This window comes from Hemibagrus wyckioides, linkage group LG24 (genome assembly GCF_019097595.1).
Source record: "Hemibagrus wyckioides isolate EC202008001 linkage group LG24, SWU_Hwy_1.0, whole genome shotgun sequence".
Lineage (NCBI taxonomy): Eukaryota > Metazoa > Chordata > Actinopteri > Siluriformes > Bagridae > Hemibagrus > Hemibagrus wyckioides.
The window spans coordinates 5,703,550-5,808,706 of NC_080733.1; the positions used below are offsets into that span (position 1 = coordinate 5,703,550).

Consider the following 105,157-nt stretch of genomic DNA (forward strand, 5'->3'; position numbering starts at 1 on the left):
TTTTCCATCCTTTATGTTATGTTTAATATCAAATAGAACTAGACTAAGGAGAGGAGAATGACTATGTGCTCCTATCAAGTATTACTAAAGTAAACAACATACAGGAAATTGATTTGAGATTTAAGATTCTTAGATCCATAGATTATTTTAATAAACGAATCTTGCTTTACAAAGAGGTATAATCCACACAAGACCATTAAGTGCAATGAAGAGAGAGAGAGGGAATTAAGCAGGCAGAGTGAAAGGTTTATAGAAGGATCTGTGGAAAAAAAATAAATGGGATTGGGGAAACTCGCTGGTAGAAATGTCCTTCTGTGAGCAAATTGTTTAAATATTGTAATGTCTCCCCTAGGCAAATTAATCGGACGGTTTAAGTGGCAAGTTAAGATGTATTCAACCAAGAGCATTCAACTAGTAAAACACTGTGAACAAAGAGTATGTTGAGCATATAATTATCTAGTAATGCTATTGTGTCTTATTACTATCATAGACGTGTTACAGAATCCTACAAAAAGAAGTAATTGTGTGTTAGCTAAAGAGTGGCAAATAGAATCAGTCAGAAAGGCACAGGAGAGGACAAGAAAGTGACCGAGATTACTAGCTACCTAGTTAGCTTTTCAAGAAAGTATCAATAAGAAATGTTTTTAAAAATGTAATTATGTCTAATGATAAAAATGTGTGCATGAGGCTTTATTTGTCTTGTATCGTTTGTGTATTTTAGTGTGATCTTTATTCACACATCATTCTACACCCTCTTATTTACTGTAGTCTTTGTGCCTTGCTCTTGTGATGTTGTATGCTGCACCATATGGATAGAATGACAATAAATATGGTGTATGAGTCTTATGTCAAATCTAGCCTGATATCTCTGACTTTGATTTAATATTTTGGGCTTTTTCTGATTGCTTGCATCAACACCATGTTTTTATGGGTTTTTTTCCCCCCTAATATCTCATGTTAACACCTTTTATCTTACTTTTTCAATAGTGTCCTCTGCATTACCTTCTGTAGGATAATCAACACCTAAACTCTCATGGTTAATTGTCTTTGCAGGGTAAAAGCATCAGGGCAAAGACCCTCACTAGAGACATCTCTGATCCAATATCCAATATTGGGCCGATACCAGAAAAAAACAAAAACAAAAAAACTATGCACTGGATATTGGAGTGTGTAACAAATTATCAGAATTAGACTTGGAAAATACATGTATTTGTAGAACTGGGAATGTTTACATTTAAAGAAACCTGAATTGTTTTTTTTTCCCTTGTTAAGATTGATTTTATTAGATGTATATTTATTATATTTATTATGTACAATATAAGCGCTTAAATGTGAAATGCTTCTGTAAAAAAATTAAAGTTTAGCATTAAAAAAAAAAGAAATTAATACTGTTTGGGATGCTCAGGATTTCACTATCTGTATTGGTATTGGAAAAGACAAAGTGGTGTTGCCCAAACTATCACCAATCTGTTTTTAATATGAATAGAATATGAATGTTTTAAAAGGAATCGTTCACCTCTACACTACATTGCCAAAGGTTTTGCCTTTACATGCACATGAATGTAATATGGAGTTGGCCCGCCCTTTGCAGCTATAACAGCTTCTCGGAAGGTTTAGGATTGTGTTTATGGGAATTTTTGACCATTCCTCTAGAAGCGCATTTGTGAGGTCAGGCACTGATGATGGACGAGAAGGTCTGGCTCTCAGTCTCCGCTCTAATTCATCCCAAAGGTGTTCTATCAGGTTGAGGTCAGGACTCTGTGAAGTTCCTCCACACCAAACTCACTCATCCATGTCTTTATGGACCTTGCTTTGTGCACTGGTGTGCGGTCATGTTTGGAACAGGAAGGGGTCATCCCCAAACTGTTCTCACAAAGCATGAAATTGTCCAAAATGTCTTGGTATGCTGAAGCATTAAGAGTTCCTTTCATTGGAACTAAGGGGCCAAGCCCAACCCCTGAAAAACAACACCTGAAATCAATTATTTGGAGGGGTGTCCCAAAACTTTTGGCAATATAGTGTATGTATTATAACATTCAGTACAGAAACAGCACCAGTAGCCATCTGCCAGCATCTAACAAGCCGTTTCACATCATGTGACCTCGAAGACTCGGCTTGCGTACGTCGTTTCCGGTGACGTTAGCAGAGCGCGCCGGTGTGCTGAAGTTTTGCTGTGTAATTTCTCACAGTGTCCATTCAATCCCGCTGTAACTGAACTCTATAGGTTTTATTTCCTTTTGCCAAGATGGAGTATTTGATCGGTGTTCAGGGTCCAGACTTTGTCTTGGTTGCGGCTGATAACGTGGCCGCCAGCAGCATCATCAAAATGAAACACGGTAAAGATTTAGCAAACTCACGAGCCTTAGCATAGCATAGCTTAGCTTTAGCTTAGCTTAGCTTAGCTATATTAGTTGTGTTAACAGTCGTGCTAGCAGTTAGCCTAGCCTCTCTAGTATTTTTTAAAATATTTTAATAACTTCGGGGTTTATTTACGCATGAATATAATTAGCCTTAGTCTTATATGCGCAATCCTTGTTCTGAAATAAATCACAAATATATCATTCACTGCATTTTCTTTACGATTACCCTATGCTAGTCAATGCTAGCGGCTTAGCTTGTACGGTACTTTTGTGCGCAGACCAGATTTCCTGCAGCTCAGTTAATCACCTATTACTGACACGAGCAGAAATGTCCCAAATAAATAGTTTGGGTCCACTTTTACGGTTTCTTTAGGTCTTGTTGATGTAGATAATTGTGAGACTGGTGATCTAGGGTCAGTAGATGAGTAGGCGAAATCTGTAATGAAAGTGAAAGTGATTTTTTCTTCGCTTGTTAGTCCTCAGTAACCAGTTACCAGTATTTATTAATGAATAACGTTACTAATTATCTGTTGTGTGAATGCTTTTTAATCATGTGATGCATATATAATACTAAGGTTATGTACACCGATCAGGCATAACATTATGAGCACTGACAGGTGAAGTGAATAACAGTGATTATCTCCTCATCTTGGCACCTGTTAGTGGGATATATTAGGCAGTACGTGAACATTTTGTCCTCAAAGTTGATGTGTTAGAAGCAGGAAAAATGGACAAGTGTAAGGATTTGAGCGAGTTTGACAAGGACCAAATTATGATGGCTAGACGACGGGATCAGAGCATCTCCAAAACTGCCGCTATTGTGGGGTGTTCCCGGTCTGCAGTGGTCAGTATCTATCAAAAGTGGTCCACGGGCGGCCAAGGCTCATTGATGCACGTAGGGAGCGAAGGTTGGCCCGTGTGATCTGATCCTGATGTGTCAGGGTTGTTTTTGTAGGAAAAAGGGAGACCAACACAATATTAGGCAGGTGGTCATAATGTTATGCCTGGTTGGTGTATACTAATGTAATAAGCCAGTGTTTTTGGGTGTGTACTCTATTAGAAAGCTAAACCTAATATGAAATGTGTTGTTTTTATTTCAGACTACGACAAAATGTTCAAACTGAGTGAGAAAATCCTGTTGCTGTGTGTTGGGGAAGCTGGAGATACAGTACAGTTTGCAGAATACATTCAGAAAAATGTCCAGCTCTACAAAATGAGAAATGGTATGTATAGTTTTGTTCTCACATACTTTCACCAACAACTCTGTAATATTGTTTCTCATGTTTAACATGTAATAAAGTACTAACTGAATAACTGCCAAGGCTGTATCACCTGGATAGCTCGCCTGCTTGTATATACGTATAACACAATATACTCTATATTACCAAAAGTTTTGGGACACCCCTCCAAATCATTGAATTCAGGGTTTGGGCTTGGCCCCTTAGTTCCAGTGAAAGGAACTCTTAATGCTTCAGCATACCAAGACATTTTGGACAATTTCATGCTCCCAACTTTGTGGGAACAGTTTGGGGATGACCCCTTCCTGTTCCAACATGACTGCACACCAGTGCACAAAGCAAGGTCCATAAAGACATGGATCAGAGAGTATGGTGTGGAGGAACTTCAGAGTCCTGACATCAACCCTATAGAACACCTTTGGGATGAATTAGAGTGGAGACTGAGAGCCAGGCCTTCTTGCCCGACATCAGTGCCTGAACTCACAAATGTGCTTCTAGTGGAATGGTCAAAAATTCCCATAAACACACTCCTAAACCTTGTGCAAAGCCTTCCCAGAAGAGTTGAAGCTGTTATAGCTGCAAATGGAGGGTAATCTCTATATTACATTCATGTGCATGTAAAGGCAGACGTCACAGCTTTGGCCTGGCTCACAGTCTCCGCTCTAATTCTATCTATCAGGCCCATTAGCTGGATTGATGTTAAAGCAGGCATAAGTAAGTGTGGAGGCATACACACAGGATGTGTATTGGTTCAGAACATAGCGAGCTCAACTATAACCAGTGGCAATATATTGAAAGAGATCATTGAGTCCAACTAACTTCACAAGCTCTTTGTTGGAGAGCACAGCATGGCTGGAGTCACACAATAAACACTGAGAGTTTGTCACCAACTCTTGCACAGTGCAGGAGTGATGGATAACAAGCTAACTAGGGAATTCTGGTTAGCTGAGTCCCAAATGGCTTCATATGGTATGGAATACACTCACCACAGACATGTTGGGATGGACTTTAGGGAACAGGGTACCCACAAGTGCACAGTGTATGAGTTGAGAAGAGGAAAGGGAGCAATGGCTGTATAAAAGCATGTAAACATGCATGTTCCTGTGTTTACAGACTGATTTGTAAGTTTTGTCCTCTGTATACTTTCTCTCTTTTAGGATATGAGCTCAGTCCGGCAGCTGCTGCAAACTTCACCAGGAAGAACCTAGCAGATTATCTGCGCAGTAGGGTGGGTACATGAGTCTCTCTCGTTTTGTTTCTATCACATATGTCTATAGTGAGAAAAAAAAAAATCACCTTTGGAGTTCACCTGAATTCATGAAAAGGCAAGTGTCAGTAAACCCATCATGCACTGTAATCGATTACATTGAAGGAATGATAAGGAAGGTAAGAGTGAAGGCAGCGGTCACTCAGAAGGAGCTGCAGGAACAACACTTACACAGAGAGTAATAAAGAATGAACTGCACTACAGACATCTCCGTTTCTACACCTCACACTCCACAAAATTCCTCCACTGAAAGATGAAACAAGTCTATAGCAGTAATTCAGCTTGTCATATGACCCTCAGAAAAGTATCCTACTAACAGTGAAGTACAGAACTGAGAGCAACATGACATGGGGCCGCTTGTTGCATTACATCTGATCGAGTGTAACCATGAATGGAGAAATTTACTGTTAGATGAGAGCGGAGTTTAATTATTGTTAGATTTAGCTTAATTTAATTATATCGGTTAAATAGCTGAATCTGGAGAAATTGAGGATCTTTCAACAAGACAAGGACACCAAATATACAGCCATAAAAACTCGTTTTGGCTTAAGCTTCTAAATACTTATTTCTCCTCACTCTGTGCTACAGACAGTGATTAGGCTGTATTATCAATTAATTGATAATAATTGATAAATAATTAATTGAATTAATAATAATAATAATAATAATAATAATAATAAATCCCATTAATAATAACTCACATTAGTGCTTTTTGTTTGTAATCTTTTTCTTTTGTTATTGTAAGTGCTGTATACGCTGTGCTGTTCTCCCAGTGCAGTCAAACCTCGAATCAGGTGTCACAGCTGACTGTAAAATCATGACGATTAATTATAGGTACAGTTTGTTAGATACTGACATTTATAGACAATCTAAAATGACTTATATCAGAATGCAAACCTTTACAACGTCTCTGCTCTGAAGGTGTGATTGTATTTGCCTTCCTGCCCCCAGACCGGTGCTCAATTGTTAACATTGAACTAATCTGTAAACCGAGTTCACGCTGGGTTGGCAGCACTGCGCCGCACACCGCTCGCTGTGACGGAGCGAAGGCCCTTGTTGACAGTGATCGAAGACAGATGTCAGTATGTTGTGTGTATGCATTGTGCAATATGAGGTGTGATTCAAGTGTCTGTGCTGTTGAGCACCTGAGTGTGTTCTACAGCATGATCCTCGCCATCTCACATGGTCCCTTTGTGTGTATGTGTGTGTGTGTGTGATCACTTATGCACCCATCTGTGTAAAAGGCCTGCCTACACCCTGGCCCTGTTGTCTGCTAGTTTTTGTGTTAATTTGTTAGGAGTATCTGCTGCTTGTCACAATAGCAGAAGGGAGAAAATAATTACAAAAAACAATTAGAGCATTTGTTGCAGGAGGGGCTGCAGAGGGAGAGCGAGCCCCGGGGGGGAGCAGGAGCCCTCAGGGGCATCGGGCATCGTTCCCAAATCAACATGCTTCAGCTGCAGCGCATCTAGTGCATGGTTAAAGAAAGGCCTTCACTGGCTGCCTACTCTACCAGACTTTCCTCTGAGGATTAGGTTTAGCAGGGTGATCTCTAGGGTTGGGTGTGGTTAAGCAATCAGCATAGTGAAAAACAATTATAATTATTTTTATTCCTAATGCACATGTCTATAATCTGTGCATTATGAATAAAATTAAATCTTCTGCTTGCTGTTATATTTTTATTTCAGTAAATTAGGATTTGGTCTGTGAAGATTTTTTTAAAATTAATTAATTAATTAATTAATTTATTTATTTATTTATTTATTTATTTATTTATTTATTTATTTATTTATTTATAAATAATCCTGAATTACATATTGGACCTATTTCCATATTTTAAAACTATTTTTTTAAATACTCAAGTCATCTCTTTTTGATTACTGAACATTCAAATACTTTTCTGTCATTATTGTGGAGGTTTGAAAAGATAGTGGTTTCAGATCGTTGTAATGCAGACACGCTTGACCTTGGAAGCTGTTATCCTGATGTGTCTAAAGGGAACTACATTAGTATTGTGTGTGTGTGTGTGTGTGTGTGTGTATGAGTGTGTGCTTTAGAAAAAAAAAAAGCCTGCAGGGAACTCCTGGAGTCTGCCTGCTCTTTCAGACATTTTTACTATTTTTAACTATTTTTATTATATTAATTATATTACTGAGAGAGAGAAAGAATGAAGTGTGGTGTTATTCGTTAAATCTACATACCTGTATAGTTTTCATGTTAAAAGAATGTTCCAGTAATTTTTGTAACGAACTAGTTATTTGTCATGCCTCGTCCAGTACGTTGTGTAGTTTTATCTATTTTAAAAAAACAAAAAACAAAACCCAAATCAATTCAAGAGCACTAGAGTGTGAGTTATTTAAGCTTTTCACAATATTTCATGCTAATCACATGTGATCAGATGCATACATTGCATAAACAACATAAAATTCCTTCCACTGAAGAAGTTTTGAGGAATTGATCATGTGTAGGTAGAATTCAACACTTGACCTATTATAAACTGCGTTAAATGTATTGTATTAAGTGTGTATCTATCTATCTATCTATCTATCTATCTATCTATCTATCTATCTATCTATCTATCTATCTATATATATATATATATATATATATATATATATATATATATATATATATATATATATATATATATATATATATATATATAAATACCTGTCTATTATGTGTTAAATGAGTTTTGAGTATGCAGATTTTTAGAAGTTATTGTTCAGTTTTGCTTAAGAAACAAAAGCCTTTCCACGCAGATGTTTCTAAGAAAAGCTTGCCATCTTTTGACTTCCAGAAATATAGCTATGTCTCTAGACACAAATAATTACTGTCACAGTATTTCATGTTATACGGCTCGGCCACAGCTGAACTTGAGAGAAGATGCCAGGACAGAGATAGAGAAGGGTGCCTTGGGCAGTCTGTGAGAGTTTGGAGGAACACTGGTGTATATACACACACACACGAAAAGGGAGGTGTAAGTGAAACATCTTTATCTCGACTGTCCCCAAGCCATTTTGCTCCAGTATCCTTTTCAAGATGTATAGCCTAGAGTGCTTTTGGGCGTTTGTATGCTCGGGTACTAATATTTAATGGTGTGTTCTCATGGGTGAGGTGAGAGGATTGCTGTTGTGTTAGGAACTCAGGTGGGGTATGTATGAAACAGGTGTCGAGTTAAGAGAGAATGGATGGAGATAGCACTCCTGGGACCTCTGTAGTTCCCCTGCCTGGTATCTCCAACAACCCGGCCTCTAAACCGGCTGTCTTCAGGGATACTCTCACATGGAGCACAGCCAAGCTTCTCTAACACTTACACTCCCGGAACACAGTGTCAAAGCCAAGGCCTGAATCAGACTGCAGGCTTTATGATGATATAATGTGTACCTCTAGCACCTGAACTGCTTTCTAGATGAAGCCTTGCTGGCAGAAAGCCAGTTTGTGTCTCTTCCTTCACGGTGATGAAATGAGAACCAGCCGAGTTACTAATCTGTTCGGACATTGGAATGGTTCTTTCCTTAAAAATGCAGCTTGAAGCAGAGGGAAGGGGAAGTGAAAAGCAGGTGTAAAGGCACAGAGTTAGGAGATGGCAAAGCAAGTAAGCGGGAAAGAGACTAAAGGAAGTTTTAATGAGCTCTGGCGCAGCTCCAGGGCATCGGGGCGAGGGTGGGAGGCTTGGAGAGGGGAGAAGGAAGAGAGGAGAAGAGAAAGGTGGGGAGGTGCTCCAAGCAGCGGGGTGCTGTCATCCAGCAGATGTCACACTGCTGGTGACACCAACGACCCCCCAGACCGCTTAACACCCCCTCCTTACCCCACCCCACCTTGCTTTCTCTCCTGTTTCGGCTTTTTCACACCCTCCCCTCTCGTTCTGACGCTGGGTTTGATGTTGATAATGCTACATCTAGTCCTTCGTTTTGTTGATTGAGTTTTAAGTCTGAACTTGTTAATTAAAAACAGTGTTTTAAGATTGTAGTGCGAACACTGGAGCAAACTTTTACAGTGATCCAAGGCACCTCAAATGCTTTAATGAGAAAGTCTGTGTGTATATTTGTCTCTCTTGCTTGATGCAAAAATGCTGTTGAACTGATGAGCTCTCTCTCTCTCTCTCTCTCTCACTTGTTCTCTGTAGACTCCGTACCACGTGAACCTGCTTTTGGCAGGTTATGATGAGACCGACGGGCCTGCGCTGTACTATATGGACCACCTGTCAGCGCTGGCAAAAGCCCCCTTTGCAGCACACGGATACGGAGCTTTCCTTACTCTCTCCATCATGGACCGATACTACAGGCCAGGTGAAACCCCCTCTTCTCCTCTGTTGCTGTCTCTCTCACTGAGTGTAGGTGTTTTCCTGTTACAATGCATCCAAAAAACAAGAACTGGTCCAAACAAGAACCGCGTAAAGTGCATCATAGTTTTTAGTTCACATGAACATGTACAACATGTTTGAATTGAAAGGGGATTTCTAAATTATAATAACAAAGACACAAAGTTCTTCCTGGTAATTGAATTTTATTGATTGAATTATTGTGAATGGTGTCATTCTAGACATCATAAGTCTTTGTGTAGCCTCCTAAAATCAGAAACGGATGCTTGTTTCTGACATAAAATATTGTGCCGGTTCATTTGAGGTTGAAAAATAAATAACACAGTACTGTTTTTGACAAGCTCAACATGGCACTCACGAACCAAACTACTCTTGTGACCAAGTGTGTGTGGTGTTTCTCACTGTATCAGTTGGTATACATACAAAACAAGCAACAAACTGTGCTCTCAGTGCCCTTAGTACAGGTTAGTTTTGACCAGGTTCCAAAACTTATGCCACCTTTAGACAACAGAGAAAAGCGTAGTTCCTATTTTTTTGGGGGGAGATAAAAGTTCCAGTACTTTGTGCGGTGGAAACAGACCTTTACAGGTTTCAGGTTGCTTTCTGCTACATCACTGTGAAAATCATACTGTTTTGCTCAGCAAGCTGCTCTTATCATTTATTTAATAATCTCATCATTTTATTATTTTTGACTTAAACATCCCTGTTGCTCTGTGTGCAGATCTCACACGTGACGAGGCACAAGACCTTCTGAAGAAGTGTATAGAAGAGGTTAGCTCACTCACTTGCACACACACACACACACACACAATCTCCGTTCTGCCACTTCTCATCTCCACCATCGTTCATGTCAGCGTTCTCTTGTACCTCCGTCTCTGGTGGTGTGAATGGCAGCTCTAACTAATGAAGTGAAATTAAGTTCTGTACAACGTTAAAATCATTTAAGCCATTTTCAGCGTTAATTGCTTTTCCCCCTCCCTGTTCACTAATGTGTGATTTTTTTTTTTTTTAACTTTTCTTCTTCTTCTTGTCTCTATTTCATAGCTCAACAAGCGCTTTATCCTGAACTTGCCCTCTTTCACCGTTCGTTTGATCGACAAGGATGGCATTCACGACATGGAGAAACTTCTCGTAGGGACAAAGTAACTGTCTACTGTGGATCTTCACACCATGGCTCTTTTATACTGCATCTCATCCTTTATGTTCAAATAAAACTTCAGCCCTGTTAAGTACATTGTGTTTCAAGGGTTTTTATCCCCCCCCCCAATTAATTTCTGTTTTTATCAACACGTTGTTGCTATTAACAGGAAGTAATACAAAACATTGTTAGCACTTATTGTCACCAAACGTAATGAAGTTTATTAATAGAAGAGGAAGGAAAATTATGAAAGACATCTGGCAGAAACAGAACAGCTGGCCTCTGAGGGGAAGGATTGGGAATATTTGGTGTATATCTTTCTTCTAAATGTAACTTTTAATACAGGATAATGTTTAACGAATCCATTTATTTCTTCTTGTCTACTGAAAGTTTAACAGCACCGGCAAGCCGATCAGATATTTTCTAAATTCAATAAATAATTGAACAGAATCTTTAGTTAGGTTTCTGACTCCTGAGGAGGATTCTGAGCAGATCAGTGTGTACCTGAGAAAAAGCTGCAATCCCTGATTTTATTCCACAGTCTTACTGTCCGTTTGTTTCGATTCTGTTAGCAGCTCGAGCTCAGGTTCTGCATCTGAAAGAGTTGAAATGGAACTGGGACAAAAAATGAGAACTGCTCATCAGTGACTGCTTTTTGAATGTGCTGCTGTTTCTCACCTTGTGCAGAGAAAGTATTTTTGTACTATGCTTTATTTATGAGTGTGTGTGTGTGTGCGTGCATGCATATCTTCCCTCTGCAGACAGGTGAGATTAATAAACATTAAACAATCCCCCCTGAACATAACCGGAATCTGCAGGGAAGAGTAGCATATGTTCGCCTGCAGGCACAGAGACGCTGAATAGCGTCTACGAGTATCAGAGGAGAGAGAGAGAGAGAGAGAGAGAGAGAGAGAGATCAGGGATTTGACACTCAGGGCGTGCGAGCTAGTAGGGGGGCAGGTATGGAGGTGTAGTGCCCCAGAGCAGATGAAGAAAGGTAGAGTGGCAGATGGAGTGAGGGAAGGACTGGAGGGGGATTAGCTACTGTGAGATTAGTTACTTGTGTTTGCAGTCGTAGCGGTTTTCCACTACCTTCTGGATTACCTGCTGAGACTCTGCAACCTTTGGTGTGATTCAATTTTAACACTTTTACACCAAAGGTTTGGATTGTGACAGTTTAATAATAAAGTGGATTAACACAAATAAGTTATGTACACCATCAGCTGTGATCACTTACAAAAGGGAAATATTCAAGACACTATATTATGTAGGAGCAGCATGCATATTTTAAAGGGGATCAGCCTTGTGGGTTTGTTCTTGTTGAACAGATTAAAATTATGCTCATAACGATAATTATTCCTCTTCAGTGTGGAATTATTTAGCATGTCTATTGAGCAGGGTTGCTTATTCTTGACAAATATCTTGTAATGTGATTCCAGTAAGTGTCACTGATATAAAAACCTGTGAAAAACACATTATGTGTTTTGTATGAACCCAGTAAGGATGAGTATTAAACCAGGCACAATGCATTATTTTGTTTTAATAATATATTACATTTACCTTGAAATACATTAATAATAATAATGATAATAATAATAATAACATGGGTAACAAACATACAGTAGGGAGTACAAAAAGACAAGATTTGCATTGTTTTCCAAAGGAAACGCTTCCGTCAGCAAATGTGCGCCATCTCTAGCTGCCTTTTGCAGTTCCTGTGGCTCGCTTTTTACGGTGAAACACACGGAGAGTGCACAGGGGCGCTGTTCTGAATGTCCACCCCACGATCCAGAGGAGTGAGAAGCTATGATTCACACACACACACACACACACACTTACTCACTCTCTTTTTACTCACTCTCTCTCTGAGGACATCACATCCTAATTAATCCTGTAACACACACATTGACTCGAATCCAGCAGCTGATTCAGTTAGATTCGGACACACACACACACACACATAAATACACGTGTAAACACACACTCTCTCTCTCTTTCTCTCTCTCTCTCTCTCTTAAAGGCTGGGGAAGAGCTCAGTCTTTTTGCGATGTTGCCGGATATGCACCACTGCCTCATTTGCAGTGTTTGAGGTCTTTATCCTGATGGCTCTTGCCGCCTCCCTCGGCTTTGTCCAGCAGTTTCAGGGCCTCCAGCAGGTAGCTCTGGAAGGCGCAGAGGGCGGCGCAAATGGCCGGTGTTCCAAAGCCATGGGTGAGCAGGCTGAAGTGGGTCAGGCTGCCTTGAACCCCGGGCTCCAGGCACGGTGTGGGCCGACTCGCACCCAGCGGCGACCTGTCCTGGGACATGAGGTCAACAAACTCTTTGCAGATCTCCCTGAGGACAAGGAGAAAGTGAAGGTTAGAGCACAAAGCAGGGATGCTAGAGTATTTAATAAATCCCAGGGCTTTTACATAATTTACATATTATTTTTATTTATATAATCTACATAATATATGAAAAGAAAATGATATCCTGCTTTTGCTTATTCTATCAAAATATCAGTCTGTTTTTTAATAAAACTTCTGAAGTTGACTTGTTGCTGGATGCAGAAAAAAAGGGGCTCTGAGTAAATGCACATAATTTATGACACACAATAATATGAAGAAAGGTAATGTTTTCAGCACTTTATTGGAGTCACTATCTTTCTGTGACGGGAATCCAGCTTGACAGGGTTAATGTATATTTTCAATTTTATCAGCTCTTCCTCGCAATGTATCTGAGCAAGGACCAATAAATCGAAATAATTCTAAAACAGAGAAAATCAATGTTTATTTGAAACGTTGAACAACTGCATCAGCCCATGGTGCATGATGCATGAGGTATGTAACACCACGACTCCTGACATCATTAACCATGTGTTTATTGACTGCTTATTGTGTCTAAATCGAGGTACTGTGAAAAATGGTAGACATGTTGTGTAAGATCTCTAAATAAAGGTTCAGATGATCTGTTTTTAATTATTTCCCAGTGATTCTGGACTTCACACTACATTACAGGTATCACATTATCATTATATTATACCTGAGTAACAAATATCAACAAATATAACTATCAGGATTCCTTCAGATTGTGAGTTGAAGGAGGTTAATTTCCTAATTAAATGTTAATTCTTGAATGATAAAATGAAGATATCTGATATTTTTTTAAAGGCAATTCAGCCGAATGTACCAAACTTAATAAAGTGATTAAATGGCACATAGATATCGATATTTAAAATAGTATAACATGTGCTATTGCTTCACTGATATGAATATTTTAAGAAAGCAACACACTACAAGTCATTTTCACTCTTTGTGAGCAACTACAACACAAATAAAAACAAAACGTTCGGCATAATTCAATTTTTTTAAATAAAAATAACCATATTTCTGCTTTCACTCCTATAGCCATGCATGCTGATTTTCTTACTTGAGTGTATTCTCAAATACAGTGATTATTACGGTATTTTCTAAATCGAAGTTCTCAGTCCGAACACATCTAATTACGTCCATCAGCTAATGATCAAGCTCATTCAGCTGTGTTGGGAAGAGAGAAGTGCTTTCTGAGGCCTGGATCTGGATTTGATTTTGTTGTTGTATGGCATAAAATATTTGGATTGTTCCTATGTTAGGATCAGTAGGGTACAACAGGAAGAATTCAGATCATCATAAGCTACAAATCTTAATTCAACTGGATAAATTAAGATCTAATACGTACATGTTTGAAGTACAAGATAGTTCAGTTTAGCTCCAACACTGGAAGCACTGGTGATGTTAATGACATGTGACTGGGACTCACTTGGTGGCCAGCAGCATGTTTCTCCGTGTAGGGAGCTGGTCTGGATCACTCTGCCTGCATAAGTACTCTGCAGTCGCCCTCGCTGGGAACTCTGTCTCACACACATAACCAAAGTCCCGTGCCAGGTGGACTGCCTCACCTTAAAGAGATTTGACATTAGAAATGTTGAAGCAGTAAGGTACATGACTAATGCTGTGCATTAAAATGATTTCATTTGGTCTATTCAGTGTCTTTATATGTGTGTGTGTGTGTGTGTACCTTCCACTAGTGCTGTGAGGAGCGTGACATTAGCTGCCTTGCGGCGGCCGGCAGGAAGGTTGAGACCGATCTTCTCCAGACGCTCACGGAGGCAGCGGCCGCCGTTCTTTGACTTTGCTCTGAGGAAGGGGACACAGAGACGCTTAACACTACTGACACGCTCTCATTAGCAACTCTGACCAGTTCACCTCTTATCTGGATTCTACCATGATTTTCCCCTGATCGCCTTTTTTTCCCCCTGGATTCAGAATGTTTACCTTATGGGCTAAATCATTTCTCATTCATTAACCTTTATTAATCAAGGAAGTGACTTTGGGTATTTATTTATTTATTTTTGATGGTGGATAGATGCAAAAAGGTAAATCATTCAAAAAAAAAAAAAAAAACATCTAATGAATTTCTGTAAAATTGAAGCATATTTCATCAAAAAAAGGAAAAAATTGAATTAATTTCAAAAGAATTAGCCCACATTTCTTTCTTTCTTTCTTTCTTTCTTTCTTTCTTTCTTTCTTTCTTTCTTTCTTTCTTTCTTTCTTTCTTTATGTATTTATGTATTTATGTATTTATTAAAGAATGTCCAATCTTTCTCATTCCTATAACTTTCTCACAGCTAGAACCAAAACAGGCATTTAATTATTTTTAATAAATTTCTGTACAGCTGACTTAAAAGCTCTTAGGTGTATCTACAATATTGATAAATTCAGGAAATTATTGACTGATTTACAAATATTTGAATTTGTAATATGGAAAATGATATAGTTTAAAAGACATGACATGATTGGGTATATCAGCAAAATGGTGTATTACTGTGTGTGAGTGAATATTACAGCTATATGATGCATTAATGAGTTAAAATCTCCAAAACTCATTTACATAATCATGCTTCTTCTGTATTAGAGGATTCTTTGCTGTTTTATAACATATCTGTATTCATGTGTGCTGCTCTTGTCTCCATCCTCCACTCACCTCCGCAGCACTCCTCCTAACAGCGAGGCGTTGAGACACTCAGGAGGAGACAGCCTCCTCTGGACCTCCCCCACCGTCACCTTGTACTTGGACGTAGAGCTGAGGAGCGACAGGCGTCCAGGCACCGAGCAGAAGACCTCGGCAGGGTTGGACACACCACCGAGACCCAAACCGTCCTTTCCGAGGGACAGGACAGACAGAGCAGAGCCGTTCAACTTGGACGGGACTGGAACTAGTCAGAGAAAGAGACAGTATTAGACGCATGTCTGATTTCTGCTTCTTCCTTCCTTTTTTTTCCGCATGCTGTAATGAAAAATGTAGAAGGAGGTAATGAAAAGTAGGACGAGTGACGGGAGAAGCGGGTTCGACACGATGCTCATGTCACTACTTTATTTTAGTTTAACTTCTCACCTTCGTTAACTGATCTCACCTGCTAGTTGAACACTGTGAATGTTTTTCATTTTCACATTGTATGTTTGCTCTGCATTGAGAAATTAGATGTTGTTATTATTATTCTTTTTTTATTCATTCAATAAAATTCACAGCTTTCGATCATGTTCTTTTCTGGCACATCGCTTTTCATTTGCATTCAGTTAGTCATTCAGCTGACAACATAACAATGAATAAAATAGGTAATTATTATAAACTATTTAAAATTTCATGACAGTCTGAGATCATTTGTTAGACTGTCTTAGAGAATATTCTTAAAGTCGGGGGTTTTCCGTCAAAAGAGCTTAGACTTTAAGGTTTTTAAACCGATTTCATACCTCTCAGAAGAGGATGTGAGTCTTTCTTTAAAAAATTGAGCTCAAGCATATTTCATGAAAGAGAAAAACATTCATTAGTTTCCAGAGAATTAGCTCACATTTAGGTTTTTCTTTTTAAAAAGAATGTCCAAGGCTAGCCAAGGCTACAATCTTTCTCGCTCCTACTTTCTTCCTCACAGTTAGAAACAGAACAGGTATTTAATAATTTTAACACACATTCAGAATGGACTTCAATAGCTTTTTATTGAAGCCAACATTTTTTGTGCATTAATCACTGTAAACATGAACGATAATAACAAACAGATAATAAAGTACATGCAGTGAATTTGAAGACATTTGGCTGATGGCTGGGGTCTTAAATAATGTTTAGAAGAGGGTTTTTAAAGTTGGTGACGTGTGATGAACAAAAAGGTTCAGTGGATAGTGAAGCGGTTCTCCTTGGAACCATAACGAACATAAAGTACTCTTCTGCAGGATTCTATACAGAAGGTAACATTTTTCCCAGCAGATTAAGATTCATCTCTCAGTAATGATCCACCACTGATGCACACACACATCGGTCAGAACCCAAAGTCCACCTGCTTCCAGCTCTGGTTTTGACGGCATACTTTGTCTGTGACTGAATGTCCTGTTTAGCACATAATTACATGAAGCTTAGAGAAATGGCTTCTTTGGATTGACCCTCTAGGGACTCCTACACCAGAGAGACTGTCTTTAAAAATACAAAACTTCTGAAAAGCACAAAAACCCCCAAAAAACTCAACCAAACAAAAACAACAACACGGAAAGCAGTTTAAGAATGTACGCATAGTGTAGAAGTGCTTCTCCTAATGGGGGCCAGGAATGCCCAGGGGTACGTGACTCCCGGCCTGCGGGTCTGTGATTTAATTTTATTTTTGTACATTAGGGAAAATCTCAGCGCAACATTACCCCAGTTATTTTAGTTAGGATTGCGTCCTTAGCCTGCTTGTCTAGTCTCTGGAATTGAATGGGTTTAATCCAAACCTCAAACAAGTCTTTAAACTTGGACATAATGATAGAAACTTCAGGAAGAAAAGCTTTAAATAGCCAAAATATTATTTTACACATTTAAATAACAAGCCTAATATTTGACTAGTTGTAATATATTCACAAAAAAAGCTCTACTGAGAGGAATTTGCATTTAAAAGGGCCCCTGGCTGCAACATGTTTAAAAGCCATTGTATAGAAATCATTAATTATGTGCTTACTAATATAGACACTTAAAAATGAGACATTCAGCACTGGTGTATTTATTCTCTCTTGGGTGTTTGTGTGGTGGACTGTGTCTTGTGTCTCTGTATCTCGCCCTGCTGTGATGCCCAACATTAGGAGCTTCTATTCATAACGCAGCTGTGTATGTGTGTGTGTGTGTGTGATTGTGTATGTGTGTATGTGTGTGTGTCACTATAAGTGCTTTGCACACCTTCGGTTTATTCACACAGGCTTTAGAGCCTCTTATCCCCTCCGAGAATCTGCTAAACCCCTGAGAGCGCTCCGTAACCAATGCACAAACGTGTGAATTAAGATGGCATTTGTGTAAAATACATGATATGATCCAAGCCGCAAAGCTCGGAAACTTCTGAGAGCGTGAGAGAGAATAGAGCTAGAGTTTTTGCGTGACCTATAAAAATCCAATTTCTTGGTATTTCAGTGGAAAGATCACACTGTGAATTCCTCACAACTCTTCTTCATCACCCCTCCTCCTCCTCCACCTCCTCCTCCCCTGAGCTGGTTTCTAATCCCTCTTTTTTTCTCTCATATGACCATGAACAGTTCATTAAGAGTTACTGCCTTAAGGCTGAACTGAGCGTTGGATGATTTCTTGACTTCACATGAAACGACACTGCTGAATTATTTCTGTACTGGGGACAATGTGTGTGTGTGTGTGTGTGTGCTTTAATCTGTAAATATCTGCGCAGCGAAATAATAACAACAAAGTAATCTTATGATTTCTATTTCTACTTAACAATATTGTCTTACCTTTCTTGATAACAGAATGATCCAAGATTCCCAGGGATGATGCTTCCTCCATACCCTGTTTAAAATAAAAAAGGATTTTATTTTGTTTTTAAATGTCAGGTTCAATCTTATACTGAGGATTAGTGATTCATTAAAGTGCGTTTTCATGATAATTACAAAACAAATAAATAATTTGCTTATTGTTTTAATGCTTAAAACATAACATGCAGTATACTTGATTCAAGATTCAAAGCGTTTATTGTCATGTGAGGAAAACAAGTTTCCCTGCACAATGAAATTCTTTCTTTGCTGTCCACAGTGAATGCCAGACAAGTACAAAAGCTATGTAAAAAATAAAATAAGAAAAACACACAGAAATACACACACAAACATAATAAAAAATAGAACTATGCCACAGAATTAGAGATATAGCCTATGGTCAAATATAGATATGTGACCTGTGTGGGAAAGATTAAACTAATTTAATTAGGTATATATATATATATATATATATATATATATATATATATATATATATATATAATAAAATATATTTTAAAAAATTACTGATTTTATTTTCATTAGAGGAGTAACATTTAAGGCTGATTATGTATGTTTGAAGGATGAGCCGTCAATATTAATAAGCCTATAGAAAATAATACTGAAATATTTTTTATTTAATGCCGACAATTGTTTTTAAAGGTTATTCTTAGATATTTATTATTGCAAATTAAAACGTAATCATACCGAATTTTTTTTTTTTTCTGGCTATTTTAAAATAGGGCCAGATTCTGTGCACAACTTGAATACACATTTTTATTTGATATTTATTTGATTATAATCACAAACGCGTGATTTCTATGAAAGTGGATCTCAGTTAAAACATCAGATATTCGTTATCCAATTGGAGCAAATAAACACGAGGAGTGTTTTTAACAGAATTAAAAACGAGTCGTATGTTTCACATTAAAATAGTCTCATGCAGAGAGAGAGAGAGAGAGAGAGAGAGAGAGAGAGAGAAACCCTTTTTGTTGACCTCAACTGTCTAAATAAATCGATTGGATGCGGTCAGTTGTCTAACACAGAGTCATTCAGAGCAGTTTGATCCTGCACCTGCTCCAAAACACCAACACCACCGAGTCGGGAAAATGATTTCACAAGCCGTTCAATGAATATGAACCGAATTAAAATAAAAATAAATAATAAACATTTCCTGCTCTTATAATATATAATATAACTGTCCTAACACTTTCACTACACAGTCTATTATTTACAAGCACGTGCAACACTTTTAAATGTTCCATGAAAGCACTTTATTTTTTGTAAAATAATAAATATTTAAAAAAAAAACATTAAAACAGATAATGTAAATAATATAAATGTTAAAGTTACAGAAACACCGTGTACTAATCTAGTGCATAGATGCATGCACCATTTTGGCTTGGTGTACTACAAATATAGGCTGCTTTTAATGAGTATAATAAATAATTAGTCTCACGTTAATCAATTACGTGTGATTAAAAGTGAATTGTGTGCAGCGTAAAATTCATGCAATACACAAAGTGCATTTCTAACAGCATTTTTCTAATATTTTCAGAATTTGTGGTAGGAAATGGCAGGGATGGGAAATGAGATAATGTATGATTATGGGACTAAAATGTGTTATTATTGAACAAATCTGTGATTATGAAAGTAATGTGTGATTAGGTGAGTATTATCTGATTATGGGAGTAATGTCTGATTATGGAAGAACTGTGTGATGATGCAAGTAAAGTGTGTTTATGGAAATAAAGTCTGATTATGGGAGGATAAAGCATGATTACGGAAATAATGCAGGATTGTAGGAGTTGTAGGAAAAGTATGATTATGGGAGTTATGTGTGATTAGGGTTTTAATGCATGATCACATCCCTGACCACCTAAAAGTGTTCGTCTCAAATACCCCCGTGACACCACGTGAATCACGTGAAAAAATAAAAAAATAAAAACACGCGAAAATAGAGGAATTGTGCAAAAATAGTTTTTGTGGAAAAAAAAATAACATGACAAATGAAGCACCAAAAAAACAAATAATTCTAATATGTGAGGTTTTTGTGAACTTTTCTGATAGGGATATAACCAGAGACACCAGAAGGCTGTGAGTTTTCAGTGTGTACGCACATTAAAAAATGTTATATGGAATAATGAAAGGTTTTACAGAGCTACGGGGGATGTTGCTGGATTTTCTGTATGATGATAGATGTGCAAAGACTTGCCTGCAGATCCTCGTGCTGAGCCGCGTGCACGCCGAGCGGCGCATCTCCCAGCGCTCCTGCGCCCGCGCCTGCTCCTTCGCCGAGCGCGTGCAGGAGCCGGGGAACACCGGGGTATTCACGTCGGGGCTCGAGGCTCAGCGCGCGGTGCGGCTGTGGTAGGACTCCCGCGTCCTCCGGGTTGCGGCCCCGCGGGGGGTGCCAGGCGGCCTGCTGATGCTGATGCAGGGAGCTGATGGACTGGTACGGGTCGGCTAGGTGCGGGTATCCCGAGTCCTGAGCCTGGGAGTAGGAGAGCGACGCCTGCGGATACGGAGGAGGGAAATAGGGCGGCTGGAAGTCCGAGGCCGGGGTGTGACACAGCGGAGGAGCCGCAGAGTAAGCCGACTGATTCAGAGAGCAGAGCTGAGACAGTCTCGGTGAGGAGCCCGAGAGCCCATCCGAGCGCTCCTAAACACAAACAGCAGAATTATTAACTTTTTTTCCTTAATAAAATAGGTTCCTGGAAGATGTTTAAGTGTTTATATAGGTTGTGTTTCCAGCGGAAAATGCCTGGCTAAAAAGGTGTTTAATTATAATATTTAACTGCTCCTTAAAAGAGCTATAATTGTAAAGACCTGCGTAATTGCCTCACATAAAAACCTTCACATTTTATTTTAGCACAGAAAGTGAAGGCTATAACATGTAGGTTACACACTAGTAAAACTGTAGGTTAGTAAATATTTAGGTGTTTAGTTGAATTTGCATCCATTCGATTTTTATAGACGAAAACTAACAAATAAAAACAATAATCCGAAGTGTTTTTTAATTAAATAACTTGTATTGGTATCAATTCGTTTTTACCAATAATAAAAAGAGATGGAAATTTGACCGTCGCCATTTTAATGCAGCAGGTGTTTTGAGTTCAGACACATGACTTTATTCTGCTCTTCTTATAAGAAACTAATGAACTATTCTTCAAAAAATCTCTTTCACAAAAACATGTTTTTGCGCATTTGACAAAAAAAAAAAAATCACAGATCTATAATAAAATAGTGTTGGAGCTTATAAAACTTTCAGCCAGGGCCATGCAGATCAATGCTGTGAGTGAAATCAATTCCAATGATCTGAGCACGGATTTATATTGTGATATTAATCCTGTGTTCCGTCTTTCTTTCTTTTTCCCCAGATTGTATTTCCAAATTGTCCTCCTTGGACTAATGCGCAATTAACGGACAACCTGTTTAATATTTCTCCTGCAAACATTTCTGAGTGATTTTGAAAGCCAAAAATACACAGATGAGCCAATGAAGTCAATTTGTCACACTGATAGTATAGCTTAAAGCTCAAAAGCATCTGTGTATTAATCGTGAAAAAGTCATGGCATAACAGCTTATGTCTTCGATAAACACAATGATTGTATTAACGTATTATGTGTTTAATTCCATCAAGATATGCGCAAAAATAAAGCACATCCAATGCATCTCGTTGAATTGTATATACCAACAATCTCTGCTCCACTCACCATCGCTGAGTAGGTGTGCACTAACATGTGGATGTACAAGTGGTCAGTGGTGAAACTTGGCTCTCTGTCCAGTTGCAGGATCCTCGAAAACGAACGAGCAGGGACTTCACAAACTCACTGACGTGCTAGATCCATGCAAACAGGCCCGAGCGTGCGGAGTGCCGGTGTTGCGAGTGCTGTGCGCGCGCGAGCGTGTGTGTGCGCGTGAGTGAGATGCGCTAGATGAGTGTGTGCAATGTGCGCTCTTATAGCTGCGCCACAGCTGTACGGGGGAGGGGTCGTGTGGACCACCTTAAAGGGACAATTATGCGTTTGTTTAAACTATTTTCACTATTTATTAATGAAACCGATTCAAATTTCTAGTCCCAGGTTGTTGCATGTAACAGCAAATGAAATACGTCTGTAATATATATATATATATATATATATATATATATATATATTATATATTTATTCCAGACACAAATATGCATGACCATTTTATATTGCGCATATTTTAAACTCATTTTTAATAGATTTTTATCTTAAAAGTGCATACTACTGCGTCTAATCAAATGTTAAGACATTATTTATTATTATTATAATTATATTATTATTTCCTAAAAAAGACCAACAGTTTGGTGTCATTATGAAATGAACTGGTTGCTTACTTGTACGCAGTAGGGATCCGTCTTCGTCCTGGATTTCCACAGCATGGTGCTTATTGCTCTGAAGTTACTGCTGAGATGCTCGAGACGGTGGAGAAGTGTCGGTTTGGAGCTGCAGGTTGAGCAGTGTGTGTGTGTGTGAGTGTGTGTGTGTGAAGAGAAAGGCGACACTCAGGACTTTTATCAACACAAAGAAGACGGGACATTGAAAGGGGCGGGGGGTGGGATAGAGTGACATGGAGTGAAAAAGTGGGGACACAAGAAACACCTGCTTAAACTATGGGCTGTGTCCCAAATCATATACTACGGGAATAAATAGTCGGAGGGTTTTTTGCCTGAATTGAAACATGTTTTTTTTAATTATTATTTAAAGCAAGTAGTTTTTGTTCACATGATATCAGTTGTGACATTTCATTTATTATAAAATATGGGGTGATCTTGGAGAGAACTGACTTAAGGTTGTTTATCTGTATATCATCTTGGGAGTATGATCACATTTATAGTCTAAACAGCAGATGCGAGCCTGCTTCAGAGTGCATGTGGTTACAGTAACTTTGCAGCTCAGTGTAAGGTTCGACTACCAAATTTCATAGATCAATACTTTAATAAATCAAAAACCATATGCTATATTAACACAGATTTGTGGAATGCTGCGAGTTCATAGCCTGTTCCTTTCTTAGTTGTAAGATGATTTAATAGTTATAAAATGTAGTCATATTTTAGATCAATTATGTCCAGCAGTGTACAAAAGTGATCTTTCGCTTTCCATGCATGCATGCATCTATCCATCCATCCATCCATCCACCCAATACACACACCAATCCACCCATCCACACATCCATCCATCCATCCATCCATCCACCCAATACACACACCAATCCACCCATCCATCCATCCACCCACACATCCATCCATCCACCCATCCAGCCAATCAAACCCATCCATCCATCCATCCATCCACCCAATACACACACCAATCCCCCCATCCATCCACCCACACATCCATCCATCCACCCATCCAGCCAATCAAACCCATCCATCCATCCATCCACCCACCCAATACACACACCAATCCACCCATCCATCCACCCACACATCCATCCATCCACCTATAAAGCCAACCAAACCAAACCCATCCATCCATCCATCCACCCATCCTTTTTCTGTAGGGTTTATCCTAAACAGGGCTGCAGGGAACCTATAGTTTTTCCTAATGGGCCTCGGGGCACAAGGTTGGACGTAGTACCAACCCAACGCATATAGGGGGCGCACACACACACACACACACACACACACACACTTGACAATTTAGTCAGCCTACATGTCTTTGAACTAGGGGATGAAACCAAAGTACCCGGATGAAACCCTTAATCACGGGGAGTACATGTAAACTCTGCACACACAGTATGGAGGCAAATTTGCTTACCAGTAAATCACCAGCCCCACAAAACTGATGTGTGGTTGCCTCTAAAACATTGCTTTGAATATAGATAAAGCATTACTAGCCTTTTGTTTGGTAAATGATATTTTGGAAGCTATATAAGTAGCTAAATCACGATGTTTTGAACGTGTTACCACCTTTGAGAGTACAGAGATTTGTTTAGATGATTAAGATCGTGTATATGGTTGCTGTAAGACTGACATCTAGTGGCTGTTTAAGTTACTGCACCCAAACAATATAATGAGACACTTGCCATATCAGTAGCTTAAAAACAAAACTTTGAAACAAATTAAAAATCAGAAACTTACATATAACACAGATGAAGGTGTTCAGGTGTCGACTTTTTGTATCCCCTAACACATACACACCCCAACCATGCTTTTAACAGGCTCTTATTTCAACAGGCTCTGCTGTTTATTTCCCTATATTTCATCATTTCTTTGTAGCCTTTGCACCTTAAGTGTCAACTCATTTCAGGGGCATTTCTGAGTTTTGTTATTTTTCGATGTTCTGTATTTTTTCAGTAGTGAAGCATCAAGTCATATAAATCATCTGCAATTGTAATCACTCAGTCTGTACACTGTGCAGTTTGTTCATGGTCCCCTTTGTTTAATGCCAGAGCTGTGGTGGTGGTCATCTTCAGCTGCTTCCATCTTCTATGTTTCATCAACAAGGTTGTACATTTGTGTATTTATTATAATGAGAAATAAATGAAGAGGCTTGTGCAGCGACACATCTGGTATACACTGTAATGTTAAGAAAGTGGTGGTACAGGGGTGTTAATATGACAAAAAGGGTCTAATTACTAATTTGTATTCCTGATATGCCCTTAAAACCTACTTCATGCAGGAAGGAAGATTTGAAGAACTAATTAAGATGCTATTATGACCTTATTATAGTCTTGACCCAGATCAATTCCAGATCAGGTTCATCTATTGGTTTCAGTAACGATCCAATATAAATCATACAAACCATTGCCAAAAAAAAAAACCCAATTAAATCCATTATATGCAAAATATTTTTATTTAATTTCTGCATCATAAAGCTACAGAAACTATAGAAATAATTTTTTGCCAATCAGTAATCATTACCCAACAGGCAAGAACACATGATATATTTGAGTTAATACCCAAAAGCTCATGATCTGAGCATCTTAGCTCGTTACAAACTTCCTCAGTTGTGGCATGCAGTGGAGCGAATCCCCTGCTTCCCTTTTCATGTATACACTAATATCTTGGCGACAAAGTGGGCACTTTTGGGCGAGGGCACACAGAGCCTCCTCCAGCGCCTCCTGTGAATGGGTGTCTGGGAGTCTGCAGCTGGACTCGAGCAGGCTGAGGATGTTCTGCAGCCAGCCTTCCTCCCTGATGATGATGGCTATCCAGGGCTGAGCTTTCACACAGCCACCCAGAGCCTGTAGACTGAGCCTCCAGAGCTCACACACCTCCTCCCACCATGGTGCCCACACTGGGGAGACTTGTGCCTGGCCCTTACCCTCGACTGCCTGTAGCGCCCCTCGGAGGAAACGCAGGGCAGAGGAGAAGAAGCGCTGCTGACTTGAATTTCCCGGACCTGTTGGGTACAAACACAGTGAAAAATCAGTTTTTTAGCATAAAAATCATGTCCAAGTAACTGTCCTGCATGCATAATAAAAGCACTACCAAATACAGAGGAAGATATCCAATGAAAGATGCATTCTGCCTGGTTGTCCAGTCTCAGTTTTATTTGTAAAGCACTTTTAAATTGCATTAAGTACGATTTGTATATGAATTTGGATCAAATTTCAATTTTCTGTACCCATCCACGATTTATTAGGATGTTCACAGTAATTGTTGTTTTTTGCTTATGTACACTAAACTTAGATATAGCTGTACACACCGATCAAGCATAACATTATGACCACTGACTTGCTGGTGGTCATAATGTTATGCCTGGTTGGTGCCTCTACATCGCTGACAAAAGGCTTATCCAAACACAAACACAAATTCCAGCCCTGGAGGGAGTTTTCCAAACACCACTTTATATTTTGTTGTATCATTTTATATTATTTATACTAATAAGTAATTTACTTATTAATTAAATAAGCATCTATAGACATTGTCACAACACAGCTTCACAGTAATCTGGATAAAGCTTTAGGTATGTAAAGAGCAAGTCAGATGTGACACTGACTCAGAAAACCTCAGACAACATAAGAACCGGATTGAAAAGGGAACCCAAGTCAAAAGTGTGTTAAAGGATGAGCATGTTATGAATATGAGAAAGGACAGTGTTTAATGCACTTACCAGTTAAGGCTGGTTTTAGTCTGTTAATCATGAGACCCAGAGTGCAGAAGTTGGCTGTCAGAACCAGCAGGCGTGACTTGTGAAGGAGGATGGGGAGCGCTTCACTCAGCAAAGTGTCAAGGGAGGCAAAGCAAGCATCAGTTCTGAGCACACACACACAGACCAGGAAGAAGTTTACTAAATAAACAGAACTTTGACACTAATTTTAGTTTTGTTCCACAGGATACACATATGACTAAAGATTCAAATTGATTTAACCTTCACGGTGTGAAACTGTATAGTCTCCGTCTACCTCACTCGCTCGGGCTCTGTGACTACAAAGTTGAGCAGGGCGGAACAGGCTGTTTCCAAACTGGGATCTCGGCTCACTGTTTTCCCGCTCTGAGACGTCAGCACTCCCCAGCCATGGGTGAGAAAGTCCACCAGCAAAGCAGGAGTCTCCAGAGAGAGCAGCACCTTCCTCGGACCTTCCTCAGCTGACAGGTGACAGAGTGCTGGTAGGAGATATCTGAGAGAGAAACACAATTCAATATACACAGATAAGGCATAACATGAGCACTGAGAGGTGACGTGAATAAGACTGATGATGATCTCATCATGGCACCTGTTAGTGGGAGGGATATATTAGGCAGCAAGTAAACATTTTGGTTATGGTTAGAAGCAGGAAAAATGGGCAAGTGTAAGGATTTGAGCGAGTTTGACAAAGACCAAAACTCGTCCTCATCTAGTATCTAGTATGCTGAACAAACAAGTCCAATCCATGGAGGCTCCACCTCGCAACTTACAGGACTTAAAGGATCTACTGCTAACATCTTGGTGCCAAAAAACGCCAGCACACCTTCAGGGATCATAATGTTATGCCTGATCGGTGTACATTACAATAATACTGCAAGGTAATGTTATTAATGTTCGAAAAGTAAGCAAATTTGTGTGTATTTTTTTGCGATAAAAACTTTCAAAGTTTTTTCTGAAATATATAAATTTAGCATAATTCAGATTGTAAAACATTTAAATGAGCAAGCCAAAGTTGACCTTACAATCGCTAGTAAAACCTCTATTTCATCTCAATTCAGTCTTATTTGCATAGTGCTTTTAATAATGGACATTGTCACAAAGCAGCTTCTTAGAATGACAAAGAAATAAACAAAAAAGCTTAAAATTGAACTTTACACTTCTCCCTAATGAGGAGGCCACTATTATGTAATATACACTATATTGCCAAAAGTATTCGCTCACCCATCCAAATAATCAGAATCAGGTGTTCCAATCACTTCCATGGCCACAGGTGTATAAAATCAAGCACCTAGGCATGCAGACTGTTTTTACAAACATTTGTGAAAGAATGGGTCGCTCTCAGGAGCTCAGTGAATTCCAGCGTGGAACTGTGATAGGATGCCACCTGTGCAACAAATCCAGTCGTGAAATTTCCTCGCTCCTAAATATTCCACAGTCAACTGTCAGCTGTATTATAAGAACGTGGAAGTGTTTGGGAATGACAGCAACTCAGCCACGAAGTGGTAGGCCACGTAAACTGACGGAGCGGGGTCAGCGGATGCTGAGGCGCATAGTGTGAAGAGGTCGCCAACTTTCTGCAGAGTCAATCGCTACAGACCTCCAAACTTCATGTGGCCTTCAGATTAGCTCAAGAACAGAGCGCAGAGCTTCATGGAATGGGTTTCCATGGCCGAGCAGCTGCATCCAAGCCATACATCACCAAGTGCAATGCAAAGCGTCGGATGCAGTGGTGTAAAGCACGCCGCCACTGGACTCTAGAGCAGTGGAGACGCGTTCTCTGGAGTGACGAATCACGCTTCTCCATCTGGCAATCTGATGGACGAGTCTGGGTTTGGCGGTTGCCAGGAGAACGGTACTTGTCTGACTGCATTGTGCCAAGTGTAAAGTTTGGTGGAGGGGGGATTATGGTGTGGGGTTGTTTTTCAGGAGCTGGGCTTGGCCCCTTAGTTCCAGTGAAAGGAACTCTGAATGCTTCAGCATACCAAGACATTTTGGACAATTCCATGCTCCCAACTTTGTGGGAACAGTTTGGAGCTGGCCCCTTCCTCTTCCAACATGACTGTGCACCAGTGCACAAAGCAAGGTCCATAAAGACATGGATGACAGAGTCTGGTGTGGATGAACTTGACTGGCCTGCACAGAGTCCTGACCTCAACCCGATAGAACACCTTTGGGATGAATTAGAGCGGAGACTGAGAGCCAGGCCTTCTCGTCCAACATCAGTGTGTGACCTCACAAATGCGCTTCTGGAAGAATGGTCAAAAATTCCCATAAACACACTCCTAAACCTTGTGGACAGCCTTCCCAGAAGAGTTGAAGCTGTTATAGCTGCAAAGGGTGGACCGACGTCATATTGAACCCTATGGATTAGGAATGGGATGTCACTTAAGTTCATATGTGAGTCAAGGCAGGTGAGCGAATACTTTTGGCAATATAGTGTATATTATGTAAGTCAGTGTATAAGGAAAAATGGTCCTGATTGATCAGTTCCAGCTGGAGGCAGAGCTAATTTTCACACTGAAAAGATGTAAACATGCAAGAAATGAACATGGCACTGAACAGCAAATCAAAATCTGTAAATCACAGTGAATCTTAAAAATCCATAACAAGATGTTGTGAATAAAAGAAAAAGTAGGACTGAAATCGTGAACTATGCAGTCTATTATAAACAGAAACTTCCTGTAAAGCGACACACTTCAGTAATCTTTCTGACCTCAGCACTTGCTCGCCTGTCCACGTTCCAGCTTGCGAGCCGTCGGCGACGGACATCTCCGACATCCAATCAGCCAAGCCCTTGTCTTTCTTGTCTTGCAGGTGATGTTTGGTGTAGCCAATGAGGAAGGGTAAGAGAGCCATGACGTCCTCCTTTAAACATGACGTCTCCTCAGCCAACCAGGCACAAAGAGAGCGGAACGTCGCGTAAAGGAAGGGATCATCATAACGGCTCGGATCCACCTGCGGGATTTTAAGGAACAATCATGTTTGCTTATGCGTAACCTCAAATTGCGTGTGATATCTATAGAAACATAGAAACTCTTTAGTCTGGAACTAAATGCGATCGGTTCTGGAGATTTGGGCTGAGAGAAAAATCTGTGTTCAAAATACACCAAATGTTCTAAATGAGTCCTTTACTGAGTGTGACACTGTAATCTCTGTTCTTGGATGAATTTAGATGATTTCTATGTGCACTTGGCAAAGGTCATTTCACCCTCTTTCCATCTTCTTATTTCTGACGGATGAATGAAAGAGCTTTACGAGGCATGGCTCTTAGCCTGTGTTTCTTTTGCTTTTTTTTTTAGTTCCTTTAATTATATGCAAATAACGAACAAAGCAAAGGGATCTGAGGTGTGGAGGCAGCTTTAATTACCTGATCAGTGTCTAAAGGTGGTAGTGTTCAAGTATTCAAGCCAAAAAAACTATTATAAACTGAATTTAGAATCATTTAGACCCATTATTATGGGTGATTATTCCTGATGCTCAGTGTCCTTGAGTTTGACTTGGGTAGAAATATTCACTCTAGTTTTCTGTTGAAATTCTTATAAAACAATAGCTTCAAATTTGCTAAAGAATATAACTGGGTGCAAATAATAGAGTGCTATCGATTCACCCTATTTCCGTTGCACAGATGTAACACACACAATTCTCTCACCTGTTGCAGGTAGTAAATGATGGCTGAAAAGGCTTCCTGCAAGACCCCCAGCACCTGCCTGCTCTGCTGCAGACTCAACCCAGCAATGGCAGTCTGGGGCTGGGCAGGATTTGTGCTATTCCCCATGCTGCATGCTTGCTCCATGGCTGACTCCAAGATACGGTAGCAGGCAGTGAGCATGTGCTGCTGCTGAGATGACAGCTTCTTACCCGGAGGCTCCTCAAGCACCATCCGCACCTCCACACAGGCCCGATTCACTAGCAAGCAGCAGAACTTCGGTGGACCTGCTGGTTCCCAGCCGCACAAATCCAGCAAGCAAGCGGACAGCACCAGGATGTGACCCAGCTGCTCTGAGCCGAGTTTACCCTGGACCACAGGACGCAACGTTGCCCAAAGTCGACTGACCACATCCCTGAGCTCTGGAGTTTGTGGCTCGCCTCCTGATGGTGGAAGAAACTGTGGGATCTCGGTGCACATCTCCAGACGCTTCATATCTGAAGTCTGGCTGAAGTTCTGGGAGATCCTGTCCAGGAGAGAGAGCAGTTCTGATGGATGTTTGCTCCATGCTCGCTGCCTAATGCTGCTGGATAAGAGATGAGCCAGGAGAGGAAGCCCCTTCTCATAGCTGAGAGTCTGTTTTTGAGCCACGGCTCTGCACAGAGCAGGGACAGCACCGCGGGACAACAGCCGATCCGGTCCTCGTGGCAGGGCGCAAAGAGAGCTCAGAACCTGATAGCAGTCGGCTGCCACCGCTTCATCCAGGGGGGATGTGGGAGGCTGTACTGCCTCGTCTCCATCCACTAACCTGGAAGGACTTGCTGCTGCTTCCTTTCCTGAATTACTTGTGTTTGACTGGTCAGATGTAGCCCCGTCATATGTCTTCTCAGTAGCTTGAGATGCTGCGGTGTCATGCTGGGCTTGCTTCTGGCTCACTGGTGCTCCACCTTCCAGCAACCCCAGGAGAAGTGGGACGGTACTGAGCAGCTGCGGATGAGTGGCCATGTCCGGGTCTGTGCTTAGAGCAGCCAGTAAAGCAGTCCCGAGAGACAGCAGCTCCTCAGGGGGAAGTCCAGAGCTCTCGCTCCCTCGGATCGCCGTCACCAGCAGGCGAGCAGGCAGGTTAAATCCCACTGCTTCAAAGACTCGATGCAGAGTGACGCGATCCAGCTGATTGGCTGGACACAACCGTGTAATCTGGACAAAAGTGCAAGTTTAAATTACTTCAGAGAAAAAGACAACCATGAAAGCCAAAGTAAAATAAGAAAGATAACACTTTTACTCTTGTATTGTATTTCTGAATATAACCATATTATATTATATTTGAGAGAGAAGGTGAGATTTTATACGATATTTGAGAGAGAAGGTGAGATTTTTTTTTTTTTAACTTGCTCATCCATGTCTTTATGGACCTTGCTTTGTGCACTGGTGTGCAGTCATGTTGGAACAGGAAGGGATCATCCCCAAACTGTTCCCACAAAGTTGGGCGCATGAAATTGTACAAAATGTCTTGGTATGAAGCTGGAGCATTAAGAGTTCCTTTTGCTGGAACTAAGAAACACCTTAATTCCATGATTTGGAGGGGTGTCCCAAAACTTTTGGCAATATAGTGTAAGTAAGCTAAATTGCTGTGTGATTACATTCAGGGAGTTTTTCTTTTCAAACAGCTTCCACACAGTTTTGAGAGTTGTTGGAATTTTATTAGTGTACTGATGAAAGAAGGAGTGTTGCTTTAGCGCCAAAAGTTTTGTTTTGTCAGTTTTCTCTGGATTGTTTTGGTGATTTATTGAAATCAATTTGTCAGGGAATTCGTTTGGAAATGCGCTGCTCCTAAACCTCATTGAGCTTTGCATTTCTGTTTTTTTTTTTTTTTGGTGATCTTACCAGGAGAAGAGCTGCCAAAATGTGGCTGTCATTTTTGGCGTGGGTGAGTGCGTGAAGACAGCGTTCCAGGACATCTTGCTGTGCAGCAGACAGACCGTTAGATACGGCTGTAGACCTGGAACCATCGTCACCGGATGCCTCCTCATGGTTCGGATCGTGCTGGACGGAGTTCTGCTCCGAGCTGCTCAGACTCTCAGTTTCAGCCATCCTCATCCTCAACATGCCTGCAAACATATGGTAGAAAGAAAATAGATTTCTTAGAAGTCCTCATGCCTGTATGTTCTCCTATATATAATAAAGGTCACTTACTTTGTATTTTAAGATTAATACACTCACAAGACACACATGATTTTCATTAAATCACCTTTTTCTATCTTCTACACAGCATAAACAGTCAAGAGGAATAGTAATCAGCTAGAACAGGACATGGAAATAAAAACTAGCTGTTTAAACTCATATAGTAAGATCATCTCTAACCTTTGGCACGTAATTCAGTAATCTTTTATAGTCATGATTATTTTCCATCAAGAAATCAGTTCTGCACATATACCTAGCTAGCTAACAGGTAGCCATATAGCTTCATCATTACAGCAAAAAACCTAACAAGATATCTGAAATCGGAACTCAGCTAATAAACGATAAGCAATCAATAAACACTATATACCTGCCTGATCAAAAAAAATACAAACAACCTGAAAAGAATAAATAAAAACGTGTGTAACTTACATCGTTCATGTGGCTCATGGTGGATGGTTTGTTGACTTCCGGTAGAGGAGAGAATTACAAATTAAGAGCCCGAAATATGAACGTCAAAAACAATCCTTTATTATTTAAAGCTAAAGTTGTTACACATACATATATGACAATTTATTTTAGATTTTATTACAATCATTACAATCTTGAGCTCTTAGTACAAAATGTTTTGAAGATTAATAACGGTTATTCATTTCTAAAAGAGAAAGTTCATCTTATCTGTGAAATCGAACACAGTATCAGGTTAAAAATAAATATATTTATCATCTATATTTTGTCCTAAAGGTGTTCAAGTTTAAATGTATGAAAAAAAGGCAGTATAAACTTAAACATAATGAGAAGAATTTACAATGTTGAAATGATTTAGTTTATGAAGGACTTTGCTGCCCCATGCTGGAAAACATGGCACATTGAACAAGAACAGGAAACAGGAAGTGACGACAGGCTGGTGTTGGCTACGCCGTTTGAAAGCGAAAGAGTCTTCAGTGTTTAGTTTAAGCTTTAAGTAGTTCCTAGACGCATCCTAATAACAACTTGGGGTTAAAAGTAAGTCTTAAAGAGTTCTAACATGTGTTGAGTTTATAACCAGAGTACATAAGTTGTTAGTTTATTGTGTACATAATGTCCATTCACAGTTAGCTGGTGTTGTTTAGCCAGGTAAAGGATCGTTTTGTTTCCTGCAGATGTCCTCCATGCCTCAGAAGGCTTCAGGTGGTGGTCTGGGTGGTGTACCGCTTCAGCAGCAGCCGCAGAGCCTCCACATGGGCGCCGGGTCAGGAGCCTCGGTCCCCGGACAGGCCTCCATGCCCCCTAACCCCGCCGCTCTCCGAGAAATCTCCCCGGTCTTCCTGTGCCGCATCGGTCAGGACACCGTGCAGGACATCGTCACGCGCACCATGGAGATCTTCCAGATCACACGAGCAACTCAGGTGCACCACAGTTAACATTTATCCGTCTTATTCTTATACTGAATGAATTCTCTATGGTCTTGAACGAGTGCTTGGAAATATGGCAACATTAAATCTTAGGGATGTGGTAGCTTAGTGGTCAAGGTGTTGGAATACTGATCAGAAGGTTGTGATATTGAATCCCAAGACCAGCAGTCTGCCACTGCTGGACCCTGAGCAAGACCCTTAACCCTCAGTTGTATAAAATGAGATAAATTGTAAGTCGCTCTGGATAAGGCGTCTACGAAATGTCAAAAATGTAAATCTTACACTATGTATTCAAAGGTTTGTGGACCATCACACCTGTATGTGTCTCGTCTCTTCTAAGTGTTTCTGCAAAGATTGAAGAGCACAACTGTATATGATGTTGTTATTGCTGTAGTGTTAAAGTTTCTCTTTAATCGAACCGAAAACCAAACCTGTTCCAGCATGACAGTGCACCTGTGCACAAAGCGAGCTCCTTGAAGACATGAGGTACATGAGATTTCTTACCTGCTTTGGCTATGAACCAACTGGTTTCCTTCTCCAGTCCAAAGACAGGCAGGCATCTCTAAAAATTGTCTGGTGTGTGTCCACGGTGTCCCCTGCCTTGTGCCCCTGAGTCCCTGGAATAGACTTCAGTCTCCCTGTGACCCTGTATAGGATAAGCTCTACAGAAAATGCATGGAACGTGTTAACTTTGCCACATTTTTGCCTGTGTTAATATAATTACTTGAATAATATCTTGCAGTCAGATCATTTAAACCTGCTTGATTTAACAGTATGTTATTATTTTTTAATTAAAAATAGCCTAGGTTTACCAACTTTTTAAAGGCTCCCTTTAAGTTTTACGACTTCCACACAGGTTAAGGTCTGGAATTCTTAGCCTATTACTTTACAAATCTACAGTGCATTACTGTAGCAAGTGCATTATCAATGAAATGTTTGATAGATAGATAGATAGATAGATAGACAGACAGACAGACAGACAGACAGACAGACAGACCGATCAGGCATAGCGTTATGACCACACGCCCTGACCTGACGAGACATGGACTCCACTAGATCCCTGAAGGCGTGCTGTGACAACAAGATTTTAGCAGCAGATCCCTTAAGTCCTGTAAGTTGCGAGGTGGGGCCTTGACAGGTCCATGCCAAGACCTAAAGGATACTTTTGATAGCTTCTGACCACTGCAGACCAGGAACACCCCATAAGAGCTGCAGTTTTGGAGATGCTCTGATCCAGTGGCCTAGCCATCACAATTTGGTTCTTGTCAAATTCGCTCAAATCCTTACGTTTGCCCATTTTTCCTGCTTCTTACACATCAACTTTGAGGACAAAATGTTCACTTTCTGCCTAATATATCCCACCCACTAACAGGTGCCATGATGAGGAGATCATCAGTGTTATTCACTTCACATGTCTATGCCTGATCAGTGTATATTTTATTAATCCCATTAGGGGAATTTCTTGTGTTACCACAGCTTAGTAAGTTACAAAATACAACACACAGAGATATAAGATGAAGAAATTATATAATTATATACTATAATTAAATAAAAAATATTAAATATAGAATACAATATGTTAAGTTAAATGTAGTAGTGCAGATATGAAACACAGTTGTGGATTTAACTCGTGCAAACTGGCAGTAGATAATAAATTTGAAGAACCTTGAGAATCTAGAAAATAGTGTTAGTAGTTGTAGCAGTGCAGTGTTATCAGCGGGCACACACAGAGGTGAACTATTGTGAATGGTATGCTCCTGTAATATTCTCTGTGACGACGAATCTGAATGAGTCTTTCTAAGAATGAGCTGTAGTGTATTGTAGAGCGGGTGAGACGGATTGCCCGTTAATGAGAGCAGGTTGTGTAGTGACCTAGCTTTTAAGGTAGCTTTTAAAAATAAAGTACATCCTACCAGTTTCATAGCTACTGTATTATAAAAATTCTCCTTCATGCAGTTTTTCCACACATAATAAACGCATCCAATTTTAATAGTAGTACATTAGAAAGGGGAACATTGCATCTGCACAGCACTCTGTACTAACAGCGGATATAATAATGACATAGTCTCAGATGAGTCCACACTTTCCTGAGAACCTATGAAATAAGACTGTTATCCAGGGTGTGTTTCCACCTCGTGCCCTGTGTTTTTAAGATAGTGTGATTACTGATGATGGATGAATGATTAGCATGCTTGCCTCGCACCTCCACAGTTGTGGGTTCAGTTCTTGCCTCTGCATTGTGTATGTGGAGGTTAAATATGGTCATTGAACGGAAGAGCATGGTTCAAGCCCCAGCACCGCCTGCTGCCACCTTTGGGCCCTTGAGCAAAGCCCCCAACCCATCCTGCTCCAGGGGCACTGTGTCATGGCTGACCTTGTGCTCCGACCCCAAACCCCCAAGGACGGGATATGCAAAGAAAGAATTTCACTGTGCAGTATATGTAACAAATAAAGGCAACTTATGTTATCCGCATACTTCCTCCAGGTACTCCGGTTTCCTTCCCCAGTCCAAAGACAGGCAGGCATCTCTAAAAATTGTCTGTTGTGTGTGTGAGATTATGCCCTGCAGTGGGTTATCACCCTGTCCAGAGTATCCCCTGCCTTGTGCCCATGAATCCCTGGAATAGACTCCAGTCTCCCTGTAACCCTGTGTAGGATAAGCTCTACAGAAAATGCATGGAATAATATCTTGTAGTCAGATCGACTAAACCTGCTTGATGTTGATTTAACAGTATGTTGTTATTTTTTAATTAAAAATAGCCTAGGTTTACATAATGTCTAATTGAGACACTTATTTTATATGCAGGATATCTTTAAGTCTCCGGGCCTGAGGGTGTCTTGCCAAGATTTTTTTTTAAATGTTTGTCTTATATACATTACAGCACAGTGAAATTCTTTCTTCCCATATCCCAGCTTTGGAAGTTGTGGTCAGAGCACAGGGTCAGCTTGGAGCGGAGAGGGTTAAGGGCCTTACTCAGGGGCCCAACAGTGACACCTCTATAGTTTGAACCCCGACCTTCCCAGAGCCTTTATCACTTGAATTGTATTTCATAGGGTGTGACTTTTTATACAGGGTCACAAAAATGGAAGTCTTGTGATTACTGAGCTAGATTTTCCATCTTATACATTTTTGCCTACATAGTCATGGGTATAGATACAAGAGTATAACATGGCTTTTATTTTATTTTTCCCCCCTTTATTCCTCTGAACACAGACACATCTTCAGTGTCTAAGATGAGAAATGCTCTGATGTGAGTAAAGCCATAAGGAAAGCTTTCCACAGTTCTCACAAGCACAGGTGTTGAGGCAGAAAGCTTGAATATTTATCACACTAGATGCTGCTTTTCTACCTTGTGACTGTCTTTAGAGTAGCCCAAATGAGGCACCTGCTGCATCTAATCATGGTGTGGAGGAAAAGAGAGTGCGACTGGTTGCAAATGAAAACAGTGTGGGTTTTTAGTAAGGCGAGGGAAAAAAATCCTGTGGTGTTTTTATTTCTTCACAGTCCTGTTGATTTCTCCATTTCGATCGGTCTAAATGTCTGAAGCAGGGTCTAAAGGTCAAATCACTGGTTTATATTACTGCCCTCCTATTAATATGTTAATGTTTGTAGAAATAAAAAAAATAAAAAATAAAGAAAATAAAAAATTATGCTGAGAAGAAAAACGTGATCATTGCTTTTTTTTTTTTGTCTCAGCAATTTAACAGTCAGAGATAAAGCCGCTCCTTTAACAGCTCCAGACGAAGTGCCTTGGAGTTTATCATTAAAATAATAAGCTGCATTGTCCTTTTGGTTTACTTCATAGAGAGAGAGAGAGAGAGAGAGAGAGAGAGGAAAAAAAAGAGTCTGGTGAATGACCAGAGGTTTCTAGCTGTTATTATATATGCAATGACTTATTTCATTCATAGAGGTTCCTAAACTATGAACAGACAAAATGTGTTGTTTTAATGAATTGTGAGCATGGACAAAGTTCAGTACTGCAAGAAGAATAAAACAGTGAAGGTCCTGTCATTGAGTATTTTCCTATAACAGCGTGTCTAGTCTTAACCGCCACGTTGCGGCGGCTCTTATTAGTGCTCAAATCCTTCAAACTTCACGCTCTAATGAGAATATCTCAAAATACAAAGGCAGACACTGGTTCTGTGCTCAGGTTTTAATGTTTAAACTGTCAGTCAACCAAGTGCCCTAAAGCAAAGTTTATTGATATTTAAATAAAAACCATGCTTATGATTCATATTATATTGATTTACCGCAGACATTTTTAATGTTGTTATTGTGATGGGGTGTGTGTGTGTGTGTGTGTTTTGATCTTGCCGAAGCAAAGGCTAAAAAAAGATCTGAAGTCATTTCCTAATAAAGCTTCTCACCATGTTATACTGCTGTTTTTGTTTCAGAGCATCCTCTGTCTGACTTTTTATTTATTTATTTATTTATTTATTTATTTATTTTCCACCCATCTTCTCTCTAGTTGCCGAACGGTGTGACCCAGAGTCAGGCAGCGTATCAGGACCGCTTTGGGAAACTGCAGGAGCACCTTCGCCAGCTGACTTTGCTCTTCCGCAAACTCCGACTGCTCTACGAGCGCTGTGTAGAGATGACCTCCGACCTCCAGGAGTCTCCTGCTGAGGTGAGAAGAGCCATCAGCTGTAATGGATCATCATAAACAAACGACATGTCGTCTAGTAACGAAAAGGTAAAGAAACTGGAATAGCCTTTTCGTTTGTTCACACAGCTGGTGCCGTATGTCGGAGAGGAGATGGCTCCGGTCAGAGTAGAGCCCTGCAACCCTGCTGTGACTCAGGACAAGCAAGAAGTTTTAAAGGTGTGTATACATGTAGTAATAATACAGTGATAACATCTGAGAAATTTACATAAAGTGTATAAACATTCTTGGCCAAGATTGGATTCTGGAAGGCAGAGCGCATTAACCACAAAAGCAGCAGATTTTATTGTTTAAAAAACAAATAATAAAAAATAGAATAAAAGAGAATAGAATAGAGAGAGAATAACAAAAATCCCTTAACTTTTCTTTTTCCTGGCTTTTTTATATTTAATATTATACCACTGCGCTGCTGATTATCATCGGTCCAAAGGTGTTGATTAAATTTCTGTTACAGTTCTCACGGCTTTATGCTTTGCACATCACAGCTTTATAATTTGTTTGTTCTAATGTGTTACTGTTTCTATAGTAACAGCTGCAAAGTGCTGTTAGATTTTTACAGCATACATAAACTTGTTTCATAGATGTTCAGCCACAGGGAAGGTAACTATAAACAGATAAAATGTACAACATACACAGATCAGGCATTACATTATGAGCAGTGACGGGTGAAGTGAATATCACTGATGATCTCCTCATCATGGCACCTGTTAGTGGGTGGGATATATCAGGCAGCAAGTCAACATTTTGTCCTCAAAGTTGATGTGTTAGAAGCAGGAAAAATGGACAAGCGTAAGGATTTGAGAGAGTTTGACAAAGGTCCAAATTGTGATGGCTAGACCACTGGATCTCTTAAAAATGAGTCACCACAGCAGATATATATATTTTTACGCAGCTGTTAAATCCAGCCTTCTTCCAGGCTGTCGAAATTATTCTGTCTTTATCCAGTTTGCAGTTAATTACATATTTTTCCTTTACGCTTTGTTACCTTAAAATAACAGCCAGTTGGATGTTTACGTTAGCGGAACGACTCGCACACCGCAAACGCTCACGTCTCTGTTTCAGATCTGTTATTTTAATATGCTCTACTTTTCAAAAATCACCACAGAAAGTGAGGCAGAAGAATCAGGAGATGAAGGTGCTGATGGACCAGATGAGGAACCTCCTATGGGACATCAACGCCATGCTGACGATGCGCAAATGACCAGAAAATGACCTTTCCATTTTCTGTTTTCTTTTTTTTTCTTTTTCTTCTTTTGAGCCTCCTTTCCATCCAGTCTCTTCTAGTCAGGGCAGCAGATGGCTCAGGATCACCGGTATCATTACTGATGCATTGTATTTAGTCTTGATTAATGAGATTCAGGTGGAGAACTTCCTCAATTTACCATCTCTCCTGTGTGATATGTACTTCTTGGTGTAAAGTACTGAACAGAGATGCTCTCGGATTAGCAGGGATCTAGGAACACGAATCTCATGCCAAGTAGTAAGGAGCGATCCCAGGTAATCTCTAGAGGGACAGATGGGAGACCAGCCTGAGCTACAGGTTTCCTGTGTGGCACTAACATGGAATCCCTGACCCTCTGAGCAGGAGACTGCGTGATCTCTCACATTTTTCATCCTGGCAGCTATTTTATCAGGTGGAAGATGGAGCATCAGTGTATGCGTGTACATTTTCTTCCGGACGTGTGCCACAGTAATAATGTTTGTAAGGTAAATCTTTTGTACAGTCAACGATTTTCATGTCATTTTGTATATAAAATAAACACTGTAAAAGAATTTCTCACTCATTCATGTTCAGAACACGTTGCATTTCAGAAATGTTTTATTGGTCATGTACGTACAGCTTCATATATTGAGTCAAGTTACTTATTGACTGACTCCACAACCACACGGTAATGTGTTAGTCCATGGTACTATTAGCCTCTCACTAGGTGCTAACGTCAAACCGGAAGTGAAACGGCAGCCAGTGCAATCTGATAGCATAGAGGCTGTTTTTTTTTTATTTTATTTTTTTATTTTATTTCTTAATTTTAATTTAACTGAGCTTTCTGTCAAGATCCAGTCCAAAATTCCAGGCAGAATTCAGTAGGTTGGAAGCGGTCCCTCTTAGTTTAACACCACCAAGGCTCAAGGGTAACTCTTGCAGAGTTTATTCATATTTGATCGAGGCTGAGGTGACTTTGAAAGTCGATGTCTGCGCTCTCTGTGTGGCTCAAGCACGCTCAAGGTCCTTATACTTCTTGCGCAAGACAGACACATGGTCCTTGAAAAGAACAGGGTCCAGACGGAGCTGCGAGTGCACCAGGGGCATATAGCCGAACCAGCTAGCAAAGGTGTTTATACACTCTTGTCTCTGGGTAAAGTGCTCAGGGTTTGCCCAGGGGGCCATGTTGGTGCTCTGATGAAAGAGAGAAAAAATATGACACCTGTAACTAAAATGCTTCACCATTCCTCAGTATAATCTTTTTTTTAATGTGTAATGTGTTAACTTTCCTCTGAGACATGAGACTTACCTGTGGACTAGGCATCTCTTTATACTGTTTCCTCTGAGCCACTTTAATGGGTGGCAGATGAGTCACAGATGACACTAAGAAGTTCATCAGGATGTCTTCACAGTTTGAGCTGCGGTCCACTAACACCCGTAATGAAGGTGGCAGATAATGAGAGAACAGGTAATGATAATACCTGAGGAATCGGCGGAAAAAGGGAACATTTTAAATGTCATTATAAACGATAGGAGTACAGCAGTTTAGTCTTTTGTTGCTTCAAACATGTTTCACAGTTTTAAAGATTTAATCATGTTGTTTGGATGGTACATGAGCTGAGATCAGTACCTGTGATAGAAAGCTGCTCCAGTCAGCACAATTGAGTATTCATTAGTCCATTTGGAGGTGTAGCCCCAAATTTTCTTCACTGGATCCCAGAAATGACTTCTGGGTGGATATCCAACTATTCTCTCAGGGAAACTCCGCCACACGTGGAAGGCAAAGTTGACCTGAAAGAAGTTTCGTTTACACTCGTCATCTACTTTATAATGAACACATGCACATTCAAGCACTAATCAACCAATCATGTGGCAGCAGTGCGGTACAAAAACTTGTGCAGATACAGGACAAGAACTTTAACCAACAGCAATAGGTTCCACTTCTGTCAGCCAAGAACACGAATCTGAATTTATCATGGGTATCGACTGGAAGACTGGAAAAAGACCAATTGATTATCTTCATCTGCCTAGGTTTGGGTGAGCCTGGACCCATGATAGCTGCAGATTCCTGTTCTTTGCTGTCAGGACTGGAACCCGATATCGCTCATCCACCTCAAGGTCCAATGTTGTGAGCATGCTGAGATGCTTTACTGCTCACCACGGTCATAAAGAGTGATTATATGAGTTACTCACCATATTCCTCTGACTTCTCTTATAAACAAGGTGTTTCTATCTGTCACTACCTGATCCGTACCAGAGACATGATTAAGTTACTTCTTCTCTGAAGTATGACGAAACGATTTACGGCAGTTTCGGGTATTTATAATACTGCTGTTATAATAATACTAATAATATAAAGTTATAATGTGTTGGCAGCAATTGCGCACATGCGCAGAACAAAACCTGAGTTTCTGCACATGCCCAGTATAAATCGTGTTTCCAGTACGGCTCGAGTAGTGACACTAGTATCAGATCTTTCACTGACTCAATATTGTTTCGTTTTTTGGCAACATTTAATAAAAAACTCTAGAGATTGTTGTGTGTGAAAATCCCACTAGATCAGCATTCTCTGACAAACTCAAACCAGCCCATCTGCTACCAATAACCATGCTGTGAGCATGTTTACAGAGACTTTACACTTTTTCTTCATTCTGATGTCTGTTGTAAACGTTACCTGTAGCTAGACCTTTAACCAACATGTTTACTAATTAATAATAAGAATAAGCAATGTAGAACATTCAGGTAATTCCAATGAGTTCACTGATTTATTCTTACAAATTTAAAATAAAACACTCGAGCATAGAATTATAGAGAGAGTTCTTGGTTTTAGTTTAATCATGTTAAGGAAGGTCTAACCTCACTAGTCAGTAGCACTGAGTCTTCATCAAGGCTGAGCACCGCTTCAGTCTCAATTGCGACATGCGGCAAGAAACGGCTGCTTGTCTGTAAAAAAAACAAACAAAAAAAAACGCATGGCGTGAGCCTCGGAAAATGGACGTTTGTTCTTTGCATATGGCCACAGCTTGACTATACCCTCATGTGGAGACACTCACTTTCCTTTTGCCATCTGTGACAACAAGGGGCACTGGCATGGGCGGCCACTTGCTCCGGTGAGGGGGCGGCTTCTCACTGTTCCACAAGATGATGATCTGTAAAGAATCAGAGTGGAGTCATATACAGCACGGACCACTCGACATACATTCTCTGATTCCTGGAAACAGTTGGTGTACCTGTGAGCAGTATTTTGACTTGGATACCACCTGCAGGAGCTTCATAATTGGCTGGGACTGGGAAACCAGCGGAGATGTGGCATGGATGACAGCAGTAAATTCCTGGCCAGGCATGACTCCTGCATTAATGAAAGACATGGAGGAATGAGACTGGCACAGAAAATTGAGGCTTTGGTCAGGGTTACTGGTGTGAATGATTAAGTATAGTTGCTGATGCTCTGATTAAATGACTTGGGGGCAGTTCTGTGCACTTAAACACACTGCTCCATTCAAATGTTATCCTTCATGTCACTTATTGTGAAAGAAATCTATAGGATGAATGTTATGAAAGGAACACAACTTTAAGCTTACCAAGGTTCAGATGGTAGAAAGGGTAATGGGCCAGGTGGATTGAGTATTCAGGCAGCACCAGAAGACCCCCAGGCAGAGAATTCCACATGAACTTATTCCTTGAGATGTGGCCATATACTCTGTCCTTAATGATCTGACAGACAACAGTGAATCAGTTTACTGAGATTCAACTCCCTAAGCTGTATTTATTGCCCAGCAGTTATTTCCCCCAGCTAGTATATCTGTTTATTCTATATCTTTCCAAATGATTATTAAGTCATACGTTTCTAAATTTAGCCAGCAGAGGGCAATGCTGGCTCATACCATTTATGCAAAACCAACATTGTGTTTGGCAATTAACCTGAAGGGACACCACTAAGTGGGTGCTAATGATGCGGAGCATCTTCATCCTTGTTTTAATTTCCCCTGACAGTCCTTGCCAGATCAACTCTGCCTAAAACCTACATACAAAACACCTTATGCTCACCTCTAAAGTGGTGAGAACTATCTTGTCCACTGAGGAGAAGTAGGCCTCCCAAAGCATCTGGGTACGTTGTCTCAGAGCCAGCACCCGGTCAATGCCCACTGCCCGCACTGTAGATGGCACCTTATGGAAAAGAGATGGGATTTTATCTAGGGAACATGCTAAGCTAAAGGTTATGCACTTATCCTATATCTAGACCACTTTCGGTCCTCCAGTTCCATGCTTTTAAGTGGCTTCAAAGTTCTCTGCTCTCAGTGGTTCTTAGCATGCTGTTTACCTGAAGCAGCAACCTCTCATCTCCCTCGATAACTGCCTGGTTCCACTGGATGACATCAGAGAAGGGCAACTCCCAACCGTTGCTGAGCAACACTGGGATACAGGCCGCCTGGGGACAGGGAGACAGGAAAGGAGAATTCATTGATGATAACCAAAATTCAAAGTGTTTGCTGAAGAAAACAGGTTCAGAAATATAGTGCTCATTCATTTCTTTTTAAAAGATCTATATTTTAATTCATTTCTATTAGGTACGAAACTGTTAGAACAGTTTAAGAAGAAGGTCTTTATCCCATGGGACCAAAGTATGCCTCAATCCTATTATTAATTCTCCCCAAGTGAAACAGCACTAAGGCTGCCTGACATTGAGAATCCTGGGCTGCTAATTAAACAGTATCCTTCCTTTGATCAATAGTAGGTGGGAGTCTCGGTTTATTAAGTTCAGTCTGATATTCCTCTTCTCTCTTGTTTACTGAAGTTGCTGTACTTTCTGCTGTACCCTCAGAAATTTGTATTCCAGTTTGCTTTTTATCTCGCAGCATGTGTTTTGTTCTGGTGTTAATTGTTTTAATGAAATCACAGGAGAGCATAGTTTTAAGAACAGGCAGAGATCAAACAAGCTCCCTCTGGTGCAGCGAAACCCAGCCTTTATCTTAAGAAAGCTTAAGACGATACTATTTTTGAACCACAAAAAAATTTGCTCCGGGTAGTTAACTTCTGTCTATTGTACCTACATCTCGTCTGGACCTTGCTTGTGTGTTCATACAAAAAGAAGGTAGATGAGAGGTAGAGGAATACCACCGCTCTTGCCTGGTTCTCAGATGTGTATGCACATTTTTAATGTTTGGATCTGCAAGTGATTGCATCAGAGATATTAAAGAGTCAGATAAGAGTCAGAAGTGTGGATTTTGTGTGTGTGTGTGTGTGTTTTGGGGGGTGGTGGTGGGTCAGAGGATGTTCTAGAACTTTCCGCTTACAAATCCACTGATAATTGCCAGTTCTTTAGTTCTTTATGTGGCTTTGGCTGGCACCAAAGAAAAGAGAAGCTCAAAGAGGAGTGAATGGAAAAGTGAGAGCAAAGGAGACAGTGAACTTGGACCAACAGAAAGAGAAAAAGTGGGATTGCGAGGAGGAGTTACTGTGAGGGTATGGTTGCCAAACTCACCGTTTTTGTGGATTTGTCCATTCAGCACTGCTCAGCAGAGCTGAGGGCACCCTGTGTGAGCTTCCGGCCCTTTCACACACAATGCCAGTAAGCCTAAAAATATATGTGCTGCAGTTTCCCACCCAATCCCTAATGCACTGTTTCACTAGTAAACCCCTAGACCATTCTGAGTATTTGGGTTTTCTAGCCACAGGGTGGCTGTGTCATTTTATTTTATTATTTTTGTGCTGTACAGCTGCTGAAACATCTGAAAACTATTGACGCCAGGTCAGATCAGTTAAATAAATAAAATAAACCTGGCTAACAATCACCGTACCTGCAAGGACTCAAGGAAACGAAAGGATCCCAAGCGTCGCCCACGAGGAACCAGGCAGAAGGTGGAGTTGTGGAGCAGCTCCTGATAGTCAAACCTGTGTAAAAAGATAGACACAAGACAAGCATGAGCACAAGCAAAAACACACTGCAGAAAGAGAGCTTTGTAGTTCATTAGAGCTTCACTGGCTCTGCTCAAACCACAACCTCACTGAGAGGCGTTTTGATCTGGCCTCTGTCCCTGCCTCAAGCTGTTGTCCCTGGCAACCTTTTAGCATTTGTAAGAGTACGCTAAAGGAACCGAATCCAGTTCCTTTGTGCAATTGCCACTGTTAAGTGATTAGTGGGAGAGAAATGGGGAGAGAAGTCAATGTTGACCCAGATTGAGCTAATAAGCGTGGATGACTAGGATTGAGCAACAAATCGGGTCTGTTAATATATGAAATTCTTCCCATATCTAGTACCTATACATAGAATATCTGCATGAATGATGTCTCAATTGCAGGAAATAAAATATTGAAATGGACCACCAGCATTCAAGCAATCAGGACAAGGCGTCTTTACTTGCTAATCAATCATGTTGCCTATAAACCAGAAAACTCCTACATTCTATCCTAGGCATGTGTTTTATGGGCCTGGCTTTGGAGGGAACACTGAAGTGATGGCCTGTGCTTGAATTTCTAGCTACAAAACTGCTTCCTTCAGCAAACGTCCACTAAAATGGCTGACTTTACAACTGAACATCTAAAGAAACAACGGCACCCAAAAGGGCAACAACAAAAGGAGAATCATAAAGATATCTTCATTCAAGTGATGGACTGCTTTTAGATGTGAAACATAGGCAAGAAATCTATTCGCTGTAATTGAGAAGTGGGATTAATATTGTCAGCAGGATTCTAAGAGAACTGTGTGTGCTTGACTACAAGTGCAACAATTAGCCCATCTTCCATTTAGCTGCCTGGAGAAGAGTGACCTTCTCACTGTCATAGAAAAGACACCACCTTACCAGGAGTGCTAGCTCTGTTTGTGTTAGCATACACAAATCTGCTTTTCACTGATGGCTGGCTCGGACTGTAAGAACCCTTATTTTGCTTTCGCACCAGGTTGACCCTGTGTGGGCAGCGGGCTTTGCTCTTGAAAGAACCCAGTGTTCCTCCGCAGGCCGGCAGGGTACAGCGACCATGGCTCGCCTCCAGCGCCACTCCAGCAGGAGTGCAAACACTCTGCCATAAAAGCACCTCTATCTCTGTTCACTTGCATACATGTTTATTTACCGCTGCAGCAGGAGAGCAAACAACCACGCCATCCATCGCGGCCCCCCTTCTGGTTCCCTGTCAAAGCCCGGCAAGTGTCCAAAGCCAGAGCACCAGGTTGACTCAACATGTGTCTGACTTTAAGTGCATAATACAATTTATTTAGCCTCTTCTAATGCTGTTTATATTGATATAAAACTGGAATTATTCACTAAACATGTTTTAACGGTATAGAGTCCCCGAGTTGTCAAGTGAGCCAGACAAAATGAATCACAATTATAAAAAGTAATTCATATGATAAAAACAATAATGAAGGGGTGACCAACATAGCAAAATTATTAACAAATGAACAAGTAAAAAATAATTGCATAAGTATTCACTTGCTTTTGAAAGCCTTATAATAGTTATTTTGGACAGAGCCATGCAGCATAAAATTTCCGTTAGGGAAAGGCCCACCATTTATATCAAACCTGAATTTGACAGATTTAAACTGTTCTTATAATTGTCCTATTTGTCTAGAAGTTGAGCAATTGTGAGGAAGTGAGATTTCCCTCCATGGAGTTATTACTGTCAAAAATAGGAACTGTAACAAGCATTAATAAAGGGTCCAAATGGGCAAGAATAATGTTACCCCATGCTCAATGGAGGAGCAAAGAACATGACAGTTAATGACAGAAAAAAAGGTACAAAATGGTATAAAATTCTACCAACCTCTTACTTTAGGGCACATGAATGGAATTAAATATAAAAAGGCAAGGAATATGCACAATCCATGAACCGAAAAACTAAAAAAAATGTCTCACTTTTTCAGTGCCTGAATTTTTGGGGCAAATTTAAGGATTTTAAATTTGTAGTTGGGCTGGAAATTTTGCCGAAACCTGGCAACCATTGTAAATTAAATTACCTCAAAGACCGTAGGACAAATGTATGTCTAAAATTGCTCAGAACAAGCCGCTAGACTGATTGCTGGATGGCTTTGATGTGACCCGCGTCTGCTTATTACACCACTCCACAAATACACTCCATACTAGCCGATAGAATTCATCAAGTGTATTCGTCTCATGAACGGAATCTATTTGAGGCGACATTATTGTTAATGTTATCCTGACCCACTAAAATATATAGTCGCTGATTTTGTCTGTGGCTGTGTTTAGAGCCCTTAGTGAAATAACACACATTAGCTCCTTCAATTAAATTAGGGTCTACAATACCTTTTTAATTTGGAACAGATATTCTAACTAGGTTTGATAGGCTACCATTAGAGTTTTTTACTGGGAGGATCCCGGGCCGCGAGCCATATGTTGTTTTAAAGGTTTTGAACATTTTTTGTTCATTCATCTGATTGGAATGAAGAGCTTTATTAGCATTGTGATGTGGTGACTGTGGAGAACTAATGCTACCAAAACAGAGCCATTAGATTAGCACTGCAGCACTGTGTAAGTGTGAAAATCCCATGTTTTCTTGGGGTGAATAACCTCATCCTTGTCACGTAATGGATCGCTGTTAATCTGTGCTTTGTTGCATTTAGAGCCTATGGGGATGGAAAGGAGAATTCATCTGAGCCGTAGTTCAGTACCAGTTAAGAGACTAAACCTGTTTTTACCACCACCACAACTATGTGGGTGTTAGAGAGATCTTTTCTTAGCTTTTATGCACCGCACGTTACACTTGGCTTATTCCGTGGGTCTGAACTGAACGGGTATGTTTGAATGCAAATTAGCTCCGGCCCACTTTTCCCTTCCTCCCTCTCTTTTACTCTCACTGTGTGTTCTTTCACTGTGTTTTTTAATGAAGCCATTTACACAGAAGTGATGGAACAAATAAATGATTTAATTGTCCCTTTTGTTTTCTACTAGCTATTAAACAGGCTTCTTGCACTTCCATTTGCAGAGGTTGAGTCGTGAAGTGAGCCAGCTTTTCTTTCCAGGGGGTAAATGCATGTGTCTATAGCACACTACTGCTGTTATGGGACACAAGGGGACATGGAGCGTGTCTCCAGCCTGTAATGTTGGGGCATGACCCATTGCTGTACTGCATACTGAGCAGTTCAGCAGCAGTGTGTTTATGATTTGTGTGTGTGTTTGTTTAGGTCAGAGTCTAAGCGGTTGCATATGTAAAAAAGTCCGGAGTATGACTTAATGGATCATTTTAATTACGATCATGTTTTGCTTCCTAAATGAAATATAATCCACTGCGATTCTAATGCATTCAGATAAATGGACAACAATAGCATTAAATTGTGCTCTCAGTGGATATTAAATATGAATGTTTTTGTAATATTTGGTGACGTTCTTACATTTCTGACAGCTGTCAATAAAATATTAGCTCAGAGGAGAAACTCTGGTCTCTGTGGCTGCCCCAGGCTTTAAATAGGAGGGGAAAAAATGACTGATGTGGATAATAAACCTTCAACCAATCAGGACAAAAGAAGGTCAGTCGTATTACCTGTCAATTTTTAAAGCTCTCCCTGTTGCACTAGGACCTTTATATCCCAAGCTCTGTGTTCATATCATTATGGACCTGTTATATAGTCAGGTCCATAAATATTTGGACACAGATTTTAGTGTAGTAGAGTTAAAAAGACATAATGAATAGGAATATTTTGTTATAAATGCAAACAAAAAAAATGTCAGTTCAAATACTTGTTTGCAAATCTATTGCAATTAATGAGCACATGAAGTCCCATAGACACCACAAAATTCTGGGCTTTTTTCCTGGTGTTGTTCTTTTTGGTTTTTTTTTTTTTTACTGCAGCTGTCTTCAATTCTCCTGCTTGTTTTTGGGGTGTTTTACTTTCATTTTTGCCTTCAGCAAGCGAAATGCAGCTCAGTTGGATTCAGGTCAGGTGATTGACTTGGCCTTCGCAGAACATTCCACTTCTTTTCCTTTCAAAGAAAAAGTCTGGGCTTGCTTTCGAAGTCTGCTTCGGGTCATTGTCCATCCACAATGTGAAGCGCTGTCCCATGAGTTTTGAAGCAGATGATACAGACTTTTACTTACACTTTATTCAGAATTCACATCATCAGTAGATACATGGGAACCAGTTCCACTAGCAGCCATACACTCTCATGCCAGATGAGATTTGGTGACAAATAACGAGCAGTTCCTTTCCTTTTCTTATGTTCATCTCTTCCTGTGATTATGGTGCAAGTTGATGCTTGTTGCCTCTGTTCATAGGATGTTGTTCCAGATCTGTACAGGCAGTTTTAGTTTTATCCCTGATTTACATGTTGTGGTAAATGCACTGTGTTTACTCTGAAGTCTTCTCCAGATTGTTGACTTTGACACAGATACAGTTACCTCCACGAGGGTGTTCTTTATTCGGCAGATTGTTGTGAAGGGGCTTTTTTTCCACCGGGGAACGAATTCCTCTGTTATCTTCAGGACTTTTGGTGTTGCTGAGCTCAACGGTGTGATCTTTCTTTTCTTTATAAGAATATAGCAAATAGTTGATTCAGCCACATCTAAAGATTTTGCTGTTTCTCTGCTGGGTTTGGTTCGATATTTCAGCTTCATGACACTTTCTTCACTTGTAGTAGCAGCTCTTTGGACTGAATGGAGAGTTAACAGTCACAGATTTCAAATCTCTAGACATTTTATCTGGTTATTAAAAGTGAAATAATGAGGGAAATAACACAGACCTGGTCGTGGAACAGCTGAGCATGAACCTTTCTTAAACTGTTCACCAGATTTGGATGTCCTTTTTTTTAATATACTACAGTATAGCTGTTGTTTTATGGTTTATAATGAGCATTTATATTATTAATGGACCGTTATATTTTATAAATACTGATTTAATATGATTACGGTTACAACATAGAATAAAACAATATAGGTTTATAAAATACAAAGTGGCAGACACTAAAATAAGTCGTGAAAGGTGGGATTATTCGAGGAGCAAGTGAAGCCGTGTCAGTAGTAGAGTGACTTACTTAAGTATTTACTTATGCAATGATAATGAATTTATTAATAATTAAATAGCATTGCATACTATATGGTCTGTATGGTGGTTATAATCTACAGGCAAGTAGGTTCATCCTTTAAATCTGTGCACTTGCTCTCGAAGGTAATGTACACCTCTAAGAAGTAGATGGCAGTAATATGGTCTGTTTGTGTGTCCTGGCAGACCCAGACGTGTTTACTCCAGCAAAGCACAAAGATGCCTAACAGTCTTCTTTCCAATTGCTTGCGTCTCCTTGGGGGAGAGCTTGTCAACATTTAAAAAGGAATATGCAGGAAATCCTTTCTGGAACTAAACGAGCAGTTTTCGTTGCCAGTAACAGATGAACTGCTCCAGTCTGCTCCCCCTTGACTTCCCCTTGCTTTCTCTCCTGTTCTGTCTGGCTGGGCTTTTCGGTTTCCCAATAAAACCCTGCATTATTTAGGTCTAAATAAATTATAGCTTCTCTCTGTATCACTGAGAGGTCTGAGGAGTGTTCTCTGGAGGCAGCTGCTAGTCTCTCTTTGTAACATCACTGCCCAGCATTTTCTGACTGCTCAGCTGTTGTCAGCGCCTGGAGTGCTGCCATGTCGAAGTGTGAGAGAGAGAGAGCGAGCACGAGTGCGAGAGCGAGAGCGCGTGTGTTTGCAGCCAAGTGAAGAGTACCTGTTTGGGAATGCAGGGGCGGAAGAAAGCGCATAAGAGAATGGGGTTAAATCCTAATCAGGCACAATGTGTGTAGGTGACGGAAGCTGGAACTGGAAAAAACGGTTCCCAGTTAAGACTCCGCTTGTACGTATGATATAATGGCTGTTATCCAGTTGATATAGTGCACTGCAGTGTGTGTGAAAGAAATCTTATGGGGAGAATTTTCTCAGCAGTGTTTTGTAATGAATCTCCTGAATGCAGCAGCCTGCCAACCACTCTGCCTCTCTATGATTTCATTATCATTGATGCTCCTGCCAGACAGACTCCAGCAGCTATCTCGCACACACAGCTGGGCCGGGCCCATATCTAATGACGGACAGCCACCAGTTGTCCACTGATCCTTCTTTCATCCGTATCGGAAGCGCAAAGGTCATCGGTCAATCTCTCATACGTTGTTTGGTGCTTGTGAGGGATCATGTCAGGTTTTATTTTATTTATTTATTTCTTAAATCAGCAGGCTGGTGAATCACGGAGCTCAGGAACATGACAGCATAAGACTTTAGAGTTAAAAATATGCTGTGCTTAAAGCTACACTTCAAAAGAGTGTGTGAAGAAGTCAGAGATGCAGTCGCTACATGTGAACATGCTAACCATCTAGAACCTCATCAATCATGTAGCAATATTTAAAGGACTATTTCATAGATCATATTTTATTTGATATTTTTCCATATTCATTTCCGTGACTAGTCTTCCTTTTCTTACTTTCTACAAAAACAGGCCTGAAATAAAGATTACTGCAGAGTTCAAAGCTGTAAACTTTAAAAAATATGTTCGCTTCCAAGCTGGCAAGGGCACGGGCTTAACAAAGCATGTCCTCTGGGCGCCCTCCTAAGAGTCTTTATGCCATTAAAATTGATCTGAAAGGAATGCAGGAGTTGGGGAGAGGTCATGATGGTAAACAAGATTTATTTCGCCCATTGAGGGCGTCCCTGAAAATATTCGCTAAGCAGATATTATATATGAATGGCATCTTATGGCACGGATCCCATGAATCAGCTGGGAGTTCTGCAGGTTTTTAAACAGTTGAAGTTGAAGTTTTGCTTGCCAGTGTTCAAATGCTTCATTAAACTGCGCTGTAAGACTCTTGTGGAGAATCACTGCTGTGGAAAATTTGTGTGGAGGCTTCCAAGGGAGTATCTGGAGTGGCTGATAGCATGGAATTACAGTGGTAAAAAATATTTAGTGCACTAATAGTAATATAGTAGGACTCGAAATCGGATCAGGAAGACGGAAGAACAAATTATTTTTCTTCTTTGAATTATTTATTTATAATTATTATTATAATTAATTACTGTTCATATTGTTATCTGCACAATAAGCTACTGCACATATTCAACACCCATGGCTTTTTTATAATAATAATAATAATAATAATAATAATAAAAAAATGTGGAAATTAGCAGCACCAGTAAAACTTCTGTAAAAAGGGGAGGTTTTTTTGGCAGGCCACATGACTGACAGGGAAGTGGAGACTTTTTTTTATCCTCACTGGCAGGATGTTTGGTCATTTTGGTTTTCCTCCAGTTTACAGCACAGCCAGCCAAAGAGACTGGATTTTCTGTGCGGATGTTTTATTGATATTTCATGGCAGAATGTGAGGAGATCTTGCCAAATATCAAAAGTAAGTGTGCTAACTTCAAAACCACTGACCACAACAAGACAAGACAGAAGAAGGAAATACTGGTCATTTGATCTAATAATTTCTTCCCAACTGCCTGGAGATTTGTCAGTATTTTTTATTTATTTATTTTTTTGAAAGCATCTCATTAACTGTTTTTAAACCCCATGTCACTTATGCCCTAGTTTCAAGCTCTTGTTACATAAAGTATGGGGTGTGTCAGTTTTTCCAGCAATATTCCACTAATATTTATGCCGAAATGGAAGACTAGGCACACCGTCTCCAAAATTCTCTTTGTTGTTTATGGAGCAGAGCTCAACACTGAGTTCAGGTCAGTGCTCAGGTCAGCCTGCGCTGAGTGACACGGAGGGTAAAGCAGCAGGTCAGTTACACTCTGTGCAATATGTAACAATTCCGATGCCCCTCTCACCCTGAACTCACTGAGAGGATAAAAGTGAGAAGTAGAGAAAGAGAGAGGGATATGGGAATGACACAGAGGATGTGAGAAAGCAAGGCACAGCACAAGGAGCCCTATAGTGAAAAATTTCATATTGTAACTGTAAATAGATTTCATCTCTGACACAAATGCAATCTCTCACTCTCCCTATCTCTTTCTCGCTGTCCTTCCTCTCTTCTTCTTTTTCTCTGTAATCTTCACTCCAACAGCTGCAAAGTCAGAATGCTGCTGCTGTGAGGAAGCGTGTGTGTGGTGGTGGTGGGGTGCACACACACACACACACACACAGATGTTTTAATCTGATTGCATGTCTGAATTTCTTTTCTTTTTTTTTTAATAATCTCCCTCACATGTGAGCTACAGCAGTGACTGTTGCATAATAAGCATTTCCTGTTTTCTTCTACCTGTCTATATGTTCCCATCTTAAGCGCGGCGCACACACACACACACACACACACACACACACATACACTGTCTCCTTCAGCGCCTTGTGGTTTATGAGTCACTTGATGGTGCTGTGTCACCCTGAGAAGTCCCATTTGTTTTCAATGCAAGAACAAACCTTTATTACCGCTATACCACTGCATGCATTTATACCATCAGCCTGTATATATTTGTGTGTGTGTGTGTGTGTGTATGTGTGTGTGTGTTTTTCAGCATTTCAGCTCAGTGCAGAAAACCACACGGCTAAATTCGGCTCTATTTGTCCTGGCTTCTAAAATGATGCCTCCCACTATGTACTCATATACTGCCTGCATACTCCCTGTCATTAAATGTACACGTTTGTGTGTGTGTGTGTGTGTGTGTGTGTGTGCGTGCTTACTAATCCATCCATTGAAATGTGTGTATTTCCTAGTTCTACTCCATCTATTTTATTCTCTTTCTTTCGCTGTTAATTACAGAAGGATGGGGATAAAAGGCCTGAGCTCTCTAATCTGGACTGATCCTTTTACACAGTTACTTAGTCCTGTATCTCTCTCTCACACACACACACACACACAGAAGACAAGAAGAAATTACAGACCCATGTACCTGCACACACACTATGTACGTCATGACAGCATACACTCGGAAGGATGTTTGCTTACTGTACTGAACATTTTACCAAACTTTGTAAATGACTGTAAGTCGTGCAATGATGTAATTAAAGAGTATAGGTACACAATGTACTGTGTCATAGTGCTTGTCAAGAATACACCAGCCTTCATCATTACGTGATAAATTTAGCAACAGATCACAGCAGGCACAAAAAGCACTATGGGAGGGGTGTGTGTGTGAGTGTGTGTTACTGAGTTAATGTGGCTGTTGTAATGGAGTCACAACACTTTGGAATCCAAATGCATACCCAGGCTTCCAAATCCCTCAGCCTTTATCCTGGGAAGATTGTACCAGAGTGTAGTTGAAATTCTTGATTCTGATTGGTCAGAAAATGTAGATAAATTTTATATAACAGTAGCAGCAGCTGCAAGGCAAGTCAGAGGTTTGTACCAATGTGCTCTTTATACTCTAATGTGTATAAAGTGAAGTTATCTATGAAGAGCCCTGAGATGACACCGAATAGTTCGATTATAAATCATTTCCCTCCCATAACTGTGTACTATAGAGTCAAAAAATGTTCACTCTGTTAACAGGAACTTGAATATGAGCATCGTTATAGTTTTAACTTGAAGTCTATCACAACAAACTGAATTTATTAACCGCTCATTGTTAGAAAGTGGAGTGTGCTTTGTACTTAGCAGTTTTGATGACATCTATGTGAGGACATCCTTAGTAGCAGCCAGTGATTTTCAGATGACGAAAGCTCCAAGCATGAAAACTTAAGCTTTCTGACACAGGAAAGAGTTTCTTGGTTAACCTGACATGACGACTTGTTCCATAATGTTAAATATAACTAAAATAAGCAAAGAAAGACGTGCTGTATTTCACTGAATTAAATCTTAAATCTATCATCGGCAAAATGCTGTTTTAGTAGGTATTCATCGTAGTGTCACATCACCTCGTCACGGATTTTCCCGTAACAGCACATTACTAGTCCTGGTATGTAACAAAATCTATCAAGGTCCAAATATAATATAAGATTATAACAACATTATATTGCTGTATGTGTTTGGGTTTAAGATATTTTTTAAAGATGTTTTCATTTAACTGCTATTTTTGTATAGTAATGAACTGAAAGTAAGCAAATCCATCTGGCTTTACTCCAGAATGTTCTAGCCTCAGAGGAGCCCTTGTTAATAATGACACAAACCCACAGGTGAACCTGGTTTCTCTCACCCTGGGTTTTTAGATATACACAGTTACATTTAATCCGTTATTCTACAAAATATATACAACTGGCATTAATGATTTTCTCTGTAGCCACATAATAGTAAGAGACAGATCGGTTGGTTGCAGTTAGTAAATGTGGTCAGAAAGGTGACGTGTTCTTATACATGGAGCGTCTTACAATAGACAGAACAAACAGACAGACCACGGCAGTTATTCGCTACGAGGACACGCAGACCTCAGTAGATTCAGAAGGTTTTGTTTGGCTTCAGTATGGAAACAGTGACGTCCTGATAGTGTGGTCTGTTATACAACACTTTAGGTTTGTACATACTGCAAAGTGCCAAAGTCTGACGCACACAGAAATGGAAATTTTGTAAAGCAAAGATGCCTTCACATATAATCTTAAAAAAGGATTATAAAGTGCGATAAACAATAATAAACTAAAGAAAGTTAACACTAGCCATAACAACCCTTTGCTATAGACATCAGCTCCATATTATAGTAATATGTTACTTTCTGTAGTTAAATATTCTTCTAATATTAAAATATAATAATTTTTTAATGTAATATATTATTCAAAGATTCATTTTTTTCTTATATGAATTTTTGGTTCGTAAATCTTATTATTGCTCACTCAATAATGCAGAAATCACAAAATATACATCCTAAAAATGTGTATTAAAAATGTACAGTGTTGTAAACTTTTTAAAACATTATTATTTAAGCTATTTATAACAAGCTAGCTAACTCAGCTATTCCCTTGCAGTAATGTTAACTGCCCCATTAACTCAACTAACTACAAATAAACGCTAAATGTTCAATTTTAATCACACCACAAGCATGATAAAGTCTATAATGAATTATTGTATAGTTAAAATGAATTGATGCAAGGACAACGGATGTGATGTAGTAAATAATCTGCATTGTGTATACAAGATTAATCTAACAAAACTATTCAATACTGTACTGACCAAATTTATTTATTTATTTCTGTCACAAAGGTGATGAATCGGCTGACTATGTCCAAGAATGCTCATAAGCGTCAACATCCATAAAAACCTGCAAGAAAACAAAACCAATTTCTTTTAAGTGATGTTATCCAGCAAGATATTTCTACCACTAAAATATTGATGTGTAATCTGGATGACATTATGAAAATGTCACTACGCTGCATTGCCAGCATGTTCAGTTATTAAATGAAATGAGATGAGCTGAGTTGATTGGGTATCTCAGTAAGACTGGTAGCCCACCCTTTTTATTAGCTTAATTGGTTAAAGCTCTAGGTTGTTGATCAGAAGGTTAGGGTTCAAGCCTCAGCACTGCCAAGGTACCACTGTTGGGTAATTGAGCAAGGCCCTTAACCCTCTCTGCTCCAGGGGTGCTGTATCACAGCTGCCCCTGAGCTCTGACCCTAACTTCCTCAGCTGGGATATGCGGAGGAAAGAATTCCCCTGTGCTGTAATGTATGTGGTGATAATAAAGGCTTCTTCTTCTTAAACCCCACCCCTTTTTCCAATTATGCTTCTTTTCACCAGGTGAATATCTCTCCCACCAACACACACCAACATTGCAGTGTTAAGCCTTATTTTGTGTGTGCGCGTTATGATCAGTGAAACGGAGCCTGTAGTGTTTTATAACCGTGTGACAGGTGAAGAAACCCATAGTGACAACTAGACCACTTCTTGACGGCATTAATGCTGAGAAAGTGCCGCACCGTGTGCGAGTACTGTGAGCTCAGGCACGGATTTATGAGTGAGAAAACCTGAAATATGAAATGGCAGAGAACTAACTTTAACTTCACTGGTGTTTGGGTCCACATATATTCTGATGCAGTGGTGAAGGCTGGTTTCTAAACTTAGCTGCTGGAGCTGTGGGTCTAGGTACAGGGAAATCTATCACATCTAAAGATAAAATAAAAAGAATAATGAAGGATAGGAGGACAGCTGTGAGAAAGGCGAGATGGTTGGCTGGTGAAAGAAATGCTGATGAATTATTTATACCAAATTTACACATCACTGAGAGAATCTCCTCTCGACTCATTCTTCTTTATACACAAATAAATTGAGGTCATGTGCCCGGATCTGTACGCTAAGGAGAGTGGCTTTTGTGATGAGAAGTGATATATGAGCTTGTTTATGCCAAAATGGTATTGTTATATTTATGATATTATCTATCTGTCTATCTATCTACATTTTATATATATATATATATATATATATATATATATATATATATATATATATGTGTGTGTGTCTGTGTGGGTGTGTGTTCATTCTGAACCACCATGTCAGTGTTCATATGTGTTCATAATTCCTCATGCTTGTCTACATGTTTGTCTATGCCTACATGAAGGTCAAGTATTAACAAATCATTCCCTTCGTCACACCCCTGCACCAAGCGCTGTGCATTTGATTAAAAAGTACTCCAAACTGTAGCTATCTCACCCAGCCATTACAAGAACCAGTGCCATGCTCGGCTCTCCTGAAATACCTCGCATAATTGAGCTTTTGTTTGCTTAGACACTTTCAGACAAATTCATTAATGCAGCTTAGTCACGGACAAACAGAAACAATGAAGTGTTTTGTATGTGAACAGCTGTGATAATAGTAGCAGGTCAACACCCCATGCACAAGCGCCTTTGCGTCCATTTTCTGGCCTTTTCTTGCGCTTTTGGTTCTTTTATTGTTTCTTTTTTCTGGCAATGGTGCTTTTTGGCAGCTGGTTGACTTAGTTCTCAGTCAGCACATTGTGCTTTGGCTCACTGGGACCAGAAAACCATTAAAAATACAAAGATGGATGAGGTGAACTGAGATAACATGGCTGAACCCAGAGCTGTGGCTTAGACTTGCTCATTGTGTCATGTGTCATTGTGTCATTGGGTCATGTTGGCACTGTAGGGGGTTTATGGTAATGGTATTGAAATGTCAATGGCATTTATCTAAAATTACGAAAGAAAACTGTAATTTTTTTTTCAATAATGCTGACTACCTTTCACAAAGTAAAACATTTTTGAAAGTATCACTGAAGACAAATATTTTAGGATGAAGTGGCTGACCAAACAATTACAATTCAGACAATGTACAGTGGAATAAACACAACCAATTCAAGTCGTCATGCACTTTACTAATCTCAGCTTGACTCACACATCTGTTTATGCAAAACTCTAGACCAGTTTCCAATGAAAAATAAACATCTGAACACTGTGACAACAATGAGCTTTCTGGAAGATGTTCATGAATTCACAGAACTTAAATTTTATTTGTTTTATTTTACGTGGTTAGTGGCGAGTAAACACAACCTTAAGGGGTTATGTTTGCTGATCACCTACTGGAAATGTCTGTGGTTGACCGGTTGCAGTGTCACTGTCAGGGGCAGTGGAGGCTCAGTGATTAAAACTATGGGTTACTGATCAGAAGGTTGATGATTTAAACTGCAGTACTGCCAAGCTGGGCCCTTGAACAAGACCCTTAACCCTTCCTGTTGTATCATGGCTCACCCTTTTGCTCCGATACCAACTTCCTAACAAGCTGAGATATAAGAAGAGAAGGCTTTCCCTGTGCTGTATTGTATATGTGACAAATAAACCATGGCTTGCTCACCTAAAAGAGTGGTTCTGGGCAACATTAACCGATGAAAAACACTAGACATTCTAAAGATAGCTTGAAGAGTTCTGCAAACCTTCACCTGTATTGTAGTCTGTATTTACTTTATCTATTCACGTTGAAAAGATTAGAAATCAAATAAAGTGTTTATATAAGGCATACACACGTTTATGGAGCTGACACTTTATTTCAGGCCAGTTATCGTTAAAGAGCTTGGTAGTGTTTACTACTTATCACGACTAAGACCGCTCTACAGTATCCGGCGCTGAGATTAGGACTCCATAAACCTTACATAGTACCTCACAGTGGATTGTAATGCTATAGCACACAAGGACATGCATGTGTCTTCCAGCTTAGTGGCAATAGTTTGATGAAGGCTCACTTAGGGACGTGATGGTCAGGTGTCCACTTACAAATTATCCATATCAAACTGTCTGTGTGTAGATTGTATCAGACTAATTTCAGCTAAACCATGGGCACATTTCCAGTGTACACCTTCACTACAGCAAATGCAATGCTATTACGCATGGACCAAAGATCCTCACAAAAACGAAAGAATATTTTTAACCAGGATTAAATTCAATATTTCCTTCATTTTGTTTTACTGAGCAAATTTAAGCGCTGACATTCAGAGAGTGAAAAACAGTGGGTAGTGAAGAATGAGGGAAAGTCATGGAACAGGAGGTAAAAAATAAGCAGCTACCAGGGTGTAAATATGTAATTCCTCCATTACTGCCGGTAGAGAGAAAGAGCGAGAGATTAAGTGGCCCGTCTTCACCAAACACGTGAAAGAATCGATCACCAGCAAACGGATGACAGGTAATTCCTATTACTGCCTCTGCTTTATGTTGCTGACATCGCCTCTGCACTTTAATCAGTCTCAGCCTGACACACCTACTCTGTGTGAGTGTGTGTGTGTGTGCAGAGGTACACCTCCATGTTACAGAATAAGTACTTTCAAAATATATTAGTTTGTGACTCTTCCCTGTCCCTCACAGGGGGCATGCCCTCGATATATTCTTGTCATCTGCATAGTAACGCAGTTTCATTCTTTTCCGTCTGAGAATTATTAAGCCCTTGGCTCGGCCGGGCAGCATTAGGGCTCCAGCAGAGGCTATTTCAGAGCTATTTCAGTTCTGTCTCATGGGACAGCGTGGTTGCATTGTTTACATGTCACCTCTGGGGTCGTGTGGGATTTACCTTTGTGTTGTGGAAAAGTAGCTCAAAGGCTCTAACTATAATCCACTGTATTGTCAGAACTGATTTATGTCTGTTCATAGTTCATGTCTTGTAAAAGAAAGGTCAGTCCGGTAGAAGATCAGTTTAGTAGGTTTAGCTAAGGCATAGGTATGCGACTACCATGGTCCAGGATGTGCCACTAGTCCACAGGATGAATTTTATTGATGTGTGTGTTTGTTTACGCCGTCTGAGCATACGGAATAGTGCTGCCGAGATCAAGTGAGTGACATCCGTGTAAACAGATAAATAACTCAAACAGAGGTCATATCAAGGGGAAGTCTTTATGTGTGGATAGACACTGGTATGCCTATGTAATGAGAAAGATTCCAGGACTGTAGACTGATTGCACATCGGCTTTCTACCTTGACCATCTATCACACATATTGGTTCCATTCGCTTCCTCTCACACACACATTCCTTTGTAAGAATGTGAAGAATGGTATTATATTCATGGGGTAGAGACAGGCTTCTGATGGAGAGCAGCAGCAGGCCATTGTATTGCCAGTCGCTTTAAGCTCCAGGCTCAGCATGGCTCCACTGACCAGTGCCTACCAGAGAGAGAGAGAGAGAGAGAGAGAGAGAGAGAGAGAAAGGGAGGGATGGATAGAGAAGATGGTGGAATGGCACTCTGAAATCCATGATATTGACATGGCCCTAAGAGTCAAAAAGCCTTTTCTGCTGTCCCTTATTCTATTAACCATTGGTACTGGTTTTCCATGTTTTCCATTTCAAGAAAATCAATTTAATCTTGAACCAAGAACTGATGACATCAGGGGTTTGGGGAAAACCATTTTGTAGCCAGCTTTAGCAACCCAATATATTCTCTTGACCAGCATAAAATTCATCATCATCATCATCATCTTCTACTTATGAAAATGAATGAAAGAAATAGTCCAGTATAATCAAACCTAATCTCTACCAACCACATCCGCACCATATGGGCCTTTACCAAGCACCAGGATTTTGACATTTCCCTGAGAAAAAACAAAAAAAACAAAAACAGGAAGAGCTGTCTAATGAAGTCAGCATCATTCCCTTAGATATGTAATCACACACATACTACAGACCCTACTGGTGTTAATGTTTGGAAGAAACCCACAGGATTTAACCTTTAACCATTTAACTGATTATTGTTTTCTTCTCACTAGAAGCAGACACACTGCTAATTCTACTGCTAATAAAACATCCTTCAGCATCTTTCAGCCAGAATAAATGACTAAATAAATAAAAATGTTGATTTAGTGTGTCCTTAATTTAACCACGAAAAAAAAAATCCTCCACATCTGTCAAGCATTTCTGTCAGTAAACTCCACACCTCGAGATGTAATGATGTGTCTCTTAAAATGGTAGTCCTTAAACACTTCACCGATTCCATCAGTGAGCATTGACTAAAAGAGGAAGTGTCTATTTCTATTAGCCTATGGATTACAGACAGCAGCAACCACACACACACACACACAAAGACAGACATGGTGTCAGATTGTTCATGCTAAAAATATAACTTTTTACTGTATTTGTTTGTATCTGTACTGCAGTATGTGCGGTTTGTATTCCATATTTGTAGTTTCCTAGTTTCTGTTTTCTTACGGTTGGTTTTATGTCTCTATTAGTTCGTATTGTACCTCTTTACAAGACCTCATCGCCTTGTGAAGCAACTAATAACACTAACAAAGTCTCAGAGGTCCTCTTACAATGGGGTGGTGGTGATGGCTTGGCCCGAAACAAAAACACTCCTTCAGATTTTCTTTGGATGGTGAACAATACTCGCTTTCTAAAAGAGATCTGCTTGGAATGTCCAAAGGGTTCTGCGTTGTTGGGTTGTACATAGAACCTTAAAGCTTTTCCCCAGATGGACAAAGCAAAGAAGCTGTGGAGTATTTACTGCTCTGTGAATGCAGAATAGAGTATATTTATAAGTGATGGGTGTGTGTGTGTGTGTGCTCAGTGTAACACCGCTGTATGTAATCCATGTCTGTGTGCTGAAACTGCTCCTGCTGAGATACACAGCATAAATTCATCAGCACTGCCTTGAGCAATGGAGCGAACCTGCCACTTGTTCTCACACACAGCTCATATTCGACTCTGCAAGTACTGTACTGCACAGGTGTGTGTCTGTTTGTGTGTGTGTGTGTTTGTGTGCGCACACCTGTGTGATTGGTTTTGGGTGAGAGTTTTCTCCAGGTTTCTCATGTACGTGTGTCAACCTCTCATGAATGTAACTGTGTAGCTATACAGGACCCTGAGCATGTGGCTGTGAAGCACATGAATATGGATGTAAGTGTGTGTGTGTGCGTGTCCAAGTGTGCAGCGAGGTGGGTTGCACTTTTTCAGGCCGATGTGGAGCCGCATTTATGAGTGGATTTCAACCCTCCAGGGAGTTCCGTATATAATGACTAAGCCATGCAGAGAGGAGTTTTATTAATGGCAACTTGTGTGCGTGTGAGTATGTGTTCGCCTTTTTTTGAAGGTAGCGGCAGAACAGAGAGAATTAATATTATCGCCATGGTTACAGAGCTCACCCACCCAACCCCGAGCACATCTCTCTGATACCTTGGTTCTCTCACACACACTTCCAAAAGTTGTCAGGTTGCTACTGTGTAGGGTGTTGTTTTTTGTTTTTTTTTTGCCTAAATATAGGAAGAGGAAATAGGAAGTGTTTGTGCTGTCTCTGCTTTTGCGTTCTCCACTCCTTGAGGCTGTGCTCCAACCCCGCCCTCATTGCCTAAAACACACACACACACACACAAAGCAGGCAATGGTTGTTGTTGAAGCCACAATTAGCAGTTAATTAGGATCAGTGCTCAGTGTGAGGAACTCTCCTGGTACGCACACGACATATTTCCAGAAGACAACATCTCTCACACTTTTCTCACTTCTTCTTCTTCTCCTTCTTCTCTCTCTCTCTCTCTCTCTCACCCCCTCCTCCTCTTTCGTACACAAGAACACATTAACGGCTCGCCACAGCACTTAAAATGCCGTCTGCTTATCGCTATGCATGCTGTTGGCAAAGAGTAGGCATCGATGTTGCTGTAAACCAGCCTCTTGCTACCAGCACACACTATTTCAGAGGCACAAGTACAGCACAACATGCCGAGGAATGTTTTCTGCCCTTCGGACACACACGCACACGACACACACACACCATCATTATCACTTAATAGCCTTCTTATTATCAACTGCGCACAGAAAAGCCCTTAGATGTTGCTTCAGTTTTTTTTTCTTGCAATATTTATTGTATTTTTTACCCAAAAACTAAGCATCATAAAATAATGAATCACTTCAACCTCCACTGAGGGGTCAATTGCAATCAGTTAGGATATGATAAGTTTCTCAAAAGCCCTACTCGAATGAGGCTCAGTTTACGTTAGCGCTTGACGTCTTTCTGTCATTTGCTCCTCTGTGATTTCATTCTGTTTTGTTTTCTGCGGTCATCTGATCATATTAGTCTCAGCTGGATAGACACGTCTCTGGTTTTGCAGGCAGATGTTGCCTCGTGTATTTTGGGAATGTTCTTTTTACCGTTGCTACGCACCTAGCATGGCTACACGTCGAACACTTCTCAAATCACATAAATCAGGATAGCGTTTTAAAATAAAACCGCTTTATATTCACGTTCACCACAATGCCGTACAACTGAAATCCAACGTTACATGCTGCCAAATAAATAAATGTGACCATGTATGAAGAAATCATCTGGGTTTATAGACAAAACATCTTGGCAGAAACCTGTAAAAAAAAAAAAAGTATTACAGACGTCGCCCAGTGAAAATATTCCCATCAGCACAGGGCTAAAGAAGAACATGAAGAAAAAAACCCTGTTTACTTTCGCAGACTGATGCACCTCTGAGAGCCCATTTCGGTACAGGAGTGTGTGCCGGCTGTTTGTTTACATGTAATTGGGGTTATAGATGAGCAGGTTTCCATCTCCCTTATTACATACAAACACACACAGGAGAACAGGAGAGGAGAAAATGGAGAGAGCTGTGAAGAAATTAAGACAGAAATGATCAGGCAGTTCAATTATGGCAGCCTTCAAGATATGACTTCACACATCTCTCACAACTATCTATCTATCTATCTATCTATCTATCTATCTATCTATCTATCTATCTATCTATCTATCTATCTAATTCATATTAATTAGTGTATCGAAACAATCTGATCATAAATCATTGTGATGGAGCCACCTGTTCTGATCCCAGCCCTCAGGTCAGTTCAAGGTGACTCAGTGTGTGTGTGTGTGTGTGTGTGTGTGTGATTGCATGTGTATGCACTCATCATATCTTTATCCCGCTGCAGCTCTCCTAATGCCTCTGAGGGAGAAAATAGGCTGAATTCTTTTCTCTCCCTCCCTCCTGCTCCACCCGCTGGAGGCCCTGGAACCATTTTGTTTTCTGAAATTCCACCAGGCCGCGTGTCATTTGCGCGTTCCAGATTCAATTTCCTGTTTGGCTGTGGCGATGACGCCCGCTGTCAAGTCTCGAGGTGCGTTCCTCACTCCGCTAGCTCAAAGAGGCCGATGGCCTGTTACACTTTGAAGTGATGACTGATTGGCTGTGGCCAGACTCCGAGACAATTAGACATGGATCGGCGTGACCACTGGGGTCTAAAGCAGTGCAGTCTATTTGCATGTAACATTTTCAAAATGCCACTCTTCATTCAGGCTGTAAACAGTGCGCTTGTTTTTAGCCACTCTCCAGGCCTGAATTTACCGCCAAAGAATGGCTGCTTTGCTTCAATCCAGATGGAAAATTCCTGCTTCCGATTCATTTCCGCCAGATGACGTCATAAAGCGCATGCATGTGTATCTTAAAATAATCCGCCAGGCTTCCCAATTATAGAATGTCATCAAATCTTTCCTTTCACTCTGGTGGTCAAGAGTCAAGGGGGCAAGGCAGTGCTACCCGACATCTGTTGTATTCGACTTGTCTTTTGAACCTTTTTAATGGTTTATTTAGAGAGTTTTACATGGCAAGTAATCAAACAGAATACACACGCTAGTGTACAACCCAAAGAACAGAACATTACACAGCACAACATAAAAGTGAAGGAAAGAATGAAGGAAAAAAACCTCCTTTGTGCTGCTGATGTCAAGAAGGAGCAGGAAGAACAGACAATCGTGAGTTTTTGGTACTTCTTCAGGGCTTGGAATGCCATGAGGTCAAACTAGATGGCTTGACCTGAGATGGTGTTTACCTGGTCTATAATGGACTTCCATATTTTCACAAATTCTTTTCTTAATTCCCAAAGCGAATCCTTCATGCACAGACTACGAGAGTACAAGTGCAGTTTTTTCGAAGGCACCTGAATGGGAGGATGCAGGTAGAGGACTGTAAGACGAAATTATTCCAACTTTTCTGTCAAAATCTAACCCCATATCACTGACACCACATTGCCTGAAGCGATTACCACACATTATATAACAGTAGCTACAAGCTGACAAAGCATTAAAGTATTGAGTGCATCAAACTCTGAATGCAACAGACTAGCAGAGCTGATCCTGGATCAGTCCACCTTTATCCTTATGAACATATGCTCGATTTGATAGACAAACTCTAATGCGAATCAGTCCCACAGTCTTACTTTTACTCTGAGAGCTCTGATACATGCATCTCCTGATCGATAAAGCATTAAAGTTCGAGTGCTATGTGTAAGAGTGCACTCTGTTAGGACATTCAGGCCTTTCCTTTACTGATGGATAAGAACTCCATTTGGGTGAATGCAGGGAAGCAGACAGACAGGCTCGCTTATGAGAAAGCTACTGGTTTTGGGCCAGGCATTCACAGCCTGGCACTGTCAATCACTCCACTGTAGTGGCTGACTGTGTTTGTGTGTGTGAGAGATGCATCATTACACACATCTTTCATGCTCTCTTGACCTGCTAACGCTACTTGTTTTCAGCACCGTGTGCCAAGCTGGCTTGTTAAGTGGAACCTCCAATTAATTGAAATCCGATTGATGCCAACCCTGGTTTGTTGCATTAGGCAGAGGCATGAGATGTAGAGAAGAGAGAAAGTCCCTGCTGCCATTTCCTTCAGCCTTCACTCCTGCTGCGGAGGAGGACAGACAGCTAGGAGAGGCAATAATGCAATTTAGCGAAACACAAAAGCTTCAACACCGCTCGGTTTATTGCATACTCAGACAAACTCTCATTTACAAGTTTGTCTGAGCATTCAATAAACTGAACCTGATTTGTAGCATAAACAGGATAAAAGGAAGAGAACAGCTTCTGCTCTCTACTGATCACTGATGCTTTGTTTTTCAGCAACTTAGTCAATTTTTGTTAAGCTGCTTTTGGGCAGGGGCAAAGAAAACCAGAACTGTAAACAAAACCTTGGGACAAACTGTTATTGAGGTGTTTTGCAGGCAAACATTATAGTTTTTTTTTTTTTACTGCAATTAGTGCCTTTTTGGAGGGAAAAACAGGTCAAGGGATCCCTAGCTAGAATTTGGGTCCAGTTCTTTCTGGCATTGATGGTGTCCATACTGCATTCTGCCAAAAGCTTCCTGCAAGATTAGTGAGCCAGGACCACACCCGGACTTAAATCTCAATGCTGCGGTAAGTTGATCTGGACACAACACTACAGAGGAATGGCAGAAGCATTAGGGCTTCAGCTGGTGCCTGGATTCTCCCTGTGGGAGGGCCGCGCGTGTGAAGATTGGTGAGGTCATCTGATACACAGATCCACTGGCTACCAGAGCTGTGGACTGCTGCTAGAGCTAAATGAGCACAGGTCGGAAGTGCTGATGGGAAACCCTGGCCAGAGCTCCATTACAAGCAATGATTGAGTGCCAGAGTGTCTCTCATTCCAGTAGAGGACTTGGCCTTTGTGACCCTGGCCTTGATAGTATGATATGGGCAACAGAGGCAGGCACGCCAGAGGAGATGGCCTTAATGCAGTTACTGGAGCAGAGACAACTCACTCAGTGCACCTGATCACATTACTGCACCGAGAAAGAGAGAGAAATGAATATAGAGAGAAAATAGTGAGAAGAAAAAAAAAAAGGTGTGTGTGGGGGGAGGGGGGTTGTGATTCAGAAAATGGTCGCAGCTGTAAAAAGGGAACGGGGGACAAGGAAATGTCGAAGAGGTAAAGAAAAGAGAGAAGGAATCTGAGTGAATGAGGACATGGACGTGAGACTCAAATGATGGACAGGCTGTAAGATTGATCACTAAAAGGATATTGATACCCATGGAAAGAGACAGACAGACAAAGAGAGAGAGAAAGTGTGTGTGTGTGTGTGTGCGTGGGGAGAAAGAAGCTCTACACTCTCTGCATCACTTATTCAGGTGACGAGAAGATAGAACAGCCTCCACAGAGAAGGTGAAGAGTCCTAGACAGCTGGAGGGAGACCACTTCCTCTCTGAGCTACATGAGAAGAAAAGACTCTGGGGTGTGTAGTAGTGGGCTAAAAATACCCAAACATACCCTATTTAAATATGTGTGCAGTAGGGCTTAGATGATAGTGACATGTTTTCTCATCCATTCTGTTTTTTTTAGAAGCTAGAAATTCGGATAACAGAATAATACCAGTGGATATACACTCACTAGTCACTTTATTAGGAACACTATACTAATAGTGGATAGGATGCTGCTGTGCTCTCAGAACAACTCTTTGCTGTATGGATTCCTGCAGATATTGGAAACATTTCTTTTAGACTCTAGTCCATGTTGACATGATTGCATCACACGACTGCACCATTCCAGATTTGTCATCTACACATTCATACTGTAAATCCCGAAAGATCCTGAACTGGATTCTGGATCTGGTGACCGGAGAAGACTGAACTTATAGTCATCATGGCAACTTGAGTTTTCACATGGCACATTATCATGTAATTATATGATTAATAAATTCAAATTCATAAGACAAGCATTCAATTGGTGGTTCGTTAATATAATGTCCAATGTGTGCCAAGAAAACAATTCCCCACATCACCACCACCACCAGCCTGAATCCTTCACTCAGTGCAGATTGGGTTCATGCTATTGACTCTAAATTCTGATCATTTTCATGTCAAATTATAAATCGAGATTCATTTCTCTGACCCTGTGCCCACTGTACTCTTCGATTGCTGCTCTTGGCTGGCAGGGGTAGCACCTTATGTGGTCTTCTCTTTTAATAGCACATCTGCCTCATGCTTCATCCGTGTCTGAATTCTGTGATGTTGTTCTTCTCACAACGGTTGTAAAAAGTAGCTATTCCTCTCTACACATCATCAAAGTGCTTCCACCTACAGAACTGGCACTCAGTGGGAGTGTTTTTGTTCTTTGCACCATTCTGTATAAACTCTACAGACTGATATGCATGAAAATCGCAGGAGATCAGCAATTTCTGAAATGCTCAAACCGTCTCAAAACCAAACACCATGCCACAGTCAGAGTCACTAAGATTTACCTTCCTGATTTTCCTTCAATCTGATGCTTGATATGAACATGGACCGAATCTCTTGCTTACATCTATCTGACTTTTATACATTATGCTTCTCCTGCTTGATTGGCTGAGTGGATAATGCATAAAAGAGCATGCATTAATGTTCCTAATAAGGTGGCCAGTCAATGTAATTTTATTTTACGGTCGTGAATAAAGCACCAGTTAAGACCTAAGTAAATAAGTCTGCAAGAGTGGAGCATAATGAAGTCTGTTCAGCGATGCAGAATATAGGATATTTAGTCAAGGTGTACGGGATATGTTTTATTTTCAAAACCGCATTGCTTAGGAGATGAGTGGGGAGGTGGCACTGGACTTGTACAGAGTGAGAACAGTGCAGTAAAGGTCATCATTAAATAAAAAGTTTGACGGCTTCTCTCATGATTAATTCATAAAGTTCAATATGTTTCTCACTTGTTCAGCTGACAGCCTTATCTAGGGCACGTCACTGTGCTGGTGTTTAATGCCCCGCGCCTGTCTGCACTGGGACAGTTCACATGACCAAGAGCTCTGACACTGTTACCGGGAAATCCGGCAAGCTGGTGATTCTCTACAGTCTGTTAAGATCTGGAGGCATACACAGCTTGAGGAATTGTTATATATTATATATATCTTAGGTTGGGAGACTAGACGTGATATAGCAATGTATAATTTAAGTCTAATTAAAGGACCAAAAAAGAAACCAACCAGCAGTGAATTTAATTACGTCTCAGAGTTAAAGGTACTCCGTTACTTCGGAAAAGGGTTAAATTACATTCAGCTCAGGCACAGGAAATCAATTAAGAGGCATTTACTGTGAACACCCAATCAGTGACTCACAGAGCCAAACATGATCAATCTTAATGTAAAGCCTAGGTTATCATCATCCCAGTCCGGTCCACAGGGATCACATTCACTACGACTAAAATCATCATTTCAATCAATATAGAAATCAGGATTGATTTTTTCTTTCTTTTTAAATTTAATTAATAAAAATAAAAATTCTCGTTTCACATTTTGCATGGTATGCCTGTGTTCCTTTAAGTCTGACATCTTTTCAGCAAAATAAAACTGCAACGTTGTATTAAATAAGTCTTTTTAAGAGTAAATATCTACAAATTTAGAAATAAAAATAACATCTAAAATTAAGCAATGGTAAAAAAAACCCCACATACTGGATTAAACAACATAACTGAGTAATTATTTATTAAATAAATATTTTTCTGTTGCTTAGTGTGTTAGCTTTAGCACAGAGCCGATCCTCTTTAAGCGATCCTTTTTTATTTAATTTTAATAAACTAGTTATATTGGTGCTGTATAGAAGCTCGCATTAATAATACCACCAGCATTATGCTTTATATACTGTATACTGTATACTATATATTCTTTATATACCATATATCATCTAAAATTGCAATTATTATTTCTGGCATAAGAAAACAGGAAATTATTTGTTTCTTTAAAAGTAAGCTGTTTAATAGACTAGATCAGTCCAAATCAAATCAAGCAATATCAGAAAGCAACCGTTACACACTTTTATTAGGCTCGAAATCTGCCTTGAGAAACATTATGCATTTGCAAGGATGCGACATAAATTGTACATACTTGGTAGGTATGTTGTATTTGTGTTATTGTTCTGTGCTGTTTCTCGGTTGCTTAGTACGGTTCACGTAGGCTACAGTATGTCACAATAAACAATGTTGCACCTGTCTACAACATACATTCAGTGCTATCTGATGGAGAAGCAGATTACAGAGCCGGCATGGTAGATATGGGTTGACCTTTTCAGCGGAGACAGTAAACTACATGTGGAAAAGAACTTGGTTTGGTGTTATGCACTGCAAAAAAATGCATTTTGATCAAATGGAAATATCTTGAATAGAGTCATATTTAAAGATGAGATGATAAATCCTGCCTCTAGACATTTCTACTAATTTCAAGCTTTACATTTTAATGACTCTATTGGCAAAGGAAGCTAGTCCAGAATTGAGAAGACGTCTATAAATAGGCTTAACAATCTTGTATTTGCTTTATGGTAATCCTCTAACAGTAAATAGTAGATAAATCAGAATATATGTACAATATTTTCACGTGATTATTTGCAGTGTATCCTCTACATTGACCCTAACAACACCACAGATAACCTTAGCCTAGCCTAGCTTCAGCTAACCTTACTAACATCACGACAGATTTTGATTGATTTAGATTTAGATCATGACTGAAACATAAATATTTGCACAGCGAGGACACTCAAGATACAGCTTTGAATAATAGTGCCGATGCAGGATTACGTCCTCTCCTTTTATGATCCAATAAATACATTTACACAGACACACACTCGTTCAGTATTAAGCCTGGATGATCCAGCGACTGTGCAGGATCTCTAATACTATCTAATCTGATGCTCACTACATCTACATTTAATCACTGAGTGCTTTTTCCGATTTTGTGAATCAGAGCACTTCAGTTTAGCCTTCACTTCTCACGCCACGCTGTTATCTCCATCCTGCTCCCTCCCTCCGTCCTGTAGACGGTAGTGTTTTCCCTGATCTAATACAACTCCAATACAGCTCATGACTAATTACCAAACGCTGTGCTGCTGAGCGTCGCGGAAGGGAAGAGATTAAATGATGCGTCCGGTTGGTGTTCTAGGACAAGGAGGATAACAGGAAGCCCAGGAAAAGGGTGAAAGGGCATTTGTCCAAAGTGCTCCACTCATATGCTCTTAAACGCTTTCTGCTCCGTTGGATTCTGACAATAGCAGCCGTGACGCTTCTGGCTTCTCTCACTCCCACCTTAGCAGTGCAGATTGCAGTGCACAAAGAGAAGATTGGGACTCTAAATGCCCTCCCATTACACAGAAATACACAACAGTAAGCCTGGAGCGTGCCAGCCCACAAAGCTGAGACACACTCACTAACCTGCAGGCTTCAGAAATAATCAAATTTTCCAGACCTGCCGGGGACGTCAATAGAGTTTCAGTGACTGTAATTCCTGCATTGCGGTACATTTTGTGCATGGGGAGGAAAAAAAAAAGAGAAAAACTCTCAACAAAAGCCAACATTATGAACAATTCTACTAAACTAAATTATAATTATGTGTAATTATGGTCAGCCTTAAAAGCTCACAGATGCTGTCCGTGTCAGGAGCAATGGTAACATATCGTATTTAAAGAAAACACGATGTCGTGATTTTTAAGACTGAAATTAAATAAATGCTGAAGTTAATTCAAAGAAAGGTTCATTTTTTTCCCCCCTAAAACTAGAAAAAGGAGAGGAAACCCAAGGCATTCTTTCGGCCATTTCAGAATGATTGACAAGTATGTGCCTAAAATATGACCTTAGCCAGCACATGCCACTGCCCGGGATCACAGCAACTGCCAGGCCATTTTAGGAACCAGTAACAACAATAGATGCACTTCAGACTCGTCTGAGGGTGAATACGGTGCTGTTGTGATCTTACGGGTTCGGAGGTTTGTATAAAGCTACAGTCCCTTATGCAGAATGAGAGAGAGAATAAAATTCAACATTTTACACAGGATGCTACTGCGCAATTAAGGTGAAAAAGGAGACTGTGGCTCGGGTGCGTATTTACGCCCGTTAAGTGTTAAAGTTTAAATAATGAAGCAGATCACTATGTAACACGATTTTTGTTCCTGGGTAGTGAATGCCATTTTCCAATTACTCTTGATGGAAAATGATAAAAAAATAGCCATTAAGCCCATTGAAGTGTGGGTTTGGGCTTTTAAGAGAACGAAAACCTCAGAATTAGCCCATTTTACTAAAAAAACTGCCGAAAACTAAACCCAAACATTCATGATTAAGATGGGTTTTTTTTTTTCTCTTTATTTGGGTTACAAAGGATGGGGAAATAACACTTATTTCCCAGGAACAAGAAAAAAGTAAAAATTTGTTACATAGTGTTATTTTCATTTATAATTTAAAATTATTTTCATTCATAACTGGAAATAAACTTAAAATTCTTAAACAAAACATTTTAGCTTAAGAAAAGGTAATGTTTAAAATATAAAATATTCTGTATTCAAGATGCTGTAGGATTCGTGAGTCTGTTTAAATATAAGCAGGCGTGAGATTTGTGTGTGTGTAAATACAACACCATCATCTACAGACCTTCTAATAATGACAACAGGATATTTCTTTTCTTTCTTTCTTTTCTTTTTACAAATGGTTTTTCCTGGTTCACTGTCCCTGAGCAGCCTACAACTGTGTGTCATCATAATATAATAGTAAATCTTCTTTTGATGCACTCTCCAAAGCTGCACTCCCATCTAAATACCAGCAAAGATATTTAGCTGCAAAAAATGGTCAAAGAAAGTTGACCCAAGGCTTATGAAGAATACTCCGCATAGGAATCTGCATAGGAGATGTCAAAGGGTGTGAAGATACGGTGGTAAAATAATGGTATCGTGTTACTTTGTGCTTCAGTGTGCACGAATGCACACGTCGACTCCTTATGCTACGTGATTTTTAAAATGGTGACCGAATTTTTCTCTGCGAAGGCTACATTTCTACACGATCTTAATAATCTAAAGTATATTTATCTATACATGTGATAATACATTTATGCTTTATCTTAATATTGAAAAATGAACCTAATCTAAATTAAGAAATGTTTCTGAAATATTTAGTAAATCGAGAAACTTTATTAATGACTACTGTCTAATCAGGAAAGGTCAAAACATATCTCATTAGGCACACCACATATTTATTATTCTTTCCCAGTTAATACTAGCAGTGTCTGTAAGTCTTTTATCTGTTGGCATAATGGTTTTCGCCTTCAAGCCCGCCTGCCTCATTTAGAGTCCCATGAGGATCTGAGAGCAACCAGTTAATAAGTTCAAGAAAGATTTCGATCTCCATACTTAACTGCTCTGTTGTGTCATTTTGTTGTTCGCACTGATAAATGTAAATCACGCACTTCATATTTGTTGCATGATCCAGCATGCCTGTAATACTTCTATATTTGTTGTATGCAAGGCATGACGGGATGTGCTATTACAGGAAAATAATCCACCCTGGATGGTGCGATACAGCCCCTGGCAAAGCACAGCACCCTGCAGAGCAACACATATGAGCTGCACGACTTCAAAATAATACAGAATGTCAGGTAGGGCTTTTTATAATGCAGCGATTTGCCAGTGATTGCAAATTTTAATTTATTTTTAATTAGTAAAATTTATTATAACCAGGCGTCACACTGTTTAATCATTTCGAGTTAAATCCAACGTTGTGGAACGTCCATGGAAATTCCTGTCATCACATTCATTCCCTCACCAGCGTCTTTCTTTCTCTCTCACTTGCTTGAAATTAATAGGAAAAAAAAATAAGGCTTGTCACGTTACCAAGAAACCCGGGAAAGTGCTGACATCTGAAACTCGTCCAGTGAATGTAAAATAAATGTCTTCTAACAGAAAGCGACACCGTATCAACGATCACACAGTTTTTTTCTTAAATTAATTTTTCCTAATCTGTTTGTATTTAGATTTAGATTATGTGGCTGTATTATGTGTACTATAACTCATAAATATATTAGAATAATCAGACATTAATGTTACAGCTGGAAATAGTGTCAGAGCTGCTGTTATAGAAAACAAATGCTCTGATTGGACAGTTCAGCAGCGCTGTATAATTTTATGGCCAAATATATTTACCTGTATAAACTAGAATCAAAATGAAATGCATGAAACTGCATGTAAACTCGGATTTGTACATAATGTAATGTATTAAACCAGCGACAATTTACATACCGTAAACTATATTATAAATCATATTTCAATTTCCATTATAATCACACCTCATTAAATGTTTGATATAAATACAAAACCCTTGATATATGCACTAGGAAACATCACTATATGGCATGCTTATATACGCACTGTATTTTTTATTAAAGCAGAGCAGTTCCACATGTATTATGTACGGCTGCAATTTTAGCGCAAGTAATGTAATCGTCTTTGAAAAAAAGTGATGCTGTAAGCAGACCGTGAATCATCTGTAAATGTACTCTACCATTTACATACAAGGAAGCATCAGAAGACTCTTTAATGGTACGTTATTTTATGAAATTATAAGCTACTATTTTTATTAGGACGTAAATATTTCGAATACACATTCATAACTTTCTGCAATCGGTGGCATTTATTATTACAGAAGATTTCCTACATTTGCAGGATGATCTTTGTGGTCTACTTTAAACAGTAGTATATCAGTATAAACTGGCTCTGTTCCTCATTTCTCATGCATTTTACTCCCTGATGTAACAGCTTATTAACAGATTATTAGCCTAGTAGATAATTGGTAAACACACTGTCCAAAAATATTTCCTTAGACAAGGAAGTTGTTTAAAACTCCTACAGTAATGTTATTTTCTCCATCAATGCCAATACATTGCTCTGGGAAAGCTTCAAACTAATTCAATCAAGCAAAAGAAAATTCATCATACCCCAGTTAACAATCTTTCTAAGAATTGAATCTAGATACTATATTATCTACATAATTATCAATGTTTATTCTAATTGCGTATCAAGACAACTTAAATGTACGTTGTTATGAACTATCATCTCTTGATGGATTACCCTGATTGCCATATCAGCTGTTTGGATATTAAGATATCTGGCTGCAGTATTTTGTCATTTTGTCTTTTCTCAAGGCCGAAACGTTTTGGCAATACTCTGTATTACCAGTGACCTTTACCTTTCTGTGTAATTTCTCCTCCTCGGGGTTTATGCGCACGCCTTAATCCTGTTCATGAAATCTCTGACGAAAAACTGAGGATGTCATTTAAAAAGAAATAATAATATTTCTGGAGTTTCTGGAGACACAAACAACTTCACGAGCTTGCAACTATTCAACTTTCAGGCTCATTCCTTGACTGTGTACAAAGCTACAGCGGATATTTGTTTCCTTTTTGTTTGTTTATTGTGAAAATTCATTCTTGGACGTACAACTACCTATTGAAACTGTCATTAGAATCATTTATAGACCTTTTCAGTTATCAAGGCTTAAACATATTCAACCTGTAAAATGGGCTGAAACAAATTATTAGTAACAGACAAACAAACTATGAAATAAATAAACTACTAATAAAAAAAATAAATATATATGGTAGGTTGGAATTTCCAATGCTGTAAATGTAAAAAAAAAAATTGGGGTCTCCTACCAGATGTACTTCACAATTTCCCTGAACCCCACACTCTTAGTTCGTAAGCGGTATTGTGTAATAAAATAAATCCAAAGAGGATGGACAATAAAAGTAAAAGTAGTTTCAAAAATCCTTTAGGGGAGGCTTAAACTGAAGCATGCATTTTATTATTAGACTGAGATTCCTTTGGTTTGAATCTGATCCACACAAGCTATGATCCCTCCAGTGGTACACATTCACACCCTCTTAATTACAGTTGGGTGTAACCTTTTTTTTTTTTGGGAATCTCTCTCTCTCTCTCTCTCTCTCTCTGTAAAATGCTATAACTAAATGTTCTTAAATACACCATATTAAATACAAATGCAATTTTCAACTCTCTCCGTATTTGTTTTAACAATCCGATGCATTATACATCTGTTCCCCGTGTCTGTTTTTTTCTGCTGCTTTGTTTTATTTGGACAGTAGAATATAAAATGTCAGTATATTGCTTTTATTAGTCTCTTTTTGTCTGGTGCGCTTTTATGTTCAGGAATAATGACCTGTAAGAAAGTCTACCACATGGTGATAGCAGTCATGGAGACCATATAAGGCATGCCGAAAACTAGGCTACGGTTTTATCGTTGCTTGTTCTGCTTTAACGCGTGTGCTTGATCGCAGACATTGCACACTGGTGTTTCTGCACAATATCTTGAATAACAGTCGAGACTTCTGGGAAAGCACTGCATGTGTGATAGTGTGAGTGTGTCCCAGAAATGTCCCCCAACCGCTTGTCCTATTTTTTTCCCCCCCAAACTCGCTCTCACATTCTTCCTCATTTGCATTCTCAGTACAATGCAGGTTCTTCTTTCCTTAAAAAAAGAAGCAAGCGAAGTAGGCCATTAGGTTGTGATAAGCCTCTGCCTGCTTATACACCCCCCTTTTCTCTCTCTCTCTGCTTCTTTCCTTCTTGGTGAATGGTTCGAGGTGATATCAGGTTAATCTGTAGCAGTGGCAGATGCTGGTCATCATTAACCTGCAAGTACCTCCTAAGAACTCTTCCTGTGCCACTTCTCTATCCCCATCAATTGAGAACACGCGAAAGACAGACAGAGAGCAAGAGAAGGAAACAGATGAGTTAATAGACCTCATTTCATGCAGTGCTGATCTTCACAGTTTTTGTTTTTTTGTTTTTTTTTTTGTTTCTCTGGTTCCTCTCCTTCAGAGGCCACGGCTACACTGCTCTCTGCCTACTGAGGGTGAACACAAAATGAAATCCTCTTCCCTGCCTACAGCTCAGCAGCTTATGTCTCCACTCTCATTACTGAAAGGAAAAGAAACAGAAATGGTCCTTAGTCCATGGACCACCAAGCTGCACTTTACCTTCTTCTAGCTAGAGCGGTTATAAGACCCCTTCCCTTTCTGTGAGAGAGTGTGTGAGAGAGAGAAAGACCCTCAGAACTCGTCGTGTGGAATAAATGAACTCATTCATTCACTCTGTGCTGTGGAAATGTGTCCACACCACAAACCCAAAGCAAACAGGAATGGGGCGCTGCATGGTGATGGAACTATTAAGACGCTACACTTTCTCACATAACTCAGCAGTTAAAGCAACTTCTACCTCTAACTCAGTCTCAGCCTGATTATATTGAGTTCATTTCATAATAAACTATAAACGTAACAATTATACTATTTGTTCTACACAAACGTAATGATTATAATTACATTAAAAGTTAGTCAATAAAAAGAAGTCAATAATCTATAATATTGCAAGCCTTCAGAGCAGCTTCTGCCCCAGATTCCACAAATCTCTGAAACTGTACTGAAGTTTGAACACAACTCTTCCGAAATATATTCCCTCTGTTGGTGTTTTGATGATGGTGGAGCGCTATCTAACACATCGCTCTTAAATCTCTCATAGCTGTTCAATAGAGAGCTGCAGGGATGATGTAGTTTTGTCGGAAACCCAGAAGTTAGCATCACTCTAGTTCCCTTGACAAAAAGCCGATAGGATTTTTTTTTCTCTGGCTTTTGGATTATTGCAGGAAATAAACTTTGTGACTAACCAAAGTTTGATTTGTTTTGTTTGTCAAGATAATGTTCACCAATAAACACAACTCCTATGAATTTTGATACCTAAATCACCAGAGGGGGGAAAAAGCTAATATTAGGCTACAAACAAACTACACCACAGTCACCAACTCTTTCAATCCTTATTTAAAAACCATGTTCTCTAGACCCGAATGAATGAAAAGTTTGACCTGGAATAGATTTTAAGACCGTGTTATTAGTATAAACACAACAAGGGTGCAGTAGATGAGCTTTATTGTTCAGAGTGATGACGTTTAATCTTTTAAATCCTTAAAACCTTTGGTCCTCAGCCATGTAAAAGCTTTAAAAAAATCACGAGTGGGGTGTGCTTTTTGTCCTAGAATAAAATGTTGACAATATCTTGAGCTTGTTTCAATCAAATCAGACTTTTTTCAGGCATTTAACCAAAAAAAACCCCATTTGGAACGATGGAAATGGAAGTGCAAAAATGCTGACTCGTTCCTGCAGAACTCTAATGGGTTGAGATTGGTGAGGCCATAACAGATGTGTTCAATCTTAACCACAAAGGGCTGGTGTGTGTGTGTGTGTGTGTGTAGATTTTATTTCCAATCACACAGGAGCCACATCTGATTCCACCGTAAAATTAGCTGATCTTGGTTTTTTAAAAGACTGTTTAATAGGTGTGGCTTCTGCTTGGTTGGAATAAAAAAACCATCACCCACACCGGCTCCTTCCGGATAACACTTTACACCCCTGTTTTACAAAATCTGCATAACCATCAAGGCATTCAGTGAGATCTTGTGCCCTGTGTATCGAGGCAGTGGCATCATTGGATGAGATCACAACCACCAGGATAGAAATACTGCGTCATTGTGCAAAGGTGCGCGGTCAGAATAACTTTGTATTGGTGTATTGGCAGTGACCCTTCACTTAAAGGGGACAAGTGGACCAAAGCATGAGAGCAAAGTCTCTTTCACTGCAGCCAGCACGCCTCCTCTCCGTAGGAGTCAAGCGTTCAGATCTGTACTGTTCTTCTTATTGTGTGTGTCATATATGTACTCAACCTACCAAGAATATAGTGACGAATGACTCATTTGACCATATCACATCTCAGTGCCTACAATTTTGCAGCACTGAGCAAATCTCAAACACACGTTTGTCATTCACAGGTTTCTGCACTGCAACCCTGCTATAATATCCCTCTCTGTGTAGTTGTGGATGGATTGTTCATGCTGACAATCTAATCACATGCTACATTCATAGTCACCTAAAGAACAATTGCTGTTCCTTTTTCCCCCTCCATATCACACTAATGCATAAGCATTACAGTCATCACAGTGGGGCTCTTTTGTCCACGTTTTGCAGCACTATTTATCGATGCTTTTTACATAAATCTAAATGTCACTGTTCCTGCTGACGCATGAGGCAGTTACGCTCCTGCTATCCATACTGCTGAAACTGGCTGGAAATCGATATATATCTTTCCTTTTCCTTTTGTTTTTCCTTTAACCCAGCAGGATATGTATATTATACATTATTGTTTTTTTTTTTTTTTTCCAATTTGTTATCAGAAGTAGGTTTTATTTCTAAAACTGCACAGATACTCTAAGTATTTTTGAGTCTAAAACGTACATCTACTCATTAACCAGCTCTACACATTCGTATTAGTACGAGATGTAATCAGTTTACTCTGATGCCAGATATAGTAAATGTTTTGTTTTACGTCTAGTGAGCAGTGAAATATGATTATTTCTCTGGGAGTTACCTCAGGTCTGCAGCTTGTACATGACAGTGTTTATACCAACAACAGTAATGTTAAAGAAGAAAAACTACAGGAGTGTTTATGAATAATAGCAGTCATTAATCCTAGCTAATTTCTGTTTTTGATTTGCACTTCATTGCAGTGTTTGCTAATCGTTTTCTTAGGAACAAATGGCAAGGCTGTTTGGGTGTTATACTAAATAGCTCTTGATTTAAAGCCTAAACAGATGCATTTGTCTGCACATTAACGCTCTACATTTTACACACCATACATGCATTTTCACCTGTTCTTCATAGAGTGTTCGGTTTCACGCACCTCCTACACACCCACAACACATGTCTTACACAAGTAAACTACCCTCTTAAACAGTAAGTGATAGTATGCTTTGTCACTTTATACTCAGCAGGCAGTAGCTCAGGTTCATAGCCAGCAGCATCACAGACACATTCCACGCTCAGCTGCTGTTTGGCTCACTAACTTGACTTACCTCTCGTATTCCTGGTTGTCATGGTCACAGCGAGCATCCTTGTGCTTTTCCCAGTCCTTGCCGTGACGGCAGGTCGTTAAAGATATGATGTCTTTGCCATTATGGATATGATGCAGTGCATTCCGTGTGTCAGAGCCAATACCCGTTAGGTAGCGTTTCCCTTTGAACATGAGTAAATATTTCCGCTTTGGCGGCACGGTGTTGCGCAGTAACCACCCGCGCTCGCCGCCCTTCTGTGGATGTTCTTTCGAGAACAAAGGAATGGAGACGTCAAAGCCAGGCCGGAAATGCTCTGTGTTCAGGCTGGCCTTGGCCAAGATGGCCTGGCCTATGTTAAAACCCAGGTCCTCCGTGTAGTTGGGCCACGTGCCTGAGTAGAGATTGAAGACCACGTGGTTGCGTCCGTCATTCCAGAGCGGGTAGCCACGGATTCGCTCGTCGACGTTGGGGACAAACTGCGTCGACAGCTGGTCACGGTCCAGTGTGTCAATGCCCAGCACGAACAAGCAGGCCTCACGTGGGTCTGATGTGTAGTACCTGGACTCGGCCACCGAGGCCAGGATTTTGCGGTAGCTCTCCGACACATGATCGCCCTTCTCAGGTGGGTATACATACACGCGAAAGCCATCGCGTCCATGACAGCGACTGAAGTCAAAGCATGTCTCCATTCGACACCGGCTGTCCTTATAGATGCTGTTCCATGCCTGGCGTCGCAGCATGGGGGATTCACCAGGTCCTGCTCCGTTCTGCAGCTCTGCATGGCTGGCGTACGCTGGTAAAAGGGCACGGTCCAGCCAGTCAGGCCATGGGCGCAGCACTTCGACCCTCCGGCGTGTCACCAGGCCCAGGATCCGCTCGTGTAGGCCACCCCAGTAGAAGAGCAGCAGCCAGCAGCACGTACACAGACCCAGAAGCACATACTTCTTGCGTGCCTGCATGGGGCTTCCTCGCTCACCTTCAGCTCTCCAGGACTCAGCTGGGAGCTTCAGCAAGGAGCAGACGTGGTGGGGGGAAAAGGCCCGAGCTCTGGCATAGCTCCCCCGGCCACTGGTCCATTAGAAGAAGAAGGAGCTACAGCACTCACTGGCCTCCTCTCTGGCTTTTACACTCCTTTTCTTTTTCTCACAGCCGAGCTGGAACCCGCCGTAACAGCAGTGTGTGGTCCTCGTCTTGCCGTCCAATGAAAGCGATGAGGGGCAAGTTCTCCTCGCTCTCCAGTTTCCTCATGGCTCACTGGGTCCTTCTGCGCTATCCTAGCAGAGAAATGGACAGCAAGCATCACTAAATATCCTTCTGGTCATTTAGTCTAGATGTGACACTTATGCATTCTGTCTTTTATCAAAATATTCATATGAATAGATATCTTATTTACTTTCTGTAAAACTGTAGCTATTATAAATAAAATTAGCTTGGGAATTGTGCATGTAATTAAACCAAAATGATGAAATTTTAATTAAAAATATCAGACACAACAAAACTTTTATGCAACACTACTGTAAGCAGTTCCATTAAAACAAAAAACCTTGGAAAATTATTCATCTGTCAGCAAGTTCTTTGTTCTTTTACAATAACATCAACATCTACATCCAGCATACGCTCAGTGAAGCATCTCCGGTGAGGACAAAAGATGGTGTGTGTGCCAGCATACAGCCATGCTTGATTTGAAATGGGTGCGTTTACACTGGTGGTCTGAGACCGTTCTGCTGTTGACACACACACTGGCCTAGTGTTTGGCCTGAGCATGCTAAACATGAGCTGTGAAGAGATAGCATCAAGCTCTCTGCAAGCTCCAGTGAAACAGAGTCCAGTACAGCCAACATGCAGGGAGGTAGTGGGGGGAATAACGAAACTTTTAAGAAGTAAAATCAAGACTGAGCAAGCAGGGAAAATAAATCGTCTTTATGAGCGCGGTGTCCGTTACTCTCGGGAAAGACTGGACTTTGTGTTTGGTATGAAAACATGCTGCAGTTTTGAGGTTACGTTGTTTGCCAAGTAACCCTCTCCCCTCATCTTCATAACCCCTTCGTGTGTGTATGTATTTGCGGGTGTGTATGCATGTAGCACGTCACAGAGCAGGTCAGTGTTTCTCCTGCCAGGCTATGCACAAAGGCAGCTTTCAGGTCTCACCTGGCTTTCTCGAGTTTTACTTTTTACCCTTCTTTTGCTCCCTTGCTTATTTGTTATCTGTCATAAATGCTTCTGTTCTCTCCTATCAGTGCTACACCATGGACCATCATCCCTACTGCTCCACTGAGATTTCTGTGGGGCGTGAGATTACAAGATAATGCAAAACTGTAAAATGTGTGATTGATAGATTATTCAGAATTCCCTTCTAAATGTGAAATGCTTGTTTATATTTCTGTTTGGTCCAGATTCCCTCATCATAGCTTGTGTTTACTTTTCAATACAACATGCTACCACATACAGATCTGCTTTTGCGCAAACCAGTGGCAAGCTCGTCAAATTACAAATAATCACATGTCAGTTGGAAACCTTTCCCACAGTCCTGTCCTCTGTAATACTGAATAGGCAATAATTCCATCTTCACATTTTGTTTTTTTCTCGCTCGGCTCCCAAACCATATCTGCTTGAATAGCAAGCTCTGGGACAAATTTAAGAATTCCCAGAGAGCAACAAATTACTCCATTCTGGTTAGTGCTGGTGTCCAGCTGTGTAGTACAATATGGCTTAAAAATTCTATTTAACTTGCACTTGATTCCTGATTTTTCTTTTTTTTTGCTTGTGTTTTTCTCTGCTTTATTATCAACCTTCATCTACAGCAACAATATTCAATTTCTTTCTAAATGCATACAGCAAATTAGACTTGATCTGAAATCTTACTTAATCAGAATGAAATAAATCAGCAGCAGCAGCTCACGATCATCGATTTTTTTGGAGAGGATGACATAATTAATTATACAGCCTAAAGCAAAAAGAATTAAGCCGTGTGGTTGTCCCACTATAGTATCTTCTGAATTTTTGGAGCAAATCTGTACGTTTTAAACATACCTTTGTTTAACTGCATTCGATACAGAAGGTGTTCCCTATTGGCACAGAAGAGCTAATAAAATAAATCAGGGTTGCCAGGTTTCAGCAAAATTCCCAACTTCCTTCTGAAACTAGCCTTAAAATTCAGGCATGGGAAAAATCACATTTGTTTTCTCTGCCTGTTCATATGAAAAGCATTTCTGATGTATGGACATTATCCACTCTGTAAATCCTCCATTTTCCCTCCCCCAGTTGCTGCAGGATTCCGTAGCAATCTGACAATAGGAATGGATCTGTACATCAGAGACACATGGCCTGCACTTACACTTTACCTTTGTTTGTGGAAATATTATTCTTATTATTTGCTATAAAGCAAGATTTTTGATAGAGTATTTTTGTCCCAACCCAATTATTGTATAAAACACGACCCTGGCAAACCTGTCATTAACCGTGCTGCTTCTCCTCCACTGAATATGTTTGCAGAGTGAGCAAAGGGGCAGCATTAGTCCTGCCCAGACACGTTTATTAATGCTAGCTGCAGTTCTTATTTGTGAATAATAACTCCTAGAAAGGCGAGCAAATCAATGAAACACTGGCTTATGTGTGGAGGTGAATGATGAACATTTATAGAATGGCTGATATTTTATAGTGGTTTTCTGACTCACATGTCTTTAGGGATGAACCACGGTTAATAATAAAATATATATATACTATATATGTATACTATATATATATATATATATATATATATATATATATATATATACAGTTCCACATAGAAACCTGGAGATGTACAGAAACTGAAAGTGTGTAGTAGGTAGTCTTGTGAAAATGCTATTATACTTGGTTGCAATGGTATTTCACCCCACAAGCTGTAGGAGATGAACTAGTTTTTGTTCATATAGTCACACATATTCACTGCTGCATGCTGTATATATACTAAATAAATACAGCGTTTATTCAAAAGGATTCTAAGTATATGTAGCTCTTAAGATCAGACCATTAGAAATCATAATGGTGATGTCACTGATGGTATATCCACTGATGTTTTTATATATATAGAGAGGTGGAGCTGATTCTCATGCTTCTAAGGTGCTCAACATAATGATTATTCAATGCTTCTCCAATCGAGAGTGCGTCACTTTTGTTTTCGAATTTGCATTTAGATTAAGATGCAGCAGGATCGCAATCACGGCTTTTATTTTATGTCTGTAACAATGTACGTTAATGGAGGTTTAAAAAAAAAACCCAACACCACATTTTGATCAGGCTGAACTTAGATCACTGCTTTCTTTGTCTGATTCCTGAAAGAATTCTCTCTAAACAGTTGTTTACAATTGTCTATAAGTGCAGTGTATATATATATATATATATATATATATATATATATATATATATATATATATATATGACTATGAAATGTTAAGGAAATCCACAGCCATAAAAAATAATCACATATCTAATTGCTTTTCCGGAGGTCATCATTTTCAGGCATGTGTTTCAGTCTTGGCAGCTGTGAATAAGAAATGACCCACAGCTGGCTAGAAAACAGTAAGCAACTGTTCAACTGTCCGTAGTATTGTGAGATCTACATGTACAAAGAGCTCCAATTTTTTTCTTCACTTAATATACGTCAACATTCCTGAAAAGCCAAAAGAGGGCCTTCGAAATGAAAGCTGACATTTTATTTTCTAACCTTAAAATGATCCCATTTTCCAGAAAACAAAATTGATTGCAGATGAACATGCCCTGCTCAAATATACTATATAATATATGTAAATATATATTTATATTGTATATAAATCATGTGATATAACGTTACTGTCATTGTTGTGGGTTAAGAATCTTCTCATAAGCTGGTATCTACCCATGCTCTCTGTAGGTTTTTTTTTTTTTAATGAATATTAACTCTGGGATGTTTTTCTTAGCCCAAACAGAGCTGATGGAAGCACACTCGAATTTGCATAATGCTTTTGTGATGTCAATTTGTGATTTAATTCAATATTTAGATGGAAACAAGGCTCCTGTTCCATTTCACATCTAATGAGCTGCAGCATAGTATCTAAAACAACAAATATTCTGCTGCTCTGTAATTTAAACTTTAATTCAAATGACGTGTTATATGTCATATATACTGTATATGAAACTATGGGCATGTTTCAGTGCTCCGTCTGCGTGGATATGTGAGCATAAAATCAATAAGACACTGCTTGCTCGGTGACGCTCCTCTCACCGTGTGCTATGCGCCGAGTGCTGATATTAGTCAGAAAACAGATGCCTGAGATTACGTTACGTGCTGCTCATCAATAATTCATGCTTTCCTTTAGTTAAGACATTGATTTCCCTTCTTTTATTTCATTTGCCTTTTTTCTTACCTCGCAGGTGAAGTTAATCTCAATTTTCTCTGCGAATCGATTGCCGTTAATACAGGTGTCCCAATAGCAGGGAAGGCCACTGCAATCCCTTGCAATAGATGATAGGAGCAGGAGCAGGAGAGAGATAGCCCAGCTAATAAATATAGGGCAATGCAAATCGAGGACATGTGTGGGCTTGGGGAACTCAGCACTGGGCCACAGGAGTGAGTCTAGAGCTGACAGGGAGAGACTGGTGGAAGTGACTCTCTGACACCCGCTCAGCCTTCATCACAGCCCGTCACCGATGCTGTCTCTTTTTAATCGCTGTCGCTCTATTCCTTATCTTTCCCTTCAGTGTGTTCAGAATGTGTTTGAGCTTCTCGGGTAAACAGCACGTATATAGACGCTGACTCCAGAATCAAGGTTGGTCAGGAATGAGTTTGCGATGTATTCATAACAGCTAATGAGAGCATTCCATCATCCTAATCGCCCTGTCCTATCAATTCTATAATGCATTCATGAGACTATCAGTTAACTTCTATGCATATTTTCCATTTTCCTTGGACTAAAAATGCCTTTCGTTTTGAGGGGCACAAGAGAAAATGATTTATGGTGAAATCGTAGGGTTAGAAGAAGCAGGTGCAGCCGTTGTTTGTGGTGCCATACTGGCCAGCTCAGACGGCGGCAGCCTGGTTTGTTTTCTCACATGGAGGAGCTTGTGACAGCTGGACTCACAGCTCATCCCTTCTCCTTCTCCTTCTCATATAATTCCTCAACCTCCTTCTTATTCTCATATAAATCCTCAACCTAAGATTGTGTCTTTTGTCATGTCAGTGTGTCTATGCTCCATTATTGTGGATGATACAACTGCTATTATGTCTTCCAAGGTCAAGTTTTTTTTTATTTTTTTTATCAGCCTGAACTAGGATTCTTACAGAGTAGCTCCAGGTGGTTTGTGATGGGGTTCGAAGAGCCTGGCATCTGGCAGGATGCAGTTACAGGAAAGAATGCACCTTCATGTCAACAAGAATCAATTTTAATGAATACGGCGTGCCTGGGTTGACATCCATCTTGACATTCTTTCTCAGTTCATGACCCACAATGGCATGAATAACAGACTATACGCGGTAGAAGTACTGCTCCTGTTCTAATGACCTACAACCACATCCAACTGCCAGAGTATCATTGTCACTGTAGCTAGATCTCTCTCAGCCCAGAGACACAGATTCAGGATTCTGACTTTATCACTGCGCTCACACAAAACACATCTGTATATTACGTCAGTCAGTGTATACCTGGAATTTTATAATGTAAAAATGTGTTTGCATGACTCCAAGTTTGATAAACAGCTCATAAAAAGAAAAAGAAATCTAAGACAAAATCTCATTTCACTGATCTATTGAGCCGAATTAACTCCCACTCACTGTAATGTAACACACTTCATTATGATGCATAAGAGGAGTTTTTAATATTTAGTGAATACAGACACAGTATGACATACAGGCTGTACACACAGAAGCTCTTTTAGATTGTCTTGTTGGCCTTTTACAGCTATATTTGCAAAATAACCACACTGTCTGTACACAGAACGCCTGTTGGTGCTGGCCATGCGTTTTGGGTTGCTCTGTGATTTTGGCCCCTGCTTAACTGCAGCTGGTTTCAGACAGAACGTGTAGGTTGTGTACACGGTGGCTGTTTTTGGAGAGAAACAAATGGGATGGTGAGGTGACCAAGGCAAGATTTAGCTAAAATTAAATGTGGAGCTCTATCATTATGGGCTAGAGGGAAAGCAACGGCGGGGCAGCCACGGCTGTGCTACGTGTTTGTGGCAATGAGACTGACCGGGCCTGAGGCTGTGGTTCAGTGTGCTGCTGCATCATCTGGCCTCACCTCGAAATGTGTTTTCGAACAAACACAGCCTTCAAATAGCTCAGTTTTGAAGGATATATAAATCTAATGTATGCTGTTGTGAAACTTGGTGTTGTTTCAAGCAAAACTGTACTTATTCTCCAAGAAATTTCACAGACATGCGAGGGGAAAATGGTAGAGAATTAAACTAAACTGTTGCCTCAGAGGGGTCGAAAGGGTGTGCCTGAGTTAATAAGATGTTTACCTTTTACTAAAAGCCCCCTGCTACTCCTCACATTTTAATTTCCAGTCCACAATAATTACGACTTGGCTTGATTAATTATGTCTCAACAATATGCTGCCCGTGCACATGCCTCAAGGGCTAATTAACGAACAGGATGAGCGAGGACAATTACAGCTTTTCTCTTCTGCTCCAGCATTAGTAGTCTTGGCTGGGAGAATACTTTACGCACATATTTCGGCTGTGCACTCCACACTTTAAGATGCTGTGAATGCACAGAACCTTCTCTGTGCCATAATGCAGAGCTATTCATGCCTACTGCCCCTCCTCCTTTTAACCTTCCCCTGGCCCACATGAAGTCATATACATTTGCTTGCATGACGCCAGGGGAATGAGTTATTAGATGCTGTCAAAAGGGTGCTGAGATTCCAGCCGTTTTTTTCCACCTTCAGACCCTTGCCCTCATTAAACTCCGGGCGGCGTATTGTAAAACGAAAGGCTATAAAACTAGTCCAATACATTGAAATAGCCATGACAGATAATACACAATATCTGATAGCTTGGTTGAGTCATGACCACTGTTTAGTGATGTCTCCTCTTGGGATCTCATTAAGTCAAACGTCCCTGACAGACCGAGCTGTGAAATCAGCACAAGCATGGACACCAAGTGGGTAAAGTGTCTCCTATAGAGGCATCTCGAGAAGAAATACGCTATCAAGCCACTCATCTGACTTGTAACTCTGACACCCACATCAGTAAGCCACTTGAAGCATGATTCCATTAGATAATCACGGATTGGTGTGAAAGGACACTCATCACCGCCGTTCTTGCTGATTAGCTCTCTGCACCTTCTCGTGAGTAGCACATCAGTGAAGAGTGTGGTACCTGCTCTTGGAGCGCTGTTCCTCTTCCTCCGGAGCGGCTGCAAGACTCTCGCATCCCGACGTGCTTTATGTAAGGGATCCTCGCGCTCTCCTCCCGGAGACTTCCTTCAGTTTGGGATGCGATGAAGTGACATTTCATAAGTGACCGAGGAGCCTACTTACTAAACCCACCATTTCTTAGACGCTCTTAGTCGTTTACACCTGTGGACACTTTTATTGCCACTGTCATTAACGGAGCTCGGAGGCGTGTAAACTGCCTCGCACCGCCGCTTTTCTCTCGTTACCAGCAGTTCAACAGGATTGAGTTACGCGAGCGTTAAGGAGCAGATATGCGCTCCCTCCTCCGTCATCCCCGCTCCCTCCCTCCCTCCACCTCTATCCCTCCCGTATCTTAGTCGGATACAGCGACAGATCTGACATGAATGTTGTCCGCTAGGCCAGGTACAGGTGGGCTACGCGGATGCAATAGCTGCGCGCGCGCACGCATAACGCATAGTCTCTTGCGTGGCGAGAAAGCAGCGTGTACACCAGATCCTTTACAGTTTTACAGCACATGCACTGCACGCTCGGTCAATGGGAGAGAAATAAAAATGGTTGCTATGTCCTGTGTGCAAAAAAGCTCGCTTACAACATTAAGGTTGAGCGTCACGACGACGCGTCCGTGATCTAAAAGCTGTGATGGCGCCGTGTAAAAAAACCCCGTTCACCACGACCCTACGGCGCCGAAACCTATTTACAAAAACACAAGGTATGCGCTACCTCACCCTGCGCTCCATCACTGACCAGTGATCCCCAGCCTGAATAGAGTCCAGTCCCACCGGCACTCACAGCACGCGTTTTCAGCTTGACCCTCCATTCAGAAATAAGAAGAAGAATAAAAAATAGATCGCGTCCAGCTCTCTGGGCTGTCACAGCACATGGGGTTATTATTGTCCATTTCCATTATCCGCGCAACATTCTCCAGGCCACGCCCCCCGGCGTTTCTGATTGGTTCATGACCATGGAGGCGTCTTGGCGAACACACACACACACACACACACATCTGGCACGCGCTCTCGGGACAAATGAACCTCAATCGACCTTGGCCGCTAAACTGACGCTCGACCAACGATGACAGAAAATCGATAACAACAAAAATGCCTGTTTACTGAAACATCCGTGAACACGATAAGATAAAATCATAGCTGAACATTTTTAAGCACTTGGAGCAAACAGGATGATGAAGTTCCCGGAAAATTATATCCATAAATTTATACTCAGGATATTATGATCAGAATATTGTACCTGGTTTTACAGATGGCACTAGAGCAGAAAAATCATAAAATTATGCTTACTGGCCACATAGGACTGGAACTTAGATACCCTGCCACTGACCATTCCCTTCTGTCATCATTAATGGCACAATACATATATATATGTATAAGTACACTAAATTCCAGATTTGAGAATATAATCAAAGTGTAAAAGAAACAAACTGAATTTATATACAGCGTCCACTAATAATTTTCTGGCTCTTGCAAAAGATGTAAGGATTTTAGAAAAGGTGCTGCCATCTTGTGTTTAAGTTTAGAACTACACTACATACGGATTCCAGACCCTTTCAGCCTACCTCAGCCCTTTTGCCCCAAAGTGTCGTTTTATTTTAAAAAATTAAGATTTCCTTTCACCTAAACTAAGAGGCCCTAAAATGTTCAAGCATGACACTGCCCCTGTACACAAAGCACAGAGCTCCATGAAGACATGGTTTGAGAAGGTTGGAGTGGAAGAACTTGAGTGTCCTGCACTCTGACTCAACCCCACTGAACACCTTTGGGATGAACTGGAACACCGACTGATCCCCAGACCTCCTCACTTTTACAACATCAGTGTCTGATCTCACTAATGCTCTTTTAGTTAACACAGCCACGCTCCAACATCTAGTGGAAAACCTTCACAGAACAGGGGAGGTTATTATAACAGGAAAGGGAAAAAACAACAATAAATTAAAATACATTGTATATGTATATACTAGTTAGTATCACTGAGAATCTTGAAAACACTGGGTGAGATCCAGGAATATATTATAAAGGGTACACCAGTTGATTGCAGGGCACCATCCACACACACACAGTCACACATAACACAAATTAACAAAATGTGTGAGAACAACAGGAACAACAGAAGGTAGAGTAAACCCACACAAACACAAACTCTACACACACACAGTAATCCCAGTGTAGTCATTTATTCATATATGATTTATTTAAAATAACTTTTCACAGATGTAGATCAAATGCTTGAATGTAAACAACCACAACCACATGGCAATTTATATATATATATGGCCTACTATATTAGATTTCCTGCCAGATCATCTAATGGTTATTGTCTCTTCATGTTCTTGTGTTCAAAAAACAAGACAAAACCCAAAACAAACAGTAGCCAACTTTTATCTTGTTTTTATCTTGTCTTTTTTTTTTTACCATCTTCTCTGAAACACAGCAATACAAACACTATCTAGCTGGTAGTCAAACAATCCATGGAAATACATAACCACTATTATATATTGGCGCATGTGATGTGGTTTAAAAGGTTCCTGTGATTTTCCTTAAAGATTAAAAACCCATTCTTCATCAGGACCAGGCGTTGTGCCTGTAAACCTATTAATGCTTCCTTTTGATGCAAGCTATATTAATGAGTTAGGTCTAATAGATTAATTAAGGAATCATCCAGTGGTTTCGCTGTAATCATTTCAGGTGTCTGTTGCTCTCTAATGAGGCTCATTCTGCTAATGAGATTCATTTTTTAACCACAGCACTGTGATCATGAGGTAGTGTCACCTTTTTAAAAATATGCATTAATGATTTTGACATTAAAGGTCTTATCCATTTAAGGCTTTTTGAGGCTAGTTGTTAGATGTGTAATTCTGCCATGATGATTCACATATTTATATTTAATTAGTCTTTCAAATGAATAAAACGCTGTATTGAGACAGAGTCATGTCCACTGCCTGATTCTTTGAGGGTTTGTCGTTTTTTTCCCTAAGGTTGTGCGCGTGACTTTGGCCTTTTTCTTTTTGTTGCTCAGTGCGCGTGGCAGAAGAACAAAGAAGCGGTAACTATGCTAGAGCAATCTTTTCAAGACCTTCGCGTCCTGAAGCGTCTCCAAGACAACGAAATCACTCGAGGTCAAATCGCACATCAAGACAAAGACAAAGGAGATCACGTTTTTTTGACATTAACAGCGCAGAGAAGAGCTGCACCCAGAACCGCATCCTGCACCGCGACAATCCACCTACACACCCCTTCACGTGAAAAGCCAAATTCACGTGTACGACCTTAGACAAAAACAACACATATAAGCTACTGTACCACACACTCAGCAGACAAAGACTAAAAACATTTGAATTCTGGAAACTTTCGACACCCCTCTTTTTTCTAAATGTACAAAATATTCATACAAAAGATATTTTCACTTGTTAAAAATGATTCCTGAATGTCTGTTAGTTGGCTTTTGGAGTCAGCAGGTACACCTTCTCTAGAAGTGAGTCTATTCCCCATGCTTTATATTTTTCTCCAAAGGCATCTCTACTCTGCACCAGCTCAATGTTAAAAGAATCACCTGGAACACACACACACACACACACACAAACACATTAATATATATGACATGTATATATGCGCTTTCATGGATGCATGAGGTAAACTCACCATATAAACTTTTCACAGCTTCTTCAGGCACAAAAAATGGTGGTCCTGTTGCATCAAAAAACTATATGAGTAAATACAAATACTAATACACAACAATTCTCAGCAGACTCTAAAGCAAAAAAAAAAGAGGCACAACTCATTGGTACTGTTACCTTTGTACAGTTCAGGGTTGTACTCCAGTGTGTCCAATAAATACCTGCACTCTTTGTCCATCAAGGACATGATGAGTGAGGCATACCTTCAGAAGAAAAACAAAGAATATTACAGTTATCAAGCATTTCCTGTACGTTTTCTGGCACAATTCTTATGCTATAGTCCTTTGTTATAAATATTTATACCACAGCGTTGTGGAAATTTTGTGATGTAACAGAAAACATGATTCATCAGATGAGGCCACCTTCTTGCATTTCTCCGTTGTCCAGTTCTGATGCTCATGTGCCCATTGTTGGCGCTTTTGGTGGTATACAGGGGTCAGCATGGGTACCGACTGGTCTGCAGCTATGCAGCCCAATACGCAACAAACTACGATGCACCTGACACCTTTCTATCAGAATCTGCATTAACTTCAGCAATTTGAGCAACAGTAGCTCGTCTGTTGGATCGGATCACACGGGCCAGCCTTCGCTCCCCATGTGTATCAGTGAGCCTTGGCTGCCCATGACCCTGTCGCTGGTTCACCTCTGTTCCTTCCCTGGACCACTTTTGATAGATACTGACCACTGCAGACCGGGAACACCCCACAAGAGCTGCAGTTTTGGAGATGCTCTGATCCAGTTGTCTAGCCATCACAATTTGGCCCTTGTCAAACTCACTCAAATCTTTACGCTTGCTCATTTTTCCTGCTTCTAACACATCAACTTTGAGGACAAAATGTTCACTTGCTGCCTGATATATCCCACCCACTAACAGGTGCCATGATGAGGAGATAATCAGTGTTATTCACGGCACCTGTCGGTGGTCATAATGTTATGGCTGATCAGTGTATTACCATGCTTGCTCTAAAACAGTAACATTTCTACTTTAAAAACTGGGACTTATAAGGTGGACGGTCCTTATAAACAAGTTGAATAAATGTGTATAATATTTATATAGTGAAGTTTGCAGATTATATACTGTTTTGAGAAAGAGTCTCCACTGTAATCAGAGGGAAGGCTGTTCCTTTAAGCTTTCTAACAAGGGAAAGTATTCAGGACAGAGGAAATTGCAGTCTGGTTTCTGTATTTAATAGATTACATATAAGACGAATAAAACACTTCAGGACATGTTGTTATTGGACAAAGAATTCAAGGTGGCACTCTGTGTCCTGCTGGGCTGCATTAAAGTTGGTTACTTTCCTATAACAACTTGGACCGGTTTGTTTTATTCCTTAATCAATGACTTCCCATAACAACCTGCAAAAGGTTTGAAGGATGCATTTGTTGTGCAAATGCTTCACAAATCCGCCGACTTACTTTTGCCTGTCACATGGGTTTATGGCCACCAGGGAACCCCTGTCCCAAATCCCTCCAAACTCTCCCTCTATGGCACTGCAAAAGCAGAGAGAGAGGGATAGAGAGAGAGAGAGAGAGAGAGAGAGAGATTCAGAGTCTTATTATTTTTCTCAGGCATACTTCATAATCTAAACCTGTTTAGTACAACTCTTACCTGGAGAACTTGTATAAATCGCACTGATAGAGTGAAATCCTTCCATCAGGACTCTGGAAACAGGGAAAAATACACCAATCTGATGCCTCCAACCACACGACTATATGTTTTTTTAAGCTTATCATTATATGGATATCATCAACACCAATTAAAACTTGAGGCTTATTAAAAAATGAACAATGATATCGAGAACCTGTTACCATTCAGTAATAATCCATAAATTATCCGTGGAATGAAAACTGTGCAGTAACGAGCTGCAGAACTACGCATGAGCATTGAAATATTACACAATCATAAAGGAACAATAAGGGATCCATCTCTCAGCAGCTCTTCATTTATACTAATTCATTATTCTACCTTTTTAAAATCTTACTGTACAGTGGTTTTGGAGAACAATGCTTTCTGTATACGTCTTCCAGGCCAGATGCATGTACAGTATATAATTCTTGCATAAGGATAATCAGTGTAGGCAGACAGAGCAGAGCAAGACAGTACAAATGCTTCAGCTATACTGACATCCTCACAGCATTAATAATAAATGGCCACCATGTGTACTAGCTGCGAAGATATTTTTACACACAGCAGACAGCTCTGTGCAGCAGCTTGGATTTGTTCTTTATCTATTTTTTTTAAAAAGTTATCAGTATTGTTTAATGTCTGATCTGCATGCTGGAAGTTATCACAGACATGAGAATTATGAGCTGCTATTGACTTGCCCATTACCATTTTTTAATTCATTAAAGTGGCCAAACTGTGTCAGGAATTCATCCTGATATCCTGTAACAGCTCTTAAAGAGAAATGGTCAAGGTTTGACTGGGTCACACAAGGTCAAAATCTTTCCAGTTTTTAAGCATCTGAGTTGTTTATCTGAAAGACTGTGACAGGACACTATCTGGCTGGAAGACAAACAGGAAGACATAACTTTCCCCAAGTAAGAAAAGTTTTATCTTATCGGGTTTTCAGTTATCAGATTTCTGACAGAAGCCAAACCAGTTTCTACAAATCAGTTTTGAGTCGATCCTGTGAGGAGTGCTGGGCCTTGCTGCGACTTCGTCTTGGGAAATATTTAATAATGCATACTGCAGTTTTGGTTTGCCAAAACAAACTCCACCGATTCTTTTTTAATCTCTATTCTGAGAGAACTGATTTCTTAGAAGTGGTAAAATAAATAATGTGGATAAGGAAATATAAGGTCTGTACTATACCTTGAACACCTTTGCTTCAGGTATAGCCGGAACTGGCTCTTCTTTGTACTCAAGGCTGTGTTCTTCAAAAAACTGCTTTATCGCTTTCTCAGAAATCTCAACCCCAACAATCACGTGACCCATGTCAGCCAGCCTGTGACAGACAGAATACAACACATGAATAACTCTGAGCCACATAACATTTTAACTGTGGCATGTTCTGTAAAGAGAACCACCTACCATTTCATGTCTACGGCCTTACCACAGAGAGGGAAGAAAAACCGAACCTGCTTTCTTCCACACAAGACTTTATCCAGATTAGCCTTTAACATACTGAAGACAAAAGGCAAGGAGAATCATTACACGTGAGAGAAATATACAACTTGCAGATTATACAGATTATACATGTCCATGCCTGTCATGCATACATACTCTACAGAGTCTTTAACTAGCCCCAAAAGTTTCAGTGGGTGTAGAAGCTTTCCCATATATTATAAAATATTAAATACAATCCGAGCTGCAAATGGTACATTACATGACCAAAAGTTTGTAGACACCTGAACATCATACCCATATGTGGGCTTTCATTAAACTGTTTCCACAAAGTTAGAAGCACACAATTGTCTTTTTATGCTGAAGTATTACAATTTCCTTTTTACTGGAACTATGAGGCCCAAACCCTGTTCCAGCATGACAATGCCCCTGTACACAAAGCACAGAGCTCCACGAAGACATGGTTTGAGAAGGTTGAAGTGGAAGAACTGGAGAGTCCTGACTCTGACTCAACCCCACTGAACACCTTTGTGATGAACTGAACCCCAGGCCTCCTCACTTTTACAACATCAGTGTCTGACCTCACTAATGCTCTTGTTGCTGAATGAACACAAATCCCTGTAGCCACGCTCCAACATATGGTGGAAAGCCTTCACAAAAGAGCGGAGGGACTAAATCTGGAACGGGGTGCTCAGAAAGCACATGACCTTTGGCCATAAAGTGTGCACAGGCCTACATTTCTGACCATCTAATAAATGTATTTCAGACAGTCGTATTCTGCATCTGAATGGACTACTGAACACATTCAGTACAGCATCTCTGGCTGTTCCCCCCGTAATAGTGAGGCTGATACTATCTTCACAGTGGCAGTGCACGTACACAAGGCCACTAATAATAGATGGAATTATTAGACAGTAAAAGTGCCACTTGCTGGTGAACGTGAGGTTGGTGGAAACCAATCCTTCCTTCCTGCCATCTATCCTCCCATTCGCTTATTGCCATGACTCGGTCTATTTGAGCTGCCGTCATCTTCACCGTGTCACTTCAGTGTAGGAGTCTGGAAATGAACATGGCAATCAGTTAGTCAGTGTACATGTAAACACTCAGCTGAAAAAGATAACCTGCTTTAAATATTCAGAACAAGCCTTCCCTTACACACAACAACAATCTGTCACGTTGTTTTGGTGTTGCATCACATGGGATAGACTCTCTCATGATACTGAATTGCATCATAAACTACATATGATAGAATCTCACCTGTTCAAGGATGACATGAACAGGTGAAATGAAATGAGTTTAGAATCGAGTACACCTTTACACTAAAGATCTGTAACATGGAAGAGTAACATTGTGATCACATACTAACTTTTAACTAACGCCAACTTTTAACTATTATGAATTAATTTTAACAGCACATATATGTTCCAATCGCAAATTAAAAAGACAGATATTGGTGTTATTACTTATTGTCTTACCGGATTTTCAGGACTATGGACCGCCGGCTACAGTTCATAATAAAGGTGTTAGTGGAAGAACAGGAAAAGGCGGGATGAATGATCGGATGCTTTACAGCTATAGGACAAGGTGTCTGTCTGTCAAAGTTGACCCCGCCCACTTTTCCTGGCGCATAGTATCCGAAGACAAAGATTTAGCTGATTATGCTGAAAATGAAGTGAAAGCGAAAGCCGCAATGAACAATATATATTGCACAAACTAAATCGCATTAACATTTTCTGAAACGAACTAGGATTAATTTTTGTTCTTATCTTGTCTTCTTTTCTCTTTGTTTTTTTTTTTTTTTTTTTTTTAGTTTGTGTGTAGCAGCCCCCAGTGGGCTGTTGCGGTGAAGCAGGTGCTGAATATTATATAACGTATAATAATAATAATACTCTATTACCAAACCATAGTAATAACAACGTTGTTAGTAATAATAATAAACGTACAAACAATGACTCAACTTTACTTTTATATTTAATTAACGCATCGTTGTAGGTTAATATAGCCCAGCCAGTTGGTCAGTTTTGGCAGCTTTACCAAAGTAGTGTCTGATTGGCTGTTGCTAAGATACGGGCTTTCCGCCATCATTGTAAACAGCCTGGCTCGCGCTTAGTGGAGCAGACATGTCAAAGTTACAAAAGGAAATGGTGAATATTGGAATTTATTTTCAAATTGATAGTGCTTAGACATTCAGATCTCAACAAATGATCAAGAAGAGCGTAAATGATTGGCAAAATGTTTCATGTAGTAGAAAAATACAGGCTGAAAATGAAAGATTCTTGTACTTCTGTATGTTTTGATTTTGTGCTCTTTACAGGTAAATATGCCTCCTCCTGGAAAGTGGACCTGGAATGATGAAACACAAACCCTGGAGTTCACTTGGTAAAATGACTTCTGCATTCTAGTTTTGTCCAGTAATAAAACAATTTGACAATTCATTGAATCTAGAGACTGACTTTTGGCTGTTTTTTTTTTAACAGTTCTAACATCTCTGCTGGGATTAAAAAGAAGAGAAAAGCCTCAAAAACACCTTCCTACCAGGAGCTTGTTAGGGAGCATCTAGTCAAGTAAATATTTTTTCTCTCTTTGTTAATGCTGAACCATTGTAGGAGTACATTAAAACTTTTTTTTACACATTATGATCACCTGCCTAATATTGTATTCGTCCACCTTTTGCTGCCAAAACAGCCCTGACCCATCATGCACTGTGTATTCTGACACCTTTCTATCAGAACCAGCATTAACTTCCTCAGCAATTTGAGCAACAGTAGCTTGTCTGTTGGATCGGACCATACGGGCCAGCCTTCGGTCCTCGCGTGCATCAGTGAGCCTCGGCTGCCCATGACCCTGTCTCCGGTTCACCACTGTTCCTTCCTTGGACCACTGTTGATAGATACTGACCACTGCAGACTGGGAATGCCAGACAAGAGCTGCAGTTTTGGAGATTCTCTGAGCCATCACAATTTTTCCCTTTTGAAACGTCGCTCAAATCCTTACGCTTTTCGCTTAACACATCAACGTTGAGCACAAAATGTTCACTAGTTGCCTAATATATCCCACCCACTAACACGTGCTATGATGAGGAGATAATCAGCGTTATTCAATTCACCTCTCACTGCTCAGAATCTTATTCCTGATCGGTGTATATGTAAAACATGATATCTATCACCTAACCACGTAATGTCTAGCTGAGCTCATATCAAGGGACAGTTTTAACCAAATGTTCCTCTTCTTTATAATTCAAACCTGGAGGCAAGGTGGCACAGCGGGTAGCTTGCTGTCTCAAAGCTCCAGCGTCCCTGGTTAGTTGACATGTGTGTGAATGTCTGTGTGTGTGTGTGTGGAACCTTGCGATGGAATGGCTTGCCATCTAGGAGGTATTCCTATCTTTCACCCAGTGTTCCTGGAATAGTCTCAAGATCCACAATCCTGAAAGCGGTTTCTTAAGATGACTGAATGAAATTCTAATCAGCATCTAATTATACCTTTAGCAAATATTTAAGGTTATGTATTCAATAGATTTCTGCAAAAGAACAAAGGTATTATGGTATGATATTTACAAAACTGCTTTAGAATTGCAAATTAATTGATTTAATAATTATAGCATTATTTCTGTGCTGCATCAAGAAATAATGAACCTGATTGCACTTCTTTGGATTTTTGAAGAATTTCACAATGCAAGTCTTCAGCCAGAGGAGGGAGCTCTGATCAGAGGAAGAGTGTGAGACTTGCTGAGCTGAACGCTTACAAGGCCACTGCAGAATGCTCACAGGAACGGGACTCCATCACCATTGAGGATGTAAAACGTAATTGATATTATACACAATTGTGTCCTTGTGTATATAATGATATTGACCAAGACAACAATAATCCTTTTAACATTAGAAGCTCTGTTAACACTTAGCCCTGAAGCAGTGCAGACAGATTCATAATTCAACTTGTATCTATACAAAACAATATTACAAATAAATCCCTTCATATTACGCAATTTCTATTTATTCCAGAAGTGGCAGTCTCGTTAATGCAGGAGAATGAAGCATTGCCTATTCCACTTTCCTTTGTGACTGTGATCAAGTAAGTCATACTACTCTACTTGTTACATGATCATGATTAAAGTCATATAGTAAAACATCTGTATTGTTAATGAAATTGTTTTGAATACAGGAGTAAGGAGCTGGATGCATTTCTGGCTGCTCTTTTGCTGTATCTTCACTGCTACTGGCAGAGGAAGGCTCTGGAGGAGAGATCCAAGCCCCTCAGGGTGTGAGTCTAAAGTTAGGGTTTATGTGTATTTGAAAAGGGATTACAAATAATCTTGGGATTGTACTTGATTTGTATTGTATTGCAGGACTGAGACTGTGAAATGGGTTTTTATCATACTTTAATGTACTGTTACAATGATATATTACAGCGCTATCAGATCTAATAAAAAATTAAAGAATAAGACCTCTGCACATGACATCAGGGTTCAAACTCAAATAATGATCATGCCAACCATGCTCCAAAATCTATTGGTTAGCCTTCCCAGAGAAGTGGAGGTTATAAATAGGAGATAAATCTGGAATGGGATGTTAAAGAAGCACATATGAGTGTAATAATCACGTGTCCACATATTTTCAGTCATTGACTGTTTAGGCGTTGGAAGAGTAAGAGCTGCTACACTCATTACAATGAAGTCTTAGCAACAGTAATGCTTACATGAACATGACCCATTGCACTAGTGGTGGCTAATTGTAAATCTGGATTAGCATAATCCTCTTTCTTTTGGTTGTTTCAGGGAGCAGAGCGTGACAGAGCAGCAGATGACAGCAGAAGCAAGCATTAAACTAGAGCTGGCCAAGAAGCACCTGGCCGTCTGTTACTCCAGTCTGGTGCTGGGGCAGGGTCTTTCCCAACAGCACCACATGGCCTGTGGCAGGTCTGTGGCAAGTTGCCAACCATGAGTAATTTAGCTTTTCATTGTCATTTAAAGGAACACACAGGCAATAATTCATCAGGAGATTGCCTGACGGTACCACTTCGCAGTTTATAACTAGGCCAGATCTGAATAATTGCTAGGATGAGTAATGCTCATTTGTAGAAAACAAAACATGGACTTACATCACCAGGACTGGAGAGTTTCTGCTGCATGATGATTAACTAATCTGCTGTCTGTGTTACCTTGACAACTTGCATAAAAGTGCAAAAATAAACATGTTCCAATTTAAAAAATTAACTGTAGTGCCATTCTGCTGTACTCGTGTGTGGTACTTAATTATTCTATTTTGAGAGATGCAACAAATTATGATTTGTGTCCACAGGAGCAGGGTGTCGTCCACTTACAGCGACAGGCATCTGTATGAGGTTGGTGAAACAAAAAGTGTCTAGCCATTGATGGTGAAGAGGTGCTTTAAAGAGATGTTTATTTACTTTTATCTAAGTCTCCAGTTTGAAGATGGTCCTTTAGGTTCTCCTTTAAGTGTTCCACAAAGGAGGAGCCTTCAGGATGGAAGGACTTTGCACTTTGCAGTATCTTGGCAACAAGCTGCATTTATTCAGTCTTGTTATCTTGAAAGTGAAAGAACTAATAAAACTGGCTGAAACATAAGTTATAAGCGGGAATCGCTTCACAACATTCAGTGAAAGAATAAATAGATAAAATATAAATATATGAGGTCATCTCAGAGGTAGCATCATTTTTGTTGATTATTTTCTGATAATAGCACACCACATTATTCTTCATCAATCACACTCACTGTATTACTGTCTATTTTACAATGATTGTTTTACATTTTCATAATCATCGTTCAAGCCTCTCCTGCTTTTAGCAACCAGATCTTTAAGCAAATGGACATAACTGAAACTTGAAGGTAGATTTTTACTAAACTTCCATATGCTTTGCATGTGTGTGCCAGTGTCTGTACAGCTTCTTCTGCTATGTGGCTTGGGTTACCTTTGGAAGGCAAGATCTAAAAGGCATTCAGATTGAGATTAATCGCTTGCTTCGACCTGACACATTCAATTTTGCCCTGAGGGCTCAAATGAATGAAGCAGATGAAGACGAGGAGATCACCCAGGAAGAGAGTCAACCTAAGACCATCCCAAGCATCAGGTCTGTGTCTCACCTTGAGTACCTGTATGCTCTACAGTATTACATTTTGTGTGGAAAAATGAAATCTCGATAGCACAGTTGGTGAACTTTATAACATAATATAATGATATCATCTGATCTTTGAAACAGGAAGTCTCGGCACAAGCCAGGCCTAATCTCTACATTGACCCAGTGCTCACCTGTCATGATGTCCATCCTGCCTTCAACACAAGAAAAAGCATCTAATTTGCGCCAGAGCTCCAGCCTTCACAAGCAGCAACCAAATGAGCTCATAGACACAGATGTTCTAATGGAGGAACTCAGCCAACAGCTGGCATCGTGCAGGTGACAAATGAGTCACTCAAGCTGTAATAAAATTTTAGCTAAATTCATTCATTATTCCTGTCCATATTAATGTCTCTGGTTCTCCTGTTGGGTTCTTAGCTTTGGCATACTGGGAAAACCTCTGAGCCAATTGAGACACAACCCAGTGGTGACCGATGGAGCCATGAAGGAGGATGACAAGGCAGCCGATGAAGACCATTTCGATGATGACGACGATGAAAATTCGCTAACAATTAATAGAGGTAGGAAGACCACCTTTATGCACCGGAGATCTGGCAGGATGACAGCAGAGATGCGCAGCAGCATGAGCCGGGCTCACACTGTGACCTCGAGAGCCACCACAGAGGCACCTTTGTCAGATACAGAATGAAGTATTTTATTTTTCTGTGTGCATATGTACGGAGGGTTATAGTGTCTGTATTTGTCTAGGGCTTAAAATACTCATATCTGTTGTTGTATTCAGAAACGGCATGGTCTGTACCAAAAAGGATTTTTCTTTATGTTAAGCTGCTGCAAAAGAGAAGACACTGTTGCACCACAAATTACAGCATTATGTTCTGCAAATTGCAACTTCATCACTTTATTCAAGTCCAGAAACAGATGCCTGTGTGAAATGTTCTGTAAAGCTTCAGTCTAACGTGACTGAATAAGTGAGCTAACTGTTTCGAAACAACACTTAGTCCTTTCCCAATATAATTTTTAACATATGCATGCTTTATAATATTTGAAAAACACGTAAAAGATGTTTGGAGAACAGACAAAGCTCTGTAGCTCTGTGCACTGTGTGAACTCTGTGGAGCAAGGACTCAATATACAGTATTTTACAGTATTTTATGTATCATACAGTGTTTTATTTTGGACCTCAGTTAGGCAGTCAGACGAAAACCGAATAGGTCATTTTCCATTACATTTATCATGCTCTTGTTTTATGTTCTGCGAGCAGGGTTGCTAGATTTTGTGTATAAAACCTGTGTAATGCAGATATACTGTACGTATACCGCACATCAGAAATGTACACCAGTGTTAACTTGCTTGGAGGAAACTGCAGAGAAAAATAAAAAAATATATGTACTGTATATTCGTCCTACCTTTTGGTGTGATCTTTGAGCTAAAGTTGAGGTGGGAAGCTTGTTAAAGCCTCACACACCTCCCTACAACCTTCTGTAAGCTGTTCTGTAAAATACAGCATTAAAGTAAAAACGTTGTGCACTTTTTTGGTCGCTGAAGCTGAAGCAAACTTTTCACTTAAACACACAACCTCCTTTTCTTGTATCTGTAATCATATTTGTTTATTGATGACACTTTTAGTATCTCGAGACCACATCTGAGATTAAGATTCTGCCATTTTTCTACACTTTTTATCTTCTTGTATTGTTTAATATTAGTATTGGTATGACATGTTTATATTGTCAAGCTTGCATTTTATGATAGAAGGGCCCTGTTATAAATCACCACAGTGAATCAGTATTATAGAGTAGTATTAATGCCATAATCAATAAATACACTTCTATATTAAGTGAAATGAAATGTCACTAATATCCCTTTAGTGCCAATTTGTTATTACACATGATATTCCAAATATCTCTTCTTTATATTACTGTCAGCAGCCCATAAGGTGTAGTTAATGTTTGCGTGTTTAGACTTATATAGCCTGAGCAGTGAGTATAGCAGAAGCAGCTTTACTATCTTACTAATTGGATGGGTAATCTGGGCCTCTGTGCTGAGTAATCTGGGTCTGTATAGGTCTACTGAGGAGAGTAGGTCTGTGTGTGTGTTCATTTTGTAGGGACACCATGGCATGGTTTTGTTTCTGAGTAGAGCAGTCAAATCCTCAATCATTTAAATAATGCAGTGTATTGCATTCTTAGTAATAGTCAAATCTTCCCAACTGGATTATTTTAGATTTTATATTAGATTTCAACCCTGGCTGGATTGACATCATTTGGACTTTTGGACTATTAAGATTCTGGATTTTTGTCCATGAACTTATGATTTAACTTAATCTTACAGTATGAACTGATTTACACGTATATCTTACCTACAATCATCAGATTTTATATCAGACTCTGTAACAAGAAGTGGTTTGGAACAAATGCACCAAAGAAGATTGAACTAGGATAAAATACAAGAGCACAACGAATAGCATTGGCACAGTGTTACATATTAATTTCACTCAACAATCACTTTATTAGGAACACCTGAACTCATCCAATCCGCCAATCATATGGCAGCAGCACAATGTACAAAACCATACAGATACAGGACAAGAGCTGTCCCAAAAGCTAACAAGAAAGGTACAGTAAGTCAAATAAACACACTTTACAACCAAGTCTCAAAAGGGAGAACACACCAAGACTTGACACAGATGGGCTACAACAGATGACGACCACATGGGATTTCACGCCCATCAGCCAGACACAGGAGGCTAGAGTTTACACAGGTTTACTGAAACTGGACAAATGAGGACTGGAAAAAGACCAGGTGACATATCTTCTTACTTAAAATGTCTACACTGTCTTCTTTTTCACCATTAATGTGATATACCACAAATGACAAATTTCAACTGAAAACTAAATAAAAATGTGACTAAAAACTGACAACTTGTTTGCATAGGTGTGTCTTTTATAATGGCATGGAACTGTGCTCAGAATGAACAAATTAGATTTAAACCCATGCTTTAAAGTAATTATCATACATCTGTAATCAATTAAGGGATTCTGATGAACCCCAAATGAAGATGAGCTGTTTCTGTAGGATTTTTGTGACATCATGGTTTTAACCAAATGCCAAAGCCCCGGTTCTGACAAAGCATGTACAAAAATCACCAAGATCAGGATGTGAAGCATGGTGGTGGCAGCATCATCCTAAGGTACTGCTTCTCTTCTGCTAGGAATGAGGGTCTAGTCAAGATTGATAATCAAGAGTCTAGTCTATTTTGGCACAAAACCTGTAGGCCTCTATTAGACAGCTGAAGATGAAGCTGAATAAAAATGTCACCTTTCAGCACAATAATGACAAAAAGCACTAATCCACATCAACAAGGGACTAGCTTCGGAAGTAGATAAAGATCAAAAATCTTGAACATCCCAGTCAGAGTCCAGGTCTAAATCCTATTAAAAATGATTAGTTTCTATTATAATAATTATGTAATAAATATTAGTATTATTTAAAGGGTGTGTACACTTATGCATCTTGGTTAGTTTAAGTTTTTGTTTTGTATGTAAACTAAAAGTGTTAAAAAAAATATCTGCCCTGATTCGGGATAGCTCAAGTGGTTAAGCCTCTGGGTTGTTGACCAGAAGATTGAGGGTTCAAGCCCCAGCACTTCCAAGCTGCCACCATTGGGCCCTTTGAGTGAAGCCCCAACCCACCCTGCTCTGGGGGTGCTGCATCATGGCTGACCCTGCACTCTGACCCCAACCCCCAAGGCTGAGATATGCAAAGAAAGAATTTCACTGTCCAGTAATGTATATGTGACAAGTAAAGAAAACTTATCTTGGTTTCATTTCTTTTTTTTTTTTTTACTTCATAATCACTGCACTATTAACAGTCCTGTGTAGACTTTCAGTATCCACTCTATATTTCCCCACATGACAGAAGAAAAATCA

General features: G+C 40.1%; 7 protein-coding genes across 12 annotated transcripts; 3 read left to right on the forward strand and 4 right to left on the reverse strand.

Moving 5' to 3' along the window:
• Positions 1–2,127: 2,127 nt before the first annotated feature.
• psmb2 (proteasome 20S subunit beta 2) lies at positions 2,128–10,421 on the forward strand. Its single transcript, XM_058378227.1, has 6 exons — positions 2,128–2,336; positions 3,461–3,583; positions 4,756–4,826; positions 8,995–9,157; positions 9,911–9,960; positions 10,234–10,421. The coding sequence occupies exons 1-6, from the start codon at positions 2,246–2,248 to the stop codon at positions 10,333–10,335; spliced, it is 600 nt and encodes a 199-aa protein (XP_058234210.1). The 5' UTR covers positions 2,128–2,245; the 3' UTR covers positions 10,336–10,421.
• Positions 10,422–11,893: 1,472 nt separating this feature from the next.
• On the reverse strand, positions 11,894–22,609 carry tfap2e (transcription factor AP-2 epsilon). 2 transcript variants are annotated; one of them, XM_058378228.1, is made up of 7 exons: positions 22,481–22,609; positions 20,330–20,776; positions 18,097–18,151; positions 15,329–15,560; positions 14,363–14,481; positions 14,105–14,243; positions 11,894–12,661 (listed from the first exon to the last, which is right to left on the reverse strand). In XM_058378228.1, exons 1-7 carry the CDS (start codon positions 22,523–22,525, stop codon positions 12,400–12,402), a joined length of 1,299 nt encoding a protein of 432 aa, XP_058234211.1. In that variant the 5' UTR covers positions 22,526–22,609; the 3' UTR covers positions 11,894–12,399. The 2 variants fall into 2 exon arrangements, with proteins under 2 accessions (XP_058234211.1, XP_058234212.1); XM_058378229.1 differs by lacking the exon at positions 22,481–22,609 and adding an exon at positions 21,831–22,035.
• Positions 22,610–24,669: 2,060 nt separating this feature from the next.
• Positions 24,670–32,614, reverse strand: ncdn (neurochondrin). Its single transcript, XM_058378198.1, has 7 exons — positions 32,476–32,614; positions 31,750–31,973; positions 29,869–31,062; positions 28,933–29,174; positions 26,497–26,712; positions 26,205–26,347; positions 24,670–25,490 (listed from the first exon to the last, which is right to left on the reverse strand). Exons 2-7 carry the CDS (start codon positions 31,969–31,971, stop codon positions 25,072–25,074), a joined length of 2,436 nt encoding a protein of 811 aa, XP_058234181.1. The 5' UTR covers positions 31,972–31,973; positions 32,476–32,614; the 3' UTR covers positions 24,670–25,071.
• A 304-nt stretch (positions 32,615–32,918) lies between these two features.
• On the forward strand, positions 32,919–39,846 carry zgc:114119 (Mediator of RNA polymerase II transcription subunit 30-like). Of its 2 annotated transcripts, none has more exons than XM_058378009.1 (5): positions 32,919–33,048; positions 33,186–33,431; positions 37,907–38,065; positions 38,171–38,260; positions 39,207–39,846. In XM_058378009.1, the coding sequence occupies exons 2-5, from the start codon at positions 33,186–33,188 to the stop codon at positions 39,300–39,302; spliced, it is 591 nt and encodes a 196-aa protein (XP_058233992.1). In that variant the 5' UTR covers positions 32,919–33,048; the 3' UTR covers positions 39,303–39,846. The 2 variants fall into 2 exon arrangements, with proteins under 2 accessions (XP_058233992.1, XP_058233993.1); XM_058378010.1 differs by having other exon boundaries at positions 32,937–33,048; positions 33,156–33,431.
• An 85-nt stretch (positions 39,847–39,931) lies between these two features.
• LOC131345217 (exostosin-1c) lies at positions 39,932–89,306 on the reverse strand. 3 transcript variants are annotated; one of them, XM_058378008.1, is made up of 12 exons: positions 89,111–89,306; positions 80,032–81,284; positions 45,101–45,194; positions 43,624–43,731; positions 43,350–43,469; positions 42,884–43,016; positions 42,533–42,651; positions 42,356–42,451; positions 42,159–42,245; positions 40,933–41,093; positions 40,612–40,783; positions 39,932–40,496 (listed from the first exon to the last, which is right to left on the reverse strand). In XM_058378008.1, exons 2-12 carry the CDS (start codon positions 80,967–80,969, stop codon positions 40,311–40,313), a joined length of 2,214 nt encoding a protein of 737 aa, XP_058233991.1. In that variant the 5' UTR covers positions 80,970–81,284; positions 89,111–89,306; the 3' UTR covers positions 39,932–40,310. The 3 variants fall into 3 exon arrangements, with proteins under 3 accessions (XP_058233991.1, XP_058233990.1, XP_058233989.1); XM_058378007.1 differs by having other exon boundaries at positions 89,106–89,306; XM_058378006.1 differs by having other exon boundaries at positions 88,348–89,306.
• Positions 89,307–90,560: 1,254 nt separating this feature from the next.
• On the reverse strand, positions 90,561–96,755 carry tpmt.1 (thiopurine S-methyltransferase, tandem duplicate 1). 2 transcript variants are annotated; one of them, XM_058377676.1, is made up of 9 exons: positions 96,613–96,755; positions 96,069–96,194; positions 95,105–95,197; positions 94,886–95,018; positions 93,680–93,732; positions 93,487–93,561; positions 92,188–92,273; positions 92,036–92,080; positions 90,561–91,946 (listed from the first exon to the last, which is right to left on the reverse strand). In XM_058377676.1, exons 2-9 carry the CDS (start codon positions 96,164–96,166, stop codon positions 91,828–91,830), a joined length of 702 nt encoding a protein of 233 aa, XP_058233659.1. In that variant the 5' UTR covers positions 96,167–96,194; positions 96,613–96,755; the 3' UTR covers positions 90,561–91,827. The 2 variants fall into 2 exon arrangements, with proteins under 2 accessions (XP_058233659.1, XP_058233660.1); XM_058377677.1 differs by lacking the exon at positions 96,613–96,755 and adding an exon at positions 96,293–96,403.
• Positions 96,756–97,210: 455 nt separating this feature from the next.
• LOC131345035 (protein phosphatase 1 regulatory subunit 36) lies at positions 97,211–102,655 on the forward strand. The gene is made up of 11 exons (XM_058377674.1): positions 97,211–97,281; positions 97,452–97,516; positions 97,615–97,701; positions 98,801–98,940; positions 99,139–99,208; positions 99,299–99,397; positions 99,912–100,052; positions 100,435–100,477; positions 101,029–101,225; positions 101,355–101,549; positions 101,649–102,655. The coding sequence occupies exons 1-11, from the start codon at positions 97,258–97,260 to the stop codon at positions 101,917–101,919; spliced, it is 1,332 nt and encodes a 443-aa protein (XP_058233657.1). The 5' UTR covers positions 97,211–97,257; the 3' UTR covers positions 101,920–102,655.
• The last annotated feature ends 2,502 nt before the right edge of the window (positions 102,656–105,157 follow it).

Coding starts and splice junctions, on each gene's coding strand:
- psmb2 (XM_058378227.1), top strand. CDS start 2,246: ATGGAGTATTTGATCGGTGTTCAGGGTCCAGACTTTGTCTTGGTTGCG. Junction 4,827..8,994: donor CAGATTATCTGCGCAGTAGG/GTGGGTACATGA, acceptor TGTTCTCTGTAG/ACTCCGTACCACGTGAACCT. Junction 9,158..9,910: donor GGACCGATACTACAGGCCAG/GTGAAACCCCCT, acceptor CTCTGTGTGCAG/ATCTCACACGTGACGAGGCA.
- tfap2e (XM_058378228.1), bottom strand. CDS start 22,525: ATGCTGTGGAAATCCAGGACGAAGACGGATCCCTACTGCGTACAA. Junction 18,152..20,329: donor CTCAGCACGAGGATCTGCAG/GCAAGTCTTTGC, acceptor TATTTTAAACAG/GGTATGGAGGAAGCATCATC. Junction 12,662..14,104: donor AACATGCTGCTGGCCACCAA/GTGAGTCCCAGT, acceptor CCTTGTCCTCAG/GGAGATCTGCAAAGAGTTTG.
- ncdn (XM_058378198.1), bottom strand. CDS start 31,971: ATGTTGAGGATGAGGATGGCTGAAACTGAGAGTCTGAGCAGCTCGGAG. Junction 31,063..31,749: donor TTTTGGCAGCTCTTCTCCTG/GTAAGATCACCA, acceptor ACTTTTGTCCAG/ATTACACGGTTGTGTCCAGC. Junction 29,175..29,868: donor TCATTTACTACCTGCAACAG/GTGAGAGAATTG, acceptor AAAATCCCGCAG/GTGGATCCGAGCCGTTATGA.
- zgc:114119 (XM_058378009.1), top strand. CDS start 33,186: ATGTCCTCCATGCCTCAGAAGGCTTCAGGTGGTGGTCTGGGTGGTGTA. Junction 33,432..37,906: donor AGATCACACGAGCAACTCAG/GTGCACCACAGT, acceptor TCTTCTCTCTAG/TTGCCGAACGGTGTGACCCA. Junction 38,066..38,170: donor TCCAGGAGTCTCCTGCTGAG/GTGAGAAGAGCC, acceptor TTGTTCACACAG/CTGGTGCCGTATGTCGGAGA.
- LOC131345217 (XM_058378008.1), bottom strand. CDS start 80,969: ATGCAGGCACGCAAGAAGTATGTGCTTCTGGGTCTGTGTACGTGCTGC. Junction 45,195..80,031: donor GACAACCAGGAATACGAGAG/GTAAGTCAAGTT, acceptor CTTTTTACACAG/GTTTGACTATCAGGAGCTGC. Junction 41,094..42,158: donor CAGTGCTACTGACTAGTGAG/GTTAGACCTTCC, acceptor AACTTCTTTCAG/GTCAACTTTGCCTTCCACGT.
- tpmt.1 (XM_058377676.1), bottom strand. CDS start 96,166: ATGACGGCAGCTCAAATAGACCGAGTCATGGCAATAAGCGAATGGGAG. Junction 93,733..94,885: donor CTGAAGCAAAGGTGTTCAAG/GTATAGTACAGA, acceptor CCCTGTTTCCAG/AGTCCTGATGGAAGGATTTC. Junction 91,947..92,035: donor AGCTGTGAAAAGTTTATATG/GTGAGTTTACCT, acceptor TGTGTGTTCCAG/GTGATTCTTTTAACATTGAG.
- LOC131345035 (XM_058377674.1), top strand. CDS start 97,258: ATGTCAAAGTTACAAAAGGAAATG. Junction 97,282..97,451: donor CAAAGTTACAAAAGGAAATG/GTGAATATTGGA, acceptor TGCTCTTTACAG/GTAAATATGCCTCCTCCTGG. Junction 97,517..97,614: donor CAAACCCTGGAGTTCACTTG/GTAAAATGACTT, acceptor TTTTTTTAACAG/TTCTAACATCTCTGCTGGGA.